Source organism: Periplaneta americana, chromosome 6 (assembly GCF_040183065.1).
Source record: "Periplaneta americana isolate PAMFEO1 chromosome 6, P.americana_PAMFEO1_priV1, whole genome shotgun sequence".
Taxonomy (NCBI): Eukaryota; Metazoa; Arthropoda; class Insecta; order Blattodea; family Blattidae; genus Periplaneta; species Periplaneta americana.
Window position 1 is genome coordinate 125814542 of NC_091122.1, and position 144179 is coordinate 125958720.

Sequence of the window (144179 nt, forward strand, 5' to 3'; positions counted from 1 at the left end):
TGAATAGACTGTAAATATTGTACAGAATTAAACATTGTTGCACTTGTTATACTCACAACATTAAAGGAAATATATTTAAAACTGCGCGCTACTGACAAACTGCTGCAAATTTTGCAGCGCCTGGAACTCTGGATTCACGGCAAGGGGTAGCAGGGAGGAGGGGTAAAACCATGGTATTCTTCCACCATGGGTAAAACTAACGCGCAAAGCATCCGAGACGAGACTGGCAGCTCCAGGGGAGGAAGTGGCTTCAAGCCTATAGTCCTTTCTCTGGTTTCGCTCTGGCAGCACTAGGGGAGGAAGTGACTTCACTAACAATTGCGTGCATGTCATTGAGAGCGAAATTTTTTAAAAAGTTCGAGCCGTTAAATAGAGACTGTATAATAAATGTATTTCACAACATAAAACGAGACAAGAGCCACAAATGTTTGGGGGTGCTGCAGCTCCGCAGTCCCTCTTCGAAAGCCGCCCCTGATATGCTGTAAGTTTCGAATTAAAGTGTCTTTCTTAACTGAATCTTCACAGCAACATGAAGCTTTGAATTTCAGTTTTCTAAAAATTAAATTTTTAGTTGTTTCCCTTTTGAACTGGTCCGTCGATATTATGCCTGCAGGCTTGAATCCCATCTGCAATTACTTTGGCAATTGTCTACCAATACCTCTTTCCATTTGAGTGCTAATACCGCCTATCCAAGAGCGAAACATAGTTTATTATTCAAAAACATAATTTAAAGAAACAAACAGACTTTCAACTACAAAATACACTATTAAGCACATTAATAAGATACTTCGTTTTCCTCTTTTAATACTCCTCCTACAATTTCTTATTCCATTTGAATTAAATAGTTTATTGTTTTTATTAAAATTATTGACAATGCAGAATTCTTTATGGTCACTGGGGTGGTAGTAGTCAATATTATTTAAACTGTGCTTATGTTTGAATCTAAATCCCAGACAGAAATCAATGTAGTGCACTTAAAGGTAAAAGCGTTCCATCAAGTCTTTTAAAGGCTTGTTTTTTTAAGAACTGTTGCAGAGTGGTCAATTTTTCGAATTTAGGAGGAAAAAATTATTTTATGTTCTTTACTGGCAATAGCATCGGTTTTTTCTTCTTTTCTGTTAGTAATTGACACACTTAAGATAACAAGATGTGAAATTTAATAATAATAATAATAATAATAATAATAATAATAATACTATCAAAATACATGTGGTACAACTAGAAGGTAACGTTAACTAAATATCAACTTCATGTTGATAATTATAATAAAAATATAATATTTATAATTATAATTATTATTATTATTATTATTATTATTATTATTATTATTATTATTATTATTATTATTATTATTTATAGTTTTTACGAATATGCTCTACTGTTACAAGATATTTAGGTACATCTAATTTATAAACATTCTTAACTTCTACAAATATTATCATATATAAATTACCACATATTATTGTAAAATGAAGACGATATTCTTTCCCATCAATCACAGGAAGAGACGTCCTTAATCACTATCCTCTTCTGAACTCCCATCTGTTGAACCATGGGCAATGCTGTCCAGTCCTCATGTTTCCAACAAACCTAAAACTTCACTGCCAAGGGAACTTCTTTTATTTCTTTGTAATTTTCTTTTGCATGAAGTAAGCGGATCAGAAGAAATTAGAAGCATATGCAAAAGGTCTTTCTTACAATTTATTCTTGAGCTTTTCGAGTGTTGTGTTCTCGAAAAAAATCTATACACATTATGCCTGGCTTCTTGGGCAATAAATACAGAAAAGAACAAACTTATGGCCTTCTGGGGAAAATGCCCTGTCCCTACTAATATATATGTTTAGAAGGCAAAATTTGAGAAAGTGTAAATGATTTTGAACATTTGATAATGATTTGGATATAATGAGCAAAATTGTAAAATGCTCCAAAACTAAAGGAATAATCAACAGGGTAATGTAAACTTCTCTGCTATAGAAAAGCACTAGAATACGCCTTTAACAAACCTGTACTCCGTTATGGTAGTAAGGCGTGAACATTAAGGCGGATGGACATAGGCGAAGAGAGAACCGTTTCCTTGGGGGGGGGGGGAAGCAAAACCATAGAATCCTCATATAACAGGGTTATGGGGGACATTATTTACCTCCTCCCCCCATTACAGCTTAACCGTGATACAGTATATCGTCCACACCTGTGGAGTAACGGTTAGCGCGTCTAGCCGCGAAACCAGGTGGCCCGGGTTCGATTCCCGGTTGGGGCAAGTTACCTGGTTGAGGTTTTTTCCGGGGGTTTCCCTCAACCCAAAATGAGCAAATGCTGAGTAACTTTCGGTGCTGGACCCCGGACTCATTTCACCGGCATTATCACCTTCATCTCATTCAGACGCTAAATAACCTAAGATGTTGATAAAGCGTCGTAAAATAACCTACTAAAATAAAATAAATAAAAGATACAGTATATCGGAATATGAAACTTTAATAAAGGTATTTTCGGAGGCATGTTTCTTACAGACTTACATCCATATCCGCGATGTTTCGGACCGAGTTGTATAGGGCTTGAACTGTAGGTCAATTACAAATTATAATAGTCTTCTTTTTGTCTCTCGTACAGAAACACATGCATGCATCAATAAAACTACGTAACAGTGCTAACAGAAACATTTTATACGAAGCTTACCTTCCTGAAGATATCATATTAAAAGTAGGTAATTGATTAACTAGCGAACTTACTCGTGTTAATTATGTAAGTCTGTGCGGCTTACAGCTGTTTCGGTGCTTCATCACACCATCCTCAGAGCCTACTAGATGTCGGCGTCATCTCGAACTTCTCTGCCTGTTGTGTGGATGCGTTCGATTGTTCAAAAGTGTTGAAAAGTGGAGTCAAATAGTGTATGTACTGATATTGATCTGCGTGTTGAGAATTTGATCAGGGTGTGTTTTAGTGTGTATATTTCATATTGTTCTAGTGTGTTGAGTTTTTGGTTCTTGGGTTGTACGTGTAGGATTTCCATGTCCGCATGTAGGTTATTATATGTATGGTTAGCATTGGTTATGTGATCGGCGTATGTAGATGTATTGTATCCTCTGGTTATTGCTTTAATGTGTTCTTTGTAGCGTGTTTGGAATGATCTGCTTGTCTGTCCAATTTAGAACTTGTCGCAACTATTACATGTGTGGTCATATTTATTTGTTTGTGTATATTGTGTGTTGAGATGTCTTTATAGTGTGTTTTCTGTTCTGTATGCTATGTTGTATTTCTGCTTTCTGAATGAAGATGCGATCTTATGTGTGCTTTTGTTTTCATATGTTAGTGTGATGTATTTCTTATGTTTCTGTTGTGTTTTGCGTGTTTTTGTGTTTGTTAAGGTTTGTTTTGTCTTTCTTATGATGTTGTCTATTATGTTTGGATTGTAACCGTTTTCTTGTGCTATGTATTTGATTGTGTTCACTTCTTCATTGTAGTGTTGTTGGCTCATGGGTATGTTGAGTAATCTGTGTACCATTGTCCTGAATGCAGCATGTTTGTGTTGTACGGGGTTTTTAGATGTTTGTGTATGTGTGTGGTGATGGTGGTTGGTTTGCTATATATTTTGAAGGTGTGTTAGTTGTCAATTTTTGTTATGGTGATGTCTAGGAAATTTATGGAGTTGTTTTCAAGTTCCAGTGTGTATTGAAGTTTTGGGTGTATTTTGTTTAAATATTGGTGTAGTTTGTGTATTTGTATTTTGCTTCCTTTGTATAGTAATTAACACGAGTAAGTCCGCTAGTTAATCAGTTACTTACATGCATGTGTTAAAAGTAGTGTACGCAAGATTCAAAATGGAATACTAAAAGTTAACCTTATTTTAGTTAATCTCGACTTTAAGTTTACACATTATATCGAGATCATTTTTTTCTGTTGTGCAGTATGTTATTCATATTTCTCCAAATGGCGGCCTGAACACCTGCAGACTTCTAACACATAAGTACAGGTTGTTACAAAAAACAATACAAGCTTCCATTCCTCAAATGAGGTATAGAAATTCTTATATATTCATAAATTGAAAATAAATATTATATATAAACCAGACACATGACCTGAAGACATTAATTCGTCTATTTAAGCATAGAAACTTAGTCATAAACAAAAGCAAAGAAAAGATCTTTTCAATTTAATACTTTCTAACGTTAATAGAAAAAAAAGAGTTGAGACAGGTTTGGGGTTGGGGCAGTAACCCCCATACACCTCCATAACTCCGCCTATGAGGCTGGATGAAAGCAGAATAACAGCTAATGAAATGAGATTTATACGAAGAACAGCATGATATTCCAAATGGGACCATAAACGCAACAACGAAGTAATGGAAGAACTCAGACTAGAATCAGTACTCCATTTCGTACAGACATATTAGAACAACTGGATGCGCCATTTGCCATGTATGAGATCCCACAGACTCCCAAAAGCTATGCGTCACTATGAAACCCATGGGAAGAGATCTCTGGGACATCCCAAAATGAGTTGGGGAAAAAAATTATTCTTTACTATAACATCGTAATAGGAGACATGGACTAATACTTCTATGGATGATAATGATGAAGTCAAGTAGGCAGAGGTGTTAGAGAATGCTTCTCGTTGTGTAGTAGCACAATGGTACAAAAGCATGGTGTTGTTTTGGTTTTTCCGCACCCACACTGCATATGCAAGGAATTTCCCGCCATCGAATACAGTTAAGAGAAAAATATTATGTGCTGAAAACAATTCAGAATATTGTTTTCACAAAATATGCTAAATTAGGTCTTTATGCCACTAAATCCTAAAAAATATGTTACAGTGCATACTCAGTAGTCTCTTATATACAAGAACGCCTGAAATATGCAGAAATGTGTACAATTAATTTTGAATAATCGTCATTACAGTCGTTTAAACAGATATAAAATTATTTTGTGTGATTTGAAAAATACGGTAAAAATGTACAGTTGCATACGAATCCCTGCCCTATTAATATGCCGTTCACAGAAAGCCTGTGAACGCAATGACACATGCTTAACAATCAAGTTTATTTTGTTTCTTGCAGAATACCAGGAATACATCCATGAGTTTCCAGAGCAAGCGCCAGCCCATATGCCAAATCCATTGCAAGTCCCGGCGCAGGTTCCTATGCCAGCAGCGCCCATGCCAGTTCACATGCTAGTTGACATGCCAGCCGAGGAGGAGGAAGAAGAAGAAGAAGATGAAGAAGAGGAGACCACGACGAGTTGCAGCTGGTCCTGTTTAAGGTCTGTATGTCGTTGGCTTTGCCATTGCTTTAGGCGTAGGTAGTTATAAATTTACGCGTGAGAGCTATTTTCTTCTATCTTCTCACCTTTAGACATTCACGTTATTCTTATCTCCGAATCTTGGTTACATCCTAATCTTCCTTCCACTCTCGTAAACCTTCCTGGCTATACGCTTTGCCGCAATGACAGAGAGGGCAAGAGAGGCGGAGGGGTGGCTGGTTATATTAGATCCGATTTGCGACCTAAAATTATTCATCATTCTCCAAGCCAGTACTCTGCCAAACCCGAGTTCATGTTCATTGAAATTTGCACCTTATTTACAAAATGTCTAGTGTGTGTCGTATATAAACCCCCACATATATATGACGTAGATGATTTCGAAACCGCCTTACTAAACGTAACGCCGCAATATGAGAACGTTATAATCATGGGTGACTTCAATTCAAACTTACTTGACTTACATTCTAGTACGACTAAAAGACTTAAATCATTCTTTCAGTGCCTTGATATGGTAATCCTACCCCTAGCTCCCACACATCACACGGAAGGTACAGACACATTACTGGACTTGATAATTACTAACAATGCCGACAAAGTACTGACGCATGGACAGTTGCCTGCACCAGGACTATCAGGGCATGATATCATTTATCTATCGTTTAATCTGCAGTGTCCTAAATCGACTCCTAGAGTAATTACTTGCAGGGATATCAAAAGAATAGATGATATTGCACTGAAAGAAGACGCTGCGCAACTTCCATGGCACATGATCTGGACATTACGAACTGTAGACGAGAAAGTAGACTTATTCAATACGTTAATACTTCAACTTTATGACAAACACGCACCATTAAAGACCAAACGTACCAGAAAGACCCCAGCCCCTTGGATGACGACTGAAATACGTAGCCTGATGTCCGAACGCGACTTAGCTTATAGAAAATACACCCGCAACAAAAACGACGAATATTTTAACTCCTATAAACACCTAAGAAATAGAACGACTCAACTAATAAGAAACGCTAAACTGAAATACTCCTACAAACTTATAGAACCCAACACAACCCCTTCCGAATTATGGAAAAATCTGAAGGTTATTGGACTTGGAAGGGCTAGTGAACAAGCAGACATTCCCATCCCACTTGACCGATTGAACGAACACTTTGTAAAGGACCCGACCTTAAACGACACAACGAAACAAGACACAGTTTTGCCTGACTCAGCTCCCCCAACTCGAGACAAATTCTATTTTACCGACGTCACTCCCATTGACGTAATGAAAGCCATCCGACGCATCAAGACAAAAGCCCAAGGGCCAGACAAGATTAGCATATTACTCATACAGAAAATACAAGACATAGTAATACCTACAATTGCACACATATTCAATAGTTCCTTAATCACTTCAACTTTCCCTAAAATATGGAAGCAAGCTTTCGTTCTTCCTCTTCCAAAAGTCAAAGTTCCCACCGACCCGAACGACTATAGACCAATCAGTATCCTGCCAGCCATATCAAAAGCACTGGAAAGAATCGTACACAGACAAATTACTAACTACATGAACGAACACAAACTATTCGACAAGTATCAGTCAGGTTTCAGAGCTGGACACAACACAAGCACTGCTCTACTTAAAGTGACCGAAGACATTCGTGAAGCAATCGACTCTAATAAAGTAACAATACTAACACTTCTTGACCTTAGCAAAGCTTTCAACTCTGTAAATTTCGACCTGCTCACCCATAAATTGAGAAATCTGCATTTGTCAGAGACTGCTGTGAGTTGGTTCGAATCCTACTTACGGGAAAGACAACAATGTATTGTATCCGGGAATCGAAGCTCTTCCTGGCTTAACATAACATCAGGTATACCACAGGGTTCGGTACTCGGACCATTGTTGTTCACAATATATGTCAGTGATATTACGTCTCATGTAAGGCATTGTAACTATCACTTGTATGCTGACGACTTTCAATGCTACATCTCTTCCCGCTTAGATCGAATAAATGACGCTATAGATAAATTGAACGAAGACATTGACTCGATTGTGACATGGACAAAGAAATTCCATCTTAATATCAATCCTGGAAAGACACAAGCAATCATATTAGGACACAAACGGCAAACCGACGCTGTAAAGCACCTCGACATTTCCCCCGTTAAAGTAAGTACAGTGCATATCCCTTTCAGTTCTTCGGTAAAAAATCTTGGCATTCACATGGATAATAATCTCAACTGGGACATGCAAATCACAGAAACCTGCAGAAAAGTATATTCTATTATTCATGTGCTAAAAAGGATAAATGTTCATCTTCCCTCTTGCTTAAAAAAGTCCCTTGTGCAGACCCTTGTATTTCCCTATTTTGACTATGCTGACATTTTACTGACTGACCTTTCCAGCGACAACAAAATGAAACTTCAACGTGCTCATAATTTGTGTGTACGTTTTGTAAGCAATGTTCGTAAATATGATCATATTACCCCATCCCTGGAAGCAATAGGTTGGCTTAAACTAGATAAGAAAAGAAATTTACATTCACTTCTCTTTCTCTTCGAAATCTTGAACTCTTCTATTCCTTCGTACCTGTCGTCTCGCTTCACTTACCTTTCTTCCCACCACAATCTGAACACACGCTCTCGCCATGAAACAATACTAACAATACCATCCCATCGCACCTCTTCATACTCATCCTCTTTCACAATAGCCCTGCCAAGACTCTGGAACTCGCTACCTGCTAGCATCAGGGACTGTCGAAATAAAATTCAATTCAAACGCAAACTTACTAGGCACTTGGTCAGTAATTGAGACTCGTTCAGACATTGTTTCTTGTAAATAGTTCTTTTAATCTACCACAAAATATCTCAATATCCGGTAATTTCATCACTATAGAATTTTGTTATTGTAGGTTTAATTTGTAATTTAGTAAATACAAAAATATTCTTTGTTCTTAACTTCTATGATAAAATGTCTAGCTTTCATTAATCAGGTATTCTTGTCGTACTTTAATTTTTATTGTAATTGTAATTGTAAATTTAATATTAATTGTAATCTTATTGTTCATGTTATAGTTGTAATCCCCTGGTAGAGGGGCAGAGAAGGCCTGACGGCCTTATCTCTACCAGGTTAAATAAATAAATCTAAATAAATAAAATAAATCTATTTTCAACTTTGTAAATTAGTTGTTTATTATTTCGTGAACCGAACATTTTCAGAATAATATTAATTTATGTTCTACTAAGTTAAATGAAATCGTTGATCTCAAATAGAACATTATGTTTCCAAATTCTTGAGTTTACAGTTTCAATCTTATTTTCATTACTACATGAAACAAAAGGAATCAGTAATTTTTAAAGACATTGTAAAATTCCTCAAGTAGATCTTTTAACCAGAAATTTTATAAACTTACGAAAGGGATTGGTAATTTTTTAAGACATGGTAAAATTCCTCAAGTAGTTTTTTAACCTGAAATTTTACAAACGTACGAAAACGGTTGGTAATAAAATATAATAAATAATAATCTTATTTATTAGCTTGTGTCTTTATTTTTTGTTTGTCTACTTATTTATTTGTTTGTTTATATATATTTTTGTTTATTTATTTGACTGTTGATTTATTTATTTATATTTATTTATTTGTTTATTTATTTCCTTGCTTGGTCCTGTTTGAGTTATGTATGTTCTTGGCTTTGCCGTCGTTTTAGGCATAGGTAGTTATAAATTTATGTCTAAGAGCTCTGTTAGCTTCGTAAATTAGTTATTTATCATTTCGTGAACAGAAAATGTTCAGAATAATATTATTTTATGTTGTACTGGGTTCAAATGAAATCGTTGTTTTCAAATAGAACATTGAGCTTACAAATCGTTGTGTTTGCAGTTTCAATTTTATTTTCATTACTGCATGAAACAAAAGGAATCGGTAATTTTTTAAAGACATGGTAAAATTCCTCATCCAGAATTTACACCTGATATAATATACACTCGTGAAAGGGGATGGAAACAAACCTTAATAAATGATACTTTATCATTTAGTTTCTACAATATTACCATACCTCATAATTTTGCTTGCTTGCTTGCTTGCAAGGGGTTCGCAAAAAATTATAATAAATAATAATTTATTAATTGTTTTTTTAAAATATTACAATAACTCATAATTCTACTCTGCTCTGATCTACTCCTGCTCCCGCTCCTGCTTATTATCCTGCTGCTGCTCCTCCTTCTGCTCATGCTTCCGATCTGCTCTTGCTTCCGAACTGCACTTGCTCTCGCCCCCAGCTCAAGTTCTGGTCTCTGCTCTGCTTTGGCCCCTGCTCCTCCTCAGGGCTTTCCTATGCTCTGGACCAAGTTCTGCTCTGGCTCCTGCTCTGCTATGGCCCCTGCTCTGCTCTGGCCCTGCTCTCCTATGCATTGGCCCTTGACCTGCTCTGCTCTGCACTGACCCCTGCTCCGCTCTGCTTTGCTCAGGTCCCTGCTCTCCTCTGCTCTGCTCTGGCCCCTGCACCGCTCTGCTTTGGTCTGGTCCCAACTCTGCTCTGCTTTGCTCTGGCCCCTGCTCTGCTCTTGCCCCTGCTATGCCCCATGCTATGCTCTGGCCCCTGTTCTGCTCTGCTCCGCTCTGGCAACTACTCCGCTCTGCTCTGGCCCCTGCTCTGCTCTTCCCCTCCTCTGCTCTCGCCCCTCCTCTGCTCTGGACCCTGCTCTGGCCCCTGATCCGCTCTAGCCCATGCTCTTCTCTAGCCCCTTCTCTGGCCCCTGGTCTGCTCTGGCCCCTGCTCAACTCTCGCCCCTGCTTTGGCTCTTGCTCTGCTCTTGCTCTGCTCTGGCCGCTGCTCTGCTCTGGCTCCAGCTCTGCTCTGGCCCCTGCTCTGCTCTTGCCTCTGCTCTGTTCTCGAACCTGCACCTCTCTGGACCCAACTCTGCTCTGGCCCCTATTCTGCTCAGGCCTCTGCTCTGGCATCTTCTTTGCTCTGCCCCTGCTCTGGCCCCTGCTCTACTCTGGAGCATGATCTGGTCCCAGCTCTGCTCTGGCCCCTGCTCTGCTCTGGCCCCTGCTCTGCTCCGGCCCCTCCTTTGGCTCCTGCTCTGCTCTAGCCATTGCTGTGCTTTGGACCCCGCTTTGCTATCGGCCCAGCTCTGCTCTGGTTCCCTTCTCTGTCCTGGCCCCTGCTCTGGCTCCTGCTCTGCGCTACTTTCTGCACTGTACTGTTCCCTGCTCTGGCCCCTGGCCTGCTCTGGCCCCAGCTCTGATCTAGGCCATGATCTGCTTTGGCCCCTGCTCTGCTATGGCCCCTCCTCAGCTCTGGCCCGTGCTCTGCTCTGTCCCCTTCCCCGGCTTCTCCTCTGCTCTATCTCCTGCTCTTCTCGGGTCCTGTTCTCCTCTAGCCCCTGATCTTCTCGGCCCCTGCTCTGATCTAGACCCTGCTGTGCTCTAGCCCCTGCTCTCCTCTGGCTCCTGAGCTGAACCCGAGCTATGCTCTGGCCCCTGCTCTGCTCTGGGCCCTGCTCTGCTCAAGAACCCTGCTCTGCTCTCGACCCTGCTACGCTCTGGCCCCTGCTCTGGCTACTGCTCTGCTCTGGCCCCTGCTCTGCTCTGGCCCCTTCTCTCCCTGGCCCTTTTCTGCTCTGGCCCCTGCTCTACCAGGCCCCTGTTCTTATCTACTGGCACCTGCTCTGATCTGGCTCCTGCGCTGGCTCCTGCACTGGCTCCTGCTCTGTTCTGGCTCCTGCTCTGTTCTGACCCCTGCACTGGCCAGTGCTATGCTCTGGCCCTTGCTCTGCTCTGGCTCCTGCTCTGCTCTGGCCCCTGCTGTGGCTCCTGCTTTGCTCAGGCCCGTGACCTACTCTGGCCCCTGCTCTTCTCTGGCCCCTGTTCTCCTCTTGCCCCTGCTCTGCTCTCGCAACTGCTCTGCTCTGACCCATGCTCTGGCCCCTGCTCTGCTCTGGCCCCTGCTCTGCTTTGGCCCCTGCTCTGCTCTGGATCCTTCTCTGGTCCATGCTCTGCCCTGGCCCCTGCTCTGCTCTTACCCCTGCTGTGCTCTGGCCCATTCTCTGGCCCCTGCTCTGCTCAGGCCCCTGCTCTGCTCTGGCCCCTGCTCTGCTCTGGCCCCTGCTCTGCACTGGCCTCTGCTCTCCACAGGCCTATGCTCTGCCCTCTAAACTGCTCTGGCCTCTGCTCTGGCCCCTGCTCTGTTTCCTTCTCTGCTTCTGCCCCTGCCCTGTCCCCTGCTCTGGCCCTGTTCTGCCCTGGGAACTGCTTTGTCCCCTACTCTGCTCTGGCCCCCGCTCTGCTCTGGCCCCTACTTTCCTCTGGTCCCTGCTCTGGCCCTTGTTCTGCTTTGTCCCTTTCTCCGCTTTGGCCCCTGCTCTGCTCTGGCCCTTACTCTCCTCTGGCCCCTGATCTGGCTCCTGCTCTGTTCTCGCCCCTGTCCTGCACTGGCCACAGCACTGCTCTGGCCCCTGCTGTGGCTCATGCTCTGCTCTGGCCCCTGCTCTGCTTTGGCCCTTGCTCTGCTCTGGCACCTGCTCTGCTCTAGCCCATGCCCTTGCCCCTGCTCTGGTCCCTGCTCTGCTCTTGCCTCTGCTCTGTTATGGAACCTACACTGCTCTGGCCCCAGCTCTGCTCTGACCTCTGTCCAGCTCTGGCCCCTGCCCTGTTCAGGCCTCTGCTCTGGCCTCATCTCTGCTCTGGCCCCTGCTCTGGCCCCTGGCCTACTCTGGCCCCTGATCTGGACCCAGCTCTGCTCTGCCCCTTCTCTGCTCTGGCCTCTGCTCTGCTCCGGCCCCTGCTTTGGCTCCTGCTCTGCTCTGGCCATTGTTCTACTCTGGCCCCCGCTTTGCTCTGGGGCCTGCTCTCCTCCGGCCCCTCCTCTGGATCCTGCTCTGCGCTACCTTCTGCAGTGTCCTCTTCCTTGCTCCGGCCCATGCCCTGCTCTGGCCCCTCCTCAGCTCTGGCCCGTGCTCTGCTCTGTCCCCTTCCCCGGCTCCTCCTCTGCTCTAGCTCCTGCTCTTCTCGGGTCCTGTTCTCCTCTAGTCCCTGCTCTTCTCGGCCCCTGCTCTGCTCTAGCCCCTGCTGTGCTCTTGCCCCTGCTCTGCTCTGGGTCCTGAGCTGGCCCGATCTATGCTCTGTCCCCTGCTCTGCTCTGGGTCCTGCTCTGCTAAAGAACCCTGCTCTGCTCTCGCCCCTGCTACGCTCTGGCCCCTGCTCTGGCTACTGCTCTGCTCTGGCCCCTGCTCTGCTCTGGCCCCTTCTCTCCTTTGCCTTTTTTTCTGCTGTGGCCCCTGCTCTCTCAGGCCCCTTATCTTCTCTACTGGCCCCTGCTCTGATCTGGCTACTGCGCTGTCTCCTGCGCTGGCTCCTGCTCTGTTCTGGCTACTGCTCTGTTATGGGCCCCTGCTCTGGCCAGTGCTCTGCTCTGGCCCTTGCTCTGCTCTGGCCCCTGCTCTGCTCTGGACCCTGCTGTGGCTCCTGCTTTGCTCAGGCCCGTGTCCTACTCTGGCCCCTGCTCTTCTCTGGCCCCTGTTAACCTCTTGCCCCTGCTCTGCTCACGCAACTGCTCTGCTCTGACCCCTGCTCTGGTCCCTGCTCTGCTCTGGCCCCTGCTCTGCTTTGGCGCCTGCTCTGCTCTGGATCCTTCTCTGGTCCATGCTCTGCCCTGGCCCCTGCTCTGCTCTGGCCCCTGTTCTGCTCTGGCCCCTGCTCTGCTCTGACCTCTGCTGTGCTCTGGCCCATTCTCTGGCCCCTGCTCTGCTCTGGCCCCTGCTGTGCTCTGTCCCCTGCTCTGACCTCTGCTCTGCTCTGGGAACTGCTTTGTCCCCTGCTTTGCTTTAGCCGCCGCTCTGCTCTGGCCCCAGCTCTGCTCTGGCCTCTCCTCAGGCCCCTGTTTTGTTTTGGCCCTGCTCTGGTCTGTCCCCTGCTCTGCTCTTGCCCCTTTTCTGCTCTGGCCCCTGCTCTGGCTCCTGCTTTGCTCTGGCCCGTGCTCTACTCTGGCCCCTGATCTGCTCTGGTCCCTGCTCTTTTCTGGCCCCTGCTTTGTTCTGGCTCCTGCCCTGGCCCCTGCTCTGCTCTGGCCCCTGCTGTGCTCTAGCCCCTTTTCTGGCCCCTGCTTTACTTTGCCCATCCTCTGCTCTAGCCCCTGTTCTGCTCTGGCCCTCCTCTGCTCTGGCCCCTGCTGTGCTCTAGCCCCTTCTCTAGCCCCTGCTCTGCTCTGACCCCTGCTGTGCTCTGGCACCTGCCCTCCTCTGGCCCCTGCCCTCCTCTGGCCCCTGCTCTGCTCTGGCCTCTGCTTTGCTCAGGCCTCTGCTCTGGTCCCTGCTCTGCACAGGCCTCTGCTCTGACCTTTTCTCTGCTCTCGCCCCTGCTCTACTATGGCCCCTGCTCTACTCCAGCCCCTGATCTGGCCCAAGCTCTGCTCTGCCCCCAGCTCTGCTCTTGTCCCTGCATTGCTCTGGCCCCTGCTCTGCTCTGGCACTGCTCTGCCCCCTGTTGGGCTCAAGGTCCTGCTCTGCTCTGGCCCCTTCTCTGGCCCCTGCACAGCTCTGGCCCCTGCACAGCTCTGGCCCCTGCTCTTACCCCTTCTCTGGCCCCTGCTCTGCTCTGGCCTCTGCTCTGCTCTGGCTCGTGCTCTGCACTCGCCCCTGCTCTGCTCTGGCACCTACTCTGCTCTGGCCCCCGCTCAGCCCCAGTTGTGTTCTGGCCCCTGCTCTGCTCTGGCCCCTGCTCTGGCCCCTCCTCTGCCCCCTGCTCTACTCCAGCCCCTGATCTAGCCCCAGCTCTGCTCTGGCACCTGCTCTGCTCTGGCCCCTGCACTGCTCTGGCCCCTGCTCTGGCCCCTCCTCTGGCCCCTGCTCTACTCCAGCCCCTGATCTGGCCCCAGCTCTGCTCTGGCCCCTGCTCTGCTCTGGCCCCTGCTCTGCTCCGGCCCCTGCTTTGGCTCCTGCTCTGCTCTGGCCATTGCTCTGCTCTGGCCCCCGCTTTGTTCTGGGCCCTGCTCTGCTCTGGCCCCTGCTCTGGCTCCTACTCTGCGCTGCCTTCTGCACTGTTCTGTTCCCTGCTCTGGCCCCTGCTCTGCTCTGGCCTATGCTCTGCTCCGGACCCTGCTTTCGCTCCTGCTCTGCTCTGGCCATTACCTGCTTTAGCCCTCGCTTTGCTCTGGGCTCTGATCTGTTCTGGCCCCTGCTCTGGCTCATGTTCTGCGCTGCCTTCTGCACTGTTCTGTTCCCTGTTCTGGCCCCTCCCTCCTCTGGCCCATGCTCTGCTCTGGCCCCAGCTCTGCTCTTGCCCCTCCTCTGCTCTATCTCCTGCTCTTCTCGGCCCCTGCTCTGCTCTAGCCCCTTCTCTCGCTGATGCTCTGGCCTGTACTCTAGTCTGGCCCCTACTCTGGTTTCTTCTCTGCTTTGGTCCCTGCTCTCTCCCCTGCTCTGACCCCTGCTCTGCTCTGGTAACTGCTTTGTCCCCTCGTCCGTTTTGGCCGCCGCTCTGCTCTAGCCCCTCCTCTGCTCTGTCCCCTGCTCTGCTCTGGCCCCTGCTGTGCTCTGGCACCCTCTCTGGCCCCTGCTCTGCTCTGGTCCTGCTGTGCTCTGGACCTTGCTCTGGCACCTGCTCTGCTCTGTCCCCAGCTCTGTTCTGGCCTCTGCTTTGCTCAGGCCTCTGCTCCGGTCCCTGCTCTGCTCTGGCCTGTTCTCTTCTCTGGCCCCTGCTGTACTCTGGCCCCTAATCTGGCCCAAGCTCTGCTCTATCCCCTGCATTGCTCTGGCCCCTGTTTTGCTCCTGCTCTGCTCTGGCCATTGCTCTGCTCTGGCCCCTACTCTGTTCTGTTCCCTGCTCTGGCTCCTGCTCTGTGCTAACTTCTGCACTGTTCAGGCCCCTACTCTGTTCTGTTCCCTGCTCTGGCTCCTGCTCTGTGCTAACTTCTGCACTGTTCAGGCCCCTGCTGTGGCCCCTGCCCTGCTCTGGCCCCAGCTCTGCTCTGGCCCCTGCTCTGCTCTAGCCCCTGCTCTCCTCTGGCACTGCTCTAGCCCCTTTTTTGCCCAGGGTCCTGCTCTGCTCCGGCCCCTCCACTTTTCCATGCTCTGCTCTGGCTTCTTCACTGCTCTGGCCCCTGATGTGCTCTGGCACTTTCTCTGGCCCCTGCTCTGCTCTGGCCCCTGCTCTGACACCTTCTCTGGCCCCTGCTCTGCTCTGGCCCCTGCTCTCCTCTGGCTCCTGCTCTGCACCGGTCCCTGCTCTGCTCTGGCTCCTGCTCTGCTCTGGCTCCTGCTCTGCTCTGGCATTTGATCAGCCTTAACTCTGCTCTGGCCCCTGCTATGCTCTGGCCCCTGCCCTTGCCCCTGATTTGGCCCCTGCTCTGCTCTGGCCCTTCTCTCCTCTAGCCCCTGCGCTGTTCCTTCCTCCGCTCTGGCCCCTGCTCTGCTCATGCCTCTGCTCTACTCTGGCCCCTGCTCTGCTCTGGCCCCCGCTCTAGCTCCTGCTCTGCTCTGGCCCATGTACAGCTCAGGCCTCTGCTCTGGCCTCTTCTCTGCTCTGGCCTCTTCTCTGCTCTGGCCCTTAATCTGGCCCAGCTCTTCTTTAGCCCCTGCTCTGCTCTGGCCCCTGCAATGCTCTGCCCCTGCTTTGCTTCCTGCTCTGCTCTGGCCCCCACTTTACTCTGGGCCTGCTCTGCTCTGGCCCCTAGTCTGTTCTGACCCCTGCTCTGGCTCCTGCTCTGCGCTACCTTCTGCACTGTTCTGGCCCATGCTCTGGCCCCTGCCCTACTCTGGCCCCAGCTCTGCTCTGGCCCCTGCTCTGCTCTGGCCCCTGCTCTGCTCTGGCAATGCTCTGGCCCCTGTTTTGCTCTGGGTCCTGTTCTGCTCTGGCCCCTGCTCTGGCTCTTGCTCTGCTCTGGCCCCTTATCTGCTCTGGCCCCTGCTGTGCTCTGGCCCCTTCTCTGGTCCCTGCTCAGCTCTGGCCCGTGCTCTGGCCCCTTCCCTAGCCCCTGCTCTTTTCGGGTCCCTGCTCTGCTCTGGCTCCTGCTCTGCCCTAGCCCCTACTCTGCTATGGCCCCTGCTCAGCCCCAACTCTACTCTGGCCCCCGCACTGCTCTGATCCCTGTCCTTGCCCTTTGCTATGGCCCGTCCTCTGCTATGGCCCTCTTCTCATCTAACTCCTGCTCTGTCCCCTCCTCCGCTCTGCCCCTGCTCTCCTCTTGCCTCTGCTCTATTCTGGCCCCTGCTCTGCTCTGGCCCCACCTCTGCCCTGGCTTCTGCTCTGTTCTGGCCCCTGCTCTGCTCTGGCCCCTGCTCTGCCCTGCCCTTGTTCTTTTCTGGCCCCTGCTCAGCTCTGTCCCCTGCTCTGGCCAGTACTCTGCTCTGGCCCCTGCTCTGCACTGGCCCCCGCTCTGCTCTGGCCCCTGTTCTGCTCTGGCCCCTGTCTGATCTGGCTCCTGCGCTGGCTCCTTCTCTGTTCTGGCCCCTGATCTGCCCTGGCCCCTGCATTGGCCAGTGCTCTGCTCTGGCCCTTGCTCTGCACTGGCCCCCGCTCTGCTCTGGCCTCTCCTCTGCTCAGGCCACTACTCTGGCCTGTACTGTGGTCTGGCCACTACTCTGGTTCCTTTTCTGCTTTGGACCCAGCTCTGACCCCTGCTCCGCTCTGGGACCTGCTTTGTCCCCTTCTCTGTTCTGGCCCCTGCTCTGCTCTGGCCCCTGTTCTGCTCTGGCCCCTGCTCTGCTCTTGCCCCTGCTCTGGCCTCTGCTCTGCTCCGGCCCCTGCTCTGGCCCCTGCTCTGCTCTGGCCCCTGCTCTGCTCCGGCCCCTGCTCTGCCCCCTGCTCTGCTCTGGCCCCTGCTCTGTTCTGGCCACTGCTCTGGCTCCTGCTCTGCTCTGGCCCCTGCTCTTCTCTGGCCCCTGCTATGCTCTGGCCCCTGCTCTGCTCTAGCCCCCGCTCTGCCTCCTGCTCTGCTCTGGCCCCAGCTCTTCTCTGGTCTCTGCTCTGCTCTGGACCTTGCTCTTCTCTCGCCCTGCTCTGCTCTGGCCCATTCTCTGGCCCCTGCTCTGCTCTGGCCCCTGCTCTGGCCCCTGCCCTGCTCTGGCCCCTGCTCTGGCCCCTGCTCTGCTCTGGCCCCTGCTCTGCTCTGGCTCCTGCTCTGCTCTGGCCACTGCTCTGGCTCCTGCTCTGCTCTGGCCCCTGCTCTGCTCTGGCCCCTGCTTTTCTCTGGCCCCTGCTCTGGCCCCTGCTCTGCTCTGGCCTCTGATCAGCCCTGGCCCCTTCTCTGGCCCCTGCTCTGCTCTGGCCCCTCCTCTGGCCCCTGCTCTGCTCTGGCCCCTGCTGTGGTCTGGCCCCTGCTTTTCTCTGGCCCCTGCTCTGGCCCCTGCTCTTCTCTGGCCTCTGCTCTGCTCTGGCCCCTTCTCTGGCCCCAGCTCTGCTCTGGCCCCTGCTCTGGCCCCTGCTCTGCTCTGGCCCCTGCTCTGCTCTGGCCCTTTCTTTGGACCCCGCTCTGCTATGGCCCCTGCTCTCCTCTGACCCCTGCTCTGCACTCGCCCCTGCTTTGCTCTGGCCCCTGTTGATCTCTGCTCTGGCCTCTGCTCTGATCTGGCCCCTGCTCTATTCTGGGCCCTGCTCTTGCACCTGCTCTGCTCTGGCTCCTGCACTCGCCCCTGCTCTGGCCCCTGCTCTGCTCTGTCCCCTGCTCTCCGTTGGCCCCTGCTCTGCTCTGGCCCCCAGCTCTCCTCCGCCCCCTGCTCTGCTCTGGCCCCTGCTCTGCTATGGCCTCTGCTCTCCTCTGCCCCTGCTCTGCTCTGGCCCCTGCTCTGCTCTGGCCCTTGCTCTTGTTCCTGCTCTGTTCTGGCCCCTGTTCTGCTCTGGTCCCTGTGTGATTTGGCTCCTGCGCTGGCTCCTTCTCTGTTCTGGCCCCTGCTCTGGCCAGTACTCTGCTCTGGCCCCTGCTCTGCACTGGCCCCCGCTCTGCTCTGGCCTCTCCTCTGCTCAGGCCTCTGCTCTGGCCAGTACTCTGGTCTGGCCCCTACTCTGGTTCCTTCTCTGCTTTGGCTCCTGTTCTGTCCCCTGCTCTGACCCCTGCTCTGCTCTGGGACCTCCTTTGTCTCCTCCTCTGCTTTGGCCGCCGCTCTGCTCTGGCCCCTCCTCTGCTCTGGCCCCTGCTCTGCTCTGGCCCCACCTCTGCTCTGGCCACTGTTCTGCTCTGGCCTCTGCTCTGCTCTGGCCCCTGCTCTAGCTCCTGCTCTGCTCTGGCCCCTGCTCTGCTTAGGCCCCTGCTCTGCTCTGGCCCCTGCTCTGGCCCCTGCTCTGCTCTGGCCCCTGCTCTGCTCTGGCCCTGCTCTGCTCTGGCCCCTGCTGTGCTCTGGCCCCTGATGTGCTCTGGCCCCTTCTCTGGCCCCTGCGCTGCTCTGGCCCCTGCTCTGCTCTGGCCCCTGCTGTGCTCTGGCCCCTCCTCTGCTCTGGCCCCTGCTGTCCTCTGGCCCTTGCTCTGACACCTGCTCTGCTCTAGCCCCTGCTCTGCTCTGGCCTCTGCTTTGCTCAGGCCTCTGCTCTGGCCCCTGCTCTGCTCAGTTCTCTACTCCGGCCTCTTCTCTGCTCTGGCCCCTGCTCTACTCTGGCCCCTGATCTGGCCCAAGCTCTGCTCTGGCCCCTGCACTGCTCTGGCCCCTGCTCTGGATCCTGCTCTGCTCTGGCCTCTGCTCTGCTCTGGCCCCTGCTGTGCTCTGGCCCCTTCTCGGGCCCCTGCTCTGCTCTGGGCCCTGCTCTGCTCTGGCCACTGCTCTGCTCTAGCCCCTGGTCTGCTCTGGCCCCTGCTCTGCTCTGACCCCTCCTCTGGCTCCTGCTCTGCTCTGGCCCTTGCTCTTCTCTGGCCCCTGCTCTGCCTTAGCCCCTGCTCTGGCCCCTGCTCTGCTCTGGGCCCTGCTCTTCTCTGGCCTCTGCGCTGCTCTGTCCCCTGCTCTTCTCTGGTCTCTGCTCTGCTCTGGCCCCTTCTCTAGCCCCTGCTCTGCTCTGGCCCCTGCTCTGGCCTCTGCTCTGCTCTGGCCCCTGCTCTGCTCTGGCCCTTTCTTTGGCCCCCGCTCTGCTCTGGCCCCTGCTCTTCTCTGGTCCCTGCTGATCTCTGCTCTGGTCTCTGCTCTGCTCTAGCCCCTGCTCTGCTCTGGCCCCTACTCTGCTCTGACCCCTGCTCTGGCTCCTGCTCTGCTCTGGCCCCTGCTCTGCCTTAGCCCCTGCTCTGGCCCCTGCTCTGCTCTGGGCCCTGCTCTTCTCTGGCCTCTGCTCTGCTCTGGTCCCTGCTCTTCTCTGGTCTCTGCTCTGCTCTGGCCCCTTCTCTAGCCCCTGCTCTGCTCTGGCCCCTGCTCTGGCCTCTGCTCTGCTCTGGCCTCTGCTGTGCTCTGGCCCTTTCTTTGGCCCCCGCTCTGCTCTGGCCCCTGCTCTTCTCTGGCCCCTGCTGATCTCTGCTCTGGCCTCTGCTCTGCTCTGATCTGGCCCCTGCTCTATTCTGGCCCCTGCTCTTGCCCCTGCTCTGCTATGGCCCCTGCACTGGCCCCTGCTCTGCTCTGGCCCCTGCCTTGCTCTGGCCCCTGCTCTGCTCTGGCCCCTGCTCTGCTCTGGCCCCTGCTCTCCTCCGGCCCCTGCTCTGCTCTGGCCCCTGCTCTGCTATGGCCCCTGCTCTCCTCTGGCCCCTGCTCTGCTCTGGCCCCTTCTCTCCTCCGGCCCCTGCTCTGCTCTGGCCCCTGCTCTGCTATGGCCCCTGCTCTCCTCTGGCCCCTGCTCTTCTCTGGCCCTTGCTCTCCTTTGGCCCCTGCTCTGCTCTGACCCGTGCTCTGCTCTGGCCCTTGCTCTTGCCCCTGCTCTGCTCTGGTCCCTGCTCTGCTTTTATCCCCTGCTCAGCTCTGCCCTGGCCTCTGCTCTGCTCTGCTCTGCTCTGCTCTGGCCGTGTTCTGCTCTGCTCTGCACTGCTCTGCTCTAAGTTTCTTGTGTTAATTTGAAAACTAGGAGTTAAATTATTATCTGAGTTCACTAGTTCCGCTCTCTGCTCTGCCTTTGCAGGAACTTTAACAATGATAGAAATTACAATAAAAAGTACTTAGCAATAGTTAATGACAATCTAATAGTGGCTTGTGCAGCAGTTGCTGCAAACTAAGTCCATTAAAAGTTCAAATAAAAATTGTTCAGATTTATTTTCAATTATGAAAGATACTCCCTCTGAATGTTTTTTTTTTTCTTTTTTTTTTTTGCCTAATACTTTTCTTTGAACCTATCCGTCTTCAGTTCTTGAGTTTCAATTTGAAATCGCTATTAACAATGTCAGGATGATCAGTGGGTTTTTCATGTGGGAGTAATGCAGTAGCTATTTCGGGTCATTGCGGATTGTATTTGAAAGTTAAGAAAATGTAAGCTTTGTCATGCTTTGAACAAAAGACTTTAGCATCTTGATATAGCTGCTGCATGTTTCGTGAACTACCCTGAAATGTAGAGGGCAGAATCACTTTTTCCCACTAAGAGATCTTGCTGAAGTGATCAAGAGACTAAAAAATCTTGTAGGCCTCTTATTTTATCAACAAGTAATACCTTTTGGTCTTTTCTTATGAATTGTAATTTTTTGCGCTTCTTCCAGACAATACTGATCTATTAAATACTGCTTGATTAATTTGTGTAACAATGAATGTTATTTCGTATATTTTCTGTAATATAGGCTGTTGTGAGGAATTTATTGCTGAGATGTGGAATGATATGTCAGAGTTGTAGAATCTTATATGCGCCCTAAATAAAATTGTCCATCGTAAATCGTTAGCAGCTTCAGTGTTTCATTTGTTGCTGGTTGCGGGAAATAAACTTACTCATCACGGTAGCAAGAATTGAAATGGTATGCTATTTTCCCTACAACAAAATATGCTTGGCAGCAATCACAAAATATCTAATCAATTAAACCAAAGAAATATGAAATTAATTTTGATGTAGTTTAAAGACGCAGCGAAAATAGGAAGCATGACTCAATTACTACCAAGGAAAGTTAGAGAATCAGACATATAAATATCTATATCACACTGCCATTACATATATGAAAAGGGCCCACACCACTTGATTAATAATTGTAAAAGTATTTCATTTTTAATAACAATATTTTTACCTTACGTAAGTTTTATAGTTTTCAGTAACATAAGTTTATATAGGCCTATAGCCGTTACTCAGTAAATTATAGAAATGAAGATCTAATATAAAATATTCTTTCTCTGCGTCTACTTACATAAAGTCCCAAAAGGTTTCACTTTCATATAATCAGTATAGCATTATGTGTTGCATTAACTATAATAATATTTCATTTTTAATGATAATAGTGTCATCAAACATTATTAAGTTTTGTAGTTCTTAATATCCAATACACAGCTGTACTCGAAAAACTGCAGACCAGAGAATCAGACCTGTAAGTTATTTTTTATACGTTATCAAAAAATTGCACAAATGAAGATCGACATATTGGCATTATGATGGGAAAGAATCTGAGCCGTCTGAACTCTATGTCAGCAATCCTGTAGGTCATGGCCTTCGTGTAATAGCCTATTGTTTATTGTAGTGTGTGTTTTGTTTTATTCTGAAATGCATCAAGTCGGCCGTGAATGCAATTAATTAGTTCTCAAAACTGACGAAAGATGGATTTTGGAAAAAAGGAAAATGATGTATGAAAATTGACATTTCACTGAAAACTACTATTTTTCCGAAAAACTTTAGGTTCCAAGCTTCAAAATGTGGGGTAATTTATTAAAATCCGTTCAGCTTTTTTCCGGAAATTTCCATACCAGTCCAAATTTTATATATATATATATATATATATATATATATATATATATATATATATATATATTTTGGCAACTGAAAAATGAAATAAGGGAATCTTATAAATGAATATAATAGAAATGATTAAAAAGATAACGAGAATAATACACTGCCCTCCCAAGCCAAAAGGCCGTACCTCAAACTTGAATATTTTTCAGTATTGAGGATTTAGTGAATGATCAAAGCGCGCCTACTTTTAAAATTAATTTATTGGAATATTCAGCGTATTCATTATTGAAATATATTCAAAATATATAGAATACAATTTGAGGCTAATTAGCTTACATTTTTGTGGACAATTTGAGATACGCCTAATTTGCTAAGTATTAATATTAATTGTTGAAGATACTGATATGCTTAGCAAATTAGGCGTATCTCATATTGTACATAAAAAACCAGTAAGTGAAATTAATTCTGTTTTATTTCATTAAATATTTTTATTATTTTAATAAATTACAACACATACTGCATAGCAGTATTGCACAAAATACTGCAATCTAAAACAAATATTATCTAGAAAATTAATGAAGAGACAGAATTTATTTACCAATCATTCTGTTAATATATTAATGATACAAATGTACAACATTGAAGTTGAAAATAAATGTTTGGTTATATTTAGTAAGGTACACAGTTCACAAAACACTTCTACGTAAATTACTGAGGTAAATAAATTAACTACAAAAATAACAAAACACTGAAAAGTTAGTTAATACCAAATAATAATTGATACTTGAACACAATAAAATTTTAGTCACCGTTTACTGGAAGATTCTCCCACAATGTCAGTCTGTTTTTCATTATTCCACCCAAATTACGAATTATGGCACTCTTTTTTTTTAAGCAAGGAATCCAAGAGGTTTTTGTTGCTGCTCAGGACGTGGTAACTGTTCCTTCCTTCAGTTTATTTTTCCAGTCAGGAAATTTATGTTGAATGATGTACCATCAAAGTCATTTTTGTACTGCATACTGTATGATCCTCTGGAAACCGATATTTCAACCATATCATGCAGACAGGTTCTTGGATGAATCAGGTTCAATTTATATTGTGATGAGTAGTCAGACCAAATGAAAAAATGCTGAAGCTCCACTGACAGTACCTCAGTCTGGTAAGATGCTGATTTTACTGCATCTACAAAGTCTGCAAAATCATATACTTTATATCCACGTCTTTTCACTGACTGTTCTACTTTGTGATGAAAGGATCAGAAGGCATAAACGAATGGCCTGGTTCAAAATATCTTATCAAAATTTCATTAGCACTTACTTCATTTGAATTAACAATGTAAATAAAAAATGAAAAGAATGTCCAGTTTTCGTTCTGGACCGTGCAGTTGTCCAACCATAGAGTAATTTTGAACAATCTCTCTTGTACTTGAAAAAATTGTAGAAAGTGCTTACGATTTCTTCTTTGCTCCTTTTAAAGAGAGCCTCGTGCCAGACAGCTGCAAACGGCTTGCACATTTTTTGTTTTTTTGTTCCCCCCCCCCCCAACAGGAACGAAGCTCTCATAGACAGTCAAACACTTGAACATAGCTACCTTAAATGTGTCCAGTCTTGGAAACAAGATAACATTTTGAAGATCTGCATAATAAATTATTTTGTTAACCTCTTCAATTTTTTCAGCATCTTCTCTGTATTTGGCCCGAGATTTTGATGCTGTCTCAATATGTTTTCCACATTTTACAAGTTTAAAAATTAGTGTCCAAATTTTCCTTTTTTTTTTTTTTTTTTGGCTATTATTTTGCACATTGAAGATTTCACAGTTTAGCAAGAGATATGTCAATTTCACTGGCTACCATTCTGTACTTTTCATATGAACATTTGTAATTAACATTCTGAGTAATAAAGTCATGGTGCATGGCAGTCAGAGTTATATCACTTGGTAAATAAAGACGATTAGGTGCATGTTCCCTCCGGTAATGTACTGATGTGATATGGTAGGATTAAATGAATTTATGTGTCTACTAAAAATTTCATTGTCCATTTCATTATCTCTAAAATATTTGTGCATATGAACTATCAGTCCCATAGTAATAAAAATAAATATTATTTTACTCGTACTTAAGTGGCGATTATAATAGCGTTTCTAAAATAAGGTTGAGTAGAATCAATATTCTGCGTCTTGACTACATAACAACTAACAAGCAAATGAAAATTGTGACATGTTTTCAATAATAAGCTAGAAAAATTAATCGGAACACACCTTGTATATTAATTTTCATTATCAACAATGAATTAATTATAAGAATTATGTTTAAACTATGGGAAATGAGCATTCGGGTAATGGCGATTACATTGCTGAGAACGGATTAAAACACGAAGAATTTGTTACTAATGCAGTTACGTCTAATTTGACTAGAATGGCAAATAGGAAATACTAAGCGAAAAGAACGTATGTCTGAGAAACGGCCTTTTTGCTTAGAAAAATGAACTTCCGCCAAATTCGCTTAGGAATTCATATTAATTTTGAGACACGCTTTCATTAAATCTCATTTTAAAGGCATAATTTATTGAGAAACGGTCATTTCCTTTAGGAAATAAATATATTAGCATCTGAACTATCCAATTATTTAAAAACTGATTTTCAGAAAATCCTCGAGATACGCCCTTTTGGCTTGGGAGGGCAGTACAATACATATCTAAACAAAGGACATAAATTAATAACTGACATAATTCTCCAAAAGTAAATACTATACATTAAATGGATCCAAGTTCAATCCATGCAAATTAGCATATGAGTATGTTATACATCAGCTGACCGGAGAGAGAGATTTAGAATTTCTATTGTAAAAAATTTTATGAAATCTTAAATCCTCAGCAAGAATACGAAGACTGATGTTGCTTAAGAAGGATTCACAATCAATAACCCCTCAATATCTTTATAGAAGAAATAATCAATATCTTGAAATCTGACAAATAAACTACAGCAATTAAAATATTTGCAGTTAATCTCATATTTATAATCATCGGAATTGGGTAAAAGTCTATAAGAACACAAAGAAATACATTTTCTTAGGATATTCTGCAATTTAGCCAAGTGAGTGGAAGTAATGGAGTTCCATACTACAGATGCATAATATATTCAAGCTTGGATCTAACCAATGTATAGTATAAAACTAATGAACATATAGGAGTAGAAAAAGACTAAGTTAGATCTAATTAGACCAAGCATTGTTAATGAATGGGTATAAATATATTGCACATAATCATGGAAATATAATTTAGAATCAAGTAAAACACCAAGATCTCTAATGCTATCTTTCGTAGTGATTATAACATTATTAAGAGAATAATTAAATTTTAGGAAAGTAGTTTTCATAATAGTAATAGTAATAATAATAATAATAATAATAATAATAATAATAATAATAATAATTACAATAATTACAAGCTACAAATCTCTTTCAGTATATTTAGCCATGGATCTAAACCAGCGACAATCGCCATCACATTGATTTCCTGAATGCATTGCCCCTGCAACGTAGAAAACCTTTCGTCCTCTTGTGTTTTAATGAGTTTTCTATAATCGTTTTTAAAAGGGCGCAGATGGGTCATCTGGTATAATACTCTCGGTATAATCTTAACTGATAATGTCCATTAGATTGGAAGTGGTTGGTACCTATTGCGCATGCGTTATATTTACATCTACATTAGCTACAATACTTCAGTTCTATTATGTATTACGGTATTTAATTTTACCATATAAACTTGATGGTAAGCTGTTAGTAAAGTAAAATAAAACTCGTTGAATTCGGTATAGTCTATAGTTTCTTTGGATACGACTGTATGATCCATAAAAGAAAGATGCTAATGCTATCGTTTTCACATAGACGAGCAATACTAAAATGCACAGCTAACTTCAGAAAATGGTCTACAATTCCGGTCTCTAAATTATTTCACCGAATAGTATAACATGTGTCACTGCAATTTTTATAACATAAAAAATTTGTTTCTCTAAATTTTGAGCAATGACTTGAAGAAATCTCAATACATATTATAGACATATAATAATCTTGTATTCGAGAACATTTGACAGTGGATACTGACAAGTTTGTTTCCAATATTTCCAATTCAAATGTTATTTATGTAGAATGTTTCAAGAGTAGAAAGAGAGAAACTTCAATAAATAAAAAAAAAGATAGAGACTAAATGTAAGAAAGTGAGAAAATCATAAAATAGAGAAACAAGAAATAAAACTCACAAAATTAATTTGAAAAAATATTATCCATCGCACCGAAAGTTATCTTGCACTTTAGCTATTGTATATACATTTATATGCACGGTCCTATGAAAGAAAAAAAAAACAACAGACAAAAAGAATGACATCAAGTATTTCTTCATATTTTTCGTCGCACTGACCTGCAGTGATTGATATATTGTACTGGAGCATCTTGATAATGTGACTTTTATAAATTGAGACAAAGAAGATATGGAATGGAAACCTGAATATTGATTCAAGTCGAAGAGTATGAACAACAATTTGAAAATGGCAAAGAATTAATGGAATGCACTTGCCCACATGGTAGGGAGGTTGGGATGGGCAGGGCGGAACTCGACATGCAGCCACCTCCACGTGGTGAGTTCTGGGTTGTTTCAGTTCATAGAGAATGAAACAAGCAAAGAGCTGCATCTCAACTGTGAATGGTGGTACGATAATTTGTACAGTGTGGAAGGTGTTCAATAACAGTAAATTCACACACTAAATACTTAAGATAAAATAAATAGAATCTTCCTTCGCCACTTTTCCTTTTTATTTAGTAAGAAATCATTTTTTTTTTTCCAGAAAAAAATACTACATCGTCGCAGTAAATTCAGTAGCACTTGCCTACAGACGGAAACACTCTTCCCTGCAGCAATGAGAATAGTCACGAGGAAACTGCCCTTACACTCTGTTCCCGCGATGCTCAGGCTTAGGGTGAAGCACGCGTCTTGTAACAGCGTTGCAAAATATTCAATAGTTCAACTGGTTTATTATTAATTAAAGTATTAAAATAGTTAAGAAGGGGGAAAAGACAAACTTTATCAACTTTCGAGGAATATCACTTCTGTTGACGTCGTACAAAATTTTGTCCAATATAATATATATTCTTTCGAGAAGATTAACTCCATATGTAAATGAAATTATAGAAGATCATCAGTACTATCAGTACGGTTTTAGGCGTATATGTGGACTGTTGATAAGATTTTTGTATTGAACATTTATTGCAGAAAAATGGCAGTATAAGGGCACAATACATCAGTTATTCATAGATTTATAAAACGCATATCACTCGGTTAGGAGAGAAGTTTGATATAATATTCTTAGTGAATTTGGTATTCCCAAGAAACTAGTTCGATTCATTAAAATGTGTTTCATTGAAACATACAGCAGAGTCCGTATAGGCCAGTTTCTATCTGATGGTTTTCCAATTCACTGCGGGCTAAAGCAAGAAGCTGCACTATCCCTTTACTTTTTAACTTCGCTCTAGATCCCTGGGAATCTGTCAACACTTATCAGGGGATCTGCTGTTGGTAGGGTGTAAGGGATATAAGTGTCATTATTGAAACTGATGATTAATTATGTCATAAGGAAAAAAAAAGTCCTTACAATTTTTTCTTATTGTAATATTTAACTAATTATTAAAGTTTACAATATTACACTTTTGCAACGTTGCTGGGTGGAGAGGAGGGGGTTTAGAAATATACAGTATAGCTCAAGGGGGGAGGAAGGGTTTTAGAAGTACACATTACAGCTAAAGCGGGGAGGAGGGAGTTTAAAAGTACATAGTACAGCTTAAGCGGGTACAGACATACAGGTACAAAAGAGATGCTCTGTTCTAATGCAGGAGCGGACCAGGACAATATATTGTAGTTTACATAAAGCGAGCAGCAAATACAAATTTTCAGTCTCATTAATTTCATTGTGGGGGGGGGGAATCCCGAAAGTTAAAACAAGAACATATTTTTTTTTCAACGTAAACTTGAAGCGTTAAAACAGTGTCAGAATACGTTGGTAAAAAGTGCGAAAACCGACAATGAAAATGCTACAGAAGCGTCATATCGGGTGAGTTGTGAGACGAGGAAACAACACCATTCTTCACATTACCAATTTGAAAGTAATTTTTTTATAATTATATATGTAATTTTATTACTGAAAAAATACATGCAGTTTATAAATAACATACTACTAGCGATTAAATTAAATTAATCTAATTCGATTTAATTTGAGGGTCCGTTAATCTTTTCCGAGTCGAAAGAGATCTGCGATCAAAAAAGTTTGGCAACCACTGCTCTAGAATATACCATTGGAAAAATTTAGGATAACAGACAAACAGCCGAAAGACGGCATAGCCATCCTCTTTTTGTCTCTCTTTCGTAAATAAATCTATTACAATATGCGGTAAAACGACACTGAAATGTTATTTAATTGCGTTGGTACAGTTTGTGTTCGAAATGTGTACTAACACGTGCCAAATATTGTTCATAATGTTTCTGTAGGTTATTGAACATATTGATGAACAAAGGTTGCTGTAAGGACACAAAAATGACGTTATCATCTCGCGTAATTCGGAAATATTTTGTCAGTGGGCCATCTGTCTTGAAAACTGATTCTTTCAACATGCCCCATATAGGGGCAGTGAGATCCGGAGAGCAGGAAGGGTACGGGAATGGAGTTCCACGAGAAATTAGGCGATCTCCAAAGTGTAGTTGCAGAAGAGCAAGTGACTCCTCCGCGGTGTGGACTGTAGCTCCATTTTGCTGCATCCATTGTCGTTGGAGAGGTAAGTTCCTGACAAAACAAAATCGGCGCAAATCCCGCACGAATGGGGTCATATTGAGGTCTCTGTAGAGTACCTGGTTTATTGTTTTTGGATTCTGTGCAGCATCCGAGACGAAATAAGGGCCCAATATTCCATTACAGGACACGTCGCATCAAATCCTAACCTGCGCACTGTGCAGTGGTTTCTGTATAACGGCATCAGGCTGTTCAACCCTAATAAACGAGTTCTTTGTCGGTTAATACAGCCATCAAGGTGAATCCTATAGCTTTCATCTGAAAACCATATGTTGCAGAAGAAATCTAGATCCTGATACGTCATGAAAAACACTCGGCTGCGAGACTGTAATCGGGCTCGCTCATCCCTTTCTATTAGATCCTGAGCAACTTGAATGCGGTATGCAAACCCACCCAGCTCTTCAAACAACCGCCGAACTAAGTTTCAGCTATTTTCGCCGTAGACTACGCTTTGGAGACTGTAACACCTGTTGGAGGAGTTGTCTATGATTCTCGTTTGTGGTGACTCTTCTTGGGTGCCCTGTTGTCTCCTTTCGTTGACAAAATACTGATCCCGTATGACGGAACTTGTCAACGACAGCAAACATTGCTCTGTTATTTGGTGCCTCCTTATTAAGGGGAGAGGATGGTATTTTTTTAACTTTTTTCCTATTTGGTGTAAGTTATTAATTTTTTCTATGTAGAGAGCTCATAGCTGTGGCAACTCAACCAAATAAAAATACGCTCAGGGACAAAAAAAACGGACACTACTATATTTGCTTGTATTTTGTTGCCAATTATTTCAAAATGAAACAAAACCCATTTAAACAAAATAATGTTTCATTTAGCACCTTATACGACAACATTTGAAAAAAAAAATCTGATGAGAAAATTTACAAAAATTACAAAGGGCGTATAACTATGGCATCGTTTGGTCTAACTCTTTTTTCATTTTATGGTGCCTTAAATATTTAAAACTGTTTTTAGTAACGGGTATTACCCCCTCTGGCTTGAATAACTGCATTCATACGTCTTGGCATGCTCTCAATTTGGTTAGCAATGTCTTCTTGAGGAATAAGTTCCCATTCTTCGCCAAGTGCTCGCCTCAACTCTTGTAACGATTCTGGTCTCGGTCGTCTATTCTTAACACGCCGTCCCAGCATGTCCCACACGTGTTCAATTGGGTTCATGTCTTGACTCCTTGCTGGCCATGGAAGAACATGGATTCCCACTTCTTGGAGATAATCTCCGACCGCATGGGCAATATGCGGCCGTGCATTATCATGCATTAAAACAAAATTATCCCTACAAATTGGCCAAATGGCACAACATGATCAGCCAAACATTCATTTATATACCTATCAGCTGTTAGTCTTCCATTTTCAACAAAACGAACTCTGTACGAGCATCCGTACACACTCCTGCCCAAACCATCACTCCATCACCTCCATATGGCACATTTTCGGAAATGCAACACTGTGAAAATCGTTCTCCCCTTCTTCTCCAAACTCTTTCACGTCCATCAGGTGAGCACAGATTGCAACGGGACTCATCGGTGAACAGAACACAGCTCCACTATCCATTTCTCCAATCCCTGTGATCATTTGCAAAACGCAGTCGTTCAACTCGATGCATCCTGAGAAGTCTGGGACCAGTTGCAGGTCTACTTGATATCAGTCCACTTGCTTTGAACCTCCTTCTAACTGTTTTGGCCGAAATTGGGCGTCCATGCATGTTAACAAATTGCTGGGCTACACTAGTAGCTGGCAGGTTGCGCTCCCTAAGAACTCTCAACACCATATACCTGTCTTCATTTGGATTTATAGCTCTTGGACGACCCGAACCTGGTCTTCTGGTATATTCTAGGGTCTCTCTATACCGTTTTATGGCATCATGGGTTATGCTTCTAGCCATATTCATAACATTTGCAATGTAACGTACACTGCGTCCATCATCGTAAAGGGCTACAGCTCGAGCCACATCTTCAGGTCGCATCTTGTTTTAAGACAAATGTTACAACCCCACTTAAATTCAGAAAATGTAAAAATAAAGAAATAACGAATGATAACGATAATGAAGCACAAAATGGATGAGACAAAATTGTTATAGCTGAGACTCCGAAAGCAAAATAGGAATATTTGGTTGTAATGGCTTGTTAATAAAACAAAAAAACAGTCAACAATGTATACACGTCTCCATAACAACAGATGGCTACGATAATATTGTATGAGAAGATAATGTTTTGCAAAATATCAGCAAATATTAAAGTGTCCGGGTTTTTTTTTTTTTTTTGTCCCTGAGTGTATTTTGAAAACAATTATTTGGTGGCCCAAATTTGAAAAAAAAAAAAATATATATATATATATGCCGAATGCAGGATTGTACTAAAACCGATATATATCTAAACCGTTTTTAAAGATAGATTCAAACAGTTTTTGCAATGTATATGCAAAAGTATGTTCTACAAACTGTCTGTAACAGAAGTTTGATATTAGTCCCTACGTTTGTAAAATAAACAATTAAAATTTAGTAACAATTATCCAGAAATGCATATAGAGTGTTAGTTTCGAGACCGGAGGGAAAAAGACCTTTAGGGAGGCCGAACGTAGATGGGAGGATAATATTAAAATGGATTTGAGGGAGGTGGGGTATGATGATAGAGACTGGATTAATCTTGCACAGGATAGGGACCGCTGGCGGGCTTATGTGAGGGCGGCAATGAACCTTCGGGTTCCTTAAAAGCCATTTGTAAGTAAGTAAGTAACAATTATCTAATTTCCTTTCTTGCAAACAAACGGACGTATTTTTAAATGAAATCAATTAACAAAATTCTGTTACAAAGAAAAGTTTCCTAATAGTCTAAAGAATGTGTGTTCTAAATTTCATGCATGTATCTTTAATAGTTCAGAAATTATATTCATTTTGTTTGGCAATGTAGCAAAAAAAAAATGAAGTTACTGGAAACCGATAAAAGCGGGCGTCTGATTTAAAAATCAATAGCGCAGGAAGTTTAAAAATGACGTCTCAACATCCGATAAGGGCACAAATACCCACAAAATGTTATGCAATGCATTCCACACATATCAAAGGGTATTTTAAAGAACATTTTTTTTTTTTTTTTGAAAATTTAATTTACCGGAAACAACAATAAAAGTGGGCGAGTGATTTAAAAATCCATAATGCAGGAAGTTTAAAAATGGCGATCCACACATATCACAGAGTATTTTAAAGAATTTTTTTTTAAATTTAGTCATTTTTCATCAAAAATACCATCCTCTCCCCTTAAATCGCTCGTTGTACTGAACGTGAAGAACATTTGGCCCATTCTGATGTCTTACTCCGTATGACCGGAATATAATTGGAATGGAATTTACGGGAGAGGGCTACTATGGCCCAGCACTGCGACTTGTTACGATCTATTTCGCTAACCCTCAAGCTAGACACATTCCCAAACTCACACCGGCGGACTACAATGGTCGATTGTAACCATGAAGTCAAACTGAACTTTCTGCAGTGGAGAACGTGCAGTTACTTCAAACGGTGATTTTACTAATAAAGTTAAGGTGGATAAAGTACAGTTTGACTCCAATCGAGGAGTTCATCACATTCCCTGCTAAATTCTACACTGAGAAATATCTTAATCCCATTTTTCATAATTTTGGGGAAAATGCAGTTTTAGAAGACTCAGTTATTGTCTGCAAGATTGAATAATTAATTTTACAATAAATTATTCTGCTTTCTTATCAAACATTCAGTAAAGAAATCAGCTCACGGATGGATAGACGAGAAACGAAAGTCACTTTTACTAAATAATAACCAATGCGAAATTGTCGGATTCTCAAAATAAATGTTTCTATAATCATAATTCTTTGTAAAATGAGAAATTAAAACCGAAAGCTATTTTAAAATAGAAGCGTGCATATGTCAATATTGGTTTTCTATAAGCCACGACCTGTGTAACCTGAACCATGAATACTATTTTTGCTTCGGCTTCACTCGAGGGAGTCATAAATAATCGTGGAGTATTTTTATTGAAACTCTTTCATATGTTGTCATAACCAGACTCTCAGTTTCCTCCAGGGTGTGCTTCAGCCCGTTGTATTTCAGTTCATCAGTTACTATTCAAGTTTGTGTCCATAGCTTCCAGTTATTTTACGACCGTTTTGCAACTATTTTCAGTTCTTTATATTCCCAAATTTTGAGGATCATTATCATAGAAGTTCGGCAAAGTCATAACCCCATCTTCGCCCTGGTCTTCTTGAGTTTCTTCTTCCTTTTGCCTTGGATAGCATCGCTGTTAATAAGGTAATTTGCCAGCATGCATTCTCAGGATGCGTTAGTATTTTTTTTTCTCGTTTCATAACGTTTATCTACGGACCTGCTCTAGACACAAAATGTGTCACGCTGATGCTTAACATCGTTAAATGGCAATAACTCGGTACCTGTAAAAGACAGACAACACAAAACTTTGTGTAAATTAAAGCTTATTATCTATGTAACTTATTTTATTCCGTAATGAATATTTTGCACACTGTTACAAAATTAGTGAAAACATGCAACAATTTTCCTTGATTCCCCATCTTCAATCGCATCCTGAGACGTTAATTTGGGAAAGCGAGCCCAAAGTAGGCCTACAAGACTTGGATCTATGTATATTGCGACTGAAATACATCAAATAAACAAGAGCTTTTCAAATCTGTATCAAGATTTTAACTACCGTTTATGATTTAAGAGTGTTGTTGCAATTTGCTAATAAAGCTTTGTTTTCTACCTATTCACGTGGCTAACGAGAACGACAGGCATCGGCACGAATTGGAGTCACGTGATTATCATGGTCTAGTCATGGCCATCTTCACAATCGCCTAATATAAATACATGTTCAAATTTCTAAATAAAAACAAAGAAATTGTTATATTAAACTCATGTTCAACGTGCATTTATATATAAACTTATTCATGTTGGCCATGTTATGACTAAGAATGTGACGTCGCGCGTAACCTGTCTTTCTCGTTAGCCACGACCTATTCAGCTGTGACGTCATTTGCAGACATGATATTATGTCGATGCGAAGCAAGCATGTTGAGTACATTTGTGAATATGCTTTAATATTTAATATAATTCAAAACATACATATGCAAATACATTACATAACGTTATTCAACGTTAATTTGGGAAAGCGAGGTTTTCTTCTTATTTATTTATTTATTTATTTATTTATTTATTTATTTATTTATTTATTTATTTATTTATTTATTTATTTATTTATTTATTTACTTACTTATTTTTTATGTATTTGTTTGTTCGTTCGTTCGTTCGTCCGTCTGTCCGTCCGTCCGTTCGTTCGTTTGTTCGTCCGTTCGATATTCCTATCGTAATCAATAGAAATACCATTTCACATTTTAATGAATTTCTTTCGTGTTTAGATTTGTATTACAATAATGTCAAAGTGAGGAAATAGCATGGCAGCGACTCCACCAAGAAAGCGTAAAGCGTGCTGCGAGAGTTGGGATAACTTCCCCTACTGGCGATCTGTTCTTTCAGATTTAACCGAAAGAAGATAATGAAGAAGGAATTCTGCTCATGGAGACAGCAATTATAACTAGAATAGCAAAATTATTAGGAGTAAGTATTCTTAAGCATACATTTCAAAGTGACATTCGGTTTTCGGAGTTAGTACTAATAATTTAATGTGGTCAAAGAAAATACGTTTTTAGGTTAGGTCTCGTGAATCAATTGTTCAGTGAAACCAATGAATTTCAATTGCCAGACAAAATCCTTGTTGATCCTTTCTAGTATAGTTTGCCAACGAAAATATGTTACAAATTATTGAACTATTTAGAATAACCTTTCAACATAAAAGTAAAGTGCCGTAAGTAAATAAGCCATTCAGTACGTACGATCGTGATTTTACTTCATATGGTGATATCTGGTAACAGTTGGTAACATTGTTAAGACGGCAATATTTGCTGTTTAGGAATTAATCTTACGTGACCCTTACTATAGACAGGTTCGCAGTTCATACAGCGCTGATTAAAGAAGAAGACAAAATCGTACCCTCGTTTTGTGATAGGCTAGAATTTCCCACTCTTTCATTGCATTGCAAGCACGTTCATTTTTCTCCGTTGACATTAATTTAATGTAATAAATAACACGTGTTTAAGGATGTGTACCCAGGTAGTTTATGCTCACATCCTGAGACATAAATTCAAAGCTGTTGTATCTTAACACTTCATAAAGTGGTTATCAGATTTTTGGACGTTTGCCCCTGTGAAATGTTGCAATTTGTACTCTAGCACAAAGCGGAGGGAAGAAACCACAACGCCACATCTGGTTACGTATCGAGCTGTACGATGTGAAGTCTTGGGGGCATCACTGACATCACAAATTGCATTATACTTCGATTATCTGCTGACGTTGCTATTTCAGTCACCGCGACTTTCTGCTCATACGCTGAAGAGCCAGAATTATAATAATGAAATCAGGAAAAAAGCGAGAAACTCGTTATAAGGATTACAATAATTTGGCGAAATCTGTTCTTGGAACCAAAAATTATTCAAAGAGTTCTTCAGATGTTCACATTATCACTGCATTTTTACAGAGGGGTAACATGTGAAAAACCTTAATGAGATATCAGTTGATTACTGACACTTCAGACATGGTCCTTAAGACCTTTCTGGACTCTGTCAATCTATGTGAAGAAGTGAAGAATTGCATTTCTTTTCTGGGGAACCAGTAAAATGGCTGCGTTGTCTATATAAATTATTCTCTTGCTGGTGGACTGCGGAACCACAGGAGTCCACGTAACCATTCCAGGTCTGTGATACTATTAACAATAAAATGATTTTGATGTGAATACCTTACTTACTTACTGGCTTTTAAGGAAACCCGGAGGTTCATTGCCGCCCTCACATAAGCCCACCATAGGTCCCTATCCTTAGCAAGATCAATCCAGTCTCTATCATCATATCCCACTTCCCTCAAGTCTATTTTAATATTATCTTCCCGTCTAGGTCTCGGCCTCCCCAAAGGTCTTTTTCCCTCTGGCCTCCCAACTAACACTCTATATGCATTTCTGGATTCGCCCATACGTGCTACATGCCCTGCCCATCTCAAACGTCTGGATTTAATGTTCCTAATTATGTCAGGTGAAGAATACAATGCGTGCAGTTCTGTGTTGTGTAACTTTCTCCATTCTCCTGTAACTTCATCCCTCTTATCCCCAAATATTTTCCTAAGCACTTTATTCTCAAACACCCTTAATCTCTGTTCCTCTCTCAAAGTGAGAGTCCAAGTTTCACAACCATATACAACAACCGGTAATATAACTGTTTTATAAATACTAACTTTCAGATTTTCCGACAGCAGCCTAGATGATGAAAGTTTCTCAGCCGAATAATAACAGGCATTTCCCATATTTATTCTGTGTTTAATTTCCTCCCGAGTATCATTTATATTTGTTACTGTTGCTCCCAGATATTTGAACTTTTCCATCTCCTCAAAGGACAAATTTCCAATTTTTATATTTCCATTTCGTACAATATTCTCGCCACGAGACATAATCATATACTTTGTCTTTTTGGGATTTACTTCCAAACCTATCCCTTTACTTGCTTCAAGTAAAATTCCCGTGTTTTCTCTAATCGTTTGTGGATTTTCTCCTAACATATTCACGTCATCCACATAGACAAGAAGCTGATGTAACCCGTTCAATTCCAAAGTATAGGGGAACAACTTACAAAACTCCGTTGGTCTGCGCATGCGTCATTCTTAAAGAGTGACACAATATACTATTCACCTTCTCCTTCCTAATTGTCAGTCAGTAGTAGCGCGTACTGATAGCAGTGATGCGTGAGATGACTTGTCAATCTGTAGCGACAATGGTTCAGATTAATGGAGGGAAACTCCAGACTCCGCCTCCAGCACAGCGGTAAGGTTCAGTAATTTCCTACAACGGAGTTTTGCCAGTTGTAGGTTTATAATAACACGATTGACATAAATGTGGTCCCGTTAGTTCGGGTAGGTCTATACGACTACGATGCAAGCAAGATCTTGAGCTGGCGCCGCGAATGCGCGAGGCGCCGGTGACTGTCCTCGGCGATTGGCAGCAATTTTGGGCGTGGGAGAAAATTTCCGTCAGTATACTTGAACGACCTTGGTGTGTTATCGCGTTGATTTTTATATCAAGCAAAATATCTCGTCTAGACGTGTCGATTTAAGCCATAAAAGTGAACTTTGTACAATATTTGTTAGTGACAAATCAAAAATAAAAGTAATAAGTACCCATTGTTTTCTACTTTCATTTCATTCCCATATCCCAAAGAAAATATTACCCGCTAACGCAAACGTATTCACGTAAAACCTACGACACAATCACACTTATTAGAAACAAAAACAACCAAATTTCTTGGCTTAAAAATCGATAATGTGTTAAATTGGAAAAATCTTATTAAAGAAATTAACCCCAAACTAAATTCGGCTTGTTTTGCTATTAGATCTATGCAAAAGATAGTAAATAGCAATACCTTAAAAACAATATACTCTGCATACTTCCACTCGGTAATGAGTTTTGGAATAATATAGTGGGGAAATTCCACAGATATTAACAGTATACTTCTATTACAAAAAAGAATAATTAGAATAATGGTAGGTGCCAAATCTAGAGAATCGTATAGGACTATTTTCAAAAAACTACAAATAATGCCCATGGCTTGTCAGTATATCTTTTCATTAATAATCTTCCTCGTATGTAATCGTGAAAACTTTGTAACTAATTGAACAGTTCATTGCATAAATACACGTCAAAAAAATGACTTTCATACCCCATCGGCAAGTCTAACGTGCTATCAAAAAGGAGTGCGTTATATGGCAGTAAAATTTATTAATAGCTTCCCTATCGATATAAAAAATGAAACTCAAAACATAAGATTATTTAGGGCCAAATTAAAGAAGTACCTAATTTCTCACGCCTTCTATTCTGTAGGTGAATTCATGACATTCAACAACGCTTCATGAAATTAATACTAAAACTTTTTGTTGTACTAGTAGACTATATTGTAAATCTCGTCTGTATATATTTCATCTAGACTGTGACTATAAATTAAGACTTTATTCAGTAATAGTATTAAGTTTTTTTACTTATTCCATATTCTAGCTGTAAAGCAATGTATGAATACCATGGAATGTTAATAAATACAACACAATACATTACTCCGGTTTATCTTATTTTGTCAATCGGAAATGTTCAATAATAGCTCTATTGATGAAGTAACACTTTTTTTTAACTTTTCGATATGCTCGCCTTTCTTGCAATATTCATAATGAAAAAGTCTTTGGTAATTATAATAAGAGAGATTCTTTAAGTAAGACATATCGGAGAAACGTTGGGTTTAAATATAAGAAGTCACTAACCGGAATGGGTTCGTTCGGAGCGTCCGGATTTTTATTCTTGCACATTTATTATTTAAATTTAGTGTCAGACCTTTTCAAAATGAGTTCCATTTCCACTATTTTGAAAATATTTGTCTCAAATTATTAGAAATTAAAGGTATGTAAGAAAAGGACAATATTTAAACGGTAGTATTTTTTGTTATTTATATACCATTGTGAACCCCCAATTTAATAACTCACGAGCCGCCACTGAGTGATTGTCTATGTAGTTGCTGGAGCTTACGATTTCCTTCATGGAGGAAACTTTTTTCATGTTGGGATAGATATTTCTTCCCTGAGGCAATCTATCAAGAAGTAAAATAAAAATTATTATATATTCGGCAATACGAAATATGTAGGATATAAGAAAAAGTGTCATTTCCAACCCGAATTGTATAACATTTCATTTAAAATAAATTCCAGGGAGATTTCTATAAACAGAAAGTTATTTAATTTGTCATTCGCGCAATTATTTAATCATTAATTAATCTAATATACCGCTTTTGTTCTAAAGATAAAAACCAAGTTTGAAATTAAGAATATGTTATGTATTGATAAAAATAAACTATTTAATGTAAATAACAAGTTAAAGCAATTTTTTGTACCAATCATCACTTTTATATAGAATATTTTAATTTGTATGTATATTTTTACTTAGTACTGCTTTATTGCAGATGCCGATTCCCAGACATTTTCCCGAATTCGCATTCCCGAACATTTATTTTCCCGAATACAAAATTCCAGACAGACATTCTCCCGATTTCTTTGATTTCCATTTTCCCGAATACAAAATTCCCGATTTCTTTGAGTCCCACTTTCCCGATAATGCAGTAGTAGGTATATATTACCACACAATAGTACATTATGCAACGAGCCTATAATGGTAGTAATTAAGATGCGAGTATGTTTGTTTATGAAACGAGCGCAAGTTTCATACGACTTTTTATGTTCGACCATATTTCTAACTTGAAATTATTCATAAGTATTCATGTTATGGTTATCTAAGTGAAGAGCGGAACTGACTTCTAAATTGTGAGATGTGCGCAGACGCGAAAGTATTGAGTTTTTCCGAGGGACGGATGCCATTGACCTTGATATACTCTAGAGAATAACATGAACATTAATATTGATATAATCTGGAAATTGATTTAGAATTGAAAAACGAGATGACAAATTGAACTTATTTGAATATTATTTACAATTAACGCTAATTATTATAGTAACAGAACATAACCTTCTGCGACAGTATTGGATTTCCAGCCTCCGTGACGTTTCGCTAATCGTCTTTCGATTGCATATCCGAGAATAATCGATACTTGTGGTTTTATAATGGTACAATGGTGATTTCTCATTGGCTGAACAACTGAACTATAATGAATAGGTGTACTTTAATGAGGTGCATTAAAGAGCTACTACCAGGTGTATAATTGTACTAAATTTCGGCATGGTCGACCATAAATGTATTTAATATAATTACGGTATAATTAATTACACTTTCTCTTTACAAAATGAAATAATGTCCAAGTGTCCTCAGGTAATCGAGGTGTCTGTTATCGGCTGCATAGATGTGATAATCCTGCGTGATAATTGGTATTCGTGTTTGAAGTTGTAGCCACTCTCTCGTCGGTTGTGTCCTCACACGTCTACCCGATGTGAATTCCGCAATCATCGTCCTCGTGCCGGTCTCTTCCTTTTGGAGCTCAGGCAAAACAGTATAGAAGCTTGGATGGTGTCTCCCAAACACCACTTGCAGACGATAGTGGAAGCCTTACGACAGGTTATTTGTTCGGTGTTCATTATTTAATGTGGAATTGTACTGGTTCCACAATGTCGTATCAAGTCGCCTTCTGTCACGAACTCGTGTGCCACTGATGTACTGTATGTGACATCAAAGTAATCAAACGTTCGGGAATTTCTCGCATAATATATTCGGGAAACTGAATAGTAAGTGAAATTCGGGACCGTGGCTTCGGGAAAGTAGCATTCGGGAAAATAGGTGGGAACGGCAGATGCCGTATAATAATTATTATAGTTCCGTCGGTAAAAGAGGGGAACTCCGCTACCCATTCCTGATACAAAGCCGCCTTCGTGAGTTTAATTGTTGGCAACTTTACACAATTGCACTTCAACTAACTGAGAAAATCTGTCAGCCTGCGTGACAACAACTTAAGTCAACTGGAGACATTATTGGCCTTGTACTCACGTGAGTAAACGTTGTTGATTGTTGACAAGCCTTTAAAAAAGAGAATAATATTATCGTGTGCATGAATTATACTATTTATTTTCAAATTTAAACATTTATTTTAATTTTAATTTTAAAAATCTTAAAGATATAAGTTACAAGGAAAAAGGCGTTAAAAAAATAAAATCGACTAAAAAATGCAAAAAAAAAAAAAAAAAAAAAAGTAAAATAAAACTTCATCAGAATGCTTCATTTCTCATGACTCTTGTCAGACTAAAAGCCTTTAAATATGAACATTCAAATAAAATAGGCATTTCCCTTAATATCCCATGTCTAATAATGACAGAGAAACGCGTATGGTTGTGCAGAATTCGTGTTTTTAATTAGCCTTGCTGTAAGCAGTAATTTTGACTTAACGCTTCAAGCACACTATAATAGAATGTTTTTATTAATCTTTCGACAACAAGCTGTAGCTGTATGCCAATCGGAGACAGTCTTGGCCAATCACTGCCTGTGATGACAATACTTTTTTTTTTTTTTTACATTCAGCAATTTATTGATAAAGTATCAAAACAAATATGTTTACTGCCTTTTCATATTTAGTTTAAAATTCAAATAATAATGCGCAAGTGTTGTTCATGTCCAGCTGTCAATACAATTGGACACAGAGACATTAATGTATATGTTAGTTAGGAAGTCGGAGGTTGTGGAACATTGCATGTTATTCATTTAAAAAAGATTTTGGTGTTCTATGCTGCTTGTAAAAATTTGCATTGTATTGGCCTAGACGCTTGATGAAAGGATTTTCAATCGAATTTGCACTGTTATAAAACTTCTTCACTTGTTCACGTAATAAGTCTTTCAGAAATGTCATGTCCAAGTGTATTAGTATTTGTGCATTAGTTATGTACCAGTCTGAATTACGTATTACTCAGAGCACTTTATTTTGAACAATTTGAAGAGATTGACAATGAAATATAGTACATACCGTAAACACCAGATGGCTGTGCTAATACTCTTCGAATAGACATCTAGCTGCAGAAGTAGTAACTAAAAACAGACACAAATTCTCAAAAGTCCCTGTCAAACGATAAAATATGTTACGGTGTTAGTATGCATCACACAATTACAAAACGTGTATGAGCACGAATAAAATATTAAAGAAGTATAATTTTTACAAAAAATTTGATAAATATTGCAATATTTGTTGAGATAATATAAAATGAAAACAAAATGCATTGTACTTTTTTTTTATAAGTATTATTGTTTGTGGGAGCCTACGTGTGTGAAAAGATGTAGGATGAGTTGCATACCTCATAGGGTCAATGTTTGTTATAATTTGTTTATTGTTCTTTTGCATATTTAGATGAGTTAAGTGTTATGTGGGCTTCATTACGTTCGTTTTGAAATGTAGTTTCTCATTACATTATATGATGTTTTAAAGGATGCGAATGCAATAGCTGTTTTAGGTAACTATGTCGTCAATTACTGTTTTTGTTTATATATGTAAATAACCACAATAAAGTACAGATTAATGTATTATTTGCATACGTCTTACCAGTGTGATTTCAATAGGCAATTATATAACTAAATTTATATATATTATGTTCACGAATTGTTTACAGCCGTATAAAAGATGTTTAAATGTTAGGTTATGTATCAGTATCTTAGGTTATGAAGTCAGAGACTTAAAGAAAAGTGAATTTTTTTTCTTTGAACTCTGATTAACTCCCGCATTTGCTTTAAATTAATAGTTTCATGTTGCTTATAATGATTGTTACTGAGTAATTATTTATTATGGTGGCTGCTACCGGTAGAGGCAATTGAAAGTGTCTCCATGAGATCTTTCAGCGATATGACCTATTAATATTGATTATGTCTTCGGAAAACTGTGGAATAGTGTAGGCTATTCAATTAGTCTCATCTTTTTGATTATATGAAATTACATTATGAAATCTATTTTTCAGTTGTTTCTCTGTGAGAATGAATTAGGTAGTGTGCAGAATGTTAATCTATGGTGTACCGGCAACACTAGATTAACATGTTGTAATAAATTGTTTAACTGCCTGTTCTTATCATGCAGGCAAAAATGTCTTTGTATTTCGACTCGAAGGTTCAGAGCCCGGATCCGGGATGCATTAATATCCACTTGGAATGGCATGAGCAACATCCTCTCTTAGCAGTTTCATCTTACAGTCAAGACAAAGGAGGCTTTGTCACCATTTATGATGAATTGGTGGGTATTTATGAAATAACAAACTCATTATTTTTTTACTTTGTCACTGACAATTAATTATGCTATCAATTCTATCAATCTTCTTAATGTATCCAGCTGTTTGCTGACAACATAAAGTCCACTTTATTCCACTGTAGTCTATTCAGTTGTTGTTTTTCACGAGAAATGAAGGGTATTTTGATCGGTGTTCATTATAGATGCCTGTTGCTAGTAGCCAGAGGTGGGGGTGTAGTCAATGTATACTGCAGGGCTGTGTCTTCTGAAACTGGTACTGATGATTTTAATTTACCATGCTACCAATTCAAGTCAAAAATAATTTCACAATAATTTTAGAATTTTTAATAGGCTTGCTCTTTGTACCTTCAAGCCCGTCAGTAAATACCGGTAGATTTATAATTGACCTAAAGGAAAGTTTTTTTGTATCAAATTTAAAATGATTGATTACTGTTTTTAGTTATCGAGATTACAAGATTCCATCACAGTCCCTCTCTTTCTTCCTCTCTGTCTCTGAACTCGAGTGAAGTTTAGTTCGCTGTTGGTTTCAGAATGTTTGACACTAATACAGTAATAGAAAAGAGAATACAGAAATGACGGAGCAGAAATGAGAATATAAGGCCTGTTATGGGATGTAAAGGTAATGAAACAAAAAATATGAGAACAGCAACAAAAGACCTAGCATTGATATTAATAAAAACTAACATAAAAGAATTGGTATCAGAATTCTCGTGTGAAAAGAATGAAGGAGAAAATGCCTAAAATTGCTATTATCCTGTGACTGGTGAGGTGGTATTTTTGTCACGTATCTGGTGAGATGAGGTTTGAGGAGCCTCAGATAATTTTTTTTTTTTCCCATAGGACAGGTAATTATTAAAACATAACAAATTAACTTTGTAGTACTCTTAAGATTTATTAAACAGATAGTGAAGTGATATGAAAAAATTATATAAGTAAGTAAGTCCTAATTGTATTTTGATTATGTATTAAATACAAAAGTTTAAAATGACGCTTTATACAAAATAACTAATGATACGAAAAAAATAACTGTCATTTCTAAAAATTATTCAAATAAATCATTGCACATAATACAAATTCGCATAACATCTGTACGGTTGCAATTTTTTTCTATTATTTCAAAAAGATATCGTCTGATCATAAAAGTTACATACCTGGTGAGGTGGGGTTTGATGAACCTCTAACCGTGCAAGATCCGAAATAACTCGAAGAAAATGTGTTGTACAATGCGACTGCTCACTAGGCCCGTTACTAACAGACTGTATAAAAGTAACTTAAGTGATAGTCACCCATACTACATGCCATACTGAGCAGTGCCGGTTCGCAATTTTCACGGGGTTCGACAAACCCCACCTCACCAGTTACGGGTTAATTACAATTCGCAAGGATGAAGGAATAGAGGAAGAACTGCCGTGAAATGGAGTGAACAGATAGATATGGAATGAGAACGTGTGTAAAGGACCTTGATGGCGTCATTGCTAGTAGAGGTGAGACTACTGGGAGTGCAAGAGGTCAAATGACTTTATTGTCAAACGCCTGGCATTAGAAAACAACAACAACATTGTTACGGATTACTTGGGTACTCTAGGTGTCCAAATGCAGGACTGTAGTTATATGTTATTGGGAACTATGCAGAGAATTATACTGTAACTGGGTATTATTGCAGGGGGAGCCTCTGTCTGATGTCATATGGCCCCAGCACCCAGTATCACAGGTAACAGCACTGGCATGGCATCCAACCAAGAAGCTCCTTGTGACTGGTTGGGAGAATGGAGAAGTGAAGGCGTGGGCAGGAGATACAGAGTTCACATCTGTCCAGTCTGTCCACCAGGCACCCATCACTATTCTGCAGTGGAGCACACTGGGGGGTCGGCTGGTGTCAGGAGACACGGTACGTTGCATTGTACTCATCACTATTCATACTTACTCATTCATCAAATCATCTCTCAATTCACCCATACGCACCTATGCATCCACACATATGTCGCCTTTCCATCCATTCAACTAATGTCCAACCAAATTTGGTCCCATGTTCATTTAAAATTTCAATGTAAGAAATTCTCTTTTGTGCAGTCAGTGTTCAGTTCATTGTCTGAATAAACTGACAACATTTTCTTTTATTACATTCTTATGTTTTTTTCTTTACTTTCCAGTTGTTCAAATTTGTAAAAATCAAGAACTCTAATGGCCGGTTTTTCCAAGTATTGTTAGAAAATTTAACGACTGTTAAACTCTAAACAGTTTGTTAATTAATGAAATTGTATGTTTTCAACACCAGTTTGGTTTAACAGATTGTTAACAGTTTGTTAATTTTAAATGTAGGATTTCGGGCAGTTAACTCGTTTAACAGTTAGTTAAATATGGCCGATGTCTCCACAGCTGTTCGAACAGAAGTTGCGAAATTAATATTTTATGTCTCTCTTTAGGGAATAATTAGCGTATGACTGGTAATATAATATTTAAAAAATACTTTGGACTGTTTAAATACATCAGTGTTATTTTATTTCTTTTGTATTTCGTATCCATAATAGCAATGAGGAAATATAACCTTACTTTGTAATTATTATTCAGCACGTCACCTACAATTTTCATTTGTCAACTGTTTGTTTATGAGCGTGGCTTACTATAACAGGTTGTCATTTTATGCAAGTTTAGTGACTCACTCTATAATATAGAATTTAAAGATTAATTTTAGCCAATCAAAAATTGTCTTACATGTGTAAAATCATTACCAACTGCTGTTGAGTAGTTAAAATAGTGCTAACAGACGTTATAGTTAAGTGTTGGTTATCTTAAACAAAATTATGTTGAATAAATGGAAAATACATTAACAAAGCATTAAAAATAAACAGACTGTTAATTTAACATTTGTTAAGCAAAATTAAACATTACTTGGACAAACTGGCCATAAAAACGTTTTGACAAAAAAAAAAAAAATAAAAAATAAATGTTTGGATATATAAATTTTAACAACACTATTAACACTGCTTGTACACGATCAAGTTTTCGTCAAATTTAAACTTCGCAAGACTTGCCTATACTTCACTAGTTTTATTGTCAGATAACTTACATACTTATGGAATATTTTACATCAGCTACTATAATTATTGCAGTGCCAACAGGAATTAAAATTTAAATAAAATAAAAAAAAAACCAAAAATATTTATATATATCTTAAAGAAACTATTTCCAAAATTAAATCCTGGAGATTCACTGCTGCTCTCACATAAGCCCACCATCGGTCCCTATTCTGAGCAAGATTAATCCAGTTGCTACAATCATATCACACCTCCCTCAATTCTATTTTAACATTATCCTTGCATCTATGTTTTTCGGTCTCTCCAAAGGTCCTTTTCCCTCCAACCTCCCACTTAACATTCTATATGCATTTATGGATTCGCCCATACATGCTACATGCCCTGCCTATCTCAAACATCTGGATTTAATGTTCCTAATTATGTCAGGTAAAGAATACAATGCGTGCAGTTCTGTGTTGTGTAACTTTCTCCATTCTGCTGTAACTTCATCCCTCTTAACCCCAAATATTTTCGTAAGCACCTTATTCTCAAACACCCTTAACCTCTCAAAGTGAGAGTCCAAGTTTCACAGCCATTCAGAACAAACGGTAATATAACTGTTTTATAAATTCTAACTTTCAGCTTTTTTGAGAGCAGACTAGATGACAAAGGCTTCTCAACCGAATAATAACAGGCATTTTCCATTTTATTCTGCGTCTAATTTCCTCCTGAGTGTCGTTTGTATTTGTTACTGTTGCTCCAAGATATTTGAATTTTTCCACCTCTTCGAAGGATAAAGTTCAAATTTTTATATTTCCATTTCGTACAGTATTCTGGTCACGCAACATAATCATATACTGTAGTTTTATATCAACTTTTTAATTTAAGAGAGCTTGAAACAATGTAGATGAAAATATATGGTGTACTCAGTATTTCACCACCGATTACACTATTCTGTCTCAAATCTGAAGCAACATTTTTATATCTAGCATCACTGTAACCCATGTCACACTTATCACATGTGCAACTCTACATAAATAATATGCTAATATGCTTTTAAAAGATAATAAAATAATTACACTTCGAAGAACTGAATTATGTCTGTATTTTGTTAAAGGTAAATCAACTATTTAATATTTGTACATTGCAATTGTTATAAGAGGAAGATTTCAAATTGAATCCAGACTCTTAAAGATAAGTTTTTTTTTGTACTATTAAACTGGTGTATATTGACATTTGTTTTGTTGTAATTTTATTAATTGGAATCTCTTTGTGGTTTTAGGGTGGTTCTCTAGTTGGCTCGAAGGTGGACTCACGTGGACAGATCTTAGCAGATTTTCATCACGAGTTGAAAGACCCACTGACACACATTGCATTCAGAAGAAATCCCAAGCGGTCAGCACAAGGATTGGACATCAAGTATGTACATTATACATTCCACTCACAGTGGTCTTCTGTAGGTTTTCATAGGAAAGTTTTTAGATTGTAGAAAATTATTAAAAATTTATTTTTATTCAGTCGAAAATGTTTGTAATAACAGGAACACCTTTTCTGTTGGAGACTATTCATGGTTGCCCCATTCAACACCTGCAATAAATGAGAATTTCGGAATATGTATGATAAGAACTTTCTTGTGTTAAATTTTAACGTACCTTGTTAACATCAGTAATTTTCTAGACATCACAATAACAAAAGTAGACAACAAACACACATTCAAAGTATACAGAAAACCCACAACAACAACAACACATCCAACCACCTCACACAACACAAACAAGCTGCATTCCGAACAATGGTACACAGACTATTCAACATACCAATGAACCAAAATGATTACAACGAAGAACTAAACACAATCAAATACATAGCACAAGAAAACAGATACTACCCCAACATAATAGACAACATAATACGTAAGACAAAACAAAACCACAAAAAACAGAAGAATACAACACAAACACAAGAACACAAAAAATACATCACACTAACATACGAAAACAAAAACACACATAAAATTGCAACCTCATTCAGGAAATTAAATTACAACATCGCATACAGAACAAATAACACTCTACAAAAACATCTCAACACACAAACAACACAAACAAACAAATACTACCACACAGGCGTATACAAACTCAAATGTAACACCTGCAACAACTTCTACATAGGACAGACAGGCAGATCATTTCAAACACGTTACAAAGAACACATCACAGCCATAACAAAATTACAAAACACCTCCACATATGCAGAACACATTACAAATGCCAACCACACCTACAGAGACATCAACACAGACATGGAAATACTGCACATCCAACCAAAAAGCCAGAAACTCAACACACTAGAACAATATGAAATATACAGAAACACGAAAACACACCCCAACGATATTCTCAACACACAACTTAATTTCAAAACACATACGCTCTTTGACTCTACACTACGAACGCACCCTCACAGGAAACAAGAGGTGCCAAGACCAACAACAACCAGTTCTGAAGATGACCCAAAATAGATCGAAACATGTTAACAAGGTACGTTAAAATTTAACACAAAGTTCTTATCATACATATTCCGAAGTGATACAGTGTTAAAAGTTGTGTACTCAAGATGTATAAATGAGAATTGCTAAGGTGTATCTTTCACAATGATGACATCCACACTCGTGGATGTGCTGTTGATGGTCCTGGATATGAAAGATATGATATTGGTTGTGGATGTGGTATTGGTGGTGAATATGGTGTGGTTGTTGTAGTGGATATAGATATTGTGGTGGATTTTTTTTTTTTATTTTATTTGGTTATTTTACGATGCTATATCAACATCTAGGTTATTTAGCGTCTGAATGAAATGAAGGTGATAATGCCGGTGAAATGAGTCCGGGGTCCAGCACCTAAAGTTACCCAGCATTTGCTCGTATTGGGTTGAGGGAAAACCCCGGAAAAAACCTCAACCAGGTAACTTGCCCTGACCGGGATTCGAACCCGGGCCACCTGGTTTCGCGGCCAGACACGCTGACCGTTACTCCACAGGTGTGGACTATTGTGGTGGATGTGTGGTTGATGTGATGGTGGTGGACGTGCTGGTGGTGTTGCTGATTGATGTGATGGTGGTGGTAGTGATGGTGGCATTGGTGACAGGCATAGTGGTTGGAACAAAGGTCGTACACAGATAGGAAGATATACAGCATGACACGGAATTAAAGCATGTATGTCTATAAAAATCTCAGAATATATTTTTATAGCATCACAGTCTTTCTCCATACTTCATACAATCAGAGAGTAAATGTTTAGACTCCTCTATTTTGAAAATACTGTAATACGGTTGTTTCTTCACCAGTGGGCTGGCCAAGGCTGCTGTTGCTGGGGATGAGAGGGCTCTTGACCTCTTCAGTGCATGGCGGCCCAGAACTGCAGGACAAAGGTTCTCAATGCATCCTGGGCAAGGCGACAACTTGTGTTTTTATGTTGGTGCTCTATCAGGTATGGAATCTTCACTGTAGAAATATATTAAAGAGATGAAAACACTTACATTCCTATATTTATGAAAGAGAACACATTACAGTTGTCAAAACGTTTGTATGTTGAAATATTCTTTTGTCACTGTTCACTGACTTGCCTTACTGTTAACCCCAGTTCTGTCTTCCTTATTACTAAAGCCTGGATTTCTAAGCAAAATGCATATTCTTTTCCACACTTTTAAAGATAAGCAAAAAAGTTACACTTTGTAAGACACACCTAGATAAACAGTTTTAACTATGTTTGTTAGTGCTTATTTCGCAGGAAAACATTTTTGCTTACTTATTTTACGATTTTTAACTAAAACAGCATATTTTACCCAAAACTGTTATTTTAAAAGTGCATATTTCACTCCTAGCCATCATTTATCAGTGATTCCCCTTTTTTTATTGGCTAATAAAAAATTAACTTCAGTCAAATGCGTAAGAAAGCAATGCTAGGGTATGACCCAGGATGTTGTGAAATAATACTGCGTAGTTCTAATTAGGAGCGATCCTAGGGATTCCCTGTCAAGCTTCTGCGATTAGGCAGGTCAATCAGTTATTGCACTTATCGGAATGATGTCATGTGCATGGATGGTGAATCCCTGAGTTCCAAGCTGCAGTGTACAAGTTGTCCAACACGTGTTGGTTCAATAAGGTGTGTGTGATTGCTCGCTGTTGTAGTTAGGGAATGTCACCCACAAAAACCTCTCAATCAGCATTCTACGAAACAAATAATTTATCATCATATTTCCGTGTATTCGTTTTTGCTTATTTTCACCATTTTTCGTGCTTATTTTACTGTTTCCTTGTATTCGTTTTTGCTTATTTTGGTGCTTATTATCACCATTTTTCGTGCTTATTTGCTTGCTTATTTTACTGTTTGATTGTGCTTAGAAATCTGGGCTTTACTTATTACCAACTGCCTCACTATGTGTGAGTATCCAGAAGAATACATAAATAGCATATAACTAAGTAGGCTAACGACACATGCAAGTCATGGGCATAACTTAGACCAGCGTTTTTCAACCTTTTTCAATATGTGGCACACTAAAGTTGTAATTTAGATTCTCGTGACACACTCACTTAATCTAAACCAGTAGTTCCTAACTTGGGTGAATTTTTTTTTTTCATAAAAACATGTAAAATACGATATTTTTTATGGTAACACTTATGGCTGAAAAGGTCGCAACTGGATTTTTTTTTCGAGGTTCTCCCATTTCCCCATATTAGGGATTTGCATTATTCCGTCTACATTTTTCCATTTCGTCATCATTCCATAACATTCCACGTGTGTCATGATTGACAACACATGGAGAAGGCTGGCCTAAGGACGAGGGGGGTGCCTACTGGAAACCTGGGTACACTTCGAAACTTAGTATAGTCACCTGGTATGGTTTGGGAATGCGCCTAGTTTGAGGGGTTAGTGCAATAAATGTAATAAGGTCGCAGTGATGGATCGTAGTACACCTTTCCTTAAATTCAATTCAAGGTTGGTACAATATTCTAACTTTACTGATCTTACAACCCTGGCTCTGCATCAGTCATTCTCTTCTCTGCCGATCACACATCTACCCTATGTTTACTGAATGTTGACTTGTGCCATGTTCGCTGAAAGTTATCGGTAAATTGTTCTACACAACTAGCTTCATTTGAGTGATTGACGAACAAAGTAAAAAAATATATATATTAATAAAAAAAAAACTTTCGCACAAATGATTTGTAAATTCCTATGTATAAGTTTTTTCTGAAAAGAGAATGATGTATATTTATCATCTGTTACATATATTTCCACATCTGTATTGCAGGTGCATTGTTCTACTTCAGTGAAACTGGAACGTGTACAGAAATTTTAAATACAGAGGGCACAATTCTGAAGAAAATCTTGTACCATGAGCACAAAGATAATTTGATTGTGATGACAGAAGACCTTAACGTCGGTCAATTCCAGGTGAATCCCAATGGACAGGTCACAGAAATAATGAAGGTAAGAAATTTGTATGTTGATGCATTATGTAAAGTCCATATTAATTTCTTTACCATGGCCACTTTTTGTAATTCTTGAGGCAGTAGAATTGCAGGATTAGTAACTGATGCAGTTAACAAGGAATACTGACATACAATTGTGGCCAGGTCCAATAACAAAACTAGTAAATATCAAAAGACTACAATGGACAGAACATGCGGTGTACATGGCTGATACCAGAAGTTTAAAGAAAGTATTCAAACATTTTCAAAAGGAAAACTCGAGTGCTGCAAAAGTTGCAATTGAAGGTTGCGAGTCTGTTCACACACAAGGCACTACTTTTGCAGCCACAGTCTTGCTGCAGGTTTCCAGCACTGTGTTGACTTCTCAATATACGTTTTGTGGTTATGTTCGCATTATTATGAAACTCATGCGATAGCTTACTTATCTATTATTTGCTTTTCTGTCCTAACTAGTAGTCAGAAATTGGCATTGTTTTTACTATAAAGCTATTAAAACGCCCATATACTTAAATGATAACCAACAACATATTCACGTAATCAATGTTGGTAACCCTTCTGTTTGAAACTACGCTACGGAAAATTAAAAAAATGAATTATAACGTCAGGAAATATACTCAGACTGTGTTGTACATTTAGTAACTGTTACAAATAATTTATTTTCATCACATCTAACATTAAAATATATCCAAGCAGTAAAAGCATCATTGGCACATTTGGGTGGCAACACTGGTCACAACCGAAGCAAACGTTTCAACAAAACTGATATCAAAAGTGCTCTGGCTGCAACCCCGAGAATCCTGTTCACATGTCTCTACTTCTAAGCTGCGCGCAGCATGAAAAAGTAGCGGGCAGCAGGTTCAGCAGCTGCTACTCTTCGGGTTGCACCGTTATTCACATGTCGCAGTACAAGAGTTGCGCAGTTTTTTGTACTGCAGCGCTGCAGAAGTAGCGATGTGTGACCGTACCTTTACTCAGACGAAATGTATGATTACAGGTTAAGCTAAGTGGAAGATCGCAAGATGCGTCAATGGTTTGGGCAGGCCCTGGCTTGTTGGCTGTTATCACTGGTGATCTATCCATCCGCTGCTGGGACCTGGACACTGGTGAGAGCTACCTGCTGGATGCAGAGCCCATCAGTTCCTCCCCCACCGCCTCTAGCTCTACATCTGCAGCTTCTAACATGCCCACTGAAATCTTCACAAGTCTTGCCTTCTGCCAACAGAAAGGTAATTCTTAACTTTCATAAACTGTTAGACAAGTGAATCTTTCACAGAGAGAACTGTGCATTATTAATCAAATAATGTCTGAAGCATGGACTACCCGCACTGAAGAAACATTTCAAATTATGGTTGATTGAAGTCGAAGTTTTGGTGGTCAAATATGGCAATGGAGCACGTTTTCTCAATATACTAAACTCTTCTTTGCCATCAGTCTATAAACTCTCAACCATCATCATCATCATCATCATCATCATCATCATCATCATCGTTGTCACCACCACTACCATTACTAGTCCACACCTGTGGAGTAACAGTCAGCGCGTCTGGCTGCGAAACCAGGTGGCCCGGTCGGGGCAAGTTACCTGGTTGAGGTTTTTTCCGGGGTTTTCCCTCAACCCAATACATACAAATGCTGGATAACTTTCGGTGCTGGATCCCAGACTCATTTCACCGGCATTATCACCTTCATTTCATTCAGACGCTGAATAACCTAGATCTTGATACAGCATCGTAAAATAACCCAATAAAATAATAATACATTATGCAACGAGTCTGTAATGGTAGTAATTAAGACGCGACTATGTTTATGAAACAAGTGCAAGCGAGTTTGATAATTTTCATACGAGCGTCTTAATTACCATTATAGTCAAGTTTCATACGACTTTTTATGCTCGACCATATTGATTTTTTCCGGCAATTGGTGAAATGAATTTGCGGGAATGTGCTTTGTGGAAGGCTGGAAGATGACGGTGAACTGATGTTAATTTGTGTGTTGTTTTTTTCGACTGAGTTTAATATTGTCTAATCTCGCGCTAGTTGTCTTTCGATTGCATATCCGAGAATAATCGATACTTGCACTTTCATATTGCTACAATGCTATTTTCTGATTGGTGGAACACCTGAACTTTAATGAATAGGTGTACTTTAATGAGGTCCATTAAAGGGCTGCTACCAGGTGTATAATTACTACATTTCGGCATGGTCGAGTATAAAAAAATAATACCATTACCATTACCAACACCACCATTGTCACCATCTACTTCAGTTCCTTTCAGATCTTTGAAAAATACGTTCAATAACAGGGCTTCTCCCTAAGAAAGAGATGTTTATTTCATATTCATAAAAAATATTAATGTTAATAATACAGTTTTGTGCTTTATTCACTTAGGTGTACTATCAGGGGGTACGAATGTAGGTGCAATCATCATGTGGAGATTTTCTAAGGCTGAAGGGAGTGGAGACAGTCTTAATTCTGGCAGAAGTGCTTCTCCTACGACAATGGATCCAGCTCAGAACTGGATACGAGAGCCCCCTTGTAATGTGCGTGGGGCAGTGAAACAGCTCGCCTGGAGCAGGTCACACCCTCTCCTGGCCGTCAATGCCATCACTGCAGTCTATGTGCTCCGTGAACAGCAACTGTGTGCTCATTCTAGCAAGTTGGTAAGCCTGTATTCACTTTCATACCATAAGACAGATAATACACTATGTATACCAGACATGACCAGGTGGGGCAGATCTAGCCTTCAAACGAGGTGAACAGTGACATAGAATCTCAGAATACCATGCAGGCACACACATAAAAGATATTCTACGTCACTGTCACACCTCATTTGAAGGCTAGAGTTATTGGGCTGGGGATGCCTGGTGTGTACTATGAATTGGAAACTTCAACTTTTTATGAACTAAAACATTTAAGTAAATGTGATGTTTATTTAAGGGGTTAGGTACAGCTTACAGCAGTAACATTTTTGGAAATATTCAACATTTTTTTCCTCCATTACTGTATCTTGTACAATAATGAAAATTGATATGTGTAAAATACTGTCTTCTGCTATATGAAAAAAATATTTTTACAATTTAAAAAATTATATATATTTTCAAAATTCATAATGATGGTAGTTCACTGTGCAGTGATGAAGTGTTTCCCTCATAACTCATAAACTTCTTAACTTTTTCCTGTGCAAAACACATCACAAAAGCTAACCACACCTACAGAGACATCAACACAGACATGAAAATTCTACACATCCAACCAAAAAGCCAGAAATTAAACACACTAGAACAATACAAAATATACAGACACACAAAAACATATCCAAATGAAATTCTAAACACACAATTCAATTTCAGAACACACACTACACTACACAAACACACCCTCAGACTAGCAACAACCAGTTCTGAAGAAGGCCAATAGCAGGCCGAAACATGTTACCCAGGTACAGTAAAATTTAACACGAGAAAGACATATAATACATATTCCGAAGTGATATAGTGTTAAAAGTTGTGTAATCAAAATGTATAATGAAGGAAATATGAAAATAAATTGACATTACACTACAATTATTCACAGTTTTATTCTACTCGCACTGTCCTTTATCACTGTATTGGTTTGTTAGAACAAAACCGAGAATAAATGAAAGAATGAAAATACAAGAGGGTTGGAAGAAGTAACAGTACAGGAGGTCAGTAACCTGCCCGGGTCCTTGACAATAAGCACAGAATAATAACATGGTTAGAGAAGCTTCACCCCCAATGCCTGACAAAGAATAGCGAATGTCTTCCAGTCACGCACAGTCACACAAAAAAATTGTCATGCTTCATACAGTATTATTGCAAAATTAAAAATGTTTGAAAGAATTTAGCGACAGTTACGCTTAAAATTATCTGTTTTTGTTAGGTTTTTTTTTTTTTTACCTAAATGGTGTTTTAGAAAGGTTTTACTGTATTGCTTGAAATTGTTTATTTAGGTGTCTGCAGTGCAGGTTTCACCAAGTCAGCTTGTAGTAGAGGTCGAGATGAAGGAAAACCGGGGAAAGTTTCATACTCTGGAACTGAGCACAGATCTGCAGGTAAAGGGAGTGGCTGTCACAACCGACCACGTAGCTCTGTGGAGCAGCAAGACCATGGTCGTGTACCAACTAGTCACTGAAGGAATCACCGATGATGCTAGAACCACCAGTAAAACTATTGGCAAGTAGTTATTTGTCTGTTTTACATTTTCACTGTTAGCACACTGCTTGTGTGTTTGCAATCTGGTTTACATTAGAATGTGATTGATTTGTGGCTGTGAGCTCTCAGATCTCTAACATTAACCATGTGTTATGATGTCAAGAATTTAATTTTTGTGAAGTGGGAACATTTAGAATATGTGATAGAAGATAGAATAATAAATAAGGACAAGGAATAATTGACAAGGAAACTGTTAATGAGCTCATGGTGAAACCTCCCCTCAAACTATGCACATAGTTGAAGCTCTAGCAGATAGACTGAAATGAAAATTAACTGCTGCATATTAATATTGTAAAAGTATGAAAATTTACTTGAGACTTTACTTTAATGTTCGGAATTTCTTAACAATATAATATCACTTTAGTTGCGCCATACAAAATTTTGTCCAATATTCTTTTGAGAAGATTAACTCCATATGTAGATGAAATTATTGGGGATCATCAGTGCGGGTTTAGGCGTAATAGATCGACTATTGATCAGATTTTTTGTATTCTACAGATATTGGAGAAAAAATGGGAGTATAAGGGTACAGTACATCAGTTATTCATAGATTTCATAAAGGCATATGACTCTGTTAAGAGATATTGTTATATAATATTCTCATTGAATTTGGTATTCCCAAGAAACTAGTTCGATTAATTAAAATGTGTCTCAATGAAACATACAGCAGAGTCCATATAGGCCAGTTTCTATCTGATGCTTTTCCAATTCACTGCGGGCTAAAGCAAGGAGATGCACTATCACCTTTACTTTTTAACTTCGCTCTAGAATTTGCCATTAGGAAAGTTCAGGATAACAGACAGAGTTTGGAATTAAACGGGTTACATCAGCTTCTTGTCTATGCGGATGACGTGAATATGTTAGGAGAAAATCCACAAACAATTAGGGAAAACACGGAAATTTTACTTGAAGAATGTAAAGCAATAGGTTTGGAAGTAAATCCTGAAAAGACAGTATATGATATTGTACGAAATGTAAATATAAAAATTGGAGATTTATCCTTCATAGAGGTGGAAAAATTCAAATATCTTGGAGCAACAGTAACAAATATGAATGACACTCGAGAGGAAATTAAACAGAGAATAAATATGGGAAATGCATGTTATTATTCGGTTGAGAAGCTTTTGTCATCTAGTTGGCTGTCAAAAAATCTGAAAGTTAGAATTTATAAAATAGTTATATTACCGGTTGGTCTGTATGGTTGTGAAACTTGGACTCTCACTTTGAGAGAGGAACATAGGTTAAGGGTGTTTGAGAATAAGGTGCTTAGGAAAATATTTGGGGCTAAGAGGGATGAAGTTACAGGAGAATAGAGAAAGTTACACAACACAGAACTGCACACATTGTATTCTCCACCTGACATAATTAGGAACATTAAATCCAGATGTTTGAGATAGGCAGGGCATGTAGCATGTATGGGCGAATCTAGAAATGCATATAGAGTGTTAGTTGGGAGGCTGGAGATGGAATAGGAACGTCCATCTTCAACCAATGTAACGAAGCTACTGAGAGCACTTTGAGAGAGGAACAGAGATTAAGGGTGTTTGGGAGACTGGAGGGAAATAGACCTTTGGGGAAGCACTCTGGAAATTCCGCTAGTGCATGCGCCATGCCAGGACATTACTCTATCACGTACATGCAGTCGCTTCATGCAACATATGGTTTGCTAGCTGTGGGACGAGTGGGAAAGTTACTTTATGGACGCGCATCGTATTATGTATGATAAATATTATTAATTGCTTTAGTTTTGCACCCATATTTTGAATCATTCATTGTCAGCAGAGTAAATTATGACAAGAATTTATACTGTATCAGCTCCTCTTACTTCCTCAATGAGTAAACATTCTTTTCTCTTCAGATTATTTGTGTATATTCATACTATGAGAATGTTTATTTCTCGTTGAATTGCTTTGACAGGCTCATTCTCGTGTGAAGTGGAATCAGCACTTGTGCACGATCAGAGTCTGCTCATTCTGGAACAGGAGCAGAGTGTAGTCCAGGTGCGGACGTTCCAGGGTACTGTGAAGCAGAATCTGCCCACCAGTGACATTGAGGGCCACCCAATTGACATGCAACTCTGTGGGGCATTCCTAACTGTGGCCACAGCAGCAGGATGGATCAAAATGTGGGACCTTTCACGGAGGTAGAACATCGTTGCATTTGCAATAGTTATTATTACTTATCTGGAATCACAATGGGTGATATGCATAAAGTTATAGTATTACCTTTTGCTTTTACTGTAGAAGATTCTTGAAGTAGAAGCATATACTTCGTTTTGTATGTATAAACCTGATACTGCTACTACGAAGTATGTACTATGCGGTGGTCGTATGAACTGTCGAGAGTATTCGATTATTATCGATTATCAACAGTACTTCAGGTGGTTTTCGCCTTCCATGTATTTATGTTAAATTTTAGGTGAGGGAAATTGATTGTCGTCCTTAAAATTTAGTTGGTTTAACAAGAAAATGGACAATTACAACGAAGTGGGAATTGTAAAGGGAGAGATGGAGAACAACTGCTGTTTGTTAATTTACTAAAAGAATACCCAGCATTATTGAAAAAATTGTAGACTCCTGCCACAAGAAGTAATAAAGAAAAAGCTATTCAGGGTATGAACATTGAGTTGAAAGTTTACAGTGGTAAAAATATTGACGTAAAGCAAATTATGAAGAAAATAAATAATATGAAAATTAAGTAAAGTCAAAATCGAATGGGTCCAAAATGTTATTCATTAAATTAATGTGTAACCAGTTACGACTCATGATATTTTTTGCATGTAGGATATAAGATTGACGACAGATGAGCAAGACAGAAACTAATATTAATAATAATATATTAGTAATAATAATAATAATAATAATAATATAATAGAGCATGCAAAATCAATACAAATAGGCCTATGTTAGTCTTTGACTCATCATTCTGGAACTGGCAATTTATTAGTAGGGAAGTTCGATTCCCCTCCCCATTTTAGTTGCGAAGATGGCTCCTAAGCCATTGTACTGCCCGATATTTACCGATGTTCCGTCGTACGTTTGCGCAATTAATTTCTTGCTACAGTTAAATTCTTCTAAATGATATTCTTTCGGCTGTCCTGTTAATTCTTGTATTTATCATAACTTATTTTATTTAGTTTTATGTAATTTTGTTTTTTATTCATTTTATTTTTTATATTATATCATTTTAAATAATTTATTATTTCGTTTATTCTGTTCTTTTAAAATGACCAATGAACTACATTTAAGGAGGCTATAGGGGTATTTGAAAATTCTTATTGTAGTGTCTGACAGGGTCTCCATCACCCAGAAACAAGGGTCATAGTATTAGGATGCACGGTCATATCCTCAAACGTGGTTAAACTCAAACCATGCCCTGCCCTCCGCACCCTCACCTGTCCGCTAACTTCACTGTTAGAAATACCGTTTGCTGTAAGATATTTGGATGGTTCCTCGGAAAGTATTTCTGAGCTGTGTAGTGGCGACAACTCACAACAGAAAGTGGAAGCTTAAAGGAAATTAATAGGTCGGGACGCAATGAAAATCAAAATCTGTAATTAAAATGTTTTCTATCCTCAGAGGCACGAAATTAAACTGTAGGATCATCATCATATCCTTCATGGAGGAATCGCCACTGCGTGTGACCTAAATATTGTAGGCACATGGAGTTTTTTCACGTAAGTTAAATGTACCAGTATTATAATTATAGGCTTACCTACATCATAGAATCATTTTTGTAAAAATATATTATTTTTAATAATAAAAAAAATCAACTAATAGAATTTCAGTTATCTCAAAATCATCATTTGAGTATTACATTACAAAAATGATCATATGACATTTTTTATTTACCCAGGGTATAAAACCTAAAATATAACTTCTTATAATCGCGTTCTGATAGTTCTCGTCTTCCCTTGTACGATTTTCTAGCGAGAATTTACATAAATTCTGCCATTTTAAACTGTAAAAACTCTTATGCTAAGCTAACAAATTCTCAAACAGTGCAAACTACGATTTTTCTTAGTTTATACTTAGAACTAGAAGTACAGGTATATACTGTCTCTTGTTATATATACAAATAGTAGTTTATACTACCAATTCTAGCATAAACTAAACAGGCCTTCCAGATCAACCATCTGCTCCACAGAAAAGAATTTGCTATGAGTTTTTATACATAAAGATCATAGTATATACTACGAAAACCTTAGCAACAGCATAAACTTTAACTTTATTCATACCACCCAGTACTTTTAATTATTTCATTTTGAGATGTGTAAAATTTTATAGTTAAAGTACTATAAAGACTATTATATGTATAGGATACTAAGTAAAATATATATTTTATTTTTCAGGGAAGCAAAAATTCATTCAAACCCAAAGAACCTTGAAGAGGTCATAGATGATTTTGGAGAGATCATAATGGCAAAGTGCAATAGTAATGGAACCAAAGTCTCGATAACTATAGCTAAGGTATAAATTCTACAATACTACTATTTTTTATTTCACTAATTAATTTTTCTTCATGTTATGTTGTTAGTTACTAACCGATAACACAACTAAAAAAAATGAAACTCACAGGATCGACAATAAAAAGTATCATTTGACTCTTCCTTGTTAGGATGGCATGAAGCATTCTCTGTTAGTCAACAGAGTCATCTGCACATGAAAGTATAAAATATAGGTAAAGGATACAAAGATTATTTTGAAAATTTTGCTTCCAATATAAATCAGTCGAAGTTTTTTGTTTATTCCAACATGAAGCTGTCAGATTGCTTCCATCTCTTGTTAAACTTACACAAATATTTTGGCATATATAAAAAGAGACCAAAAAGTTCCTTTACATTGATTTTGAAATGATATGGGTATGTATAGCTTACCTCCTGTTGATCCAAAAGGACTGTGTGTGTTCCTACATGTTCATAGCATAATGTTATGTGCCTCCATGTCCGATTGTTCATCTGCAATAGCATATCAGAGGTGATAATTGCAAACACTGTACGAAATGCGTCTTTCAGCTGCTTGTTGTAAGGTGTGGTGAGGTCAGGCTTCTTGCAGGCCAAGATGTGAGATTGTTCTGACTCACGTCCAATCCAGCAATTTTGGAAAATTTCGTCCAGGTGTTTGTAGTAATTCAAAGCAAAATGCACTGGTGTGTCATTCTGTTGGAACAAAATAGTGTCGGTGATTCTTCTTGCCATTATTTTTGGAAGTGACCACTTGTCGATCATATTCAGATATCAGCACTATCAGCAGGTGATCCACTGTCACCCTGTCCAAACCATAACATGACATTTCGGCTATGAAAGCTAAAACACACCACAAAGTCATTAATGATATCCTCTTTTGTTTTCTCAGTGATTGAATGTTCGTGGACTCACACACAAGCCACCAAACGCTCTTTCACACTAAAAGCATTTCGTCGACTTAGAATGTAAATCTGCTAACTGCCAAAAAAAATTTTGCAAGGGAAGCAAAAAACTGAGTTTAAATTAACTCTGAAACTTAGGACCAAATCCAAAGTACAGGTACAAATGCCACCTGTATGCATTTTAATGTAAATGTTGCTGTTGCTGCTACTGCTGCTTTTTCCATCCCTTCAGAGTTATTACTAGATTAGTGTTATAGTTTGATCCATTGCCAGAAGATGATTTTATATGAGCCTCATTACAACACAGGATTCCTAACTTCACTTCCTTACAAGAGAAGTCAGGTTTGAGTCCATGATGCTTCAGTCCGGAACAAGCAAAGTAACCACTGGGCAACCTAATTATTAATAAATTAAATATTACAATCTTGAATTAATAAGTGTATATAAGACTTTCTTAAAATTAAACATTAAAAGTGTTAAAAAATGTTAAAAGTGTAATACACCTTAATGACAATGAGGCCCGTTTCAACACCGGTGTGGTGTCATCATCGATGTCTTACAAAGATAATAAGTATAATTGACATTGGTAACAAAATGCTATAAACATAATATGAATAGAAAAAAGGTCTACTAGTACAGTTAAAATCTGATATGATACAGCTGTCACGGGTATACTTCACCCTTGCATTTTAGTTCACCATGATTTATTGGAAGATGACTTGTAAAGTGATAGGGTAGGAGAATAGGCAGAAAGACTGTAACATAATGTAATTTTATTTAATCAAATATTTAATAAAACATGTAATATATAAATATGGAATTCCTCAAGGATCAATATTAGGTCCCCTACTTTTTCTAGTGTTTATAAATGATCTTTCCCCCCTAATAAAAGATGTAGGTCATCCCATATTATTTGCAGATGACACAAGTATAGTAATTACAGCCAATACCTCCAACACATTCCAATCTTCAACAGAGGAAATTCTCTTTAAAATATGTGACTGGTTTTCAGTCAATAAATTAGTATTAAATTGTAACAAAACTAACATAATTCAATTTAAATCCTGTCCAATTTCAACGTCGCAAATTTCTAGCGCAATAATTAATAATAGATCCCTATTAGAAACAACAACAACCAAATTTCTTGGCTTAAAAATCGATAATGTGTTAAATTGGAAAAATCATATTAAAGAAATTACCCCCAAACTAAATTCGGCTTGTTTTGCTATTAGATCTATGCAAAAGATAGTAAATATCAATACCTTAAAAACAATATACTTTTCCATACTTCCACTCGGTAATGAGTTTTGGAATAATATTCTGGGGAAATTCCACAGATAGTAACAATATATTTCTATTACAAAAAAGAGTAATTAGAATAATAGTAGGTGCCAAATCTAGGGAATCGTGTAGGGCTATTTTAAAAAAACTACAAATAATGCCCATGGCTTGTCAGTATATCTTTTCATTAATAATCTTCCTCGTATGTAATTGTGAAAACTTTGTAACTAATTCAACAATTCACAGCATAAATACACGTCAAAAAAATGACTTTCATACTCCATCGGCAAGTCTATCGTGCTATCAAACAGGAGTGTGTTATATGCAGACATCGGATTCTAGGGCAAATGCCTATTTTGTTTCTTTAGGAGAAAAGTAAAAATAATTATTAATATTTGTGTTTCATGGAAATTGAAAGGTATACAAAGAGTTTTATAGTGCCCTAAAATGCCCTAAAACGGTTATTAGAGCCTAATTTGTTAATATTCGCCTAAAAATGCCTAACTCACTGTAAAGTTTCGCATTTTACTCTTACTTTTTATAATTTATACATGCATTCACTGCGAAATTTAAGGCATTTAAAAAGTGGAAAGTTTCCTTCACACCGGCCATGAAACCATTGATAAAGGAAACAAAATGTTTTGAATCTCACGACACTCGCAATAGATTTCACCGAATTTAACATGTCTGGAGGCATAAATGCCGACAAAGAACCAACCTTAGTTTTGAAGCAGGCAACAATCACAACATGTGCTGCTACCGATTCAGAGACATACTATACTATAAAAATGACTGTTTTCGGTCTGAAACCGATTAGCTGTACTGCCCTTCAGAGTGTCATAAAATCACAATTTTTGGAGAAAGAGTGTTTTTGAAATATTTATGAAAAGTCGTAAAACTGCGAATTAGTAGGGTAAACCGTTACAAAATATTTAAAAGAATGGCCCTCCTAGTGTTAACACTACCAGGAAATGCAACAATAAGTGGAACTTTGTATTTTTGTCCAATTGAATCTCAATAACAATGGTTCATTTGAATGCTCATTAACAGTTGCTCTTTCCCTCACCTTATTTGTGTTGAGAAGTTTTGAGTGGTAGGACGTTTTCCTGTGAAGTTTAACGCGATAATGCCGAACAATGTAAGTGCAAAATCTACATTGATCCGGCAATGGCTAACAGAATATTCAGAATTCACTTATGATGGAAAAATAATATTCTGCAAGATTTGTAGCAAACAGGTATGTAACAATAGTTGAAATATATAAATTCTATTAATTTTAATGAGTAGGCCTATAATATTTATACATTGACTGAGCTATCCTGAGGTATAATTCTTTTTAAGACCACTACACTTTAACCTTTTAAATTCCGATAGTTAAAGTATTTGCAGGTCATTCAAATTTTGATTGTTCGAACCCACTAACTTTGTGATAGAAATACGGCAATACAACAATTAGGATGTTATTTTAATTCAGTTTACTTCACATTTTTAGATTTCGCAAGAAAAGAAGTGCCACCTAAAGCAGCATGTGCAAGGAGCGGCTCATAAGGCTAAAGCTCAGCAGAAAAATCAACTGCAACAAACTTTACTAACACAGCCTACTTCATCCAATCTCAGCAGCAATTTCTATGCTGATTTAATCAGAGCGTTTGTTGCTGCTAACATTCCCTGGAATGCAATTGAAAATCCGGTTTTAAGACAGTTTTTACAAAAATACTGCAAACAAAATATCCCATCTGAGTCGACCCTAAGAAAAAATTACTTAGACAGAATATACAATGAAACTTTAGCTTCCATTCGGGAGGACATAGGTGATTCTTACATATGGGTCTCTGTGGATGAAACCTCAGATCCTATGAATAGGTATATAGTAAATATGGTAGTAGGAAAACTTAGTCCTGATGGACCTTCGATTCCACACCTCGTATGTGTTAAGGAACTTTCGAAAGTGAATAGCCAAGCCATTGCTTATTTTGTAAATAAAGGTCTACAGTCTTTATACTCAGGTAATATAGACGATTCTAAAGTTCTGTTGTTTTGTACTGATGCTGCCTCATACATGGTTGCTGCAGCTCCACTTCTTAAAACATTTTATCCTAGCCTCACGCATATAACCTGTCTAGCACATGGCCTTCACAGGGTTTCTGAAACAATCCGGAATTAATTTCCTCTTGTCAATTCGTTTATTTCTAACACAAAAAAAATGTTTTTGTAAAGCCCCATCCAGGATTTCAATATTCAGAGAGATCTTTCCAGATATCCCACTCCCACCTCAGCCGGTTGTTACACGATGGGGAACCTGGATTCAGTCAGTGGTGTATTATTCGAAGTATTTTAAACAAGTGGTCACAGTTATTGATAAATTACCTGAAACTGATAGTGCAGCGTGTGTGAAAGCAGTGAAAGATTGTCTGAATGACTCAGAGTGAAAAACGATATTGCCTACATAACATCAAACTTTTCTTTCATACCTGCAAGCATTGAACAATTAGAACGTGAAAAACAATCTCTTTGTAGCCAAATAGCAATAGTAAAGGAAGCTCAAGTGAACATACATTCTGCTTTGGGCGAAACTGGGAAAAAAGTTAAAAATAAGTGGGACAACGTATTAAATAAGAATGTAGGATTTTCATTGTTGGAAAAAGTATCAAGAGTGATATCGGGGGAAAGTGTAAATGTTCCAGTAAGTATTGATGTTTCTATTGTACCTAATTTAAAATTTGCGCCTCTCACATCAGTTTCGGTTGAAAGAAGTTTTTCTGCTTTCAAAATGATTCTCAGTGACAAAAGGCAAAGGTTAACTGTGGAGAATTTAGAAAAAATTCTGGTGGTGTACTGTGCAGATAATTATAATAAAGTCTGAGCACGGAACTGAATTTCAATAACTTAAAATGAGTAATCTTGATATCAATAATCATTATTTCATTAGTTTCAATATATTAAATTTGTGCAGCTCTGTTTATAAATATAATATAGTATTCTTTTTTAATGTTTAAACATACTTTTTTGTGCGTATTTTAGTGTATAACTAAAAATTTCAGTGAAAGAAATAAGTATGATACCTTGATGTGCCTAAAATGCCTATTTTCATTAAAATAGAGCCTAATGCTTAAAAATGCTTATGTATTTAAACGATAACCAACAGCATATTCATGTAATCGATGTTGGAAACCCTCCTGATTGAAACTGAGCTACAGAAAATTAAAAAAATGAATTATATTATCAGCAAATATACTCTGACTGTGTTGTACATTTAGTAACTGTTACAAATAATTTATTTTCATCGCATCTAACATTAAAATATATCCGAACAATAAAAGTATCATTGGCACATTTGGGTGGCAACACTGGTTGCAACTGCTGTAAAAGTTTCAACAAAACCAATATCAAAAATGCTACGGCTGCAACCCTGAGAACCCTGTTCACTTGTCGCTACTTCTAAGCTGCGCGCAGCATGGAAAAGTAATGGGCAGCAGGTTCGGCCAGCCACTACTTTTCGAGTTGCACCATTGTTCACAGGCCGCAGTACGAGAGTTGCGCAGTTTTTTGTACTGCAGCACTGCAAAAGTAGCGACGTGTGACCGTACCTTTAATAGAAAATAAATACACTTTGAATTTGTCATGATTTGTATCCGTATTTCTAACATAGCCATTCAGCTAATCTTGTACGAAGTATAGAAGTTCATAACAATTTATACAGTTTATACATTCCTTTCCATAGTCGAATTTCCTGCCCGACCCAAAGCTGTTCCTGTGGGACATTGAATCTGATAACCTGCAGTACTTCAACTTCGCAACTGGGAAGTTGGACATTAATGATGATGAAGAGCTTGAATCTTCGCCTTTAGATTCTGATGACCAAGATAATTTAACACTCTCTTCTACAACAATTGAACAGTAAGTGTCTATTGAAATCATACCACAGTCCATGAAATTAAATAAAGTCTTGATTTCATTCCTTACTTCATTTACTTTAAATGTTATTTTAAGTGATCATGCTTAATTTAATTTAGGATGCTCCTTGTTATTGTTATTATTATTATTATTATTATTATTATTATTATTATTATTAGTCCACACCTGTGGAGTAATGGCTAGCACATCTGGCCGCAAAACCAGGTGGCCTGGGTTCGATTCCCGGTCGGGGCAAGTTACCGGGGTTTTCCCTCAACCCAATATGAGCAAATGCTGGGTAACTTTCGGTGCTGGACCCCGGACTCATTTCACCAGCATTATCACCTTCATCTCATTCAGACGCTAAATAACCTAAGTTGTTGATAAAGCGTCATAAAATAACCTACTAAAAATTATTATTATTATTATTATTATTATTATTATTATTATTATTATTTATCATTATTATTAATTATTGTTTTTTATTAGTTGTGTTTATTATTAATTGTCATTATTGAGTGTAAATAGTTACCACTGCCACCGGGTATATACCCATTTGCAGTGTGAAAAAAATGCATGCATACATACATACATACATACATACATACATAGACTGTGACATCTTTCTTTGGTATACATAATTATTCTCCGATTATTATTGATTCAAACTTAAATGGATTTTGTTATTAGTCATTTTGAAAACTATCGTTTTTAGATTGTTCATATTATTATTAGATATTTTATTTGATGAGCTTAACTATAACGTGTTTATTATAGATGTTTATGTATGTTATTGCAGAGTTTCAATGGGACCAACAAGGGATGTATCAGGAAGGTTTGCCTTGTCACATCAGTGGGATGAGGAAGAACCCAGACTTCTCGTGTGTGAAGCAAAGTTACTACCAAATTCTGGCAAGAGTAAAATAAGCATGGCAATGCCTGAGCCCAGTCCAGGGACCTCTTGGTCACGCAGGGCATCATCATCAACTATGACAGTACTTGCTGCCTCTGGTTCTGAGAAGAAAGATAAGGTAATTAACAAACTGTTTTTCTTGTTCTGTTTATGTTTCAAAATTACTATTGCAACTGCTGGAATACATGATGAACCGCAAGTAATGTCATTAATTTCAGGAAGTAAGGAAATCAACGAAGAATTGTATGGATTGCATTCAGCATACGGACAACAATAATGTGAAACAATATTTTCGGGCATTTTCATTTCATATGAAGTTGCATGCTGATATCAGTGCAGCACAAAATTAGAAACTAAAATTTGTTACAGAATATTGTAAATTTAGCTCACACTGTTAAATTATTAATTCACATTTAATAAACACTGTTCTGTACTTGGGGGCAGCAGTAACAAATGTAAATGATACTCGGGAGGAAATTAAACACAGAATAAATATGGGAAATGCCTGTTATTATTCTGTTGAGAAGCTTTCATCATCCAGTCTGCTGTCAAAAAATGTGAAAGTTATCATTTATAAAACAGTTATATTACCGGTTGTTCTGTATGGTTGTGAAACTTGGAGTCTCACTTTGAGAGAGGAACATAGATTAAGGGTGTTTGAGAATAAGGTGCTTAGGAAAATATTTGGGGCTAAGAGGGACGAAGTTATAGGAGAATGGAGAAAGTTACACAACACAGAACTGCACGTATTGTATTCTTCACCTGACATAATTAGGAACATTAAATCCAGACATTTGAGATGGGCAGGGCATGTAGCACGTATGGGCGAATCCAGATATGCATATAGAGTGTTAGTTGGGAGGCCTCAGGGAAAAATGACCTTTGGGGAGGCCGAGACATAGATGGGAAGATAATATTAAAATGTATTTGAGGGAGGTGGGATATGATGGCAGAGACTGGATTAATCTTGCTCAGGATAGGGACCGATGGCGGGCTTATGTAAGGGCAGCAATGAACCTCCAGGTTCCTTAAAAGTCAATAAGTAAGTACTTCTATGATATATGTGATAACTCCGGACATTTTTGATAATGGCCATTTAATAACTTTGGGCATTTTTGATACTGGGCATTTAATAATAATAATAATAATAATAATAATAATAATAATAATAATGGCTTTATTTAACCTGGCAGAGTTAAGGCCGTAAGGCCTTCTCTTACACTATGTCTGTGGACACTTAATGTCTATGGACATTTAAGATACAGGTCATTTAATGACTGTAGACATATTTTATACTGGACATTAATGATGATGGACATTTCGCAGTGGACTGATTAACTGATAATCTAAAAACAAAATAGAAAAAATGTCATGCACTCATTTTTCGTAGGTGACAGAGGTTAAGATACTTGAAAAGAGACCACTGTTGTAAATTACTTAATTCTTTGGTTTAGAAACTTTGTGGTGATTTAAAAATGTCGTTAAATAAAGAAATTTTAAGTATCTACCCTCCCTAGTGATATGTAAAATCTGAAGACTTGTGCTACATCATTGGTCGTACATTGTAATTCAATTTATAAAGATTGGACTGTTGATATATTTACAGACATCTGAAGTTATGCTGGTGACCTTCTTTGCAACACCAGAATCTGAGCAACTCTTGCTCCAAGACGTGACTGCTCTACAGTCTGGAAATCACTCCCGCCTTCTTGCTGTCCACACTCCACACTATCGCATTTTGCGTAAACATTCTCAACAGCAGGTGAGATTATGTCAACTAGAAATAGTCTGTTATTTATTGATAGAGCCAAAGCTATGGTCGCAGTTCAGATTCCTACTGTGGCATAGTAGTTTTTCCATTGTCTGCTGTTAGGTTGAAATACTAGGGCATTCGATAAGTAATGGCAACAATACTGTAAATCAGTTCTCTTAAGGTACGGTCACACATCACTACTTTTGCAGCACAACTTTTGTACTGCAGCTGCAAAAGTTGCGTGTCGTGTTCACATGTAAGCCAAAAGTAGCGCGCTGCACGCTACTTTTCGTGCTGCGCAACCCGAGTGCTGCAAAAGTTGCAACTGGAGGTTGTGAGTCTGTTCACACACAAGGCGTTACTTTTGCAGCCACAGTCATGCTGCAGGTTTCCATCTCCGTGTTGACTTCTCAATATACATTTTGTGGTTATGTTCACATTATTAAGAAACTCATGCGAAAGCTTCCTTATCTATTATTTGCTTTTCTGTCATATCTAGTATTCAGAAATTGACATTATTTTTACTATAAAGCTTTTAAAAACGCCTATATACTTAAATGATAACCAACAGCATATTCACGTAATCAATGTTGGCAACCCTCCTGTTTGGAACTACGCTATGGAAAATTTAAAAAATGAATCATATCGTCAGCAATTATGCTCAGACTGTGTTGTGTATTTAATAACTGTTACAAATAATTTATTTTCATCACATTTGACATTAAAATATATCCAAACAATAAAAGTATCATTGGCACATTTGGGTGGTAACGCTGGTTGCAACCGCAGCAGAAGTTTCAACAAAACCGATATCAAAAATGCTGCGGCTGCAACCCCGAGAACCCTGTTCACACGTCGCTACTTTTAAGCTGCCTGCAGCATGGAAAAATAGCGGGCAGCAGGTTCGGCAGCCGCTACTTTTCGGGTTGCACCGTTGTTCACACTTCGCAGTACAAGAGTTGCGCAGTTTTTTGTACTGCAGCACTGCAAAAGTAGCGACGTGTGACCGTACCTTTAGTGGTGACCACTGAAATCTTGTACTATGTAATAGAGTAGTGATTGTATGTTAAATTTGCAATATTGAAAGTCCCGAAGTAGCCATATTCTGTAAATACAGAGGCTGTTTCTGATTTGTAGTAAACAATACAACCCTAAAGATACGAACAAAGGTGCTTCATATAAATACAAGTTGCAAGAGAAAAACTTACAACTTAGTGCTTTAGGGCATTACAAGAAGCTTGTGGGAGAAAGGTCCTACCATACTGAATTATTGCAAGTTGGATGGAAGCGAGGCATTTGCTTTCAATCAAGAGTTGACATCTGAAGAGCTTTAGATTGATCAGTGAGAGAGATATCCAGAAATACTGCTGCAGATAGAGTCTCCTGTCTTCCAAGAATTTGGCAACGTGTTGTTGACATGGCAGGAGACTTTATTTAAAGTATATGATGTCAAAAGTAATATAAATAAATTTAGTGTGAAACAGTAACTATTTTGTCACTACTTTACGAATGTCCTAGTATTTTGAAGGTGGAAGTGGAATAAAGGTTTTCAGTACGGTGTCAATACCAAAAATAAATAAAAAATGTAGCTACTTTGCAATCCAAATCTTTTTCGCTCCATAAAAGCACTCCAGTTGAGAGGGCGACAGCTGTAAAGGCATTTCCTCCCTGAAACGAATCTCAGCACTTGCTCATATACCATATTCTCCAGATTTAGTAACTGTGATTATTCGATTCCCAACACTAAAGCTTGCATTGAAAGGAAGAATTTTGATGACATCTGATTCATCCAACATGTCTTCTTCTTATGTGCTTTCAGCTAAGGAACTGATGGCACAATATATCCATTATATTGATTGTGCTTGCTTACATGAATTGTTTTTATTTAGTATGGAAGCCACCGGCGTGGCTCAGTCGGTTAAGGCATTTGCCTACCGGTCTGAAGTTGCGTTCGGGCGCGGGTTCGATCCCCGCTTGGGCTGATTACCTAGTTGGGTTTTTCCGAGGTTTTCCCCAACCGTAATGTGAATGCAAGGCAATCTATGGCGAATCCTCGGCCTCATCTCGCCAAATATCATCTCGCTATCACCAATCTCATCGACGCTAAATAGCCTAGTACAGCGTCGTTAAATAATCGACTAAAATAAAATATTTAATATGCTTTGCAGATTATAATTAACCATCTTTTGTGCATTCGTTAATTTTATATTGTGCAAAATCTTGGCATTTGTTGCCATATTTTCTCATATTGTCTACATAGTTTATAGTTAGGAGATGTGGAAAGCTTGAATCTGAGTGACAATTTGGCCGATTCTTGATCTTGATCTAAGGGTCATGCCATGACGAACTATCTGTGAGCTGCAAATCTAGCATTCAGGTAAAGCTCCCTGAGAAATAGACTTGAATAAATTCAAAGGAAAAATTGTTCCGGGGCCTGAATTTATTCAATATCTGTGAGCTGTTTCAAAACAGAATTATTGCAAGTTTTACCAATCCTTAGTTGATTATATTACTTGTATCAAGGTTAGAGGAATAAGGAAAATTTATTCTGAATTAGACATGCATTGTTTCTTCGAAATTATTTCAGTCTCATTATTTATTCGTTGCAGTATGTATATTCCACTTGGACTAAAGTTTCCTATGTCAAAATCTGACATCAAATCATTCAAATAACAATGCGTCAATTCATATATTAATTCTGATTGTGTGGGAGGAACAAAGTCCGACATTTTTCATTATGGCACTGTGTTTTCAGGGTTCTAAAACTTCCTCTGGATTGGTGGAGAGACTGGTAATGCGAGATTTCGAAGGTTTGCAGAACTGCGACAAAGCAACTCGTGATGCTGTTTTAGACTTCAGCTACAATTTGAGTATTGGCAATATGGACGAAGCTTTCAGAGCTATTAAAACTATACGAAGGCAAGTATTCCTTCCAACAGTACATGTCATAGTGATTGATTCAATAGTAACGTTTGTGGCTGCTTTGTTTTTCTGACAGGAAACTAGAGATTTATCTATTTGCTATTTGTATATAGTCTCAGGTAATGAAGACAATATCACTGTTGACTATAATCATGTTGATAAATAGAGAACCATTTCCCTTTTTTGTAGAAATTTTACAGCTGTTTTCATGGACAAGGAAAAATAAAGTGAAATTTTTAATATTTTGCCTAAATTTCGAGAAAATAGCATTGTTTGGGAATATATAACGACATTTATTACATTAACATAACGTTAACTTTGACAACATATAACAACAACACGACCAACATCCACAGAAAACATTTCTACAACAACGATCTCAGACATTCGATTCACACCATGTTAAATAAAATTCTACAACATCACTACTGGATTGAATAATTATCCCGATCTCAGAAATTCGATTCACACCATGTTAAATAAACTTCTACAACATCACTACTGGATTGAATAATTATCCCGATCTCAGACATTCGATTCACACTATGTTAAATAAACTTCTACAACATCACTACTTGATTGAACAATTATCCTGTAACATGAGCAACAACAGAACATACGCTCATCATCTAATTAACTATAAACAATTTAAACCCAACATATTGGCATAAATAATTACACCAAGATCTGCAAAATATAGGCAGTTATAACAGGCTAGAATCTTACACCATGATATGGAAAAGTGAATACCTTGTAACAAAACATTGTAATTTGCAAATCCTCACATGCATAGTAAAGCATTGAATAGAGTTAGCTCATTTTTATATTTTAATCTCACTTTTAGTCTCATATCATTACATCGTTCATAATATTGTTCACATGTGATGACTTGCAAAAAAAAAATATATCCATGATAATATAAGTATATTTTAATTGTTGACAGTTGGGGTATCCACAATTCAACATTATAAAACTAATTCATATAATTTTTAATAGGTTTTATCCTCATATGATAGTAAACATGTATTGTATGTGTAGCTTGTGTAGATAATACTGAGAGTATTGATATTGTAAAATGACAGATTGTATCTGATGATGTTGACATGCTCAACGAAAGCGTTCATACATCACACAACTTATTATGTAAAGGTTAACACCTAACAAAATATATAATGTAGTAAAGTCAATGACAGAAAAAATAAATTTCTAACATATAACAAGTTAAATAAAAAATACGAGTATTTAACTTCAACTCTGAACACATTCAGCACATGTCCAGACACCTTAATGATCACTTCATCAGTGGTCATGCCGTCACTTACGCTCTTTGTAAGACTATCTATGCATGGTATAAGTGAAAAGGACATGGGCGCAGGTTTCTGTGTCCCGTTCACTTCCCCTCTTATGCCCAGGGCTGTTCTAGATATTCCAATTAAATTTAAAATTTATTTCAGTATAAAATATAAACTTGGAAAAAAATTGTGATTGTATTGTAGTGAGGCAGTGTGGGAGAGCCTGGCACGGATGTGCGTGAAGACGAAACGTCTAGATGTAGCCTTTGTGTGTTTGGGACACATGAAGCATGCACGAGGTGCTATGGCCCTACGGGAAGCTATGAAGGAACCAGAGCTGGAGGCCAGGGTAGCCATGCTTGCTGTGCAGCTGGGTTTGACAGTGAGTTGTTCCTATACTATTTTCTATACACAGTTTCTTATTTTATAGCATTATAGAGATTCTACAGTGAGACTATTTTACTATTTTATACTGTAGAATACACATTACACATGCAGACACTTTTTGCAGTGAAGAGAATGTAGTACCCGATACTGGCAACCACGGTTAAGTTGGGAGCACGATCTCCCACTTAAAAACAAAATTGTATTCTCCTTCGACCAATCTCTGAATAATTGTAGTTCAGAAAAGATTGAAATCCAATTTCTGAATAATTAAAATTAAAAAAATTTGTGAGTTAAATTGCTCACCACAGTCACAATAGATAATGGATGTACTTTCCTTACTGTTGACGACAGAGCTGGACCTGCTTACACTTGTTTTGCATACACTTTAACTAATAATTCTTGATTAATTGATTGCATGTAATTAATTATTTCACTTTTTAAATTCACCAATTGTCTTTCGATTGCTTTTGTTTATGGTACATTTTACCGTATCCCAGAAGAAATAATCCGAAGAAGTTAAGTCCGGGGATTGTGGTGGCCAGAGTTTCTCAGAAATAATTCTTTCTCTAAATAATTAATCTGTTATTGATTTACTCATATTGTATGTTACCATAATGATATCCGTTTTTATGCTTTTCAGGAAGAAGCAGAGAGATTATATGCATCTTGTGGACGCTGGGATCTGCTGAATCGGATGTACCAGGCAGGCGGGGAGTGGGATCGTGCATTAAGAGTTGCAGAAGAGCAGGACCGGATCCATCTGCGTTCCACATACTTCAACTATGCCTGCCACCTGGAGGCGAGGGGTGACCTGATGGGAGCAGCTCACATGTACGAAAGAGCAGATGCCCATCGCAGCCAGGTGCCTCGCATGTTGCTTGATGACCACAGAGCCCTTGAGCAATATGTCTTAAAATCCAAAGACCCGTAAGTATCACAAAAGTGTACACCTACACCTTTCAACTGTAAAAATTTAACTTTAATATCTGGACCAGTCAGTGTAAATTAGTCACCTATTTAGCCTTAATTCAGAATGTCTTCAGGTGTTTAAAAGCTTTCTATTTTCTTTATGCAGTACTACACTACATCGTCATCATCAACATGGAATTATTAAGCCTCAGAGGCTTGTTATGGTTTCTAGTTTCTAGCCATCTCTCTTCCTCTCCCCCCTCTGGTTTTCCATGGAGTTTGGAATTGGCTAATAGGAACCAGTTTTGGCATTCTGGTGGGATTCATTCTTTCTACATATTGTTTCAATTGACCTATGTACAGTCAACTCTGGATATAGTGAACTTGGTTGTAGTGAACATTCAGCTATAGTGAACCTAAATCGTTCGTTCATTTGTTCATTCATTTATTATATTCCATAGATCTTACATGAGCAATGAAGCTTTAAGATGTTGGAAAAGTCAAAATTTTACAATTTTTACAGTTTTACAATTTAGTAATTTTCTGCAATGATGAGGTGAGGTCCGAGGATTCGCCAAACGATTACCCGGCATTTGCCTTTTGGTCCCAATCCGCATACATTAAAAAGTACATTAATATTTCTGTTTATAGTGAACCCTCACTTCGTTTATAGAGAACTTAAAATTAAAACTTATAAGAAAATATTGTAATTTTTAAATGATCAAAATGGTAATTTACGAAAACCCTTCCTCATATAAACTTCCAAAAATACAGTAAGTTTAGAATAAAATTTCAAACCTGGTTCTCGTTAAGTATATTGAAAGACAAAGAAAAGATCTCTTCAGCGTCTGCACACCTTGAAACATGTAAAAGAGAATAGTGTTACGCAGTGAAGGATAAAGGAAGAATTAGTTCTGACACCTTTAAAGGGGGTTATTAGAATAATAGGAAGAGAAAGTGTTTTCTTTTGTAATAGGGAGTAGAGTGATGACCAAATGGTTAAGTATGAGATGGATTACAGTATAATGGTTCTCAACCGTCCCTCCCACAGGGAAATTCCAAGGCTGAGTACACAGTAAGCATACCTCCCTAATTAGTGGCAAAGGGTGTAAAATCTGTCAGTGTCTACTGCCTACAAAGTTTTTAACTGTGAACATTAGGATGTCGAAGCATTTTACATTGGAAGATAAAAGCAAATATTATTACTGATATTGAACCTGGTATATCCTGAGCGAATATTAATACTGCATGTATAGTAACATCAGTGTATAAAGACAAGACCTTCGGTTTTTGTGAACCTCAGGTATACTTACTTACTTACTTACAAATGGCTTTTAAGGAACCCAGAGGTTCATTGTCGCCCTCACATAAGCTCACCATTAGTCCCTGTCTGGAGCAAGATTAATCCAGTCCCTACCATCATACCTGACCTCCCTCAAATTTATTTTAATGTTATCCTCCCATCTACGCCTTGGCCTCAGATGTTGAAACTCTAAAGATTCTTAAGAGTACTTGCTTTGTAGTTAATAAAGGTTAAAACTTTTCTGTTACTATTTTCATCAGTGATAAGAACGATCTTGAATTATATAGGATTGGTGAAATTATGGCAGGAAAATTGGGTCTTCAAAGTGGAGAGTTGGTCTAAATCTTTGCATAAAAGGGGAAAGATAGACCAAATCTTAGCACTGCCTACTAGAATCTGAAGTTTATAGGCAGAATAACAGAATAATGTATAAAAGCACTTGATTTTAGTATTTAAGAGAAAACTAAATGTGTGGTATCATATTGAGTGTTGTTGTCACAGACAACTGGTGAAGTGGTGGGGGCAGTACATGGAGAGCACTGGCAACATGGACCAGGCTGTGCAGTACTACGAAGAAGCACAGGATTACTTCTCCCTAGTGCGAGTTCTTTGCTTCCAAGAGAATCTACAACGTGCATCAGAGATCGCCAGTGCTACTGGGGATAAGGCAGCTTGCTACCATCTGGCTCGGCAGTATGAGGCCATGGGCAAGATCAGCGAAGCCGTGCACTTCTTCTCGAGGGCACAGGCTTATGGCAATGCTGTCAGAATCTGCAAGGTACATACGTGTCTGTGCTTCTTTCTCCTCCTCTCCAGCTTCTACTTTTGTTCTTTTTTCTTCTATTCTTTTTCCTCTATTTTCTTCTTCTTGTCCATCTCTTATCCTTTTCTTCTTTTCTTTTAGGTTATTTCAGTTAATCCAGACTTTCTTTAAACCAGTCAACTTATCCCCCCAATTAGTTCGGATTAACAAGGTTTTACTTACTTACTTACTGGCTTTTAAGGAACCTGCAGGTTCATTGCCACCCTCATATAAGCCCGCCATTCGTCACTATCCTGAGCAAGATTAATCCAGTCTCTACCATCATATCCCACCTCCCTCAAATCATTTTAATATTATCTTCCCATCTACGTCTCGGCCTCCCCAAAGGTCTTTTTCCCTCCGGCCTCCCAACTAACACTCTATATGCATTTCAGGATTCGCCCATACGTGCTACATGCCCTGCCCATCTCAAACATCTGGATTTAATGTTCCTAATTATGTCAAGTGAAGAATACAATGCGTCCAGCTCTGCGTTGTGTAACTTTCTCCATTCTCCTGTAACTTCATCCCTCTTAACCCCAAATATTTTCTTAAGCACCTTAATCTCAAACACCCTTAATCTCTGTTCCTCTCTCAAAGTGAGAGTCCAAGTTTCACAACTATACAGAACAAGGTTTTACTGTATGTAATTTGGCACGGTGTCGTAGGCTTCCTGTGATATAATGAATAATGAATTTGGGTGGGGGGGTTTTGGAAGAAATTTCCCCCCTGAATTCCACGATGTCCCCCCCAGAGATTTCAGACTTTCTTAACTAAAAAACATAATCTGTACAATATTATATTTCAATTTTATATGACTTTTCAGTAACTTAAGTAAATTCTGTTATATAGATTTTCAAGTACCGGTACAGCAGTTGTTTCCTTGAGGATTGTTAATCTGCCAGCTGATCTTGATGGGTTGAAACTTATGTTGTCAGCAAACAGCTGGATACATTAAGAAGATTGATTGATTGATTGATTGATTGATTGATTGATTGATTGATTGATTGATTGATTGATTGATTGATTGATTGATTGATTGATTGATTGATTGATTGATTGATTGATTGATTCTCATATGAGGCTTCCTACCGAAATGAATTATTATTCAACATATATTTATTAATGAAATAAATTGTATTATTTCATTAATAGTAGTTACAGTTAGTGGTGAGTCAGTGAATAAAACGTTTGGACGTGAAATCAAATATAAGAAACGATGAGAAACTAAATATGATTGGTTGTATTTTGATTGTACTCAGATGGTGTATTTTTTAAACTGAAATGCATTTAAAAATGACATCGAAGCTCTTCAAAAAAAAAAACGGATAGGGTATTCATATCAATGACATTTAAAAACTTTAGAAAAGCTATTGGAAAACGCATTTGTCTAATTTAATCGATGAGCAATTACTACTTATTGGCCTACTAAATTTATGCGCTGTATGGTAAAAGGGTACTTAACACCTGCAGTATGGGACAATTTTACACACAAGAATAGCTCCTATTGACCATGTTTTATATAACAATATTAACATTTTTAAGTTAATACCTGTATTAACATTTAAATATTTTAAGCAATATAAACGAATGAAAGCTCGGTTTCTTTAATTGACCACATTTTTCTATGTTTCTTTTTACATAGATTGCATTTGTTGTTGTTGTTGTTTTCTAATGCCAGGCGTTTGACAATAAAGTCATTTGACCTCTTGCACTCCAATATTTTTCAAAGATATTATCGTGGTCAGCCACTGAAGCATAGATTTTGAGGTGTTCCGAATCCATTTCTTGGTTTGAGTTGCACAATGGGCAGTTAGGGGACTGATATATTCCAATTTATGCAGGTGTTTGGCCAAACAAGAGTAAAAATGGCAAGTTGTAGCCAATTTAAGTGAACACCATATTTTAACGTTTTGGTGGCTACCATTCACACACAACCCCCAGAATTTCTGCAGGACCACACCTGCTGTTGGTCGACGGGTCCACTGGACCTAGCTGGGAGATCTTGTTGATCACCAGCTTTCCCTCCTTAACCCTTTCTAACCCAAATTAAATTTACATGCAATCCATGTTGAAACAAATAGCTGTATTAGGACCAATTCAGTGACCAAGTTACGGGAGTGGCAACATTTGAAGCAAAACTATATTGATGAAAATGTATTGAAATAGAAGTTATCCAGCAAAATTTACCTTCATATGTAACAAACAAGTATATAAATGCTATAAAGTTAATTATTGCCATATGGTATCTATAGGTAAGAAAGGGTTAAGCCACTGGAGGACGATTTTAGTGCCATAGCAGGTCAGTTCTAGGGACAGAAAAGTAGAAAGAGGAGGAAGGAAAGTGAAATGAACCCCTAGGCCTCGAATGCTCTAATGCCGTCGGGGTCGAAGAAAGTAAGAGGTCAGTCAGAGGACTGGATAGGAAAGGGTAAAGAGGGAATTAGGTATTGAATAGAGGAAAATTATACCAAATTCAGTCATTAACTCATCAAGCTGACCAGTGCTAATTGATGAGTAGTCCCTCCCTTTAGTTCAGCTTGTAAAATTATGCTTACTAACAGCTGCATCACGGGAAGGTAGGGATGGGACATTGGGTATTTGTCCAGGTTGGTTCCTTAAAGCCTTCAATGGGAAGGATTAATGGCTCTCCTCCCTGTATCCGACAGATACCCTTTTGCAGCCAGATTGCATTTGTTGTTGTTAGCTAAGTTCTGATTTATTGTTTGTTTTGCTGTAGGTTTCACGTTCTCCCTCCCCACCACTCTCCCCCCAGTATAGTATAAATCCCCAATGGGAGAAAGGTCTGTATTCAACACTGGACATAATTCTTTGTGACAGGAGCAAGGCATGGAGGATCAGTTGTGGAATCTGGCCGTGTTGGCAGGCCCCAGAGAGAAGCTTGAAGCAGCTCAGTACTTCGAATTCTGCGACAAGCCTGTGCCTGAGAAAGCTGTCCTGCTGTACCACCGTGCTGGCATGCTCCACAAAGCTCTGGATCTGGCATTTAAGTACGTGTCTTTAACTTGTTTGCAATTAATGCTTGGTTTAGTATGATTTAAGATTTAACTTATCTTATGTCCCTTAACTTGACTTTTATTTTATCGACTCTCAAAAAGAACTATTGATAGATTCCAGTACAATCCTTAAATACAGTAAAACCTCGCTTATTATGCTATCCCGTGTAATACGCTTTTTTTTGTCTGGTTCCTGCACATTTCATATATAACGCCTTTATAAAATACCCCGTTTGTTGTGCTCAAGTCCCGCATAATATACTATTTTTGTGGAATATTTTCGATGTAATTTTCAGCAATGTACTGTAACAGCAATGAAACATCTTAGTCACTGAATTAACTGGTGCCATTAACCTGAAAAGTATTGATATTCGACCCTTTACCTGCACATTTAAACCTTCATACTTTATACCTTAGTATACCCCACCCTCTTGTTACGCTCTCTTATTCGACTCTTTACCTGCACGCTTGAAGCCTACATACAGTTACAATACCTCACCCTCTTCCTAACCCCCTCTCTCAAACAGCATTCCTCATTCGGCCATAATAAAATTCTAGAAATTTTTGCTGGGCAGTTTGTTGTCCTTTAGTGTATTGAAGTGTCTGTGAATGTGATTACAATGAGTGTTAAACGAAAAGCGCTTTCTGTGTCGGAAAAATTGGAAATCTTACGAAAGTATGATGAGAACAGTACTCTTACTCAGAAACAACTCTCTGATGCATTAGGAATCCCATCATCGACATTAAGAACGATAATAAAAACTCGCGACTCAATCACTACAGTTGCGACGTCGTTGGGAGGATATAATCGCAGGAAACTGAAGTTTGATAAACATGAGGACTTGGAGAACACGCACATGGCAAACAACTATAAATGACTTTTTTTCCGAAAGAAATAAGTACAGTACATATTGTAAATGTCTTTGACGTACAGTACAGTAATTACATAATGGAGTAATACTATATTACCTTTCATGAATCATGTATTTCAATAAAGAAAAATGCTAATAGATACTATATATGTCAAAATTAGTATACCCGCCTAATACATGGTTTACACCCGGTCCCTTGAACAGCGTCTTATCGGGGTTTTACTGTAGCTTTATTCTCTTAATGTATTCTTTCCTACTCATCTCATTTCAGAGGTGACCAATGGCTAGAGGTATAACATTATATCATTAATTTTTTGCAACTAGCAATTATCTTAATTTAAAAATATACAATCAAACTATTATAAACAGCTGGTGCCTGTCTTTAACCCCGCCTGGGAGCAATATCCATGTCCATGTCCATGTCAGAGAATATCATTTATACTCTCTGATCCACGTGCTCTGTAGCAGACGAAAGCAGAGATCAATACTCCGCATGCACAGTTCACAGTATGTTCGATTCCACAAAAACGAACTCCCTGAAGAACGAGACAAAATCTGAAAAATTTATTCACATTGAATTTAAAAAAAAAAATTACACATTCTTTGAAATCACTTGTGTTTAGCTGAAAATACAACTTACCGCAGTAGTATCTATTTATAGCTTTAATTCGCAATAATGAAACTGACTTCAAAGGATTTCGATAAAATCATGATGAAATATAAAAATTAAAAAAAAGAAAAACTAAAATTTCAATAGCTCCATCTCTTATCAAGTTTATATCAAGTTTCTATAATTATCAATCTTGATCACTTAACAATCAAATATACAAAAGAAAAAAGTTACATAGTATAACTGTTTTAAATATATTTATATAACATTTGCTATGAATTTATTACAAACACGAACGTTTTCGCCCTCTTGGGGCATCATCAGGCAGTACATAACAATATCAAATGTTTTAAAAATCAAATGTAATATGTTGTGAAAAATGTGTGCACAAATGCAATGAAGACTGGATATGATACTTTCAATCATGTTAAAATTACTGTGTTATGTATAACAACCATTGCCTTCTAAAATTGTCGATAAAACATGATGTATTAAAATAAGTTAAAATTCTTAATGTTGTATTGGTGTGAACACAATTGTTTTACAAATACCATAAATTATCAGTATTAAAGTCTGTACACGTGAATCTAATCTAACATATTACTGAATGTAAAATCCAACTTTCAAACATGATCAAATATTGATATTATTTTATGAAGATTTGATGACGATGTTACATGACTGGTAATCTCGTAAAACCTCCATATGCTCGATTTTTGAGATATAATAAAGATGAGGACTGTGGTATGTTGTTGACTCGCATGTGTTGTTCTCAAGTTGTTGCAACAAGAGTCATCTTTCAGAAACCTGGGTGGAAATACACACATACACGCGTGCGCGCGTGCGCACACACACACACACACACACACACACACACACACACACACACACACGCACACCAAACCATTGCATTTAACATCCAGCGTAGTTAATAAGTTAATATTTCTTGGTAACAGGTCCAAACAGATAGATTCCCCTTTCTTTATTTCTCCTGATGATGGAGCTGATGAATGGCCCTGAAACGTTGGATGTTTCTGCACCTATGACAGTGCAAAAACCCAAAAGTCTCGCACCACATTAAACATTAAACATAAATGAAGGGTACACGGGAATAACGATCAAGGTCCATGTTAGAAAGTTCCGAGAAAAACGAATTTTAAAGTTTAAGGACTTCATACTTTGTTATGTGTGTATTTAATAGAAATTAACGTAGTGGAATGTCAAGAACGATTATTTCTTATTATTAGCTAGACCACATGATAGTACTTCCTTTCCACTATAAGATGGCATTATTAACTCAATTTCGATTTTTGATGGACCTTGATCATTTTTCCCGTGTACCCATCAAATGTGTATAACATTTAGCCATTTTTTCATATTGTATGGGATATGTGTATTAAGTATTCCATTTCAGAATAGAGGCACCTAAGACAGAATTCATTATTTCGATGATAGCATGATAACTAGCAGAATTAAATTTTTTTATGGGTTAGATTATATTATCTGTAGTCCACTCTGAGAAACAATTTCTTTCCTCGCCATTAATGAATAATATGAGATCTTTGGCTTTATATTTTTTCGATGTTCCACATATTTTCATCTATTTTTGCACAACAAATTTTCTTTCTGTGTATTCTATAGCATTGTTTTCACACTATTGTAACAAAAAAATTATTACTGTACAGTACATGTTATTGTGAAGCATTAAGGCTAACACCTTTGTTGTTTCAGGACGCAACAGTTCACTGCCCTTCAGTTTATTGCAGTCGAGCTCAATTCGACATCAGACCCTGCTCTTGTGCAGAAGTGTGCACATTTCTTCGTGGAGAATGGTCAGTATGACAAGGCTGTTGATTTACTTGCAGTAGGGAAACAGGTAAGTAACTGACAGATTCCTTTCTCTAAATGTGTAAGTTGGTGAATACAACAGTGAATTTGACAGAACTTCTTCTTTCAAATATTGCTGGATTTGTTATTTGTATTTATTACAGTCTTTATTAAACATATAAATAAAATACTGGAGAGCAATGGCTTTGTTGCCAAATATCTAGGCATTTGAGGTTATGGAATGCACTTCACTACACTTTGCAACCCCATAACTTATAAATGTAAATCAGTAGCATTGAGTGCATATAATTAATAATTATCAGTAATTATTTTAACTTAGGCAAGGTAACTCAAAATCTCTGTTATGGCAAGGGCCTGGGGATGTGTAAGTATTGTCTGTTCTACAAATTATTAATCTGTTGCATAACAAACAGGCTACATTATTTGGCTCATCATTTTCTATAAAAATGTATATTTCATATTTGCATTGAATTTTAACTTAGTCTACAAATTTCTAAGGTCTGTTGCAGTGCGTCGTAATGTACGAGGGTCATTTCATAAGTCATGGCAACTTCCGAATAACCGAAAATGTGGTTAGTTCAATATATACATTTGAAAACCTGTTGTACACTGTAGGGATGCCACCGCCAGATTGCGTCTGTGTGCATTAGTGGCTAGTTGGCAACACATGCGAAAGTTAGTATGCTAGAGGCTGTGCTGTAAGTAAAGTTGAACAGCAGTCATATGTGAAAATTGCAGTTCTTCATGGCAGAAATGCTCGTCAGTGTCATTCTGAGCTACGAGAAGCATTGGGTGATAGTGCATTGGAACGTCCTCCCTACTCCCCTGATCTCAATCCATGTGACTTTGATCTCATTCCTCAATTGAAGACATCTTAACAGCGTTTCGACGAGAGTTTGTGCACATAGACGAATCACACACAATCGGTGGTATTCAACGTCTGCATCATCATTGGCAAAAATGTGTGGAAGGCTTGGGGGATTATTTTGAAGGGTGTTAGCTGTGAATAATGTACTTTGTTTCCTTTTGCACATAATAAAACAATGATTTCTATTTATGCATCTTTCAATTTTCCTTACCCATTGTCTCCTGTACTTGGACCCAATTTGGTACTAGCATTGCGAAGCACATTCCAGTGACCTTCAATTGCCTGTAGTGAATTTCTGTTATTGCAGTTTCATTGGTTGATATAATATAGTTGTCATGGCTTATGAAATGACCATGTATATGTAATTATTATACTTTATATTATGCAGATGTCCAAGATTATTTGCAGTCTTTCCCATCTCCTTCGCACATGTCTCATCCCCCTCAAACTATCTGCTAAGTAGCGTGACATATGGGGCGCCCATTATCAGTAGCTGATATCGAAACCAAAATGCTTGAGTTTGACATATCTGTATTAAGATTTCGATGAAGCTGATTTCTTGAGTGTAGGTAAAATCCTTTTTTAGGTTGTTTCTGAGGAGACTATATTGAGCATTCTAATAGCAGGGTTATTTGTAAATCGAGCTTTCAGGTATAACTCCCTGTAAAGTTGATTTGAATAATTTCGAGGGAAAAATTGTTCTGGGCCCGGGCATCGAACCCATCACTGTTCGTTAATAGAAAACCACAATTCAAGTCACACTGAGTTTGTGTGCACTCAATGTTGGTTGCTTGACGGTTGTCAGCCTACTTTGAGGTCTGTGGATATAGAGAAAAAAGTTGGATCGGTGTCTGGTAGAGTTCCTGGGTAGCTCAGTTGGTAGAGCATTGGTATATTTAACCAAAGATCCCGGGTTCAATGCCCGGTCCCGGAACAGTTTTTCCCTCGAAATTATTCAGCAGGGTTATTTGTTTGTGAGCTTTAGTTTTAGTTTAACAAATCCTGCAAAGTGAACTGTTTGTTATGTGAAGTCCTTTGATAGCGTTTAGTACCCATGAATTACAAAAATCACTGTTATTTGCTTACAGTATGTGGAGGCTCTGTCATTGTGTGTTGAACATAACATACCTGTAACAGAGGACTTGGCTGAGAAGTTAACAATGAACAAAGGAGAAGGGGACGAAGCCACCAGAGTACGCATTTTGGAAAAAGTAGCAGAGAGTGCATTAGTACAAGGAAATTACCATTTGGCTACCAAGAAATATACACAAGCTGGTAACAAGGTAAATTCATGTTTCCGTCATTACTGTCAGTTATAGGGTTCATTATTATCATCAGGCAGCACATTTTCGTTCCCAAACAAGTTAGGAAAGTTATCAGTTAGTATATCCTGAAGTTTCAGGGTTCAAACTATAACCCTAAATGCTTGTATCAGGATGCTATGAAAGATAAAACCTAGTTCAGTACATAATAATAATAATAATAATAATAATAATAATAATAATAATAATAATAATAATAATAATAATAATAATAATAATTGTAAGTGGAATTGCTACAAAATTGAAATGGTCTGGCCAGCTACTTTTTAACCACATAAATGCACTAACACTGCGAAACTAGCACTCTACAAAATATTAGTGCCACATTTGACAGGAAATATAATTAGATCGAGGATAGTGCTGAACTAGTATGTATTATAGAACATAATAATAAACATGATACACATTAAGAGTCTTATTAATAAAAACTCTATATACAGATGTTTAACTGTCTTATACTTATACAATGAGTAGCTCATTTATATGTCGTGTGTAAATTCCTTACTAATAATCACTACATACGTCGCGTATAACAGTACAACTGTTACACAGCTACGTCATAGTTTCGTCATTACTTCGTTACGAAAGATAATAGAATATCTGAGGTTCTCTATTGCATCCGGTAGAGCGCTCTAGTGTGGCATGTTAAGTATCGATAGTACAACTGGCTCTAATCGATTACCATACTATATTTTGGTCAAAGAGTACAAGCTACAGTAATATTGTTCTAATAATTCTGTGCTCTTTGGTTTGTTCTTCTTTGGTTACTAGGCAACCATCATCAGAAAATGACAGTCGATACGAACAGCTGTTACAGGGGTGGCCATTTTTTCTCTATATACAACACTTAAACAAGGGGTTTCGTGTATATAACTACTGCAAAGCAAATCCCATTGTATAGTTACAGGCTGTTTATACGTCCATCGCTTCTGCATGGTTTATTAGTAAAGTTTTCTGTCTCAACTCTGCATAAGTCTAGTATAAAAACTATACACAGTTTATTAGTAAGACTGTAACTGTATATACTCTATAAATACAATATATACAATTAATTAATTTAACAAACTCAGCTCCGTTACGGTGAACAAAAATATATATTCTGAGATTATGAAATTCATATCTTTTACCATAGCTGTCAGTTAATATTTGCTTAAGCTAAGAAAATGTTCTTCCTAGTCACAAGACACAGAGAGACAAGATCATATGACTGCGTGAAGTTCATCGCAAGGAGACTGTCTGATAGCAGCAGTGTACTGCGCATGTGTTAGTAGTGGCTATGATTACATGCTTTCACAATCTATGAATACTATTGTTGTGTAGTGCACATTATCGATAATGGAGCTCGATGCGGATAAATTAGTTCTTTTAGTACAGGAAAGACACGTTCTGTACAATCTTTGAAACAATATCACGACAATAATATGGTTTCTAAAAAATATGTGAGAAATTGCAATGAGATGAAAGCACCATGTGGATAATTAATAAGTAATAATAATTTGTAGTGAGCCTAATTCTCTGCTCTATACTATCACTCATTATTGATTTAATATATTAGTTTTCTTTATTGTGAGTCGTGAAGTAATCATAAACATAGAAAATGACGTTTGTGTACTATATTAGTAGTATTTAATTTTAAGACTCTTTCAATTGTACAGATTTTTAGTTGTATTAAGCTTCCTTAGGAAATAATAACCAAATACAATAGAAATTTTCATATAGACAGTCCTCTTTCATTGACGCCATTTTCTAGCCTAAGCCAATTTTCCAAACCCACACAGCCCGCAAATCAATTGTCGCCAGCAGACAGTTTTAAGCTGTCGCAAGGCATTGTAAAGCAAAACGTCGTGTCTGATTCTGTGTGCATCCAGCCTTAGCCTACAGTTGTCAAATTACAAATATGTGCGTCTTATTTTGAAATTTTTTCTTGGACACAGGTGGCAGCAATGAAAGCATTACTGAAATCAGGAGATACAGAGAAGATTATCTTCTTTGCCAATGTATCACGTCAGCATGAAATTTATGTGATGGCTGCTAACTACCTCCAGTCACTGGATTGGCAGAACCAGCCTGAAATTCTGAAGAACATTGTCGCCTTTTACAGCAAAGGACGAGCACCAGCCCTGCTGGCCAACTTCTATGTGGCCTGTGCTCAGGTGAGCTTCGTATTAATTCTTTGTAGCTCGTCATAAGTATATTACACTAGCAAAAAATTATTGATTTAAAGAAAATCCATTGTTACAACTTCATCACCTTTACAATTACTGTATTTCATTGTATACTAACATTTCACTGGTGTGTACTGCGCTTTCCATGTATGAAATCTTGTAGATTCTAGGTAAAATTTTACAGTAAAGAATATATTGAGATAGATTTTACATTACTCCTAATTCGATTTGCCAACATTTCAAGCCTTTGTTGCCTGGACCATGTGTTTGTCCAACACAAGTTACAGAGTCAGAGTGGATGCGGATTTCAATCGAGGTCCCATGACTTACAAGTCCAATATTCATTCATTCATTCATTCATTTATTTTATTCCATAGATCTTACATGAGCAATGAAGCTTTAAGATGTGGAACATGTCAACATTTTACAATATTACAATTACAATTTTTACAAATTTTTATAGTTTTACAATTTAGTAATTTTCTACAATTTTTACAATTTTGTACAATTTTTTTACATTTTGGCGAGATGTAGTGAGATGAGATGAGGTCCGAGGATTCGCCAAAATATTACCCGGCATTTGCCTTTTCGGTGGGGGAAACCTCGGAAAAAACCAACCAGGTAATCAAATCAAAGGGGGTAATCAAATCAAAGGGGTTGATGCCAAGGACTCGCCATAGACCATCCGGCTTCAGTCCCACGGCTGGGGAAAACCTCCGAAGAAATCAAAGTCCAAAGGGGGATCCAACCCAAGCCCGAACGCAGCTCCGGATCAGCGGCCCGGTGAGTCTGCCGGCTGAGCTACATCGATGGCTCTACTAAAAGTATACAATACATAGCCAATCAGATTATTAAATTTACAAACGCAAACAATCATTCATAAGTTGAGCTATATTATAATACAAAACAATTTAATTAAATTTAAGGCATAAACAATTCAACCAGTTGTGATATACAGAAATTGATAATACATATCATGCAAACTACTTCAAATTACAAACACAAACAATATCAGTAGAGCTATATAGATTACTATTCAATTTAAAGCATATACAATTCATCGGCCAAAACTATACAAATATATACAATACAAAGTAGCATACTTTCATTAAGCTATACAAATTTGTGCAATTAATATCAAGTAGATTAATTCAATTTATAATCATAAACAATTTTATCAGTTGAGCTATACATATTACCATTCAATTTACAGTAGGTCTATATACAATTTATCAGTAGAGCTACACAGACTAGTAATCATTTTAAGAACATATACAATTCATCAGCCAAACTATACAAACATATACAATCAAATTAGTTCAATTTACAAACTTATTTTCGTTAAGCTATACAATTCATATGAAGTAGATTAATTCAATTTATAAGCTTAAACAATTCATCAGTTGACCTATACAGTATACTATTCAATTTACAGTACATACAATTCATCAGTTATGCTAAACAAAAAATACAATACATAGTAAACAGATTAAGTCAATATAAAAACATATTTTAGTTGAGCTATATAAAATTGTACATGTCATTTAAGTAGAATAATTCAATTCACAAGCATAAAAAATTCATCAATTGTGTAGAAGGTATGAGTATGTAGAAATTTGGTTAATTCTTTTCTGAACCTTTTCTCGTTGTTCTTCAAATCTTTAAGATAATTAGGCAGTGCAATTGAAGACTGTTATACATGAATAGCGAACTCCTTTTTTAAAACAGCTTAGACTAACAGAGGGTAGATGAAGATCTGATTTATGTCTTGTATTAAAATGATGAATGTCTTGATTAGTACTGAATTTATCTTGGTTCTTAATATACAGCATCATTAGGGAAAGAATGTATTCACAAGGTAAAGTCAAGATTTCTAAGTTTCGGAAAATATTTTTACATGAGGTCCTTTTATGCACACCGGCCATTATTCTTATAGCTTTCTTTTGTAAAACAAAAACGTGTTTAGCTTCAGACGAGTTACCCCAGAATATTAATCCATATTTCATTACAGAGTGAAAATATGCAAAGTATGACATTTTAAGTAAGTTTATATCACCAATAGTAGATAAGGATCTTAATGCATAACAGGCAGAGCTCAATTTACGAGTAATACATTCTATATGCGTTTTCCAGTTCAAGTGATTATCCAATTCTAAACCAAGAAACTTTGTGCTTATAGATTCTTTGAGATGAGTTCCATTTAATCGAATACTGTAGGAAACCTGAGCACTATTGTGTGTACTAAATTTGACTGCACTGGTTTTATCAACATTAAGTGCTAGTTTATTTGCATGGAACCATTCATTCATTAGATTCAGCACTGTATTAGAAGTGTTTATAAAATGATCGTATTGTTTGCTTGAAATAATTACACTTGTATCATCTGCAAATAAAATTACATGGGATGAATTGTTTATGGTCAAGGCTAAATCATTAATATAAACTAGAAACAACAATGGACCTAAAATTGACCCCTGCGGAACCCCATGTTTAATATTTCTAAATTCTGAATAAGTAACTTTATGACTATTTGGTACATTTATTTCTAATTTTTGTTTTCTATTTGATAAGTACGATGTAAACCAACCCAACATCTCATCTTTAATACCATAAAACTTCAATTTTTTTACTAATATACTATGGTCTACACAATCAAATGCTTTAGCCAAGTCACAAAAAATCCCACCTACATGTAGTTTCGAATTTAATGAATTTAGTATTTCATCCACCAAACTAAAAGCAGCATTCTCTGTCGATTTTTGTTTTCTAAATCCAAACTGTTCTAAAACTAATATATTGTTGGACTCCAGGTAATGATATAATCTATTATACATAACTTTCTCAAACACTTTTGAAAATGTTGTTAATAATGATATGGGTCTGTAATTAGCAATAGTACATTTATCTCCCTTTTTGTATATTGGTTTTACTATTGAATATTTGAATCTTTCTGGAAAAATACCACATTGCATTGACAAATTGCATAGATAGCTTAACGGAGGGGATAATATTTCAGAACAAGCTTTCAGAACTTTACTTGGAATTTCATCATATCCAGAGGAATATTTTGTTTTTAGTTGTTTTATCACATGCATGATTTCTGCTGCGGTAGTGGGAATAAATTTGAGACCTAAAAACTCAGTGTTAAATGCATCAGTTAGGTAACCAAGTGCAGCATCTTCTGCACAATCTTGAATGTTTAAGTTCTGAATAATATTTATATAGAAGTCGTTACTTAAAATGATTTGCAATTGATTTTGGGTTATCTATTTTACTATCATTGATTTTAATGCAAGTAATATTTTCACTCTTTGAATATCGATTAGTTTCATTTTTAATAATATCCCAAATAGTTTTAATCTTATTATCTGAATTTTGTATTTTTTCATTCAGATACATTTTCTTTGCATCTTTTATAACTTTTGTCAAAGTTTTACAATAATTCTTGTAGTAATTAAGAACATGAGGATCATCACTATTCCTACTCATTAAATATAGATTCCTTTTTCTAGCACATGATATTTTAATTCCCTGAGTTATCCACGTGTTTTTACTTTTACATTTTTTCACCACCTTGACTGGAAAACATTCATTGAAATAATTCGTAAATGTAGTGAAAAATGCATTAAATTTAGTATTAATATCAATGGTATCGGTATTATATACATTTTCCCAAGATTCATTTTGTAGACATGTATTTAAATGATGAAGAGATTCAGCATTTATAATCCTTTTTTTTATCTTTAGATTAATACTTTGGAATTTTTCACTCATATTGAAAACACTTCGAATTTGTGCATCGTGATCAGACAGGCCATTGACTAATGGTACTGTTGAATAGGAATTCAATCTACTTTTATCTATAAATATATTATCAATGGCAGTACTACTTCCAGCTTGTGTTCTGGTTGGAAAACTTACTGTGTGACTAAGATTATAAGTTTCAAGAAGTGAGTTTAATTTTCTTTTACGTGAGCTTTCTGATAGATAATCTATGTTTATGTCACCACAGATTACAAATTCGGTATGTGGTTTATAAAGTCTTTTCAATAATGAATCTAAGTTAGTTGTAAATTTCTTATAATCTCCCATTGGCGCCCTATAAACACATAAGATAATTAAATTTGATATCTCATAACCAATTTGTATTCCACAGATTTCAATATCTTGTTCAAGGCAAAAATCAGATATATCAATTTTACTAAATAATAGATCCTCTCTGATAAAAATACAGGCACCCCCTTTTTGGAAGACATGTCTACAGAAATGAGAACCTAATACATATCCATGTAAAGACAGTTGTAGTATTTCCTGTTGCTTCATATGATGTTCAGTTATACACAATATCTGAGGTTTATGCTTTTGAGTTGCTAAAGAAGTGATCAGTTCATCAGTTTTTTGTTTTAATCCCCTAATATTTTGATGAAAAATAGTGAAGTTACTGTGTTCATTACTAGAAACATCAGAGCATTTACAATTTAGTTGAACTTGTTTCAAACACCTTACTGGTGGGAGGTTTAACCTAAAAAAGGAGAAGCCCTAGCATTAACTAACACAGGAATATTACAACTGCAAACCTGAACCACGGTTAAACTTTAGCCTTATCCTAACTTTCATAATCCAACTCGATTCTTCTTATCTTGGTAACAAAGATATCAGTGACATCTTCAAAGAATGTTTTTTTGGGAATCGGTTATCTTAAATTGCGATCTAGAAGATCTAATGCACTTAGGTTGCTAACTTTTCAAAATGAAAAAAGGAAGATTTTTATCGACATTTTTTAGTGATTCTTGCTTTCTTAATTTCTATTAAAAATTACTTATTAAAAGATTACACGCACAACCATTGTACACACATTCACATTTTTTTGTCTTAGTATCTAATTTTTAACGACACTTTAATGTTTTGAAACTGATTTAGCTTCATTTAGCAATTTACTGTCATTTTAATACGTTAAAAAACTCCTTGCAGGGCATGTCAAATGAAACTCCAACCCAGACCGCCTGCATAACAGGCCATTCGCCTTTTGCTTCTTATTCATCATTTTTCTTTCCTGTCACTTTTCTCTTTCTCCTCCCCTTCCCCTCCTCATGTCTTCTTCTCTTCTCTTTTTCTCCTTTTTATTTTTTTCCCCCTCGTATTTCTCTTTCTTCCATTCCTTCCCTTTTTCCTTATTTCTCTCCACCTCATCCTTTTTCTTCTTCTCTCCCTCCCCTTCATTCTTTTTTTTTCCCCTTCTTTTCCTTTCCTACTTGAGCCACACAACTAGTAGTGTTATTGTTGATTGTAGGTGGAAGTGGATGTATACCAGAACTACGAGAAAGCTCTGGGTGCCCTTGGAGAAGCCAGTCGTTGCATGGCCAAGGTGACGTCGCCACGAGACCCTGTGCAGCATCAGAGGATCTTGGATACACTCAACACCCGCATGACCCTAGTCAAGAGATTTGTTGACATTCGAAGGTTGGTGTTGTAGGCAGTGCCAAGATCGCTTGGTTCTCATAAAAACAAAAATGTGATCTTAACTTGTGTACAAAAATTAGTAAGAATAGTCGTAGCATTGGGTGAAGTCACGCTTAATCAGTCTTGACTTGTATTTAGATTATTGTGCTCAGCTCTATGAGGCCTTTACAAGGTTGACTCACATTGCAGTTAAACTCACTGTAGTAGGAAAGATTGAATTTATGACTTATTCTATAGAGAAAAAAGTAGTTTTGAGTAAGGTAATGAGCAGGAGAGTCGAGATATATTTACATCTAGTGTCTCCTAATAAAATAAGCAGTTACTATGTTGATATTCTATATCAGTGGTCATCAACTGTGCAACTCCCTAGCTCACTTGCTTGCCTCAAACAACCAAGAGTGTGGTAACGGAGCAGGGGTTCCATGCAGTGCTGGTGTCTCTGTTTTTTAATGAGCAAGACATTGGACAGGATTTGAATAAATCATGAATTAAATAAATGAACATTAACCTTATTATTGTATTAGAATATTTATATATTATATATGCAAACAGAGTAAGACATTAAATACCGGCAGCACAATTGTTACATATTACTGACACAATTTCAATTGTACTTAATATTCAAATTAATAAAAAAAAATCTTGTATATATTTCCAAATTAAACACTGATTGCCACTTTATAAATGAAAAGTCCACCATCAAGAAATCCAGTTTCGGAATCTATACCTGCTATTATAATTAGAGAGTGGAATTTAGGCAAAAACCTATTTTTTTCCTTGATACATACAGGCTTGAGATTTAATATTTACATTTTTCATGGAAATATAATTATAAATAAAGGGGTTTTATAGTGCCTAAAATGCCTATTTCGACGTTAGTGCCTATTTTTAGGTTTTTTAAATTTTTGCATCATTTTTCATAACTGTTTACAGTTTTTCTTAACATCCTGTACCGTTTACATTCCATGATGGATAACAACTCCTTCCTAGCAGTGAACAACACAATAGAGAAGTACCTCGAGGCCACTCCTCCTCATTCTTACAATCTTTCAATCCTAAAATTCCAACTTTCAGTCAGCTTGGGTAGCGTAGTCGGTATAGCTCTGGCTTTCTGTGCTCGAGGTTGTGGGTTCGAGCCCGGCTCAGGGCAATGGAATTTAAGTGTGCTTAAATGCGACAGGCTCATGTCAGTAGATTTACTGGCATGTAAGAGAACTCATGTGGGACAAATTATTATTATTATTATTATTATTATTATTATTATTATTATTATTATTATTATTATTATTATTATTATTATATCTTCCTCTGTCTGTCAGCAATTTAACACAAACTCGCTGGGTTGTACCCGAATAAGCATTCTCTTACATTCCAAGACAGATAACAACCCCTTCTTTTTTCTCACCATTTGTAAGTACAGCAGTGAGCGACACAATAGTCAGAATAGGTGCTGATCATCTACTGTGAAGCAAACTATTGAAATGTGATTGGTGAATGAAAAACACTAACTTAAAGACAGAATGTCTTCAGTTTGTGTATGCATGTGTACCCTTGTAAAATGTGAAATGTGTAGAAGTTTCTTTTAATCCAAGAATTTTTTATTAAATAAATGTTGACTCTTATATTAGTAACATTCTTTAACAAACAACAAAGTCTATTTTTTTATTTTATAGAGCCTAAATAAAGAAGTTTAAGAGCCTATTTTAGGCACCTAAAATGCCACTTTTAGGGCCAAAATCTCTAATTATAAGCCTTTTTGAACTTGTTTCCTTCTAACATCTTTTCCTTTCTGCCGCCATTTTTTGGAAAGTCAAATCGATGTGTATCCAAGACTCATATAGATAAAGTATTTGTCTTTGCTCTGCTCTAAAGCATTTAACTTTTGTGATATTCATGCAATGCCAATCAATAATGTTCGGTCATTCTTGAATGAGTCTTTGATCCTGTAATCTCTTCCACAGAAATTTCATGCTTTTTAGCATAGTATTAAAAAGCATTACTGTATAACCTTTTGCTATTTCTCTTCCTGTTAAACACAAACTGTGACGTTACACAGAGGCAGAGATTTAATAAAAGATCCATACAGACTATGGAGCGGTAATGTTTTTGAACGGATGATAGACCCTACTGGATGTTATCTCAGGTCGACATATCGCACACGAGGTTACCTTCCCCTAGCCCCTCTTCTCCGCTCTCAGAACTAGCTACTAAACTTGGCCTTCAATACATGGCCTACCAACAACATCGGTAAGGTTGTTAAAAAAAATACTATCACCCAAAAATTACTATTACATTGCAATATAGTTATACAAGACCTGCAACTTAATATCTTCTTTTTCCGTAACTGTTCATGTAACAATATTGTTACTCTGCTGAGGATGTTCATTGTTTCAATTGTTTGACTTTTGTTGCCTGCGAAGAGTTATTTGATACTTTTTATACAGTTTCTGTGGGTTATCCCATTAGTTAGTGACCAATCTTTTACTGACAGAAACTTAGTTAGGGAAATATGGATTCTGTAAAGCTCACATGAAATTGAATCTAAATTTCTCAGTGTAAAATGTACTCTTTCTGTCAATAAAGAAAACTTTTTCTATATTAGATTCTGGTTACTACAGTTAACTTGATATTATGAAGGAACTGTAACAATCATGGGTTTGTGTTAGTGTCACAGCATCTAGTAAAAACCGCTAATGAAGATAAGTACTTCTTTCTTTTTAATAGAATTGTTTAGATTTGTTAATGTTACCAATGAGGCAAATGATACAAGATTTATGTTTACAGAAGGTTGTGAAATAATGAGTTAATATATTATCACATATTATTCAGGTTTGCTGAACGAGGGGACCGCGAGACAGCTCTTTCTCAGTGCCGCCAACTGTTGCAACATTCCTCTGACCTCGATGCTGCTGGTGTACGAGTGGGCGATGTCTACGCCCTCATGGTGGACAGCTTGATGGCAGGTGGAGATTTCAGAGGAGCCCACCAGTTACTGGAAGAGTTCCGACGAGCAGCAGGCTCTGGTGTGAACCTCGCATATTATTTATCCTCATCGACACTGGACAGGCTTTCCCGTGAACTTGGCGTGCCTCTCACAGGGTCGGGAGACAAGATACGAGGAGGTCCTGTGAGACAGGATAGAGTATCGGACCAGGACGAACCCCTGGATGAAGAAGTCGAGGTTGTGGAGGAAGAAGAAGTCATGGAGGCGGAAAGAAGCACTCCTACACATGTCTTCAAGAATGGACAAGCATATGCCATCTAGTAACCAAAGTTTTAATCACTTGTCTACCACCAAAGAAGGATGGACTAGTATACGATCCTAGCACTAATATAAAATGTTATTTTATTATAAACTGGATTTTTAATCGTATTTTTAAAAACAAACTAACTGGATTATAAGTTTTTTATAATTTTGGGGTGTCAAAGACCAAATTCATATGACAAGTTTGAGATTATTAAATATAGCATTATTTACATCAGATATTCATATGTATGAGGTCTCGCCCACCTCATTGAATATTACACGACTAATATGAATTAGTCTATTGTATTATTACTATTAAATACGAGAAAAATTCGTACCGGCACCGGGAATCGAACCCAGGACCTCTCAGCTCTGCGCACTGAGCTCTCTTACCAACTGAGCTATGCCGGGACACGATCCACGGCGCCGGCCGAACCCCTCTCGCTCAGTTGGTAAGAGCGCCCAGCGTGCAGAGTTGAGAGGTCCTGGGTTCGATTCCCGGTGCCGGTACGAATTTTTCTCGTATTTAATAGTAATAATACAATAGAATAATTCATATTAGCCGCGTAATATTCAATGAGGTGGGCGAGACCTCATACATATGAATATTTGATGTATTAAACTGTTAGCAGTTGTCATGAAACTGATGTTGAATATGGCCACAAAGTCATTTAAAAATATGCGCTCCAGCATATATGACTTGTATCGTCTCAAGTGCAGGCAGTAAGGCCGTAAAATAGCATTACGAGAGGGGTTTGGCTGGCGCCGTGGATCATGTTCCGGCATGGCTCAGTTGGTAAGAGCGCGCAGAGCTGAGAGGGCCTGTGTTCGATTCGCGGTGCCGGTACGAATTTTTCTCGTATTTAATAGTAATAATAGCATTATTTGCTACAATAAGTTTTTGGCGATTGGTTAGAAGATGGACTTCCGACTTAGAAATGGGTTTTTTTGTGTGCTGAATGTAATGCCAATCGAAATAGAGTACGACATTGTAAAGTAGTGGTGAAATTAAGATCAATCTGTATATGTTTCTATACCTTTTAGGTAAAATATCCCGCAAACTTATTTCACTCTGAATAACTCATTCAGCAAGTTTTAGTCAAAGGCACCATGGCAACGAAGGCTCCTCTATTTCTCTTTCGAAAAATATTCTTCTTGCAGTTCAGGACTGTTTTGTTACATATAGAACCTATCAAGAAAGAATAAGCAAGCTTCTCGCAGATTTGTTCAGTGACCTTCGGACTGAGGAGGTTGATGAGCGCAAGATTGAGGCCAGGAAAATATCAGATGATTGGTGTTTTTTTATTTTCTATCACTGACAATATTGAATTATCCAGTATTTAATTCAGGATAGTAGTGGATGATTCTAGAAATTATGTTCCAATACTTCACCTCTTTATTGCCAGTCTTAGGCTTTTCTTAAATAACGAATTAGGGCCTTCAAAGAAATTACGTAAAGGTGGAAGTGATATAACCTTGCAGATTTAAAGGTGCAACAGAATACATTAAATAAATTAAAAATCTATTATGCATTTTGTAGTTACGTACTTGGTTAATTAGAAAATTAGGCTGAAAGTTTGTATAGTTTGGCAACAGCACGTCAAAGGCTCACATTGCACAAAGCAATCAGTCTGAACAGCAGAGTTGCGTCTCTTAGTCACCCCAGTAGGGTTGCCGGACTTCGTAATGGCAAGAAGTAACGATATGTGTTAATCTTTTTATTTAATTTACAAGGAAACCATCCATTTTATTGTAAAAGTGCAAAAGGATAAATCATTCCTTATCAATAGGGGGGGAGGGGATGTTGATGACCTAAAAATCTACTTAAAATGATCATTAAAATGCCCTTAAACTAATGAAAACATGACATAAAATTAAAAGAATATGACATTTAAATATTATTCACCGTACTCACACCATAACTTCTTAAAAATTAGTCACCTTGTTTCAATGACTGCCCTGCAAATCTCGGAGAGAGGAGGAAATTTCCTGGAATTTGGCAAGATAAAGGAAAAGAACATGCAATAAAGTGAAGGTTTTAAGGGAAAACTGAAGATTTTAATGAGGGTTTACAATGTGTTTCAATCAGGGTTGGTCCATGTCATTGTCTTCATTCTCTGTCTCCTCATCCTTCTGTGCTTCTCTTTGTTACCAGATCTTCCAGGTGAGGGAGTATGAATGACAAAACAAATTGTGAATGCAACATGCATTCTTGCAATCTGTGTGTTAATACTGTCTACTACAGTAGACATCCCTTCCGAACCATGTTGAGGACACAACGTCCTGTCCAGGACACAGTAAATGTTTCCCCCCTTCCAAACATAAATTCTAAAGACACCCTCGTACCGACAAAAGAACAGTAGTGGTCAAAGCCCTCGCTTAAACTAAGTTGTTGTGTGAAGTGAAGCCTTCAGTGGAATGAGGGATGGACTTTAGAGTCTATTCCAAACTACAAAACTCAAACTTCACTGTTACTCACGTATTCAGTATGTAATTACTACTGACCTGTTTGCTTAGAAAATGATTTAACAGACCTGTCGGTAAAGAAGAAAGTAAAATGCATTCCAAATGATCTAAATGACCAATAAATGCCGAAAAAAATATAAAAATGACCTATTCAAAAACGTCAAAAAATGCAATATAAGAAATTATTTTTTTACGTTGATATTAGCACAGAAAGGATTTCTATATTAATAGGCATCGTCCTAATGTGAAAAATAAGAAGATGACTTTTCATCGACACCCGCCCCCTACTGATCAATTTATCTAATGATAGGAGTAAAAGTCAGAATTGTGCGGATAGTACTTATCGACTAAAACATTTTTAACATTTAGGGGAAAATTATTTTTTTCTGAGAAAAGTATTCATTTGGGACAAATATGCAATTAGAATTTTTTGTTGTACTTCATACAAGGAATAAGCTGCTAAAATCTGCTTAGTTATATTACTTCCACACCATATACAATACTTTCACCAACATGATTCTGAATTGTGGAGAACATCACAGTTGAAATCAGGATCAGTCCATCTTCTCATCGATAACCCAATTTTTAATTTATAAGACACCTTCTCTGTGTTCCAGTTAGTAAATACCGGCCATCTAATTTATTTTTACAATGGCAGTTACTTTGTCTTTAAAAGTGACAATGAAATATTTGTCACTAAAGAATAAGGATATGTATATTTCTTTTGCAACTTCTCAACCTCCACAATATTCTATCAATTTTGTATGTAGAGAGCATTAACATTACATTTTTTTCCTTTCCAAACTTTTTTATTGCTGATTATAAATATACATTTAATCGAAAATTATATTTCGTATAATTTGTGACAGATGTACATGAAAGAAATACTTAATATTTTAGGAGAAAAATTAAGTGTCAATATTACAGATAAATTGTGTAGGACAAATTACTATATTTATAATATGAAAGAAATAGTTTGCTTAAATTACGTCACATATTTAATTCGTGATGCATCATTTTTTGCGTCTTTTGTTACTTGAAATAACAGTTATCATTAACAGTATCACCACCTGTTATTATCACCATCACAAGGATTGATCCATCAACAGTCGTGGCTTGTGGTTTTAAAATTGGAAAGACTGTAAATGAGCATATAATATCACCTGCAAATTATTGGGGGCCTTGGGAGTTGTATATTTATTCGTGTATTTATTTTCGTAAAGATTGCAATGTAGTACATTATATTAACATTGACCAACACTGGGAGGAGAACGATGACAACTCTAGTTTTTTTATGTAGATGTTATTATTCCTCCTTTATGAAGGATCTTGACGATTCATCAGTTTTCTTCATTTTAAGGGGATATGGAATTGCCAATTTTGACAATGTTGAATTATGCCTTACATAAAGAAATTTTTCTCGAAAACTCTTGAAGCTAGACAGCTGAGTTTTTTACAACTCATGTACACACAACTTTACTTTATATTGGCCATGACTGTTTGGCTAAACACCTGCATAGAATTGGAATATATCAGTCCCCTAACTGCCCATTGTGCAACTCAAACCAAGAAATGGATTCGGAACACCTCAAAATCTGTGCTTCAGTGGCTGACCATGATAATATCTTTGAAAAATATTGGAGTGCAAGAGGTCAAATGACTTTATTTTCAGCAAAAACCCTGTGACAAGACAAGATTAAGAAATATTTATTTGTTAAAAAATGGTATCCTGTAGAAAGCACCAGTCTACAGTACCATAAGATGTGTCAGTTATGCCATCTGGCAATACTTTCATGTATCATGAACTTCTTATGGTTCTTTAACACTAAATCATGTTTATATGCTATTAAGGGGAAATGAAATTGGATTTTGGTTGAAAATTTGTTATTGTTATTATTATTTTTTTATTTTTCCAATTTGTTATTTGGTTTTGCCTCTTTAAAATGATATATCACATATGACTATACTATACTTGTTTTTTTTTAAAGATGGGACATGACAGTTAAGTGGCCGAGCTTGGAACTACAGCATTACGTTGCCAATATGGACAACCATGCTGTCAGCTGATGGAAGCTAGCAGATGGCTGACGTTAAAAAATTGACAATTGACGTGAAGATAAAAAAACAATACAAAAATCGACAGAGAATCAAAGACAAAATGTATCAATGTTAACAATGTGTGCACAATAAATGTCGCCAAGAGAGCTATTAAGCACTCGCCACATGGGAACTGTAACTTTGGCAACTCAACCATTGTTACCATAGCAACAGGCCTACCACACTATGGACATTCACCTTGTTTTTCCGATCACAACACTACTGTGAGTCATGTCCTATCTTTAAAAAAAAAAAAAACAGGTATAAATTTAAATGCATTTTAATTTTTCTCTTTTCTGAGAAAGAGTGTAGAAGTAATTTGAAACCTATTTTTTTTTTTTAATGTACGGATTTTGGGTGAAAGTTATGTATTTTTTTTTAATTTTCCAATTCATATTGCGATTTTTCCTCTTTAAAATGGCATACCATATAATACAATTATACTAAAATTATATCATATGTCAATTTGTTGTTTTCCTGTATATACTGTATATTTTATGCCTTATTTTAACACTCATTTTCCGTAAGTTCAATTTTCCGCACAAAAGAAACCTTTTCTCAGCTTCTATTTAATCTAGAAAGCTGAAATTTTCAGGAAATGTTTATTTAGATGTTTTACATGTACTGAAATAAAGATTTTGAATTTTGTCACATTTTGGAAATGTTACATGGGATAATGTACTGAAAATCGTTGATAAAATATACGAATGAGCAAAAAATTATTTTTTAAAATAAATTAAACAATAATTATTGTTTCAATATAAAGTTGTTGTTGTTTTCTAATGCCAGGCATCTGACAATAAAGTCATTTGACCTCTTGCACTCCAATATTTTTCAAAGATATTATCATGGTCAGCCAATGAAGCACAGATTTTGAGGTGTTCCGAATCCATTGCTTGGTTTGAGTTGCACAATGGGCAGTTAGGGGACTGATATATTCCAATTCTATGCAGGTGTTTGGCCAAACAGTCATGGCCTGTTGCCAATCTAAATGCAGCTACAGACGATTCTCGTGGTAAATCGGGTATTAACTGTGGATTATGATGCAGAGAGTTGCATTTTTTCCCTTGAGATTGTGAAATTCCATTATTAAATTGTCTATTTTTACATTTTTGTAGGAGCAGCTCTCTATCTCAGAGCCTTTAGATTAACTACAAACCACGACTGCCCATATACTCTGTTCTCACTTTAATTTATATTCTTTATTTAAAATCTAAGTTATGTATTAAATAATATCGTTTGGATATTAAGAATACAAACAAGGTCATTTTGCCATTGGAAAGTTGCCATCTTCATTATCGTAGTCATTATCATCATCATCATCCAACAACTACAACTCACAGTTTAGTTTCTCATTAAACTATTTAGTCTCCAAGGATTTTATATTGATCTTTCAGTTGCTTTTATGAGCATCTTCTGTCCCTGTGATTTTCCAGGCCTCTGTTATAATACTGGATGAATTTGTGTTCATTTTTTTTTTTTGTAATATACCTGACCCATTTTAGTTGGTGGTCTGTATTTTTAATTTAATATATGATTTTTCTCCACTAGTATCATTTCTAATATGATTTTTTCTTCTGTAAGCACAATTTCGATCTTCATAATTTCATTTCTGCAATAATATTTTTTTGTTTTATTTTTTATAAGAGTTCACTCCATAGAACAAAATAAATACTACCATTAATTTAATCATTGAAATTTCTGGATTGTAAAATCTCAATCATTATAAGATACTTTTTCATTACGGCTTTTTAAAAGTGAAAATGAAAAGACAATCTAGATAAAAGCACCTCTCTTCAAATTTAATTTACTATGATGATCTATTTACATACATTATTTATGCCCTTTTGTTACTTCATATGTTATTGGTGCTATATTCCGTCCCATTTCTGTAGAACAGTAGGCAGAAATTGTGTATTTTTTGTTGATATAAAAGCTAAAGTTCTTTAATGTAACATATTATACTATATCCGCTTAGAGAACAACTCTGACAGTTTCGTGCGGCGGGACAATTGAAAGTGTTTCGTTTACTATTACCATCACCCACCGCCTGGACGCCTGGCAACTGACCACGTTGTTCTGTTCCGAGAAACATGACAACGCCAAGCCGTTACCATGGAGACGTTACAAATCCCCGTAAGGGGAGAGGTCAGCTCAAGGTGTTTCATCTCTCTTGCTTCCCCTCTCCCTTCCACACGAGAACTGTCAGAGTCGTTCTCTAAGCGGATATAGTATAACATAACTTATCAAGTCTAATATTTTTAATTACTAAAGAAAACTTATTTATATACAATTAATCGTTCTGAAAATGAAATAATGTTTCAAGCAGAAATATAGAAATTAAATTAATATTATATATGGTAGGAAATTTTACTTTCTTATTGCCTATAGCTTAGTTCTTTTTTCTCGATTTTGTTTCCTGCGTCTTTAATGAAGTTTACTTTTACTCACAGTGTTTATTTTTTGAACAGTTTTATTAGACACATTTATAATGAATCTGTATGAAATGTGTTTAACAGTGTGCCAGTATGATTATCATACAAAAAAATAGTCATGACAAAATAGTAACACATTTGCTGTTTAGGTAGAAAGGTGTTACAGTGGCTCTATGGAAGATGTTGTTATAATTACTGTAGCACATAACAAAAGAATACTGACTTCATTTAATTTGCTTTATTCGTGTTTTTGTTAGCAAGCATTAGAAAGCGTATTTAGAATTTTTTAATGTCCAGTTTTTATATTGTTCATTTTTTTAATAATCTTTAATATATGAATTATAACATCTAGATGTACTACAAACTTCATTTTTTCATGTGCTAGATTGATGGAGGGATCCAATAATGAATATAATCTACTTGATAGTATCTCCAGTGCATATTCTGCATAATCACACATAGTTTTCAAAAAGTGTTCAGTTTATTGATTTGATTTTTATCAGTGGATGTGTTAGCAGAAAGCATAAAGTCAGTTGTACGTTAATATTTATTCAATAATTAATAAGAACTTTATAATGTGATTTTCCTTTAGATCAGTTATAGTTTATAATTCTGTGTTTTAATTAAAATATTTATGAACAAATGTACATTTTTCTTTGATGACACAAAATAAATAGTCGTGATCCCTCCATTTTGTTTTGTAATTCTTGAGTAATTCTCAAAAATGGCGAAGAACAATCGTCTCAGGAAATTAGCCTCAATTTCTGCATCATATTTCACACTGTTAAGAGTTAAAAATGTCTGTTAGTTAGATCTCAACAGTATATGTTTACTCTAGACTATAAAAGATATAAGAAGTCCGTCTTCCTACATTTAGTGTAGGCCTAATTTAAAAGAGATGTAGTAATCAGAATTGATTAATCATCACTGATATTTCACTTTGTTGACATGGCCTTTTATTGATTCCTTTTTAAATGGTGCTGAATTCAGGGAGACGGATTTGTTATACTTTTTCATGGTATAAACTAATTTATCCGTTTTATCATAGATTAAAATAAATGTGTAGATGTAACAATATATGATTATTTTGGAACTTGTTACATGAACTGTTGTAGGCATTTGTCTCAGTACATCTTGAAGTACCGGTACATTCAGAAATGTCCATTTTTAGAAAGACACATGAAAATCTTATTTCTTGTCAGACCACTTTTGTTTGCTTGCATGGTGTCATACTCGAATACTCAGATGTTGGTGTCAAGTATGAATTTCCATCGTTACTTGCACCATAGTACGTTCACTGAGTAGATCCTAAAGATTTTCCATCTGCAGAAGATGGTATAATGTTGTGAATGTTGTGGTTTCCTGTTGCTATCAGTAATAAGAATGGTTATGAATTGTGGTGAAATTGTGGAATGGTGGAATATAGAAGAAAGTATTCCAAGAGGACTGTCTTTTCCATTACAGATTCCTCTTGGACTCACCCAAACAGTTCTAAACTTGAGTCTCCACTGTGGAAAGTTGATATTGTAACCATTTGGCTTAGAGTGTGCAAAACAGTCTCTTCACAATTATTTCACTAAAATTAGAATTTATTTCTCTAAATATTCAGTACAGTGTAAAACATATCACATCAGATGTGCAAAAATTAAAAATTTAATGTAAAATATTTTACATTTTGTTTTCCACGAAATTATATTGAAAATCTTAAATTAAAAAAAATTACACTAATAAATAATTTAAATATTTAATAAATTATTGGTATATATTCTTTAAAAGTTTTCAAAGGGGATTTTTAACTGTTTTTCAGGAGAGATATCAGTATATTATGACAGAAAGTTACGAAGTACTCCCACAGTTATGTGTTCACATTAGTACAGTACCATATTTTTTTCAAATACCCCATGCCCTCGAATGAACCAAGTCCCCTCTTTTGAAAAGGGGAAGGGTGTTAAATACAGAAATAAAACTTTCAACAAATTAAAATCAATTGAACACAAAAATACATTTCAGTTAACAATAAATATCCTGAACAGGACGCATTTCAAACCCATCCTATGTCAGTTGTCTTGCTTAGTCGGCTGTTTACACGATATGCTGCTTATTAATGACACACATCAGTAAATTAACTACTTTTATTTTGTATGATACTACGTAGTTTGTTATAATAAATACCTGCTATCACTATTAATTTTTTAATTCTTCGATGTTTTCGCCATTTAGCAATGTTAACAATTGAAATACCCGCACAGGAAGATAATGGCATGCGCCAGGGGCGGTTTTTCGGGTGAAGCTCGTGAAGCAGCACTTCATCTGTTTACTAAGCGCAATTCTCTTATTTACAAGTATTTTAATATTTTTTGTCTTTCACGTTCTGCATTGTGATATGTTCTGCACTTAGGTATTCTGCATTATGGAATACTAGTCCCATTGTCACTACTGGTTGGCGCAGAGTGGGGAAGGGTGACAATTGCAGCTATATCCCTCTTTCAGAGGTAGAGCTTCTCAATTTACGGATTTGTTTACGGGTAACCATGGCAACGAATCCTTGTAAGATTTCTATAGAGCCTGTTTGCGAGGGTACTTGAATCGCTGACGAAACATTTCTCTTGTAGCTGCAAACATTCTTATAGCCTCCTGGCTTGGCTCTTTTGAAAGGAAAATAACGCCACGCGAATACAATGAGATAAAATTCCTTGTCTTTCACAGTGTTCACACTTCTTTCTACCTGTTAATTTCAGTTTGTGAGACATGTGATTAGAGTGACTGTGTTATGTCTTGTTGCTAAAACGATATATTAGAAGATTAAGTTAGCTAAGCAGTTATTTATTTTTAGTGATAGTTTTATAATTATTTTTAAAAGTGGTGACTCAAATATTTTTATTAACAACGAGGAATGTATCCTATAAATGATATGGTGTGTAGTGTGTTACAGACACCATTTTCGCGATGGACTGAAGGTGGTGAAAGAAATGTATTGTTAGCGGGGAAACCACCTGTGTGGCTCAGTCGATTAAGGTGCTTGGCTGCCGGTCTGAAGTTGCGCTCGGGCGCGGGTTCGACCCCCACTTGGGCTGATTACCTGGTTGGATTTTTTAGAGGTTTTCCCCAACTGTAAGGTGAATGTCAGGTAATCTGTGGCGAATCCTCGTCCTCATCTCGCCAAATACCATCTCGCTATCACCTCATCGACGCTAAATAACCTCGAAGTTGATACAGCGTCGTTAAATAACCGACTAAAATTAAAAAAAATTGTTAGCGGGGAAACCAACACTTGTTATTAATATATCGGCAAAAAAAGTTGAAAAGGAAAGGTGCAAAATCTTACAACAAACATTTTAAAAGTGCGTGGTACAGTGAATATCAGTGGCTGTGCGGTAGTTATTTGGAAAAATTGTTTTGTTGGCCCTGTTTGTTAGTTGGAATAAAAAAATCGACATGGAACTCGGATGGATTTTGTGAAAACAGATAAAGTTTTTGTCAGTTTTTTTAAAAGGCTAAAGAAAGGGGTGAATTTTCAGGGCAGAAATATGTTAAGCTGTCAGAAGGTGAATTTTTTTAGAAATACAAACAATTATTTTTGAAATACATGACGTCATTTTATGCAAGTTAACACTAGATATCAAGACATTGAAGAGCTTCAGTTTTGCTCTTTTGCCAATACTTGAAAATTTCTTCAGTATTCAAATATTTTTCCTTCTAATGCTCTTGCCACTCTACAAAAGACTTCCCAAATTTGTTAAAAGTAAGTCGTTTGAAAACAGAACTAGAGCTTCTCTATGCAGATCATGAGTACATGAGAACATTTCCCCTGATACAAGCATTAAAACGTGTAAGATAAAACAAAGACGTATTGAAGAAACCTATAGGCTCTTTTCCCTTATTGTGACATTACTACTAACAAGCGTTTCAATGGAGCGAAGTTTTTCTGCACTCAACTGCATAAAGACAAATCTTCGCAATTCAATGGCACAAGGGAGATTAACATAATTGGCGTTCATCTCCATTCACAAGGACTTGCTACATGATCTGATTGAGAAGCAGCCATTTCATGACGACATCAGTGACAGTTCTCCTTTCATAGAGACAGATGAATCAACTTAATCTAGAAAAAATAGGATGAAAGAGTGATGGAACGGAGAAAAATTCTCTCCGGCACCGGGATTTGAACCCGGGTTTTCAGCTCTACGTGCTGACACTTTATCCACTAAGCCACACCGGATTCCACCCCAGCGTCGGAAGAATCGTCTCAGTTTTAAGTTCCACCTCTTGGGTTCCCTCTAGTGGCCGCCCTCTGCACTACGTCATAGATATCTATGAACCTAGGACCGAAGTCCATACATGTGCTGAGGTGCACTCGTAATGAGTGACTAGTTGGCCGGGATCCGACAGAATAAGCGCCGTCTTAAATCACGGTGGAATCCGGTGTGGCTTAGTGGATAAAGCGTCAGCACGTAGAGCTGAAAACCCGGGTTCAAATCCCGGCGCCGGAGAGAATTTTTCTCCGTTCCATCACTCTTTCATCGTATGATGACGCAGAATATCTGCATGGAAATATCATATGTACTTCGGTACATTATAACAATATATAATTATGATATGCGTAAATCACTTCGTGATTTAAGACGCCGCTTATTCTGTCGGATCCCGGCCAACTAGTCACTCATTACGAGTGCACCTCAGCACATGTATGGACTTCGGTCCTAGGTTCATAGATATCTATGACGTAGTGCAGAGGGCGGCCACTAGAGCGAACCCAAGAGGTGGAACTTAAAACTGAGACGATTCTTCCGACGCCGGGGTGGAATCCGGTGTGGCTTAGTGGATAAAGCGTCAGCACGTAGAGCTGAAAACCCGGGTTCAAATCCCGGTGCCGGAGAGAATTTTTCTCCGTTCCATCACTCTTTCATCGTATGATGACGCAGAATATCTGCATGGAAATATCATATGTACTTCGGTACATTATAACAATATATAATTAGAAAAAATAGGCAAGTCGTACATCATGTTCCTTAATAAAAGAGCTTCACCAACTTTTGAGGTTGCGAGCCGCCACTGGCATGCACTACCACCTTAGGACTTGTGTGGGAGGAAAATGAGCCAATGTTGCCAACATTATTTCGAATAAGCCGCGCAACCGTATTTTCTACTTCCATATTTCGGAAAAAAAATTGCGTGTGATATTCGAGAAAATACAGTATATAATATTCCCTCTGTCCAGACTGCAGGAATATTTTTCTATCCAGGAAAGTTAATTAGTTAGTTTCCAATGGCAAGTCCTTGATTTTCACATCATTCTACCTGCTCCCAATGAGTAGAGGCATACTTTTTACTAGAACATTGTATTAAAAAAGCTCATAGATTATTTTGCTTTATCAAGGGAACACGACACGAAAGCAGTCTTTCTCAATCCACTGTCCAGAAAGGTTATATTTCTGATATGAAGACAAATGCCTATTGTATTCATTGATGTAATAATAGCATATAGTTGTTAGCGTTTCATTCAAAGTGGCCACATCACATATTCAACCTCAGTAATGAAATTAATTAATTACCTTGTGAAGGCTGTTATATAAGTAAGAGCAGCAGGAATGTTTAACTTCGTATCTTTGGTGTGGCAGTAGAGTGATGTTCAAAATTTAATTTTTGAGATTAATTTTAACTTCAAATTTCTGCATAACAAATTACACGACTTCCTATTTCATAAACTCTTGTAAAATATTGATCACTTATTTTTGTATGATTTTTTTTTAACAAATCCTCATTAATATGTATCTTTACTGCCTTTAAGTGAAATACTGTAGTATTTTCTATTACAGTAATTACATTTAACATCAGAAACATTGTTTGTGCATATCATTCATTTCTGCTAGAAAGAGAAAGTCTCATATAAAGAATTGTCAGCTTAACAGCTATCAAATCTGCTGCAATTTGAGATAATTTTGGATTATGTGGCTACTTTTGTAGTGCCTTTTATAGTAAGATATGTGTTGCAATAATAGTGCCTAGCAAATCTTTGCATTGTCTTACACAATGTATTATTCCGTCATATAACTCAGAGTTATGGTATGTTGTTATAAGATAATATAATGAATAATTTCAATATAATTGCATTATTTGTTTATTCCCCATTTGCAAACTTAAGGTATGCATTAACGTTTTGGAGGAAAATCTACATTTTTTAACCAACCTTTTTAAGATATTTATCAGACAGCATATGAAAGTAGACTAACATAACCATATATCAGAAACTTCAATTTCACTTTTTGATTCCTTAAAAAAAATAATTAATTAAAAATTATTCTATTTCTTCAAAATGTCATATATTTTCTAAAAATTACTCAATTTTGAAATTTCTTTCACTGAGTTATTGCTGTTTATACGTACAATGCTCTGTACTAGGATTTTGCAGCTAACATTATTACAAAGAAAATTTTAGTCATAAAAACGCCATTTCAAACGTTAATGCATACCTTAAGCAGTATCCAACAGATCAGAAAGTACAGCAAATAATTTTCATACTGTCCAGAATCTTAAACTTTTTATAGGTTAATTTATTATGAGAAATCTGTAAGACCTAGTGGGGAAACAAAAGAATGCAGTTATTCATTTTTATATTATCATTAAATGTTCCACAAACCATGAAAGTAACAAAGATTTAAAGAATGTTGTTAAAGTGTTTCATGAAGTTTCCGGTTGTGGTATTGTATGCTGGATTAAGATGGCTGAGTGTTATGTGAGTGTATGAAGTGGTAAATTACGTTCTGAAGATGTGCTTCAATAGTAATATAATGCCATCAAAGTGTGCCATGGTATGTCAGTAAGCCATATTTATAAATGCAGGAAAGTTTAGATAGAAAACTCCTGATTATCTAAATATTGTATCATTTTTCAGACAAATTACTTTCGAGCATAAATTGCTATTTATACTTTTTAGTTAATCTGCAGCAGTTGCGAATACTGCAGGCATGAACGTACTGAGTAATTTTAGAAAATAACCATTTTCTATTTGGAAGTACGGATAAATCGTAAAACAGCGAACGCCAGTAGGGGAAGTTATCCCCACCCTCGCCGCTCGGCACCTCGCTTGCCTGCTCTCTTTCTCTCTACTGTCTCTCTCTACTATCTGCGCTGCTTCGGTGAATCACTGCCTACCGCCTCGCACGTATTTCATATTTTACAACACAATACAACCAAATTATGTGCATTAGACAACAACCACATGTAATGTGCATTCCACACTCACCTCCAACATCAAACTGCCCTTTTCAGGACAAAAAAAAAATACGTACTAAGATATATCCTACGACACACATTGCATTTCTGCAATACGTTATGTCAGTTCCCTTGAACATAAATAGATTCATTTTCCCTTCTACCACCGACTTGTCCTGCGGGACAAAATTCCGGCACATCTGGCGACTCTGATATAACCTCCGTAGTTGCGAGCGTCGTTAAATAAAACATAACATTAACATTAACCACTGACTCGCCTCGGTAGCTGAGAGGTCTAAAGCGTGACCAAAAGCGTCTGTGCGTTTCGTTAGGAAGATACACGGATCGAATACTACCCTCTGCAAAGTCATAAGGGTGGAAAGTGGAAAGGGGTCGTGGGCGGAGCTTAGCGTTCGCTGTTTTACGATTTTACCGGAAATACTAAATAAATGCATATTACTGGTGTTGAACAGCAACCTCGTATGTCAAATATATGGAGGAAATAAGATTTCACTTGATTCCTATCAAACAAATTTCCCGAATCTTCTGAAAACTCATCCTAAATCAAGGCATGGATAAAAGTTTCAGAAGAAGAGATTTAAATATCATTTGTCACTGCTTTTGTTGGAATTAGTACTTTATATTCAGCAGGCCCCAACCAGCACAAAATGGCATTATCTCGTAAACGGTTAATTTGCGGACCCATATTTACTTTGCTGCTTCTCTTCATTTTTACTTCTCATCCCTAAATATCACTTTTGAAACACCCTGTATACCTCAGTAAATTGTGAATTCCTTTATTTGTATCTTGGTTGCATATGAAAGATTGTATTAATTGAAAGCTTCAAATTATTTACTTTGGTATTCTATTTCTTTTTGTCATATCTAATGACTGCCTTCTGTTATTGTGATAATATTACAGTTCAACAAGTTTATATGGTTCCTGACAAAAATTTGTAAATGTGAGTAAGAGTCCATTTTCTCTCTGTGCTTCTTTTATTACTGAACTAACAATGTATTACATCGCCATATATAGCAAAGAATCTAAATGTATTATAACTAGTTGAAATTAGGAGACAGTCTTTTAATTGCAACTACGTGATTTTTATGCTCTCTGTACAGTCTGCTATTCTGTTGAAAACTGCAATACAATAGTGTACAAAAGTAGAAGAATTAGCATTATATTATTTTGCTACTATTTATTTGATCTCAGTATTTATAAGTTCAATTTACATTCTATGGTAGTTTCTTGATGAGGCTTCCCTCATCTCATCTGTATAAGTTGTAGTAATGTAAATGTATTCAGAATTGTGAATGTAACATAGGCTGTGTTGCAAATCCGTCCATCTTTAGTTATGTAATTACTATTTGAAGACGATAAATGAAGATATATTTCATTATATGTCTTGAAGTTTTATTTACACACTTGTCTGGTACAGAATCCAACATTTTCTCCATTTGTCTTTCGCGTTGATGGAATAGTTTTAATGCTTGTTATTTTAATCAGAAGTTTGCATGTTCAAACTCCTCTGAAGGCTGTGATCAAAATTCCAGAGGAGAAGTAAATCTGGACGTGAAGTATCATAGATTCACATGAAATAACTTTTTTTTTTTTTTAAATGAGAACGTTCCAGGAAAAATTCACCAGCTGTTTCTTGTCCAATTCAAAATTAAAATTGTTGTAGCGATTATTTTCATTATCTTCATATGAGGTAATGATTCCATCTTATAGACTATCTACGTAAGAAATTATTTAATTCCTGAAATTGTTATGTCAGAAAAGTTGAGGAAGCTCCGACTTGCAGCATCCAGATGCATTTGGATGGGGGGGGGGGGGGGGGGGGGGGGGAATTAATCATTACATCACAAGCTTCTCTGAAATGCATCCACATGTTTTTAATGTATAGAAATATTTCAAAATGTATACATAGCACTTAATATAGAGAATTTTTATTTTCGTTTTCTGTTCTTTAAAGTTGATTGAAATGGCAACAAGATTGTCTTTGGAACAAACAGGAAAGTTGCTGCATGGATGGAGTTCTGCCAGTCACAATGGTTTACAAGAAATGTGGAGAACATTTCAATTCAAGACTAGCCATTTATCGCGTTTACGTTCTGTCAAAAGAGATTCAGCTGTTGATGATTGCAGACGGAATACTGATCGAACATGAACATGCCATTCTTTTGGAAACATTGCACGCACACAACAAAGAAATCAAAGAGGTGATGCAGTGCAGAATGTGGTCTTCTATTGATAGCTTACTTAGGGTTGATAGCCCTTCGCCCAACCCCCAAGCTGTCCGCAACTGCTTATTAAATATATTCACAGCTACCCACCATATCTGGAGGCCATCTCCTCGATCCGCAACCTGAGGACATGCCATGCCATGGTGATAGGGACCCACAATACATGGCCTCTATTGATAACTATGTGAAGAATATTAAATAAAGGATTTAAGAAGACTGTATACATGTTAACATGAACAGACAAAATCACTAATGTTAATGCATGTAACATTTTCTTGAAAACTTAATATTTGGAATCTAACATTCACATTTTAATGGCATTCAATGAATGAGACAACTTTTCACATAAATGAACACGAGAAATCAAACACAGTTGTCTCTTGTGGTGTTCTGAGAATCCTCATCGCGCGTGGGCATGAACAAAACAGTTCTAAATTGAATGTCTTGTGTGCAGTCACCACAGCAGGGACAATAGGGTTGTATTTTTTTGAGAACACAGTCGAGGCTGGTGACTTCTTGCTCATGATGGAGACGTATGCAATGTCACATTGGCATATTGGATACTTCCAGTTAACTTGTGCTCCACCCTGCTTTGACTTAAATTTCCATCCTATTATAAAAGGGAGTTCAGATGGAAATTATTTAACAGATTAGGGTCTCTAACATGGCCAGCATGTTCTCCAGACCTTACACCATGTTATGTCAGCTGCAGAATGTTAAAAATACATGTGTACTTACGAAGCCACGTAATGTCCGAAATCTGCGACAGAAAATTTAAGATGTGATTGCAATAATACCCCAAGAAATATGTCTCCGAGCCCTGGAGATCAACTCGAGAAGATTGTATATACATGTTTTGATAAGAATGGGGAACACGTGAAGAATCTGTAAAGACAAAATACGAGTAGTTACCGGTACTCATTTATGTGTTAATAATTTTTAAGCATCTTGTAGTAAAAGTAGCCTAAACAGTTGAATGCTGACAGAGGAAACTGGAATAGGCCTACCCAGAGAGAGTGGACTATCATCAGTCATGACTTTCGTCTCGTTGATTCATTGATACATTTTTACTCCAAAACCAGAGAAGGCAAAGACAACAGGCTAAAGACCTTTGTTGGGTCCGATAATAAAAGCTAGTTTACACGACTGCACCAACAAATACATTTGCTTTTTTCTTTGCCTTCCTTATGATCACCGGACAGAATTTGTAAATTTCATATTGGTATTCATTACGACTTTTAACTAGCCAAAATTCGGATTTGAAATAGCAACCTAATATTGATATTTTCTTTACGTAACAGCCGACAAACATCGCATAAGGCCTTAGATTATTTGCAATAACGAGGAAAGGGAGAGGGAGTTTTCTAAAGATGGAACGGTTTTTGATCTCTGAAGTTGGTTACGATATTGTTAATTATGACGATACCGGTACCAGCACGTAATCGATATTGATCTATAAATGGAATCAATAGATGGCAGTATCTTCTTTTATCATATGCTTTCAATCTTCCATGACTATACATCTATGTAATTGATTTTGCTCAGGAAGTGGAACATTTTAAAGATGTGTGAGTGCTGTTTTATAATAAATACGCTAGGTTAAATAAGTGAAGAGTTGCAGATAATCGGAAAGAGTCATGTATAAATTACGCGATATGGCCATTGTGTGAGTAAACGTTATGTACTTCATTTATTTACATACTCAAAACTTGCATAGGATACAGTACTCGTACCTACAGATCGCCATTTTCACTACACTGATCAGGTTATGCCTGCAGTGTAGTTATGTTATATCATAACTTATGTTTTCGATGCATTAGACAAATTCTTTGTGTTGTATGTAGTTCACATTTATTTTGTTTATAGTTTTATAAAAAAATTACTATAACACCTATGATAGGATGCCATAAAACGACTTTTAACTAAACATCAACCCTGAACGCTAGTAGCAATGGGCCCCTATAGAGAGTTCGGAGTTTAGAAAATAACCATTGGGTATATAGGCGTCTTCTTAGGGGACATCCTCTCGCTTTGTAATATAACTAAAATACATTACCGGTATTTACTTTTTTTCTAACGTATATAAAATAACAGAAGTAAATACATATTAATAATAAATGTGTCGATATTCCCGAACGTTTAGGCGTCCAGAGTTACATTACGCCGGACCCCAGACAAAATGTTTGAATTCTCCTGCTGTTTGGGCAAAACCCGGACCGGTGATAATCCTAGAGATGACCTTACCTTAACTGACCTGACCTGACCTGACCTGACCAAGCCCCTACAATCTCGGCTGCGCGAAACGAAGAAACCGGGGCAAATTGAACGCTGCGCTTGCCGCCATATTGTTGGAGAGCAGACGCATAACAGCAATGCGTAAATCACGCAATTTAACGCTGTGATGATGTAAAATTGACAGATTATGGCCATTTTCGACGTTTAACGTAAAATTAGGACGAAATAAACATATTCAAAGTTTCATTGATATGCGTTAGAACATTAAGGAAAAGAAAATACGTACACAGCAATTTATAGAAAACATACTCAAACATCTATAAATAGGCCTACACAATACACATTATAGATTGTATAATATTACGATAATCAGCATATTGTTAGGTGTCAGAGAATCTAAAATTATATTAACATACATTACGCTTAGATCACAAGACAAATATATGTACCTTGATTACACAAGTTCTTATTATAATCAAATTCTTAAGTGAAATAAATACTGTATGTGATAATCAGTATACACCTGTAAAGTTTTAGAGAATCGAAAATTATATTACCGGTACTTTTAGACCACAGGACATAGGTAATCTGGCAAAATATAATACTCGAAGGTAATACATTGAATTACATTGAATTCATTCTTCAATTAATAAAGGGAATGCTAGCAATTATAAAAAATATCGGTACCTAATACATTGCAAACAATAGGTAACGTGAAGACCTAAAAACTAAACAATCACTTTATGCAAGCTAAAAAAAAACACATACTTTTTATGTGTGGATTTTTTACATATTGTATTGTTATTTTAAATAAGTAAAATGGATATATTATCATTGCTTGCGGAGTGATGGTACATAATTTTTATGCACATATGTAATATCAATAAGATGCCATTCTTTGCTTTCGTTAATAAGATATATCCGGCAAAATGTAAAAGATTTATTTATAGGTGAACTCTGAATCATAAGTTCAAAAAGAAGGCTTACCTATTACAGCTATTTATTTATTTATTATCTGTATATTTATTTATCCATATATGGATCTTACATAATTTTTATGCAATATGTAATATCAATAAGATGCCATTCCTTTCTTTCGTTAATAAGATATATCCGGCAAAATGTAAAAGATGTATTTATAGGTGAACTCTGAATCATAAGTTCAAAAAGAAGGCTTACCTATTACAGCTATTTATTTATTTATTATCCGTATATTTATTTATCCATATATGGATCTTGAATGAAAGTTTATTAGCTTTCAGATAAATTCATTTATGTACATAATAAAAACAAAAAGTTATCTTTCCACTAATGTTTTAACATCTAATGTGTAAGTCTAAATAATTCACTCAGTGGGATTTCTCTACAGTCTGATATACCTGTACTAACAATTAAGTATTCTTTATTGTCGTAAACTACTGATTGATTTTTAATGATATTGATATTGTAACAACAGAGATAATATTATATCGTACATTTTGCAAATGGCTTGGAAAATTAAACGGGGATGGTATTATCGCCGCGCTCTCATGGTTAACATTCGGCAGGTCTTTGAAATTTAATTGTATTATTGTTTTCAATTTCTTCTGTCACCGTTCCAATCACTCGCCTCAATTTCAATAATGCAGCCAATAAGCTGCTTTCATTATTAAATGACACCTACTTGTCTAATCCACGTGGACTAAAACCGAGGTTGCAATGTCTTGTGCTGAGGACGAATATTAAGGTATGTGATTAAAATTATTATTAGAGTTATTATTAAGAGTTAAGAAAGCCAACGTACTCGTATATGTAATAATAATAATAATAATAATAATAATAATAATAATAATAATAATAATAGCCATTTAACAATATAACAAACTAGTGCTTATTCTTATCGAGAAAGTAGACGTGACAACGTGACGCTTAGAGTGAAACCTACAGAGCAACAATCGGTCGACAAAATTATGTTTTAAAAGCACACCGCACGTTATTGTATGATGCCGGCATGTTAAGTATGAGGCCGCGGCGATAATATATCATATTTCAAAATTCTATTGCCATTACTTTCACACTGTTCACTAAAAACACCCGAGACAAAACAAAGGACAAGTATGACAATCGTGTTTCTACCAGTAGCATGGCGGCGTAAACATGCGCAGACTGGTTTCAATTTTGGACAGCACACCAGCGCTCTGTGTGAGTCTAGTATACTATATAACGTCTTTGGACCTGACCTGACCTGACCTGACCTAACCTAACCTAACCTAACCTAACCTAACCTAACCTAACCTAACCTAACCTAACCTAACCTAAATTTCGACTTTGGCATCAATCTAACAAACACAAATTTTTGTGAACTTGTTTGTCAGATTGATGCCTAAGTGAAAATTTAGGTTAGGTCAGGTCAGGTCATCTCGCTACTTTTTTCCTTCTAAGTTCCTTTGAATAAAGGGCTAAAAATTGGGGATTTCAGAAAAAAAATAATAATAAATTGATTGTGTTGTTTATTGTTCAGTCAACTAACTGAAAACAAGTTTGAACTTCATAAGTGACATCAATAAGGCATCACCCATGAGGCAACTAAACCAGGAGATGAGTAGGGTGGCGAGTTTCTTTCCCTTCCGTTGCATATATCGCTGACTAGTAAGTAACATACCGGTACTTCACTAATCAGACTTCAGATGTATACAAACAATTGTTCTTCCTCTGACACATATCGTCAAGTGACATCAACCAGAATCTAAATCAGAGATTTAACTGATTTAAGCAATATAAAGTTTTTATATTTGAAACAATTCTTAGTTACAGTATTTATATTTACTTCTATTGTTTTATAAATGGAAGTAGGTCGTAATGCAATTTGTGTGGGATTCCGAAACCTGTTAAAATGTACAATTACGGCAGTGGTTCTCAAACTTATTAGCATTGCGGACCCCCTTTCCATAGAACAGTATTTTCGCGGATCCCTTCAAAGTCGTCAATGGGATTATGGATAGGTTTATTGTGGAGTTAATATTAAGTGAATATGAGTAGGGCTAGTGATGTTTCTGTTTATATTTTCCAAAACTGAATCTCAAATTTACCGCCACATTTACTTGGTTTCTTTTAGGGTCTATCAATTTTAAATAAGGAAAGATCAGAAAATGCCTGCTCACACAAGTGAGTCGTGGGAAACAGTATTTTCAATGCTCGTTCTGAGAATTCTGTATGTTCCACATAAACTTTCAATCAAAATTAAAAAAGAAACTGACTTTCATTTAAAAATAACTCAACAATGTAATCTTCTTCCTTCTTGAGAGATTGAATTCATATAGGACAGGGATACAGAACTGGCGAGAGAGGGTTGGAGAGCATGGGGAAAGCGTTGGTTCCCCGTCCACAGTACACCGGCGTTGAATGACGTCACTGTGCCCCGTAAGCAATCACATAGGCCAGGGGTCGTCAGCACAGAGCACCCTGGGGCTAGCATCTCTTATCTTACCCGCGGAGAACACAGTGCACCATGGTGCATTCGTAGCTGCTAGCGGGTATGCTCTTTACCTCTTCATCCTGCACGACGGTGCACACGGGACGGCACCGCTTACGCTTTGCACATTTCAGCGAGTGCTGATGACCACTGACATAGGCTAACACAGATACTGAATACAAATTCCTTCCCCTACCAAGTCAATGACGCGGGGGTATAAGGAAGGGATGAGTGACGTTTCCGATTAGTGATTCAACGCCACAATTGTCGCACAGTTCTGCAAGCCTGATATAGGACTATCGTTAGAGTTAGGAACTTCGGTGTTTAAACTTAGTCTTACACTGTTTAGTAAATTTAACAACACGTGGAGGCTGTCAATATCCATCTAGCCAATTTATAAATTCTACCAACAGCAGCCAATGCACTTGAGGCCTTATTGCCACACAAAAAAATTGTTCTCAAAATAGTATTTTACATTGTTTAATAACACACGAAAGGTGTTAACAACAAATGAACTAATTTTAAAGTTGTTCCAACAAAGGCTAATTGGGCTTTTGACATTAATGTCACATAAAAAAAAATACAAATAAAAATTCTTCTGAAAGAAGAAAAAAATTCCCTATTCAGAATATTTGCGGATCCCCAGAATGAGCTTCGGAGACCCCCGGGATCCGTCGACCCCACTTGGAGAATCACTGTATTAGAATATATAATGGACGGTTTATTGAATTAGACAAACACAACAGATCGACAGAATAAGCGACTCTTAGGGCTTTAGATATGGTGCTATGTTACTCTTGTGATGCAATCTGTATGGGATTCCTAAACGTGGAAGTATTGCGTCCAAATACGCGGTGTAAAACCCAAAACTTTTCTTCTAAAAATAAATTATTTAGGTGCATCTTTTGAATGATGGTTCACAACATTAAACTATGAATGGAAATATCACTGATTAACATGAAACTGTTTACCGCTGTGGAGTAACAGCATGACTGACCGTGAAACGAGCGGGCCCAGGTTCAAATCCTGGTAGGAACAAGTTAACTGCTTGAGGTTTTTTTTTCTGAATTTTTCCTCACCCCATTAAGAGCAAATACTGGGTAACTTTCGGCGCTGGACCCTACATTCATTTCGCTGGGATTATTATCGCCATTTCACTTAGATGCTAGAAACCATAGCAGTTCATAAAGCGTCGTAAAATAACCAATTAAAACATGAGATAGTAATATGCCATGTTCAAGAGACTGGATTCACATACACACAAATATATGCAGGGTTCAGAGCCATAGTGGGCCAAGCGCCATTTATTAAAAACGGAGAAAGCAAGGGTTAAAGTTAAGTGAATATCATAGTTTAATGAAGATTGACATATCATTTAGTTTGAATGTGTACTCGTATTAGGGAAAACACGGGAATTTTACTGGAAGCAAGTAAAGCGATCGGTTTGGAAGTAAATCCCGAAAAGACAAAGTATATGATTATGTCTCGTGACCAGAATATTGTACGAAATGGAAATATAAAAATTGGAGATTTATCCTTCGAAGGGGTGGAAAAATTCAAATATCTTGGAGCAACAGTAACAAATATAAATGACACTCGGGAGGAAATTAAACGCAGAATAAATATGGGAAATGCGTGTTATTATTCGGTTGAGAAGCTTTTATCATCTAGTCTGCTGTCAAAAAATCTGAAAGTTAGAATTTATAAAACAGTTATATTACCGGTTGTTCTTTATGGTTGTGAAACTTGGACTCTCACTCTGAGAGAGGAACATAGGTTAAGGGTGTTTGAGAATAAGGTGCATAGGAAAATATTTGGGGCTAAGCGGGATGAAGTTACAGGAGAATAGAAAAAGTTACACAACGCAGAACTGCATGCATTGTATTCTTCACCTGACATAATTAGGAACATAAAATCCAGACGTTTGAGATGGGCAGGGCATGTAGCACGTATGGGCGAATCCAGAAATGCATATAGAGTGTTAGTTGGGAGACCGGAGGGAAAAAGACCTTTGGGGAGGCCGAGACGTAGATGGGAGGATAATATTAAAATGGATTTGAGGGAGGTGGGATATGATGATAGAGACTGGATTAATCTTGCACAGGATAGGGACCGATAGCGGGCTTATGTGAGGGCGGCAATGAATCTTCGGGTTCCTTAAAAGCCATTTGTAAGTAAGTAAGTAAGTGTACTCGTATACTTTATAGTACTATATGTTTCCATTGGTGATAAATTCATTTTAACCCTTGTTTTTTACGGTTTTAGTAAATGGCGCTTGGCCCACTATGGTTCTGAACCATTCTTATAACGGTTGAGTTGCTGTTAATGCGTAACGATGTAAGTTAGAAGATCGCGGATTCGATTCCCGGTGGGGTTGTGGATTTTTCTGCATTAATCTACTGTAATTCTTCCGGCCGCACTATGGCTATGAAATTCATTGAGACTCTAACAGAAATGAGTACAAGGGGAATTTCCTTGACGGTAAAGGCGGCAAGCATGTAGGGCTTAATCATTACTGCAACTAATGCCGATTGTCTACAAAAGTGAAAACTTTAACCTTTCTCTATCATGTGGGCCATATACATGATCTGTGATAGGAATAACTTTGTGTGTACGTCTGCATGTGCATATAAAGTGTGTTGAAAATTTTCATCTATGTTTTGTGTATGGTTAATAATTTAAATTTATTATTGAGTTGTTTTAGTTGTGGGTAAAAGATACTTTATATTAGAAAACAGTTGTATGGGGGGAGGAAGTAAATTTGTAAAGCATATCGAAAATTCAAGAAGAAAATATGTTCTTGATGTTACAGGATTTATCGTCGATACTTTATCCGGGAATGTAACTTGAAAACAAAATTTTAGTACCGTTTTATTACTAAAATTCTTTTCTGTTATTACCATGCCTTTACTTTTGTTATTAAATATATCGTATGTTCTGAAAATTCTTCCCTTCCCCGTTCGTAAATACTTTGCAGCAACTGTTTACGACAAATCTCTGTACATTATCACAGAGGGAGATGCGTAGTTCAGGGATGACTCATCATCGGAGAATTCCTTTATGCTATGAAGACACCACTTATTTACCACAAATTGCTAGCAGCTCATTTCTATTATTGTTGCTTTCTGGAAGATATTAGGACAAAAGTACATAGCCATGAGACTGCGAGCATATTTGTATGTACGGAGATGAAGCACCTTCGGAAATGAAATTTCATAACCTCAGGATATGTATTTTTGCTTACCGTAACGCAGCTGATTTTGTTAAATGAATTCATTGTAGGCCTATATATGTCGTATTTATAGAGTATATGCAGTTAATGTGTATCATGTTTACTATTATGTTATATAATATATATTTGTATATACTAGTTCAGTATTATTATCGATCTAATTATATTTTCTGTGATATGTAGCACTAATATTTTGTACAGAGCTAGTTTCGCAGTGTTAGTGCGTTTATGTGGTTAAAAAGTAGCTGGACAGACCATTTCAATTTAGTAGCAATCCCACTTGCAGTTGTCATGCTCGATTATTATTATTATTATTATTATTATTATTATTATTATTATTATTATTATTATTATTATTATGTGCTGAACTAGGTTTTATCTTTCGTAGCGTCCTGACAAGCATTTAAGGTTAGAGTGTGAACCCTGAAACTCCAGGATATACTAACCGATAACTTCCCTAACTTGTTTGGGAACGAAAATGCGCTGCCTGCTCATAAGTAACACCAATAAGGCAACACTCATGAGGTAACTAGGCCAGGAGATAATGGTGTAGGATGGCCAGTTCCTTTCCCCCTCCAATACATACATCGCCGATTAGCTACATATTCTACTAATCAGACTTCAGATGCATACAAACAATATTGTTCTTTCTATGACATACCGTCAAGTAGCCGGCCTGGATGGCTCAAGCGGTAGGGGCACGGCATGTCTCTATCGCTTGGTCCGAAAGGTTGTGGGTTCGAGTCCCGCCTTGGGCATGGGTGTTGTGTACGTACTAGTTTAAGAAAGCGGGAAAACAGAAAAAGAGAAAAAACGAAAAAAAAAAAAAAAAAAAAAAGAGTCGACCTGGTTGGCGAGTTGGTATAGCGCTGGCCTTCTATGCCCAAGGTTGCGGGTTCGATCCCGGGCCAGGTCGATGGCATTTAAGTGTGCTTAAATGCTACAGGCTCATGTCAGTAGATTTACTGGCATGTAAAAGAACTCCTCCGGGACAAAATTCCGGCACATCCGGCGACGCTGATATAACCTCTGCAGTTGCGAGCTTCGTTAAATAAAACATAACATTTAACATTCGATGTCTCTAAAGCAAAATAAGGAATTAGAACATGTATTTTAAATACAATTTTAAAATGAAATAAAAAAGTGAGATATACTGCCTGATAATAGATGCACAGTAGTGGCAAAAGAAAACCGGACCGACCCTTGTAGCTGATACAAAAGAATCCTGTGCTGTGTATTGTGTCAAACTGTGGTAATTTCAATATAGATAGTGAAGCTAGAGGTATGGACTCCTATTTAATATAAAATGCGCAGTTATCTTTGCCGAATAGAGGTAGAAATGTAATATTGATCCCAGATGAAAATATAACTCTCAAAGTTTTTTCGTCTGTAATTTTGAGGCAATGAAGGAAACAAAAGACGGTAAGAATCGAACAAATGCAATAAATTTCATTGTTACAATTAATTATACAAGATGGATGTGTTTTGTGACTAGCAAAATTTGAATCTGTGACTCTGAAATCAGCTACAAGGGTCGGTCCGGTTTTTTGCCACTACTGTACATAAATCAGCCAGAACCTCAATCAGAAGTAAAAATTACATTATAACTTCCATTGCAACATCGCAGATAGAGATAATAGGGGTAGTTTCCGTCCTATCTCCACATTTAACATTGTATTTATGTTTTACATCGCCAAACTACAATATTTTATTCCTGAAGGACCGGAATTTTTTATCGCAAGCACCGTAAATTCATCTTTTCTATGTCAATAGTTATGTTTGTGTGTTTATGTAGCCTATCCAAGCAACAGAGGCGGCGAAAGCTATTCTCGCGATGCCTGCAAATACGTATTTAATGACGTAACAGTATCCTTGACGATGATTATTCCCAGTTAGAATAACTTGCATCAATAGCAAACTTAGAGTCTTAGTCACTACTGCTGTATCCAGCTTCAACAGTCCTCTTGCATCTGGAACAGTGCCATCATTCCACCTCGTCGAAGTAAATTAGCATTCGTACCGGACTTATAACTCACTTAAGACAAGGGACCGAAGTTCGAACCTGGGCAAGTTCTACGAATTTGTAGTGCACAGAATTATTGTAGGATGGATTTTTTCTAGTTCTAAAGCTTTCTCTGCCATTTTTCTTTCACTATTTTCTAATATTGCCATGTCATCTCATCGTTTCCGAATAGCCTTTGTGCATTAAATAGGGACGTTAAATTAAGACTTACTATACGTCGTGTTCAGTTAAAACCTCATATGTTGATATAAAACATGAAGTATGAAAGTTGGGAAAATGAAATACCACAAAATGAAAAAGTTAAAAACAAAATCGGGATGCTATATCGGACACACGGCCACAAATTTATGATTGAATGTGTCTCCCGGGATGAGACGTTGAATGTAAGGTATCGATTATTTAAACGCCCGCTCCTATTTGCGTTGCATATGCCTCGACATTGTGGATTTTCTCTCTTCACTCAAATTCACTCGCGAATTTTTTCAATGTAACTTTTAGATTGTTAAGTGTTGTTGTAGCCTGATTCGTTACGAATCGTTTGAGACCACTGCAACCTTCTATCGTTTCGTATTCTTGAGTTACACTGCCTCCGCTGCTGCGCGACCTGCCAGTTCTTGTCTCAAATTCCCTCCTCCCGCTTATCGCTAGATGTCACGTGCTCCAACTCAAAATCACGTTGGATACATTGATCCTTCGTCTGTCGATCGCTGTTTATTTCATTGGAATAAAATCTTGTAGTTTAGAAATTATAAGCGATACAAAACTGGCCTGAAAATGGTCGGTCGACTTTTTGATACGGCACTTTAGCACTGGACCGAACTTATAGACTATTCGTGTCAAAATAATAATTAACATTTATTAGTAAATCTCTATATGTGACCCATTAATAGCCCTGATAACACCCAACCTGAAATCACTTTCTTGTTATGTTCTTTCTACATGTCCATTCATAGATTAGAAGTCACATCACAGCTAGATGTGGACTCGTAAAGTTCAGGCACTTTAGACGAGTATACACGGTTCTTAACTTAGCTCCACAAAAAGAAATCCAATAGTGATGTCGGGTGAACGTGATGGCCAGGAAATTCACTGATCCTGGAAATGTTTTACTGAGAGAGACTCGAACTTGTGAACTCCAATGTGGGAAGCTCCATTCTATTGAAAGAATACACTGAGCTGCAAATCAACTACTTCGGGTTACACAGATTGTTTCTGATCAACGTTCAGGCATTTAGAGTCCACTTGGCAGATAATTTTCACATACCCAAATCATGATGTACGGTGTGTAAGACACGTTCATAGGAAACATTCGAAATTCCTAATACAGTTTGAGCCCAATTCGTTTATCCTCCAAAATCATGTCATGCACGGCATCGATATTTTCTGGAGTGGTCATAGAAACAGGTCTTCCAACACGGTGTTCTTTGACCTCCGTTCTTTCTATCTTAAATTTCACAATAAAATATTTTATGGTTGCGTACGAAGGTCTATGATCCTTCAATCTATCCACCATGCGGGCATAATTTTTCTTATCCGGCAAACCGTTGAAAAATATGTAGGCCTATTTTTTCTCCGACAGATAGTCAATTTAATCAAAATTTAATTCTTATCTGATATAATTTACTTAAAAATTCGCAATACGTAATTGGCTCAGCTTATCACTGAACATGGAATAACTGTCTATCAAATAACATATTCTTTTTTTCGCGGTGACCGATTTCACTTTTCTTTGTACAAAAGTCCAAAGTTAGCAAGATATCAATACTCATTGGTATTTCTGGGGTTTCGTATTTGTGAAATGGAGAATTTATTTTGTGTATTTTATGTATCATTATTAGATTGTTATTATTATTATTGTTATTATTATTATTATTATTATTATTATTATTATTATTATTATTATTATTATTATTATCAGCCCAGTGAGTATCACGGACCAATGTAAAGATTCATAATTGACGATATATTAAGATCATGTCGCTAGCATGGAGCAAGGCTACAGCTCAAGACAATACAGGACAAGTACAAGAAAAGAGATGCACAATACAGGTTTAAATATAAGCCATAGAGGAGGACATTTAAACGCTATTACTTGAGCCATAGCGGTTGACATTTAAGCGCTATCACCTGAGCCACAGTGGAGAACATTTAAGCACTATCACCTGGGCCACAGAGGAGGACATTATACGCTATCACTTACACCACAGTGGAGGACATTATACGCTATCACTTGAGCCACAGTGGAGGACATTAGACGCTATCACTTGAGCCACAGTAGAGGACATTTAAGCATTATCACCTGAGCCACAGTGGAGGACATTTAAGCACTATCACCTGGGTCACAGTGGAGGACATTATACGCTATCACTTGCGCCACAGTGGAGGACATTATACGCTATCACTTGAGTCGCAATGGAGGACATTTAAGCACTATCACCTGAGCCACAGTGGAGGACATTTAAGCACTATCACCTGGGCCACAGTGGAGGACATTATACGCTGTCACTTGCGCCACAGTGGAGGACATTAGACGCTATCACTTGAGCCACAGTGGAGGACATTTAAGCATTAACACTTGAGCCACAGTGGAGGACATTATACGCTATCACTTGAGCCACAGTGAAGGACATTTAAGCACTATCACCTGGGCCACAGTGGAGGACATTATACGCTATCAATTGCGCCACAGTGGAGGACATTATACGCTATCAATTGCGCCACAGTGGAGGACATTATACGCTATCAATTGCGCCACAGTGGAGGACATTATACGCTATCAATTGTGCCACAGAGGAGGACATTTAGGCACTATCTCCTGAGCCACAGTGGAGGATATTTAAGCACTATCACTTGCGCCACAGTGGAGGACATTATACGCTATCACTTGCGCCACAGTGGAGGACATTAGACGCTATCACTTGAGGCACAGTGGAGGATATTTAAGCACTATCACTTGCGCCACAGTGGAGGACATTATACGCTATCACTTGAGCCACAGTGGAGGACATTATACGCTATCACTTGAGCCACAGTGGTGGACATTTAAGCACTATCACCTGAGCCACAGTGGAGGACATTTAAGCACTATCACCTGGGCCACAGTGGAGGATATTATACGCTATCACTGGCGCCACAGTGGAGGACATTATACGCTATCACTTGAGCCACAGTGGAGGGCATTTAAGCACTATCACCTGAGCCACAGTGGAGGATATTTAAGCGCTATCACCTGGGCCACAGTGGAGGACATTAGACGCTATCACTTGAGCCACAGTGGAGGACATTAGACGTTATCATTTGAGCCACAGTGGAGGACATTTAAGCACTATCACCTGAGCCACAGTGGAGGACATTTAAGCACTATCACCTGGGCCACAGTGGAGGACATTATACGCTATCACTTACGCCACAGTGGAGGACATTATACGCTATCACTTGAGCCACAGTGGAGGACATTAGACGCTATCACGTGAGCCACAGTGGAGGATATTAGACGCTATCACTTGAGCCACAGTGGAGGACATTTAAGCATTAACACTTGAGCCACAGTGGAGGACATTATACGCTATCACTTGAGCCACAGTGGAGGACATTAGACGCTATCACGTGAGCCACAGTGGAGGACATTTAAGCATTAACACTTGAGCCACAGTGGAGGACATTTAAGCATTAACACTTGAGCCACAGTGGAGGACCTTTAAGCATTATCACTTCAGCCACAGTGGAGGACATTAGATCCTATCACTTGAGCCAGAGTGGAGGACATTTAAGCACTATCACCTGAGCCACAGTGGAGGACATTTAAGCATTGACACTTGAGCCACAGTGGAGGACATTATACGCTATCACTTGAGCCACAGTGGAGGACATTTAAGCACTATCAACTGGGCCACAGTGCAGGACATTATACGCTATCACTTGCGCCACAGTGGAGGACATTATACGCTATCACTTGAGCCACAGTGGAGGACATTTAAGCACTATCACCTGAGCCACAGTGGAGAACATTTAAGCACTATCACCTGGGCCACAGTGGAGGACATTATACGCTATCACTTACACCACAGTGGAGGACATTATACGCTATCACTTGAGCCACAGTGGAGAACATTAGACGCTATCACTTGAGCCATAGTGGAGGACATTATACGCTATCACTTGAGCCACAGTGGAGGACATTAGACGGTATCACTTGAGCCACAGTGGAGGACATTTAAGCATTAACACTTGAGCCACAGTGGAGGACATTTAAGCATTAACACTTGAGCCACAGTGGAGGACATTTAAGCACTATCACTTGCGCCACAGTGGAGTACATTATACGCTATCACTTGAGCCACAGTGGAGGACATACGCTATCACTTGAGCCACAGTGGAGGACATTTAAGCACTTTCACCTGAGCCACAGTGGAGGATATTTAAGCACTATCACCTGGGCCACATTGGAGGACATTATACGCTATCATTTGAGCCACAGTGGTGGACATTTAAGCACTATCACCTGAGCCATAGTGGAGGACATTTAAGCACTTTCACCTGAGCCACAGTGGAGGATATTTAAGCACTATCACCTGGGCCACAGTGGAGGACATTATACGCTATCATTTGAGCCCCAGTGGTGGACATTTATGCACTATCACCTGGGACACAGTGGAGGACATTATACGCTATCACTTGAGCCACAGTGGAGGACATTTAAGCATTAATACTTGAGCCACAGTGGAGGACATTATACGCTATCACTTGAGTCACAGTGGTGAACATTTAATTGCTGTCGTATCAGCTATAGCCATTTACATTTGTATGAATTTGCACAAGCCACAGTGGACACTTAAATGCTATTACCTGAGCCACAACATCGGAGGACATAGTATAGTATGAAAGAGATATTAAAATACTTTTGAGCTGTAAAATAATTTCACTTGCATACGTTTATACCCCACTTCTTGATCTCTAATTTGAATGCTGTAAACTCGTTTCTCTCTCAGTGGCATGATGCACGCTATTATCTAGAAGTGTTCGTCCCGTTCCGGCTGGCGACCGAAGCGTGGTACTAAAACAATAGTGGACATCGTTTAAACATTTGGAAGAATGGACCACGGTGCGTGCCCACGCAGTGTCATGGTCTCGCCAAGGCCTGAGCTACGCTACGTGTCTAGGTTACTGTGACATCCCGCCTTTGCTTGTAATTAGAGTATAAATCCTCGCCACACCGAGCTGCTTCTTTCTTCATAACATAATAATACACGCTGCTTCTTTATATAGAGATTTTTTTATATAATAATATGTTTAAAATTACAAGAGTTACAATTGATGAAGCTGATATAAAGATGCGTTGGTGCAGTACTACATCTTTTCCAGATATATTTCAGAAAGTACCATTTGTATTTCAGATTCATCAATTGTATTTCAGAAAGCATAATTTATATTTCAGATTAATCAGTTGTATTTCAGAAAGCATCATTTGTATTTCAGATTCATCAATTGTATTTCAGAAAGCATAATTTATATTTCAGATTAATCAGTTGTATTTCAGAAAGCATCATTTGTATTTCAGATTCATCAATTGTATTTCAGAAAGCATAATTTATATTTCAGATTAATCAGTTGTATTTCAGAAAGCATCATTTGTATTTCAGAAAGCATAATTTATGTTTCAGATTCATCAGTTGTATTTCAGAAAGCATCATTTGTATTTCAGATTCATCAATTGTATTTCAGAAAGCATAATTTATATTTCAGATTAATCAGTTGCATTTCAGAAAGCATCAGTTGTATTTCAGATTCATCAATTGTATTTCAGAAAGCATAATTTATATTTCAGATTCATCAGTTGTATTTCAGAAAGCATCATTTGTATTTCAGATTCATCAATTGTATTTCAGAAAGCTTAATTTATATTTCAGATTAATCAGTTGTATTTCAGAAAGCATCATTTGTATTTCAGATTCATCAATTGTATTTCAGAAAGCATAATTTATATTTCAGATTAATCAGTTGTATTTCAGAAAGCATCATTTGTATTTCAGATTCATCAATTGTATTTCAGAAAGCATAATTTATATTTCAGATTCATCAGTTGTATTTCAGAAAGCATCATTTGTATTTCAGATTCATCAATTGTATTTCAGAAAGCTTAATTTATATTTCAGATTAATCAGTTGTATTTCAGAAAGCATCATTTGTATTTCAGATTCATCAATTGTATTTCAGAAAGCATAATTTATGTTTCAGATTAATCAGTTGTATTTCAGAAAGCATCATTTGTATTTCAGATTCATCAATTGTATTTCAGAAAGCATAATTTATATTTCAGATTCATCAGTTGTATTTCAGATTCATCATTTGTATTTCAGATTCATCAATTGTATTTCAGAAAGCATAATTTATATTTCAGATTAATCAGTTGTATTTCAGAAAGCATCATTTGTATTTCAGATTCATCAATTGTATTTCAGAAAGCATAATTTATATTTCAGATTAATCAGTTGTATTTCAGAAAGCATCATTTGTATTTCAGATTCATCAATTGTATTTCAGAAAGCATAATTTATATTCCAGATTCATCAGTTGTATTTCAGAAAGCATCATTTGTATTTCAGATTCATCAATTGCATTTCAGAAAGCATAATTTATATTTCAGATTAATCAGTTGTATTTCAGAAAGCATCATTTGCATTTCAGATTCGTCAATTGTATTTCCGAAAGAGTAATTTGTATTTCAGATTCGTTAATTATTGCATTTCAGAATCGGTCAATTGTATTTCAGATGATTGAATCTTATATTTTTTTGTCATGAGTTTATTAGGTTTCATTTTGTCTCTGACTTTCCTGTATTTCACAGTTTATTTAGTAAATAAATAAATAAATAAATAAATAAATACATACATAAGTAAATACATAAATAAATAAATACATAAATAAATACATACATAAATAAATACATAAATAAGTACATACATAAATAAATACATAAATAAATAAATACATAAATAAATAAATAAATGGGTGGATGGATTTAATGTCATTCAGCGATTTACAACCATAGACAACGTCAGAGTATATATATATATATATATTGTATATATAATACATGGCTACTACAATATGAATAAATGTAAGAATAAAATAAAAAATAAATATACAATTCCCAGATAATCACAAAAACAGGTTAAAAATACATGGCTACTACAATATGAATAAATGTAAGAATAAAATAAAAAATAAATATACAATTCCCAGAAAATCACAAAAACAGGTTAAAAATTTTAAAAGAAATAGTATAAAATCAGGTTAAAATGTACAGATTTGTCCATTACATGAGGTTAAAACAAATAGTAGGTATCTAAAACGTAATATTGCTAAAATCATTGACACTGTAGATTGGATTTGCCATCAATGTCCTCACCATCCTTCTGAAAGTAAAATATGACGTGTTTCTTATATGCAATGGTAAAGAGTTATAAAGTTTATAAGATGTGAAAATAAAACTATTGCTTGTAGTACTATATTTTTACTTGGTGAAATATATTATGTCAAGTCTGGAAATACAAATAAATAAATAAATAAATAAATAAATAAATAAATAAATAAATAAATAAATAAATAAGTAGATAAGTAAATAAGTAAATAAATAAATAAATAAATAAATAAATACCGTAAATTACAAACTACGGTATGTGTATTGTAATTTTTTAAGTAAGGTACTTACAATAGTTTAAAATAATTGTTCATAATTCTATGAATGTTGGAATTATGAATATAGCAAATTGTTGGCTCATGCTATTCTGAAATACAATTAATAACTTCTGAAATACAAATCACTAATCTGAAATACAATTGACGGATTCTGAAATACAATTGACGAATCTGAAATACAAATAATGTTTTCTGAAATACAATTGATTAATCTGAAATACAAATGACGCTCTCTGAAATTAAATTGACCAGTCCTGAAATACATGTGGAAAAAAGGTGTAGATTAGATTAGGACATATTATATTAGAGCCATCCCCGTATTTAGAAGCACTCCGCCCATTGACTCGAAAAAAATTTACGCCCTCCACCAACTAACTTAAGCAAATTTTAAACATTTAGCGATCAGACTGTAAAACATGTGGCATGTAACAACAATTTAACATACAGAGCGTTCATTTCAAAACTTCCCAGTCTAAATAACTATAACATTTAAATTGAATTTAATTAAACAAAGAACACGCCAATTTAGATATTGAGGAGGAAGTTTAAAACCAGTCTCAACTGCATATTAGGTTTCACTTCTTCATTCCCAGCCCACTCCACTTTGAAATTTCAAATGGCGCCCTATCTTGTGACACTTAAATTTGAAAGAGCATGCAATTTTATTATTGTTTATACATCTCATTCGTTTTCGCATTTGTTTTCTATCGTCGCCTAGCAATCTGTATTGTTGTTATTGTCAGTTGATTGTAAGATGAAAACACAGTTTATTTTGTGTAATTTCCTAAATTTAATCAATAAGGTTGATTTCTGTTATTTCTTGAAGGATATACACCATTTAATATATAAACACAACTATGCTCAATAGTCTTTGTAGATTTATTTATTTTTGTGTTTGGTTTAAGTGTATTAATTTAAGTAAAGTTAATAGAAGATTTTAACTTCTTTCTTATGCTTTCAAAACATACGCTTTTCTCAAAAGCTTTTTAACTTTAATGATTTAAATTATCTCAACATTTTATTGTTATTCTTCAATCACCAATTTGTAAAACTGAAACAATTATTGGTCTATGACAGTTTCGTCCATGAAGACTAGGCCTAGATCTATCTTTCATTCCGTAACGTTTCTCCAAAGCAAATCAAATTCTGAAGAGTACCTAGTATAAAACTGTTAAATTTGATCCAAATATATCGCTTCTCATTGCACGAGCATTTGAAAAGATTAGTACACATTTACAGTTCAGAAAGTTTAACTTCCACCGCGTCTACTGGCTTCAGCCTCATTTTTTAAACATAGAACTTGTCACGTGGCCTGATCTGTTATGTATAGAATTTATTTATTTATTTATTTATTTATTTATTTATTTATTTATTTATTTATTTATTTATTTATTTATTTATTTATTTATTTATTTATTTATTTATTTATTTATTTATTTATTTATTTATTTATTTATTTATTTATTTATTTATTTATTTATTTATTTATTTATTTATTTATTTATTTATTTATTTAGTATGACGCCTTAGACCATGCTCTGTATATTATCACAATATAGTATATACAGTCGCGAAACTCAATACGTAGTAAATTTGCAAACATTAGATAGTTGCTCACCACTAGGATCACTAATATCGCCTCATTACAGGCAATGCAAAATAGTACTGTCACAGTCTATTGTTTCTAGCACCCTCAAAACTCAAGCTTCATGACTGTATATAGTAGAGTGTGATATTATTATCTAAGGCAGACATCTGCAAAATAAAAAATAAATATCGCAAGCGAAACATATTAAAGTAAGGGCGGCTAACATTGAAATCAGAGGGGAAGATTGTCGTTAATTAATTGCCATGCTGGTTGCAGTACAAAATTCAGGAAATCTCGATTTATTTTTATATTTTCTAAAAAATTTGCCGCCCCTACAAATTTACCACCATAGACCCGGGTCCATAAGACCAAGCATGGTATAAGGTGTCATACCTTGGAGTAACGTTACGGAATGAGAGATCTAGTCTTCATGGACGAAGGAAATTTCTCATGAAATTTCGACCAGTATATGGTACCGGTGCCCACCCAGCATTGTAATGAAATTGGGGAGTTACAGTGAGTCACGAAATCCGATTTTGCAAGCAAGCTGTAACGGATGGATGGATCACCGATCTAACCACACCTTATTCCCGTACTGATTGCGTGATCGTTCATCTCTGCTGTGGTATGTATACGTGAGTTTAGCAATGGGCTCCTAGGCCTTGGTTCTCTATGGGTTATCGCGTAATGGATTTGTTTGATGTAATCATTTCACCAGTTAATCTCTTCGTACTTTGATTTTTGTTGTATTTGTAAATTTAATATTAATTGTAATTATAATTGTAATTGTATTCTTAATATTATGGTTGTAATCCCCTGGTAGAGGGGAAGAGAAGGCCTGATGACCTTATCTCTACCAGGTTAAATAAATAAATAAATAAATAAATAAATAAATAAATAAATAAATAAATAAATAAATAAATAAAATAACTAAGTAAGTAAATAAGTAAGTAAATAAATAAGTAAATAAATTAATAAGTGAATAAATGAATAAATAAATATTCAGCTGTCTAAATAATTGTTCTCGCAATTTTATTCTTTCACCTACGTTTTGATGAGACAGCTACGGCAATTACGCCTTCAAGTCATAATGTTTAGTCATCAGGAATGACCTAACCTTACCGGACCTTATATCGTAAGTCTACTAAGAAATGAGAAGGAAGGCAACACTAACCCCTGCAGCTCGATCTTTTCTGCTTAGTCAGCACCCAGTAGTAATTGCGGATGTTGTAATACTTATCACCGTGTTCTAATTACTGATTACAAGAAGGCAATTGAAAGAATTCTAATAATTATAACAAATGGCTAACAAAAATGGTGTATACGTCTATCAGTTACTTATCGAAATGTTGTACTACTTAACCAGATTAGTCGAAATTAAAAGAAATTCTAACAGGCTAAAAGGAATTCAAGTTGTTCGTAATTTTATTATAGTTTCAGGAATTAGTGCCCTATTATGTTTACAGTGGTATTGAGATAGACGAGTAATTTAGTAAAGGTATTGAATATGTGTCCTTATACTCCCATTTTTCTCCAATATCTGTCGAATATATGTTAGGATAAAACCCACAAATTATTAAGGAAAATAAGGGAATATTACCTGAAGCAAGTAATGAGATAGGCTTGGAAATAAAGTACATGTTTATGTCTCGTGACCAGAACATAATATGAAATTTAAATATAAAAATTGGAAATTTATCCTTTGAAAAGGTGAAAAAATTGAAATACCTTGGAGCAACAGTAACAAATAAAATGACACTCGGGAGGAAATTAAACGCAAAATAAATATGGGAAATATCTCTTATTATTCGGTTTAGAAGCTTTTGTCATCCAGTCTGCTTTCACTGAAAGTTAGACTTTATAAAACAGTTACATTATCGGTTTTCTGTATAATTGTGAAACTTAGACTCTCACTGTGAGAGAGTAGGCCTAACAGAGGTTAAGGGTGTTCGAGAATAAGGTGCTTAGGAAAATATTTGGTGATAAGAGGAGAATGAAGAAAGTTATACAGCGCAGAACTGCACGCATTATGTTCTTCACCTAACATAAAATTAGGAACATTAAAACCAGACGATTGAGATGGGCAGGGCATGTAGCACGTATGGGTGAATCCAGAAAGGCATATAGAGTGTTAGTTGGAAGACCTGAGGGGAAAAAGAGCTTTGGGGAGGTCGAGACGTAGTTAGGAGGATATTAAAATAGATTTGAGAAGGGTGGAATATGATGATAGGAACTGGATTAATCTTGAACAGAATAGGAACCGATGGCGAGCTTATGTAAGGACGGCAATGAATCTCCGGGTTCTCTAAATGCCATCTGTAAGTAAGTGTTGAATATGTTTAAAAAATTCTGCGCTGTATCAGGGATACGCCGTGTGTAGACTATAATACGTCACGCAGTTTCGAGAATGAAACTATAGTTGTGATTATTTGAATGTTTTATTTTTGTTTCGATTTACAAATGGAAAATATAGGTCTCTGATAAATAAAGTAATAATTAATTAAGGACATGTAAAATATTTTCTCTCCTTATAAAACGACATTCCGAAATTTTATTAGTCCCAGCTCACAACAGATTTTTCACTATGGTTCACTCAAGTGTATCGTACGTTTCAATTATAACTTCAACATTGCAGAACTCGCGATTACAAATAAAACGAGTGGTAGCACAGGTCTGTACTCGATGCTTTCGATGTCTAGAGAGTCCGCACGGCACGGCTAATTTTATACTCAACAATGCTCTTGATGGAACCCCACAGTGCATTGCCACATGTTTCCACAACGCTGGATTGGCTTGGGTCACTCATCTTACTAGATCCTCTCCACTGGCCACCTCGCAGCCCGGACCTCACAATCTGTGACTGTGCTGTGGGGTTTCATCAGGAACGGTACGACACCATTGATGAATTGAAGGACGCAGTGCGACGCGCTTTCCAGCAATGCTGAGTCGAATGTCATACCGAACCTGGCGACACATTATTTTGTGTGAGGAGAATTATGAGGGACATATTGACCGTTTGGACACCTAGGACACACAGTTAGTGTAAAGTGGATGTATGTCTGCCTGCATTATGACCAGTGCTGTCAATTTTTTTCTTGGCCATACGCCCCACCTCTTGTTTTCTTCCTTGAAATTTATTTTACTCTCTTCTCTCTATCTCTATGTCATTTAGTGATTTTTTTTAAATATTAAAAAAGAAGTAAAGAAATTGTTTTCTGCTTTACATTTTAATTGTACACCAAGTTTGATTTAAATAATACACCATGTAGCCCCACCATAGATGCATCCTTGTCTTGATGAATCTTGGACTGTATATTTGCAGCACTTCTTGTTTTTCAACCATTATTTTATATAATTCTGGATTCCAGTGCTGCAGAGGTTGACAATTTTTGTTTTTGAACATCAATCAAAATACATGAGGAACAGCAAGAGATGATCTAAGATCTGTACAAATCTCCGCGTACTAAACTTAGGCACTCATATGCCGTATGATTCCATACAGATAAAATTTTCTTTTCCTCATACGATTAATTAAAAACATTGTAAGCCCCCATACGATGTATGGCCCCGTATGGTCTTCATGACAGCACTGATTATACCAAAATTACATAAATAGTGTGTATATTTTAGGTATTTATAGGGGTAACGGGACTTTGTGCCATTCTGTACATACTGGTAGGCCTAGTGTAAATGTCTTTGACGTATAATACAGTATAATGGGATAGTACTGTACTACTTTCCATGAATGATGTAATTCATATGAAAATGGTAATATATACTGTATAGGTCTATTACTAAAACTTAGTATATCCTATCCGCAAAATATGCAGCCCCTTTAAATACGCGGTTCCTTGAAGAGCGTCTTGTCGGGGTTTTACTCAAATAATAATAATGATAATAATAATAATAATAATAATAATAATAATAATAATAATAATAATAATAATAAACTTTTCGCGGTGCGCCATGTCACTATTTTATTCACAACTATACCCTTACTTAATACAAAAAATAACGAAGAAATCATCTGCCGGTGCCTAAAATAAATTATCATTGCGTGCTTATGACTTCAAATGAAGAGATATTTAACTTTTACTAAAATTATTACATTTTGTGTGCATCATTCTCGAATAAATTGACTTGTAGATACTGAATATAAAAAAAAAATCAGTCTAATTTAGGATAAGTCGCTTTGCACATAGAGACGGCATGGTCAGTCTCTTTTGCGATATTAGGGACACTGAAAACAGAGTTTTCCATGAAGATTTCGAAACCGAACTTAATATGAGATGGTAAACATAAAAACGGATTGAGGCCTATCGAAACAAAAGTACAAAATGCAACAGAAAGAAGTGGCTCGAATACGAAACATGAGAATGGTTGAATAAGAAGAGGGTCGACTGTGTAAGCTACAAAGTAACATTTTTTTTATGAATATAAAAGGCAGGCAAACTAGTGTAAAAGTTCAGCTCACAAAAATGGCAGATTTTACAGGTTCCATTGTGCTATAATGTTCTCATCGCTAGTCTTTTGTTCTATAATATGAATGAATCACGAAGGTGGTGACGTCACATGCAGTCCTGCAAGCTCCAGTCTAGCGCATAAAAAAAGCTGTGAAACACAATTTCAAGGTGCCTGACTGTGTACTAATACAATACTGTTGCTTTTCTGTGTTGAAAAACTTGACGATCATGGCTGAACAGTAGTTGAAGGATTTACATCTAGTTTTAACGACCTCCAGTTTAGAAGGCTTGGATATACATAGCTCAGTATACGCATAGTGGAAGTTTCGGACACATTCAAAGCGGAAGTAGGATATATTCTCTCCGAGTACTTCACTTCCTTCTGCCATTGTCATTCCATCATTGCTCTGTTGTTAACGTATAATCTCTTCTCTGAGTTCTACAAAATTAAAAGACTCGCTAAAGATTAAATTTAACCTTAACACAAAACATAATTTATTGCGTATTCTTACTACTACCTGTGCATTTCGAATTGGCGCATCAAGGTCACGTGCAAACGTACAAACTACGCACGCGTCACTGAACTGAAAATTGTGAAGTACTGGTAAATCCGGCCGTCCCAGCTGACTTTAGATGAGGAGAATGGTCCAGGATTGGGGTAAGCACACGTTGTAAATGCAGTCCATTGCTTGATCTTGAGCCGCTAGTTCGAAATGCACAGATAATAGTCACATTACGAAGTACAGAGAATGTAATAATAATAATAATAATAATAATAATAATAATAATAATAATAATAATAATAATAACTTGAGATAGAATTAGATGTTGTAAAGATGGTCTATAATATACTATGGAAAAAATGTGGTGATCGTGGTGGTGGTGGTGGTGGTGGTGGTGGTGGTGGTGGTGGTGGTGGTGAATATACAAGGTGTTAAAAAAAGTATCCAATATTTTAGGAGGTGCTAGTATGCATCAAAACAAGAAAATAATGTCTAATAAACATGAGTCCTACAACACATACTTTCTGAGATCTGAACATTTGTTCATAGAAGGTGCTCAATGATACGTCCATTCATGGCAATGCATTCCTCTGCCCTTCGGCGTAAGAAATCACACACTCTTTGAAATTTGTTTTAATACGTTAATAAGAAAGTCCTGATAACGAGCCCCAGTTAATCTGTGTGGTAGCACGTATGGCTCGATTAATCTATCACCAAGAACGCCTGCCCATAAGTTGATTGAGAATCGGTGCTGATGCCTTGTTTCTTCAACTTCATGCTGATTACCAAAACTCATAACACCATCTCTGCTGAACCCCGCTCATATCTGCAACCAGGCTTTTGTTTTCAGTATTCCTTGCGACGTATCAGTATTCCATGCCAGGGGTGTCAACTACGGTATGATTATCTGGTAGTCTGCTGTATTGTAGGGCAGAAAATCCATTGTCATGAATGGACGTCACATTGAGCACCTCCTATGAACAAGTGTTCAGATCTCAGAAAGTATGTGTTGTAGGACCCATGTTTATTAGAAATTTTTTCATGTTTTGATGCATACTATCACCTCCTAAAATATTGGATACTTTTTTTTTAACACCCTGTATGTTTATATATAAACTTGTTCAATGTTGGCCATGTTATGGCTAAGAATGTGACGTCGCGCAGTAGTCTATAAAGTTAATATTATGAAACGATTTGTTGTGCTATAATATTTAATACATCATTGTTGTCATAACAACCCATTTTATCATAGATCATGGTATCAAACTACCTATCATTACAAATTTAATATGCTATTTCTTTATTATTTTTTTTAATGCTGTCGTACAAAAAATATATCATAATAATTATGAAACACGCTTCGCTCGTTTCCTAAACATTGATCCATACGATAAAGTATAATATTATAAACTTCTTTCATAATATACTATTAAAAATGTCATTAAGTTGTGTTTTGACGTGGATTCGAAACAGACGCGTGCACAATACATACGTAACAATAGCTACGCGACATGGAAAAAAAAATACAAGCTTTAGTGACATTTACAGTTAATTATGAAATGAATTATTTATGTATTTCTTGCAGGCAGGTTACAAGTGTCCTGTCATTTTGGTTTGAATGGAGCGCTCTTTGAAACACCTTCCGCTGTTCATGGAGGATGATGTATCCTTCACGATGTGAGGGGACACATGTGATTTAACATAACGTTCCAACGCACTTCAACCTGGTTGTACGAGCACATCTGTACAACATCTACGGGGAGCAATCGATAGGGAGAGCCAGACCTGTTGCGTGGCCAGCGTGATCACCCGACTTCACACCCTTAATCTGTTTTTTTTTTTTTTTTTGGGACATGTGAAGTAATACACCACTCGAATTGACACCAGCTAATACTCGCATAGTCGGTTGACTATGCGAGTATTAGCTGCTTTTGATCAAATTCGACACGGCCGATAACCACTGCTACGACGGTGTAATGAATGTGATCATGTTCAGGGTAGACACTTTGAACACCTGTAACTTGTCAGCAAAGAAAATTGAAAAATAATTCATTTTATAATGTTAATTTCACTAAAATGTTTCTTTGTTTCAATGTCGCTTAGCTCGTAAACGAGGTTTCGGAGAAAATGTTTTTTTACGAAAAATTATACTATTGCGAGATCTATTGATTCACAGAGTTTGTTTGAGAGGTCCTGAAACACCCTGTATAACGCTGGTTTTAACATACTAAACAATGTTATACTGTTGCAGTTACGGGGCTACTTAATCTTTGCTACAAATATATATTTCTCAGAAAGAAAATTTTCTTGTGTTGTGAGCATGTTGTCGTGTGATTATTGTCGTTTAATTTTATATTTACCGTGATGTATTTTTATTTACTTTTCTTATTATATCGTCCATGTAAATATTGTCTTGCTCTGGACATTCGGTTAATATGTTGGCGCCGGTTGTAAATATCTAAATAACTGGCATTAACAAGTTACCCAAATATCCAGAGCAAGAATCTCTGTGCCAGTCTTGAATTATAAATTAGTATGACAGTCCTGCAATACACAGCAAAGAGGAATGTAGGCGGGAGTATACCCAAACTGTTTAACGTTGAATTTATTTTTATTTTATTGGGTTATTTTACGACGCTGTATCAACATCTAGGTTATTTAGTGTCTGAATGAAATGAAGGTGATAATGCCGGTGAAATGAGCCCGGGGTCTAGCACCGAAAGTTACCCAGCATTTGCTCGTATTGGATTGAGGGAAAACCCCGGAAAAAACCTCAACCAGGTAACTTGCCCCAACCGGGATTCGAACCCGGGCCACCTGGTTTCGCGGCCAGACGTGCTGACCGTTACTCCACAGGTGTGGGTTAACGTTGAATGAACAAGTGATGGCTAAGGGGAGGGAAATCATGCCTTGCCCCTTTGCCCTGCTTGTGTATTAAGGGGTTGAATCGCGAGTCAAGAAATACCGACCACTGCACTATTGAAAAGATCACTGGGACACCAGAAGACGTGGGAAGGAAACATTTTATAAAGTACAGTATAACAGTTCTTTTAGGACTATAACCTATAAAGAATAGAACCCATTATGCAGTTCATCAGCAAATATCAACTTCAGTGGAAGGGTCATCTCGAACGAATGGATCGATGCAGAATTCCAAAAGCACTGTTTCATTACCATCCGCATGGCAAAAGATCTCTAGGTCATCCGAAGAAGAGATGGACTGAAAATTCTAGTTTGAGACCGTAACAGGCCACTCGGCCTAATACGTGTTAGGAAGACGACGACATCTATAAAGAAGGAGAAGAATAATAAGTAAATATTGAATAAGGGCGACGACGAACAACATTTCAGCCTCACTCCCTGATTGATTATAGATTCTTGAGAGTCTTTCATCTTGTAATTAAATATGCAATTTCGCATCTTTATAAATATTGATCAAAATATTGAATAAATAAGCCTATTTAACTAAAATTAAAATCCTTAAAGTTTGTTTCTTTTTTCTTTAGAAAAGTTTATCCACCGTTACATCTATAACACAAATGTGTTTCTAAATAGCATTCTTCCTAAAATAAATCATCAGCATTTTCGCCATGAAAGTAGAATTATGTTTGACTTAAGTCGTTTTGTCTATCATAATCATTGTACGTATATTATTTTCTGCATCTCTTATTTTGAACATTAGCGATGCCATAAAATGAAGGTTCACTTTTAATTTTAAAGGTATACAGGGCTTTCATTTGAAAACTTCCCAGTCTAAATAACTAATTACTTAAATTGAATTCAATTTAAATAAAAAACACGTTAATTTAGATATTGAGGGGGAAATCTGAAACTAGACTTAATTATATTTTAGAGTTCACTCCCCAGCCACCCTCACTTTGAAATTTCAAATTTCACCCCTGTACTTTTATACTTAAATATGAAAGAGTATTAAATTGTTTATACACCTCTTTCATTCGTTTTCTATCGTCACCTGGCAACCTGGATTGTTGTTATTACTGATTAGAGCTGAAGAGAATAAATCTACAAAAACTTATTGAGCATTTCATGTAATAGATATGTTTGTGTATTAAACTATTTTAAAATGGTGTAGACCTTTCAAGAGAGAATATAAATCATCCTTATTGATTAAATTTAGGAAATTACACAAAATAAGCAACTGGTAATAAAAAAGTACAGTTACCAGGCGACGATAGAAAACAAAAGATGCGAAAAAAAAATGAAAGAGGTGTATAAACAATTGAATGCTCTTTCATATTTAAGTATAAAAATATAAGGGATACCATTTGAAATTTCAAAGTAGGGGTGGCTGGGGAGTGGGAGGTGAAATCTAAAATTTAATTAAGCCTGGTTTCAGACTTCCCCCTCAATATTTAAATTCCCGTGTTTTTTTAATTGAATTCAATTTAAATGATTAGTTATTGAGACAGGGAAGTTTTGAAATGAAAACTCTGTATAATAAATGTCACACAATTAAACTCTCTTTAATTTACGTATAATTACGTAATAGTATCATCGTTAACTGAACGACTAGAGCGTGATCTTGCAGACCGAAAGCTTGGGTTCAAGCCCTGGCTTGTCAAGTGGACGATAGCTACGTATTTGTAATCAGGTTTCGTGGGGTAATCCACCACTTCTTCATTAACCGTCATAAGCCTATCCTTCTATTGTAAAGTACGTACAGACACGGAATTAAAATTTGAAGCAAGTCTTGATGGGAGTCCACCTGTATGTAGGCAACAATTTCACACGACTGTCCACAAGTAGCATATGTACAAGGGCGCTTTTTACTGCACGTGTGCAGTGTGGTCTAAGCGAAACTCGTTATACTTTAAAAATCATATTTTACTGTTATACTCAACATTCTATCAATAATTTATATAGAAATTTTAAATGTGTTTATTAGTTTTGTCTAAAAAATATTTTTACATGACTGTAGATCGAATGCGAAAAAAATTACCATCACTGTACAATTTTTAAAAATTAATTTGAAATTCAACTGAAATGTTCATAGAGTATGGATTGAAGAAGAATTAGGAAAAATTTCATTCAGAATTCAAAATTTGCGGAAGGAGATAGGTTTTGAACATGGGCATAAGTAGCTAAGTATGTTGCATAATTAAAACTTTTAAAATATAAATATATTAGACACTTATTTTGAACTTGCTCAAGCAAATTGATATATTTAATTTTATTGTCATTGGATACAAAATCATCAAACTGTATTCTAATTTTGATGAAATGCAAACTTTTTTTTTTGCAAGGTAGATATATTGAAGTATTAGGAGTTTCGAAAGAGAAAATCTAGCGTTTTGTAGACATTGCAAACAATATTAGTAATATGTTTGGAGAAATGCTCGTCCTTTGTGAATAATTCACCTAAATCTTTAAATTCTGAAATATGATACAACTTAATATTCTTGATGCAATGCTGATACGACAATTTTTCTGAGCTTTTGGAGAATATAATTATTGTACACTTATTTACTATATTTGAAACGACAATTTATTAAGTTCGCTTCGTACATTTAATTTATTTTAATACCTCTGAAATTCGATACAGTTATGTAAACTATGAAATTTTTTAATCTATTTTAAAATCATCTAGAAATAAAAGAAAAATTAAAAAGCCATTAACAGTATCGTCAATGAACTAAAGGGAAAGTAAGGGCCTAAGCTAGAACCTTGAGGACCACCAGACTGAGTTCTTACTACTTCGGAATATTGGAATTTATATTAAAAACCTGTGTTCTGTTAATTAAAAATATGAAATTTTAAGGACAGTCTATGTAATTTCGAAATTTGTTAAAATATACTTATTCATGCTGACAAACTTATAGATCCGCTCTTTCAATTTCAGGATTCAGTTGGGAAACGGTAGTAGCCTACCACCGCACCGGTTGGTCTACAGAAGAGTGTTTATAGGAGTTTGTTATCCGTGAAAGGGTCCATTGGACCTGAATGGCTACTTGCGTTCGTTGGTTGGTGTTGATGGGGTATCCGAAGGTAGTGTCTCTCCAGGAAAGTCGTCATAATCGGCTGCCGTCATCATATGTACTTCAAGGAGTCTTCCACATCAAGGTAAATTAATTCTGTGATTTGTTAAATTATATTTGTATGTATAGTGATGGCAACACAGTAAAATATTTAAAAAATGATAATTAGGCCTATGCACTTCGTAACAAACTAATCGCAGAAGAAATATTTGGAACTTTTTAAAGTAACCAGGAGTCCACTGAGTTCACCAATCATTATGTTTGCATTCCTTTTAAAAAATGAATTGCTAATTTGTCCCATAAATCCGAAGGAGTGTTGAAATTGTGAGTATAGTCACTCTTAACTAAAACGAGACAGCAATTCTTAAAACGGAGACCAATGTCGATTATAGGCTAATCCTGTGAAATACGATCGTGAAAGAAGTACTGTTCTGTTATGAGTGCCCCTATATTTTTCTCGTGTCATTTCTCCTCTATGCTTATAATATTTATTTGAGTAGCTATGTTTCTATTACTGAGATTTTCTGTTAAATTTACTCCTAATGAAAATGTGATGGATTTTCTTCGAGTACGTCTGCTTCCACTGTAATTTATTAGTCCACTTTTTCTCCTGTTGTTGGTCGTCTGCCATAAATGTCGGGATTTGGTGGCAGACATTTTCTGTGAGAGATTTGATTATCATTAGACACAAATTAGAATTATCCATGTAACTTTTTGGATAATAGATAATAGTTATTTATGCAACAAGTGGGTAATCTTGATGATTATGGCGTGAGTGAATGTTTTTGCATTCATTATCGTTCGTGCGACAATTTTCACGAGTGTCATAATAAGGGAGTTTCATGAAGTCGGTCCTAAGCACCCCTTTTATACATGAGCTCATCCCCAATGATCA

The 144179-nt window shown here is 37.3% G+C and overlaps 1 protein-coding gene across 1 annotated transcript; it reads left to right on the top strand.

Moving 5' to 3' along the window:
• Nucleotides 1–41719: 41719 nt before the first annotated feature.
• On the top strand, nt 41720–95992 carry rempA (intraflagellar transport protein rempA). Its single transcript, XM_069828889.1, has 24 exons — nt 41720–41884; nt 42499–42651; nt 44330–44554; nt 46963–47099; nt 49026–49168; nt 50994–51172; nt 52169–52400; nt 53563–53834; nt 55145–55367; nt 57324–57549; nt 59758–59875; nt 65776–65951; nt 66748–66979; nt 68468–68623; nt 71370–71533; nt 73033–73210; nt 73856–74142; nt 75929–76205; nt 79071–79240; nt 82460–82604; nt 84533–84727; nt 86701–86919; nt 92222–92391; nt 95221–95992. The coding sequence occupies exons 2-24, from the start codon at nt 42505–42507 to the stop codon at nt 95654–95656; spliced, it is 4707 nt and encodes a 1568-aa protein (XP_069684990.1). The 5' UTR covers nt 41720–41884; nt 42499–42504; the 3' UTR covers nt 95657–95992.
• Nucleotides 95993–144179: the final 48187 nt, after the last annotated feature.

Excerpts from the sequence above, each read along its gene's own strand:
- rempA (XM_069828889.1), top strand. The coding sequence starts at position 42,505 with ATGTCTTTGTATTTCGACTCGAAGGTTCAGAGCCCGGATCCGGGATGC. Across the intron at positions 47,100-49,025 it reads GCACAAGGATTGGACATCAA|TGGGCTGGCCAAGGCTGCTG; the intron begins GTATGTACATTA and ends TTTCTTCACCAG. Across the intron at positions 51,173-52,168 it reads AGGTCACAGAAATAATGAAG|GTTAAGCTAAGTGGAAGATC; the intron begins GTAAGAAATTTG and ends GTATGATTACAG.